Source organism: Odontesthes bonariensis, chromosome 13 (genome assembly GCF_027942865.1).
Source record: "Odontesthes bonariensis isolate fOdoBon6 chromosome 13, fOdoBon6.hap1, whole genome shotgun sequence".
NCBI classification, from domain to species: domain Eukaryota; kingdom Metazoa; phylum Chordata; class Actinopteri; order Atheriniformes; family Atherinopsidae; genus Odontesthes; species Odontesthes bonariensis.
In genome coordinates this window covers 14,180,922-14,323,855 of record NC_134518.1, presented here as the reverse complement: position 1 = coordinate 14,323,855, position 142,934 = coordinate 14,180,922, and the positions used below count along the sequence as shown (strand labels likewise).

Below are 142,934 nucleotides of genomic sequence, written 5' to 3'. Positions count from 1 at the left end.
TGATCTTTTCCTTTAATCTTATGAATTTTGTGGCTCATGCTGAACAAAATGTTACTCGCGTGTCTGAGAAGGTTTGTCAGATGCATTAATGATGTGCTTTTGTACTTGGGACACTGAAGCAAAGAAAAACATCTGACATAACTGATTCACTTGGCAAAGCTGGACAGCTGCCATTTAAGGCAGATAGAACACTACCTATGGTATGATGCTGCATATCGTAAATGCATTCTTCGCTCTCACTCTATGTGCATCCATGCAGCATATTGAATAATGGTATGGTGAGAATGCAGCTATACATCTGCACTTCATTTATCATAGATATACCAATATCCTTCTTATTGAACAGAGCTCCAATGTGCCCCGAAAAGCACAACACTTGTATTAGAAGCAAATCACAGAGAGAGTACCATATACACATACACATAAACTTTTGTTGCTTTTAAAATCTTCTCGTGAGCTCCAGCACAAAACCCTTTGAGAAAAAGAATCTACTTGATCTGCCTCCATGCGGCTGAACTTTCCACTGGGGAGAAACTGTGTGCAGATTTGGCTTGGCCTGTCACAAATTTTAGAATTAGGAGCCAACTAGCAGCGTGGCGTCTGGCAAATGAGCTCAGTGGGTGTGGGAGGGTAATTCTAATTAATATTCCATCTTTTTCATGACTATGAAACAATACAAACATAAAATCTACCAGAGGTGCAGCATTCTTCACTAATATGCGTTTGAAGAACAGCCACAAATGTTGCTCGTTTTCATTTAGTACCTTTTGTACCAATTTTCTGGCAGTTTTCACTACTCCTCCACTGCTATGCACTCAAGACTCTTTATACTTTGAAAGTGTAATTTTTTGCAATTGCAGATTTCTGTTTTTGTCAAAGAGTTTTTTGGGTTTAGGTGATGATTCATTGCCAGCCAGTTTAAGAAAGTCCATCTCGATTTCTTACAATGTATAACACATTTTACTCTACAATTTCATCTTTTATAATTTCACTACTCTTTTGATATTGTAATTGCTTCCACTACCGCAATCTTCAAAGCCTTCAACAGCCTCAAAGGATAATAGAACTTCCAACATGTTATCCCGTGGTTAGGGTTTTCTCTTCCTTTATGGTCTTAATTTTGATAGCTGTAAAGAAATCTGATCCACTGCATTCCCGAAAAGCTGCACTTCAATTTACTTTTTCCATATAATATGATTCCAATAAATACTTTGAAAGCATTTGCAATATTAATCCCATCTTTTTGTCTGTTTCCTTCAATTTTGGTGTCCTTTTTTGCCTTCACCTTTGCCTTTTTTAAATGCAGGTTAAAAACATTTCTTTTTTCATGTGTCTATGCATGAAATCTGCACGGTATCTTTTAACTTATCTAGACTGTTGCTTGTTTTTCATCATTTTAATTCATTTTAATTATCTTATTTTGTTTCTCTTTATGTTCTTTTATGTATTTTTAATGCTTCTTCCACTCCCTGCTGCAATGCTTTTTTTTTATGTAAAGCACTTTGAATTATTTTGTACATGAAATGGGCTATACAAATAAATCTGACTTGACTTCACCCAGGGGGACCTTTTTAGTTAAGTGTTCAGTCTAATGTTAAGGGCAGAAACCACCACTCCAGATTGCTCCAGGTCAGCCTGGGGCTCTTTAGATTTAGATTTGCATTCTGCTTTTTCAACCAATCTAACCTTCACAGTTTCCTCTTAATGTCATGTCACTGTGTCATCTTTATGGTTCTCAAGCTGCATCTCCTGATAGTATCTTAAAAAGATGTGACAAATACCTTGTAGCCTTTGGAATATCTTTTCAAAAGAGATTTTGTTGTGTTCTCCAACATCTCTTATCTTCAATATCATGAAATAATGGAAACAATCAGCCTCTTTTTATGCACTACGATAAATGCAGGTGTAATGCCGTTGTATTGGAGCCCTTTAATGTAGTCTTCAGGAAGAGTCTTTAAGGTTTATTGTAGAACATTTCAGAGCTCTTCTTTGGATGTTGGAGAATTCATCCCTCATTACCTGTTACCAATAATTCTCGATCCAGTTCTTCTTTACAACAAACAGCATTTTAAATACTCATCTCAAAACTCATCTGCCATGAAAGAAACCTCTCAAGGCTTTAAAATTGCACGGGATTTGACTCCCTCTCTTCTTCTTCACTGAATGGAAATCTATGAGTATAGTCATCTGGCTCTGCCCAAATCTTCACCCGCCAACATTAAAGATCCTATGGCATGAAAATAAATGGAGGCTTTTATGTATTTTCATAGGCTTTAGTGGTCCCCTAATACTGTATCTGAGTTTTTTTTTCCCACAATTCTGCCTTGGTGCAGAATTACAGCCAGTCCCAAAAATGAGCTTTCCTTAGGATCCTCAGAATGAGCTGTTTAGTGGGTGCGGCCTTACTTACGCCCGTGGTACCTTGCGCAAATGTTTTGTGAATCGCTATGGCACGTAGATGGCACTGCAGCCCTATGCCTGCCGTAAAACTAGCGAAACCTGTTGAAATGAGCTTACTTTGACAATATGACGAACTACTTACTGAACAACTCTCCTAACACAGTCAAACATCAAGCAAGTGCTACACAAGACACAGCAAAAAAGGCGTGCGTGAAGGGGAAAGCAGGAGTGAGGATTTTGACATTCTCAGCTGATTGCTCTGGTTTGCAAAGATGCACGTAGCGCGAGTCATTTCAATCAGGGGAAAGGCAGATATCATGCGCGCCATTACACCAACAGCAGGACGGCTATCAAAACAACAAATAAGTATACGACACTCGCGTTACAGTAAATGAGGTGTCCACTTGCATACCTCATGCTATTTACTGTTACATTAGCGACAGTGACAACGACACAGACAGACTGACCGTTTTGACTCTGGAACCATGAATGAATCATTATCCTGATGAAATGCACTGAATTTGCGGATTCATTCTTCTTCAGGAAGCTTGAAGTAGGGGGTTTTGGTCTAAAATGAGCGAGCTAACCATCTCATGGGCATGCAAACACCTCCAACAGCCCAGTTGGCAGAGATAAGAGCTTGCAGATGCTATTAGCTGCATAGCTAACCGTTAGCTAACGTTAGCTGCTAACGATACAAACCCTTTCCTGTGGTAACAAGCTATGTAACTATACTGTACATACAGGAAAGCAACACAATAATAGAGCGTTAAATTACTTACTCGGGAATGAGATCCTTCCCCAAGTAAGGGGGCGAATGGAGCAGGAGATTGACAGGCGGATCGGTGCGGTGTCTGCAGTGGTCTCTGCACCGGCCCGTTGTAGTGAAAAATCAGCTGAGCCAGAAGGCAAAGCTCTCGATTTACCGGTCAATCTATGTTCTTACCCTCACCTATGGTCACAAGCTGTGGGTAGTGACCGAGAGAACGAGATCGCGAATACAAGCAGCTGAAATGAGTTTCCTCCGCAGGGTGTCTGGGCTCTCCCTTGGGCTCGGTATTGGCCCAAGTTCTGGAAACATTCGTCTGTGAAATATTTGGCGCACACACAAATCTCTTCGGTTCTGTCGTCACTTTCCCAGAAAAAAAACAAAATCTGTCCACTGGCTCTTTAGAGGTTCTGATGCAGGAGCTCTAAACAGTTTTTTTGGCATAGCCATATATGGGCTCTGGGGGGAAACAACCTCAACGTCATAAGAGGCGGGTTTCCCGATCAGGCCATCTGCATGGTCACATTTCCAAAGGCGGAGAATAATTTCCAGTGCATGGTTTAGGTCTATCGTCATTTTTAGCCACTGGGGGACTGCAGGCAGGCTAGAGGAACTCATATTAATGTTAAACAACCTTAAAAAGTGAAAATTTCATGCCATGGGACCTTTAATGTATATCCGACTGTTATATGACTATATTTTCAATAAAGCTAAGTTTGAAAAAGAACAAAAAAAAAAAGAATCAGCCATACATCATTAAACCAGAAAGAAATTAGCAAGAAAGCCAAAGGAATTATACAAGGTTGTATTCATGTGGAAATAACTAGGGATGCAGCGATACCACTTTTTTTCAAACCGATACGATACCGATACTTGGATCTGAGTACTTGCCGATACCGAGTACCGATGCCGACACTTCTACCACAATAAAATTTAATGAATTGGAAGACAGGTTTTTGTCTCACTAGCCCAGTGGTTCCCAAACTTTTTGTGCCCAAGGCACACCAAAGGACAAGTAAAAATCTCAAGGCACACCTATTGTGCAAAATAGTCCTTATAACACGTGTTATCACTCATATCATGTAAAATATCTGTAAATGTGCATTATTATTTACTAATGCCAAATACAATGTGACAAGACAACTATTACTCATGAAATATTTATTAAACGAAATATTTAAAAAATTTATTTGAAACTTTATCAAATTAGGCTTCATCAAAGCAGCAACAGTCATTTAAACCAGACAGGTCACAAACTTAATAAAAATGGGGCAAGGAAACTCAGCAGAAATTCAGCACAGAGAACTGTCAATGCAAGGAAGCTGCATTGTCCATGGTCCTAAACTACAATTTATCAATGCAACATTTCAGCAATCAGTGAAACATGTGCTATTGTAAATATTTTGCCTGCTTACAAATTAGTGAGTCGGGGCGCGCAGGTTTCTTTAATCCTCGGTGGTACTGAACAGAGGGCCGCGCGCACCTCCTGTTCAACAGAGAGCCGTGCCCTGTTCTTCGTGTGAACCAGAGCAGAGAACGCCAACTCACACAGGCAGGTAGTGGGGAAAAGAAGAAGGTGCTCAATCGCGTGGTGGGAGATGCTTAGGTAGTCCGATGCAGAAGAATTAGCTAACTAGCAGTTAAGTTACCATCATAGAAATAGAGAGTAGAATGGCCAATGAACCCAACAGCCTTTGGAACGGTGGCGTCAACAGACCGCCATCTTGGAACATGTCTAGCGCCGCCGAGCGCTGCATTGAAATTAATGAACATCAAGCGGAACTAAGCAGACATACGGAATTAAATCGGCGTAAATTGACATATTTGACAGCCGGTGTTTTTTTTATCCTCGTTCATTACAAATGTTAAGCATTTACATGGGTAAAATGATAAATAAGCCAATGTTGGTCAACATAGCCTATATTTCTGCTCATAACGTAGGGCTGATTACCTTTTCTTTAATTCATACGAACTCCTAAAATGACAGATCAGCTTGGTTAAGCCTAAAATGTTACTGTACAGTCTTTTGGAAGATACCGCACACTCTTGTCCAATGCTGAATTTATTTAAACAACGTTTCGTACACTGGCCGAAACGTTACCCTTCTAGTGCAAAACTCAGCTTACAGAATAGCTCCGCGGGTATTTATTCACAAACTACGGTGTAAAAAAAAAAAACATATACGTAAGTCAGCTGTTCTGTCACAAATCGGGCACTTCGCTCAAACAAGATCCTTACCACTTAAATGCTTTCTTGGAGGGCCCGTTATCGTGTTTTAAGTCACGTGAACTCTTACCTGAAGGGCCCGTTCAACAATAAACAAACACACCAACATGATATACCACATGAAAATCATTTTTAATGGGAGATGTTTAAGTAAATTGAACAACAACGGAGGTGTACGGAATGTTGTCGTGCTGCAACAAGCACTGTTGCAAATAGCATGCCTATGCTAACTTTAAAGTTATTCTTACCGTGTTTTAGCCACTTAAACTATTTCCTTAAGGGCCAGTTCAACAATAAAAAAACACGCCAACATTATATACCACATGAAACCCACTTTTAATGCGAGATGTTAACGTAAATTGTACAACAGCCGAGGTGTGCGGAATGCTGTTATTGACGATTGACTAGCATGCTAGGATTGGAACCATGTACCAAGATGTCGGCGGTTCTGACGCATGCCCAGAGGCTCATTGGCCATTCTACTCTCTATTTCTATGAGTTACCATTAGCTAACTAGCAGTTAAGTTAGCATTAGCTAACTTCTCCCGACAGGAAGCACTCGGGCTGAGGATTGCTGACACCCCCGGTCCAACTGAAGCCATAAGACGGTAACTTTTATGATACTGTCAGCTGACAGTTTTTTTTTCCTCTTTTCTTTCGGTGGTGGGTTGTCAGCAGTCTCTGCACTGGTGGTTGGTGGTTTGCTCCACACCAGAAAGCGCTCTTTCTCTGTTTTCATGTTGTCCTTCAGCCTCTGATGTGTCACAGTCTCATATCCCATCTGCGCAACTGCGTTTACAGCGAAATATGGGGTTCTCTGAGGATTTTTTTTTTTTAATATTTTTTTAGGGAATAGAGTTTTCCTCTGTATTATGAAATGAGTACATACAAAGTACTAATATAGTAAATAAGATAAAAATATTTTTGTGTAGTTGTATATTGCACACCAGGACTTGGACACCCTCTGATCGCGGTCTTCATGGTATCGGTTCATGGTATCGGTTCATGGTATCGGCTAACTTTAACGAGTACGAGTAGGAGTATGTTAGAACAATATTGGTGCATCCCTAGAAATAACATAATGATAATGTATTCAATGTCTGTGCTTCCAGCAATTCAGGTGCTGCTATTTCCAAGAGCCTGTCTAACTCAAAGCTGCTATATATCCCAGCAGTCCCAGAAGTAGTCCAGTTACCTGGATAAGCAGCATACCACAGAAGCATGGCTAAACGAAAAGGTGCCAGCTCAGGGAGCACACGTCCTGATGAGCTCAGAAGCAGGACTACCTCCAGAAGTTAGCAGCTTCCACTTGCATAGCTCGCTAACGGCTGCGGCCTCTGACTTGGCCTTGCTTCTACTCTGTGTCAAGACTTCACTCTGTTACTGTAGCTCACGGTAATGCTCCGTTTGCCACCTTATCTAGTTCTGCACAAGTGGCTTTTACACTTGCAGTGCCGCGTCCCATGGCCCACAGAGTGTTATGACTCCCTGCTCAGCCTTGCTTCAGCTGTGTCCACCACCAAAGCTGTACTAACTTCTCCTGATAGCTTGCTGGCCTCTCTTTTTATCAACTCCTCAAAGTGCATGCAGATTAGCTGTACAGCGCCATTCCACAAATAGTCAGGACTAGTTAGTGCTGGTTTGGCCAAACAGTCTACGTACCACATATCTGACCTCGCCTCTCTGAGTCATTAAACGGGGCCCTACAGACTCCAAGTAGAAATCCTCAGCCACTGCGCTGATAGCGCTATTTGTTCATGATATGTCTTGTAGCCAATAAAAACATGTTATGGACATGTATATAAGGTTAAAAAAATATGCCTTGAATGGATAGGAAAGTTCAGAGAGACAGGAAGCAGGGGGCAGAGAGAGGGGGAACGACACGCAGCACCCCTGTTTTATCATTTATTTTATTATTGTAAGTCTGTTGCTCACAGGCTTTTATTTTGTAAAAGTCTGTTGCTGTCTGCTGCGGAACCAGAAAAGAAAGTAATTGGCGGATCCACCAAACATGGAGAAGGGTACGGAACTTTTACTCGGTCATTTTCATTTTAAAGTTATTCCAGACGGCGGAGTCAACAGAACCAAAGTCATCTGTAAACACTGCCAAGTTGAATTGTCTTATCGCCGTAGTAGTTCCAGTCTAAAATATCACTTAAAGGCAAAACGCACAACTGATAGCAGCAAGTCATTCAAGGAAACAGACAGTGGAGCGAGGCTTCTACATAAAAACTACATAAAATGCTGATGTTAAAAGTGTGTTTGCACAACAAATCTTATGGCACTTTCATTCATGTGGCAGTACATTTAAAATAAAACTAAATGCTGGGGCGGTCGGTGGCATAGTGGGTTAAGAAGCCACCCCATGTACAGAGGCTGCAGTCCTCGCTGCAGCTGGCCCCGGTTCGAGTCCTGCACCGGATGGCCCTTTGCTGCATGTCTCCCCCCTCTCTCTGCCCCCTGCTTCCTGTTTCTCTCCAACTGTCCTATAATTAAAGGCATAAAAAGCCCCAAAAAATATTACAAAAAAATAATAATAAAACTAAATGCTAAAAGCTATATACTATTTTTGAATTCATTTTTGGATTTTGCGTACAAATGCGATTAATCTTGATTAATTAGGGAAATCATGTGATTAATTAGATTAAAAACTTTAATCAAAGTCAAAGTCAGCTTTATTTGTCAGATCTGTATACGTACAGGACATACACAGGCTTGAAATGATGTTTCTCTCCAACTCAATAGTTCAGCGCAGCAGTTGCATTTAACTTAAGTTAACACTTTAATACAATAAACTAAACTATGGTGACCGCTAATCAGAGTGAGAACAATGTGGATATATATATATATATACAAGGTCTCTGATATTGACATCAGAGTAAAGTGGCGTAGGCAGAAGTAAGTAAAATAAAATAAAATAAATTAAATATGTTTATGTGCAAATATATACAGGATGAGATTAGAAAGGCAGAGCAGGGAGGGAGTTGAACCTCCTGACTGCCTGGTGAACGAAGCTGTCCCTCAGTCTGCTGGTTCTGGCACGGAGGCTCCTCAGTCTCCTCCCTGATGGCAGCAGGCTGAAGAAGCCGTACAGAGGGAGTGTAAGATCGTCCGCTATGCTGAGGGCCTTTCGAGTGAGGCAGGTGTTATGAAGGTCCTGAAGAGAAGGGAATGAGGTGCCGACAATCTTCTCAGCTGCTCTCACAATGCGCTGGAGGGACTTGCGACAGGATGCTGTGCAGTTGCCGTACCACACTGTGATGCAGATGGTCATGATGCTCTCGATGGCGCCTTTGTAAAAGGTGCACAAGATGGAGGTTGGAGCTCTGGCTCTTTTCAGCTTGCGGAGAAAGTATAGGCACTGGTGGGCCTTCTTGGCCAGTGATGCAGTGTTCATACTCCAGGACAGGTCCTCCGAGATGTCTACACCCAGGAACCTGGTGCTACTCACTCTCTCCACAGCAGTGCCATTGATGGTTAGAGGAGCATGCTGGGAGGGCAGCTTCCTGAAGTCCACAACCATCTCCTTTGTTTTTTCCACATTCAGAGAAAGATTGTTGTGTCCACACCACTGGACCAGGCGGCTCACCTCACTCCTGTAGTTTGTCTCGTCGTTTTTGTTTATGAGACCCACCACAGTCGTATCTTCCGCAAACTTGAAGAAGAAGTTGCCCAGCCCTAATAATAATAAGTAAGGGGAAGTTATAGACTATCCTCAATGGTATTCAAAATGTTCAATCCTCTAGTTTCTCAATCATTCGCTCTCTGTCATGTATTTCTTCTCTAAAGTGCTTCAGAATTATCAAGTAAATTGAACGCTGCAAGGCTCTGGTCTTGGATTGACAGTGACAATCCTGTTTCCTCTTTGAATCCGCTCTGTCTCTTTTACCCGGAGGTCACTCCATACCATTCCAGCATCATGAATCTAAATTGTATTTCTATAATACAATTTACAGTGTTACCATTTGCATTATGATATCACATGGAATTGTACTGACGGAAAGTTATTTTCAACTCATTTTCAAAACACCAAAATATGTTTACTGTCACTTGGGGAGAGTAAAGAGTGCAACAACGCAACATTTCTGTCTATAAGCAGATGCATGCTTCGTCAAATTTTAATCATTCCCAAGTGGTGTCCTCCGCAAATCGAACACACTCAAGCCTCTGCCCAGTTTGTGACTGAGGAGGTGGATAAAAATGGAAATTTGATGTTTGAAACTACTGAAGTGAAATATTGTTACATTTTGCAATCAATTCAAATTAAATGACATTGCTAGCATTGTTTCTTATCACTCATTTACTGTGCATTAAATTACAAAATGTTTTTCATGATCAGTTGAAATCATCATGATATCTTGTAAAATATTTAAATGTCACTAATTACTGGGTAAAAGCAGAGTAAGACGATGTAGTAAAATGATTACCATGAACATTACTAGAATAAAAGGCAGTGTTATTATATATTGTTATATTTGAGGAGTTAGATTTTTTTGATAATCTAATTTTTCACATTTTCGACCAAACAAAGGACATGCAGCATTTGTTCTCAAACAAAGCAGTGTCAAAACTGTGAGAAAAGCACTTAATACAACTTCTTCTGACTTACTGTGATCTGAGAAGTGTTTACGTCACCTGTAAGCCACAGTCTCCAGAAAATCCGAGCAAAGTAAGAGGATTTAGAAGATGGAAGGATGTTAGATGTCCATGTGCATTGATTTGATATGTATCGATTAAATCCTGGAGGAGCTGGAGCTGTCATGCCTGCAAAATACACAACTCAGACAAATCTGATAAAGTTGTTGTAACACAATACAGCAGAAAGCAAAAGAACCTGGTGAACAAGCCAATACATAACGCTGACTGCTACTTTTCAAAGCCTTTTGGGACCCAAACTGTAAATATTGTGTTTACAAGTGCACCGTTTATACTTAATCCATAAGCCTTGAATATAGTCTACACAGTGACTCGCTTCCACTTGTAATTCTATCCATTTGAAACTAATAGAAAAGAAGTGCAGTTTTCATGGATGTGCTGGCAAAATAAAGTGGAGGATGTTCCCCAAACTCCTCCCCGCTGTTTTTTTTGCCCGCCTTTACAAACTCACAATTAATCCTAAATCTAAAACTGAATTTTCAGGTCCAAAATACATCGTAATAAGGGGAATGCTTTGTTTTGTGTAACTTTGTCGTCATGGTTTGATAAAGATGGGTCTTTGCTTTGGTTAGTTTGCTGAAAGACTAAACTTGTACTTGTACAGAGAGATATCTGAATACAGTTGTAAAGAATATATCATGGTTAGATGACATTGATTTTGGTTTTATGGAGCAGCCCTCTCTAGATTGAGAATCTCAGTGCAGGAAAAGGACCAGTGGCAGCTAGAAACCTAAGTCACTGCTGTGCAGTCAGCGGGCATCATGTGGCTACTTAATATAGAATGGCAATACAATCGCTTTGGATGATTATAAATTGTGTGCAGCACCTAATTGACTAAGAGATGAGGGCTCGTAACACAAAGACTAACATTTGACAACAAGTGCCTCCACAACCCAAGTAAGCCCTCAGTCCTGCCATTCAGACGAAATCCAAGAAAAATCAGCCAAATGGCCACTTGTGACCGTGTCGTCACATCATACAATGTCAACAATCACGTCTGCATTATGCGAAAAGTGGGTAAATAACAGACTGAGGGACACAAATTGGCTCAACACCAGCTGTCTAATTAGCTTTGTGCTGCTCTTGAAAAGCAAACAAACAGAGAAAGCAGGACAGTCTGAAAGCCTGCCAGGCATCGGTTCTGAGAGTTCTATTGCCTCCAAATCAAACGGGGCGCTCCAATTCTGCTTCTGCAGTGAGAGAAGGCCATTTCAGATAAGACCAACAGATTAGATCTTAAGTTAAGACCCCATAAGGCCTTTGCTGGTTATTTTGGAAGCACTGTAAAGATTCACAAGAGGCAAGAGCAGAATTTACATTTGAATTAAGCTTCAGCTCATTGCTATTATGTGGAGTTCTTCACAGCCTCCTAGTTAAGCTTACAGGAAACATGCACAGACAGAGCGAAAAAAGCTTAAAACAAGCTCGAACACAGGCCTGCAGATGCAACCACGCCCTGCTAATTTAACACACTCCTGCTGAGAGGCTGTTGCAGAAACAAATTGCCCGGTAAACACAAGGAGATAGCAGAGAGGACACCGGAGTGAAACACATTCTCACCCAGCACAATGTGTCATGAAGGAAAACATTTGCAACCATTGTCCTGCAAATATAGAGAATGTTTAAAGAACATGAGAGCAGACAGGAAATATTAGACAGACAGGGGGTGGGCTGTTCTTTATTTGTAGTAACATCACAGTGACAGGTATAGTGTTGAGTAGCAGGAGCTTCATGACAAGTGGCACTGTGGTGAGTGTTACTGACGTATTTTGCACGGCAAAAGACAACATGTATCATGTCAGAATCGTCACTACACTGTCATTTAGCAACAGTCTGCGTGGGAGTGAGGACAAATCCAGATTCCTGCGCCGTTATCAGGCACACTGCAGTCGGAAGCATGAGTAATGATAAGTCGCGTACAGTGATGTCTGCCATTCACCACTCATTAATGGCAACAACAACTTTCTGCTGGTAATGACATTTTTGGTCAGTTACAGCTAACACATTACCAAGGCTGCCTCATGCTGTGGGAAACAAATCCAGCTTGTGCCGCAGAACTAGGAGTAAAACACAGCCCTGGCAGTCCAAGCATAAAAAATGATCAGTCCTTTATAAATGGCATAGGGCTCCTGGCACATCCAGTATAGGAGACATCTTATCAGCAGCCCCCCTCTTATCGCTCAGCCCCTGTGGAAACTATTGCGAGGTAGCAGGTTGTCATATGACACACAGCTCGGTGACAAGCCACAGCTCACCATAGTTTCCCACACCACTCACAGCTCCCATGTGATAATACATAACACAACAGTACTGTGGGTTCTCCAATATTGAGGGGAAATATGAGCCCTGTCCTGATTTATATCTGCCTTATTAAAGCGCTGACCTTGACCATGGGGAAAACTGGATTGGTTTTATTTTTTTAAACAAAGACACTGGATGATGTTATGCCTTTGAAATAAAGAACCTCCTTCTTTTCGTGCCCTTGATTTTCCCCTCACTTTTTATCACTGGGACTCACTAGCATCCAGTGCTCATTGTCCTATTTGACAAAAGGAATGGATGATGAAATGGTTCATGTTTAGGCATCTCTCCCTGGCACAACATAAACACAGCAGACAATGACTCAGAACTTGCCACAATGTAAGACTGCACAAGGAAACAACAGACATAATACCTACACTATTTCCGTTGTACACAGAGCTCGATGACAGGATCCCAAGGATGATTGAATGGATAACTACAGCCTCCAGATTGCAGGTTGTGGCAGGTATACATTCAATTTTCCTCTCGTGCAGAAATAAAGGAGCTTGTAATTTTTGACATTTAGAGGACTTGCGTGAGAAGACCTTTTTCCAAGACTGCAATCATATTGCTACCCTTTCAGGCTTTTCATAACCACAAATAAAGCTGGCTAAAGGATTTCCTCGGTTCTTTTTTTTACATCTTTGGTTTGCAAAAAGCTTCTACCAGCTGTAACCTTGGTGATGGTGGCCCGAGGTCTGTTAAAAATCCATCCTGAACACTAGCCATTCTAAAGCAAGAAGTTCTTGAATGAATGAGCAGCATGATATTTACATTGCTGAATGGACTACTGAACATTGAGTTGGCCTTTCATTATGAGGTTACTTCTCTGCTGTCTGTTTTCCCACACCGAACATTATTGCTCTTTTTCCTTCACCCTCTCAGTCTCTTCCTCTGCTTTCCTCTCTCTGCTGTCTACATGGCTCGCTCCTTTTCCCTTACCGTTAGACGTTATCTCAAAGACCAGATCACCATGGCAACAATTAGTCACATCGTCATCGCCCACACTTGTATTTGATGGCTGTTTTTATTTTTTAAGGGGTTTCTAGATGCACCCCTACCTCACTGGCAGATTGCCAACTAACCTGTCTCACTAAAGGAGGAACAATGTTGCCATCTGTTGGAGCCACATGTGTGCGCACAAGCGAGCGGCATTGAAATACATGCCAGCATCCCTGTGATGACTCATGACAGGCAATCACATGCCAATTAAGACCTTCGACTAGAACCAGAATCTGTTGGGCTCAATCGGAAATCACAAGTTGGAGACTGATATAGTCCCTTATTTGAAAGGTGGACACACACCATAGTATTTCTTTGCATCAATAATAGAAGAGATGAAAAACAAAGGGGTTTCTGATAGAAAAAGCAGCCACAGACACGTAATGATGGTATGCTACAAGCCTGACTTGGATCAAAGAAGAACATGAATAGCTCGGTGACAGCTTGGTTAATTAAACATGGAGAATGCTTGGGCTTATGACCAGGACTCATATTTATTCATCATGCCTGCCATATTGTATATCTCTAAATGAAAAGAGTGCGCTCTTGCAGCAGGATACTAATGTGAGAGATAATATACTGGCTGAGAATTTGGCTGAGCGCTGCCCTTAAAATTTTGGACCTGTTTCTGCTTTCTAGAGACACTAATTAAGTTTTGGTTTGTTTTTGGGGGGTCTTATTGTTAAGTGATGTAATAATTCAGAGTCATTTGGGACAGACCATAGCTCTCATTTATTTTGCTCTGTCCAATACTTGCCAAAAAAATCCAGTTTTTCTTTTTTAGAGAGATAAGAAAGAAGTCCTTCAGCACTGAATTACAGGAGCAAAGCTGATTGTTCACAGTGAGATGATGCAATTTTGGAGGAAAATTAGGGGATTCTGCTATTGGTTTTTCTGCAATTGCACCCTAGGTGAGGACCCCTGTTGAGAAACAAGCCTGAGGCCACATATTAATTCCACAGAGCTGTTTAGCAAGACATAATTCTCTGGCTGCATGGTCAGATTTACAATAGGGCTTGTCCACTAAAGATTAATGTCCATGTTTCACTGACCAGTCACTGCCATACAGCTGTATTTGCTTTCAGGTCTGCATCAAGAAAAGACGGGAGCTTTCCAGTTCTTGGATCGTGAAGCTCTGCTATGGCTTGCCAGACACTGGCAAAGACAAGAGACAACTGGTCTGCAGATGGTCAATCATCCTATATAAAATGACTGCATCTAGAATCTCAGTGAATTTCAACGTTGTCATGAATAAAAATAATGCTTTGCAGCTCCAAATATGCAAAACAGATGAAAAATACATGCAACATGTGCAGAAGAAGAATAAAAATGTACATATTCTTACAAAATGTATGAATTTCTATTTAGGTTTCTGCATCCTGCAGTTTTAATCAAAACCAGAAATTCCTCTTAGTTTACATCTGGAACAGCATTCCTTAAAAAAATAAAAAGGTTAGGAAATGTTTTCCATCTAATATACTGTCAAGTACACTGCATTTTTAAAAGTTTCCTCACCAAAGTGCTGCTATTTTCGGTTGCATATTGTAACACCCTGCCGTGAGAAAATGATCCCTGAAAACCCTTGGCTTTAAATTTCTGCATTTTGAGCTTTGCAAATGAATGCAAGCACCTCGTTTTCTCTCATTATTTATTCATTTGGAGCAAATGTTTTTCTCTGTATTCACACAGAAGCTCACTTTACTCTCCTCAAAGGGACAAAGCTACAGTTACCAAGGTGTTATTTCCCAAAGTAAAAAGAAAAATAAATGAATAAATAAAACACTTTCTCATACTTGCACACCATATACTGTGTATCTGTAATTATCTGATTTAAACACCGCCTTTACCCGTAGGAATCAAATATATTTTTCAATATTGAAGATTTTTTTTTTGTGTGTGTGCATGACGCAAAAATAGCATGGCTCTTTTTATTCCCAAGCAGATTTGCATAAAGGTTTATGGAGATTACCAGTGCAAATATGCTTTGACTGTTGATCCCCTGCCAGTCAGTGCTATTCGGGGACCCGTCATAGACATCTTCAAACATCTGGAATATCATTGCAACAATATATGTAACTGTGATGGAAGCCACATCTAACTGACACAGACATTTTCAAAGATGTGTAGAAAGAAATTGCTGGAGAGCTCTTGATGAGCTCTTTGTTAAACACCGTTGCTTTCACCAATTATCCAACACATCTCACCGGTCACCAGACCTGACACAGCTCCATTTAATTAAGCCCGATCAAGTTCCGACAGACTGCACTGATTGTTAAAGCATTTTACCAAACCTTTAAATGTCTGTCGTGCTAGACGTCCTCAGGACTGCATTGATCCTCTCGGGTACATTAACCTATCAGTTCAGTGGGCACTGCGCATTATGATTAGGCTCATGGAAAACATCCACGTTCCTCACTCAGAGGTCAGAGAGAGGCAGCTACAGTAAACCACAAAGCACAACATGGAGCCAAGCCTTGGCATTAATATTAATGAGATGGAGTCCATGCTGCGTTGCATTTATCATGAAGAAAAGGCATCCTGATTAAGTGTGGCCAGCAGTATCATGGGGGCTGTAAAGCTGATGGCACCCCTGGACAATATGAGTGCGTCTGAAGTATTGATAAGGACACTGTTGGGTAAGCGAGGCGAGTGGACGAGGAAACGGCCAGCTGCCGAGATGCGGCGTAATTAAAGTGCAGGGGGCGCTTCATGGGGCTGACGGGCTCCTTGCCACATATCCCATTGACTTTCAAGTGGACGAGGAAGGTCAGCAACAAGGTGTTTAGAGCAATCTCCACAAATTGTTGGACTGAGCCTTGATAATCTCCAAGGCTTTAATGGATCTCAGATCTGTTTACCAAGTGAGCGCACCTTACAAAGTCATTTGGCAATTGTTTTACCCTCTAACACAATAATAGAACTGGAATTGGCTTTTTGATCAATGACATCAGTGGTTAAGTTGATATATTCAATAAGCACGACAACCTTGAGCCTCATGGAATTACAGTGTATGTGTATGCGAGTGAGTTAGAGGCGGAGGTTGCACTGTACTCCTTAACTGTCCAGAGGGATGCATGATTTATTTTAACAGGAAGCATGTGTTTAAACTTTTTTTCCATCAGTATCTCATTAAATTGTTTTGAGGTTGCTTCTCGCCAGTGGATTGACCCACAGATACTTTGTGGGTGATGTACATGCACTGTAAAAGCACAGAACTGTCTATTGAGTGCTGAATGTTTCTCTCAAACCACCCAGACATCCAGGCATTATTTCATCAAAAGTAACCATAATTAGAAATTGCTGAGAGTATAGCATTTAAATAGTGAGGAGGAGGACGTGGCTTGTTCTGTGCCGTCTTGACATGTGTGAGAATGACTGAGGCAAAGCTGGGCAAAAGAAGCAGGGAGTTTGCATCGAGAGACCCAGCATGGTGAATCTGGCTCAGAGTTGATCTGAGGGCTGTACTGTTTCCTCTGGTCCCCTTCCAGGCATTAATGGTTGAATGGATCGGATTGGACATGCCCGGAGACTTAACCAGCCTCTAGTTTCGCTCCCAGCAAATCTCAACAGCCTGTATCTTAAGCTCAAATAAGCACAGTGGTCACTGCCCTGCCGATAATTTGAACAACTCCCAAGTGGAAACCCCTTCTCTCATTTGCAGCTCGTTCATCAGATAGTTAAGTTTGCCAAGACAGAGCCTGGGACAGAAGGAGACGGCGACTATACAATCAGCCTTACATAATTCCACTTCTACAGCCACAAATGAGATTCTAATACATATTATACAAGGAACCTTGTAACTAATACAGATGGTTATTGCCTGTAAGATTGCAAGAGTTCAGTCTCTCAGGCTGACACATGGAGAGGATCAAAGAGTAATGAGCAATATGGTTTTAGAAGTCTTTAAAAAGAGCTACTTATGACTTGTTACGCCGCACTGCAGCTCAGATGCAGCTGTGAAATATCCAGACTTTTCAGACAGGATCCTTTTTTTTTTTTCCTTCCCCTGCCATTTCTTTATCATTCTAATTTCACTGCAGCAATATCCATAATTCACTGTGATTTTCCCAGTCTCCTCTTGTCTTTCCCATGTGAAGAAAAAAAGTTCCGAGATGGATTCCCCCCAAAAAATTTAAAATAAAAAATGGTTACATTCTCAAGCGAACAATGAGAACACTATTACAGGACTTGGCACAGAAAAACCTCAAAGGCCTTGGCACAAAAGCCTGTACAAATTGAGGAGATAGAAGTGCAAACTCATTAGCTTACCAGGTTTCCAATCACAGCATTTTTTTTAATGCGCTGGATGTCTCAGTCTGCAGAGTTTTCATCAGATGAGAGCTGTTTTGCATGACTTCAAAGGATACAGCTCTGCTTCAGAACTTCAGATAGATGTCTTCAGCCTTCATATGTGTTGTCTGAACATGTGTGGCAGTGCATGTTTAACCTGAGAACCTCCTCTGTTACTGTTAATGAATTTGGTCCAAAACTTGACCCCAACATGCAGCCTTCTCACTTCCATTGCTCCTTCTGAGACCATTTTGTTTATTTGCTACAATGTGACAAACTACCTCTAAGCACTCTTGAGAGAGTGAATCAATCTGATGCCCTTCACTACAGCAGATTTACAATACTTGACTTTCATGTTCAAGGGCAGAGTCAATTATCATCTCTCCCAGCGTGATCTCACTTCATGTACTTGCGGCATGAAAGATTTAAAAAGACCAAATCTGAACCAGAAAGTTACCTTGCATCATATCTGACCTCAGAATACCTCTGATCACACATCCCAGCACTACGTACAAGTGAAGGAATGTTGCTCTTGTAAAATAAATGAGTGATGCAGATGAAGAGGTAAACTCCTCTGACTTATCACATCTAAGCATATTTGATATTTACTCTGCTCCTTGTATGCTCTCGGCTCCAGCTATATCAAGTATTTAATCTGCAGTTTGAATATTATGACTACACTCAACCCCGGATTCATTTACATAAGTGACTGGATGCAAAACTGCAGCAACACGTGCAGACATGCATTGCATGCCGGCCATCAGTGTGCTCCACTTTTAGCTGCCCCCCCCCCCCCCCCCCCCCTCTTGGTACACCATATGGAGAATGTTGAAAGATATAAGCCTGTCATTCATGATTTTCCTTTTTTTTCTTTTGTTTACTAGTTTACTGCTGCCTTGTACAATGATGGTGTACGATTTGACCCTGTTATTCCCTCAAGAACCGTACCTCAGAATCTGCAGTGTTCATTTTCAGACAGCTTGTCTCTTGCACCATTTTCATCCTGCTCCAGGAGAAGCTCCTCCATGATGCTACACTACCATCTGCTGGGGAACCTGTGGGCAGATTCCATTGCAGCAAACACTCAGCTGTCCTTCCTCTCTGCCGCTCTGTAACACAGATTGATTTCCCCGTCTGTCACTGATGACATTGTACGACTGCTGTGTTTAAATTAACAGCGGCCCGATAAGAGAATACAATTTTAATCAAATCTCTCTGGACGTAAAATCTCACCACTGATTGAGAAAATATATTTCAGTGCAGCAGAGAAGTCTCCCATTGAATTGACAGTGACCTGTTACAGCTTCCGTTTACGATTAAACTGTTGTCTGGTAGTGTGGGAAAGGAAGAGAGCTCCATCCACAGCAGAAACAACCAATAGCCACAGCTGTTTGACTCTTCTAAGAGGTAGCATAACACATTATGTAATGCAATTATGCATCAAAACTAATGGCGGGCAATTGTGCAGGCAACCAGCCAGCTGTGATGGGTTTATATAACTGCCCAAATCTGACAAATAAAAAGAAATGTACCGCCTTTTTCTGGAAGCAACTAATTTCCACACACAACCTAAAAGTCATCCCTCTGTCTTCAGACAGTTTAACTAATTGCTATGACATAATACAATATAAAACTGCTTCCAGTATGTCATATTTTTAATCTGCACTGCTTGGCTCATATTCAGGTGCTGGATATCGAGTTCAATCACTGGTGAAAGTGCTCTAATAAAGATTCATTGAATTAAGCCTGCATGCATACAGAAGATGGAGAATAGCTTTGAGCACTTTGTATGTTTGATTTACATAATGCCTTTAATTTTAATACAGCCACTATTAGACCCAGAGGATAGTTCAATCAGCAGGCTGTATACAGTGCGTTTAAAGCACACAGTGGAAAGAGGATCATTAAAACAAATATATTAACAAACGTTACATAAATTAGCACACATTATCTGAAGCATGGAGGTGGTCTTAAGAGACATGAAGAAGTCACTGCAGCATTCTTCATGACAAACACAGAAGTGTGTGATGAAGAAAAACTAACATTTGTAAGTCGCTTTGGATAAAAGCGTCCGCTAAATGTATAAACATAAACATAAACAAACAGAAAACAAATCGTCTCATGGGGCTGTTGTTGGAGCTCGTCATGACAGGGTTTCATTATGTGTGATGAAAACAGCCTATTCCAGCTGAAGAACCTCTTTTCACTCTCCTTCCATCTCGATTATGAGATGAGAGCTCATCTCGAGCCATTCTGGTTGTCGAACATAAACTTGCCGGTCTGCACACATGCAGAGAAACGCTGAGGGCTAAGACAGTTTCAGGTGATGACCGCAGTATTCTGCCAAATCTGATAACAGCTACTCACTCCGGCTCCAGAATAGTGTCATTTTTACAGGTATAACATTGTTCTGTGCAACTGTTTGTATGCATTCAACTGAATCGATCCACGTATGTCTTGAGTTGCTCCCTGGTTACAGCTTCTAATGAATACGACCCTAGAGGAGATAAACAGTCTCTGCTGCCACCTAGAGGTGTTAAACGCTACTTTCTTACTGGTGTTTTCATCATTCTTAAAAACATACATGATGTTTTCTACTCAAAGACCTGCAGCCAACCTTCCTCTTTTCCCTGCTTCCATTTATGGCCAGCTAAATGGGATCTGATGCTGTGAATGTACCCAATCTCTAAAACGTAGATCTAAAGTCTTTCCCAGGCAGGGTTTTATTTTCACTCAGCTCCGCAAGGCAGATGCAGTATGTACACACACGCCACAGGGAAACGACTTGCACCTTAAAAGGCTGTACATATTTTTTTGCTGTGGCCTCGGCTTACATCAAGATTTTACTACACCGATTGATTAGAATTATATAATGTTTGCTGTGACTGACTGACTCCAGTCAATGGATCTGTAAAAGGAAAGGCCTCGTGCATGAGCTTTGGGTCGTAAAGAGGCAATGATAGATAAAAGCGGGTTCACTGGGGGCTGAAAGGACCGCTGCCAACTGAGGCTGAGAATCTCGCTGTGCTTGCGTTTTAGGAACTGCACACGGAGAACATTTTATTTCACTATTTATTTCCAAGAATATAACGCATGGTGAATCACCTTTATTTTTGGCCCGCTGGGTCTGGAGAGTTTGCCCACAGTCTACTTCAGATATGCACTGCCACTCATTCACATAAACCAGCGGGCACCAACATGTGCAAAAAAAATGTTCTGCTGTGCACCAATGAGCATATCCTCAGCGCAACGGCTGGGGTTAAGAGGCAGATGTTATTCCATCCTGATGACTTTCAATTCAGAGAAAATGCAGCCAAGGATGAGAGTTATTTTCAGCACCAAGACGTGCAATTTACTGTAGTAAAATGGTATTTGTTAAATGGATTGGAAAATCAAGGGCCTCAAAGGCAAAACACTGGAACCTTATTAGCAACAAACAGCAAGCTCCTCAAATTCAAATAAGGTAAACCTACTGAGAGGTGACTTTATGCACTGCTGTTCATTAAAATGCTATTAGCTGGAAAGTTTGCAGAACCTTTCACCGAGGGGAGCCAATCAGGACTAAATCCAACTGCGGTGTGTTAACTCGAAATATCTGAGCTGGTTTACCAACCAGGTAAAGCAGGCAGCTTCCCAGGACCAGCCTTCAAGGTCAACAGTTTGTCTCCAAGTTGTTTTTGCTTATTCATTTGTTTAAGTTTAACTTTTTTTTTTTTTTAAGAAACTTTCTCCACTGAAGATCCTCCATCCTGTGGCACCAGTCCTTCAGGAGTTCACCATTTCAAAAATCTGAGACATGAATTGGTAATTTTTTTTTATGTTTTAGTTGTTTGTTTTTGGGTTTAAAATGACAAAATCAAGACAGAGAATACCTAAAGTAAGGTTGTGTTATTACACAAAAATCTGAAAGTTGTAAGTGCCAAAGTACAACGTTTGTATATATTTTGATAATAATTTTTCTGTGAATTTAGCAAATGTCAGAAAGTAGCAAAAACATGGGCCTTGCAATAGGCTCAAACTACTTGAGATAAATTAATTAATCAATTCATTTGAAATATTCTCATTTTCATACCACACCCATCTATGACCTCAGCAATTATTTGCAAATCATTTAATACCAACATTTCACTGAAAATAGTATCAGAAAACAAATACTGTAACTAATTAACCTTTTTGGCTCATTTTGAGTCTGATGCCAGAAACATATTTCTATATTTAAAAAAAAGAAATAAGAAATAAAAGCTAAACAAGGCTTTCTGGAACATTTCACAACAAATTTAAGTTTAACTTTCAACAGGTCGGTAACACGGCAGGTTACCGCCATGCAACTGGGTATGAAAAGAAAAATGGAGGAAAAAAGCAGCTAAGACTTCAAGAAGTTTAACCCTCTGAAGGTCGCGTGGTTAACTATCCAAACTTAAATTTGCTCACTACTTGGAGATGTCACTTACTACTGCACTTTATATCGTTCAAATAATCCAGTAAACTTTAAATATCTGCATGGGCTAATTTGGTTTTGAATTCATTTAATTTGATTGGATAATGATTGGATAACAATGAATTTGATTACAATAAGCTTGAACTGGACTGTATCTTTGAAGTGCCCTGAGAAGATATTTGGTGTGACTTGGCGCCATATACATAAAACTGATTGCAGGGGAAAGGGCTGAAAACAAGAACTGAAAGACTATGACTATAAGAATCTCAGGCTGTACTTCTTTGAACCCATACAGTGTTTCAACAGGACTATCGTGTCCGTTTTCTAAACTCACTAATGTCAGGTGTGGTCCGACGAGCAAAAAATCTGAAGTTCTTTTGGAAATTATGAGGCCTGTGTTTTCCAGGCTATCGAGCAGACTCAACTTGTCATCGGTGGCTTGATATTAAGTTACTCCAATTTTACATTTCCTCACTTGCTGACATGACTTAGGTCTGTAGATAATGATAGATAAAAATCCATTAGAGCAACTCATCAGGAATTTACCACACAACAACTTCTGTCATCAGGGGTATTCAGCAGTGTTGTCTACAGCAGAATAGCCAGCATGTGAGAGCCGCACGTCGTTTTCAGTCGATGGAGTGTTATCAGAACGAGGCTTGCTGTAAGTCAAGAGAGATACAGGTGGTCATTCCAGCCAGCAGCAATAACAATACATAATGAACGCTTGTTACATGCCAGGCATGTATGTGTGAGTGTGTGTGTTGTGTCTGTGTCTGTGTCTCTCCCCCCTCCCCTGTGTCTTTTAGGTGCTTACAGCAGAAATGCTGTTCACCTGTGCAAGCAGGCTCGGCTGCTCATTGGCTCTCTACCTCCCCAGCTGGCCTATGGTGACAAGGGAGAGGCCTTGAAATGGAGGACATCCCAGACCTTTGGTCCCTTTTTGGTTTTTGCTTGTGCTTGTTGCTGTCCTCGTCTGGCTAAGTAGTGTCTCTGACTCTTAATTTGGACTGTATGTGGTGGGAGGTTTTGGGTCTAGGTAAGTTGGGGTACCCTTTACATTTGTTCATGCACGTAGGTGAAAATTGTTATCTCACTAGGTTTATTGGTTGTGCCACTCCTGTAATGTTTTGAAATGTTCTTTTGCTAGAGAACCCAGTTAGCCATTTTGTTTGCACTTTATTTTCTTCAGAGGTAGTTTAGGTAGGCCTCCTGTTGTTATATTAATTTCATTTGTTTTGGCACACTCTCTTTATCAGTAACTCTCTTTATCAGTAACTCCTTTATCAATAACTCCCCCACTTCAGTGTGTCTTTTTTGTTTTAATAAACCACGTTGTTCACTTTCACTGAGACTTGTTTGATTGGTTGTCGTGTTATTGTCTGCTGACTGGGTCACCAAGTGGACGTAACAACGCTTATAATGACTGTTATTTAAAAAATAAAAAAACTGCAGCAACAATCACCTTTAGCCGTTCAGGCCTGCTACACACTCCAAAACAATTAAAATGGCACGACTTTTACCACTATTTGCATGTGGTGAAACAAATAACCGACATTCATTAGGAAGACACTGCTCTGGTCTCAGTCCCAGCATGAATAGATTAGATTCATCAAAAAGTATCTTAAGTTCAAAAGAAAGAATTTGAGTGATCTCCATCTTTTCCATTGGTTAACATAAAGTTGCTTTTCTACCATTTTCTATTATTTTCTGATGCTTGTGTTTTCTGCGCATTTTAGTTGCAGCTAGGACACTATTTTAGTCTTTTAAATAGCCTAATGCGAAAGATTTTAGCACATAAGTTTTACCTTGACAAAAAGCAACCACAGAAGTTGAGTTGACTCTCCCAGGATTCCATCGCTGTCAAGTATCTAAGCCGTATTATGAGGCAAACTTTATCAACTACCCACGTTCTGTAGAAAATTAACTACATTAAACTGACTAGGTACCTCACAAGTGTCTCCATTAGCTTGCGACAACGACCTAAACCAAATGGTATAGTCAGTTGTTGGGGTGTTAAAAAATATATTACAACAGTTTTTTACAGATATGCTCATGGAAACTATGTTGTAATATTTGCTGATATCAGATATCATAGGATATCTTAATATCTACAGATTCAAGGTAAACACAAGAAACTTGTGCTAAAGGAAAAAATAAATAAATGGACCACACTCGGTGAATAATTCCCTATACTTCCTATATAGATCAGTGAGCAGTGCTGACCAACATGTCATTGGGGTCATCAGGTGGGAACCTCCTTTCATCAGTGTTTCGTCTAGTTGGGCCCACGACACCTCCAGGAGGCTAGACAATGACCACTGGCATCCCAGAGTCACCCCCCTAATGCCAGCCAACACTGCTCCTCACACCACAACAACCATCTTTTTTTTTTTTAACACAGCCACAAGCAACCTCAGCCTCTCACCAACTGCACACCAGTCACAGCGGGGTGGGGATGCAAACCCTGGTTTGGGTAGGGGGAGAAATAAAAAAGGTAAAGATAATTAGGAATGGGATTCAAACCCTGGTTCGGGTAGGGGGTAATGAAAATATAGAGGGTGCTAGAGGTGGAGGCAGGACAAGACACACTTGCAGATTCAGCAGACAAACTCACCTAAACAGTCCTATAATCACTAAAAATGCCAGCAAAAACAAAGCCATACAACTCACTCAATGCCAACTCACCCAAAATGGCTGCCTGGTTTCAAAAGACTCACATGGGCCGCACCCTCCACTTAAATATCTTGAACTTCTTCTTTGCTTTTTCCAAAAGTCTGTTTACCCTAAGTGCTGCCCCTGCTGGGCCCCCAGCTGCTATTGCTTCTTCTAATCCAAATCCACTAACTGGACTTTACTGCCTCATCTGACACTTCCTTCACTATTTTCCTCACATTCTGTCCACTTACACTCAGCTCAACAATGAGACAACAGACTTTGCAACAAATCCTCTACATCCTACTTCCACTGGACATATCCTAACTTTCCATCCTCGCTGCTCTGCTTCTGCCCCCAACTCCACATATCTAAGCTTTTTCCTTTCATATGCTTCTGCTACTAATTCCTCCCAAGGAACAGTCAGCTCTATGAAATAGACTCTCATTCTACTCCAAGACCACAAAACTATATCAGGCCTTAGATTTGTAGAGGCTATCTCCTGGGGAACAACAAGCTTATTTCCTAAATCTACCTGCATCTCCCAATCACAAGCATCCTCCAAGCTGCCGTGCCTCCTTATCGTCTTTTTAACTTTCTCCCCCTCTTGAACAAAGTGAATTGCAACTCTCTTCACCTTAGACCCTCGTAAGTTTACCTGCCTTCGTTTATCTTCAATACCTGCAGCTAAGCTTCTTAGTACTTGGTCATGTCGCCATGTATACCGGCCTTGTGACAGACTAACCTTACAACCTGACAAAATATGCCTTAGAGTTGCAGTACCTGAACATAACGAACATAACGGATCTCGATTTACCCAGAATTTTAGGTTCTGGGGAGTTGGCAATACATCATATGTTGCCTCTATCAAAAATCAAATACTCCTTTCGTCCATACTCCACAGTTCTTTCCAACTAAGCTTTTTCTTCTCTACACCTTCCCAATTCAACCACCGTCCCTGCTTAGCCTGAGCCACTGCCTTTGCACCCCTTAACATTTCCTCCTGTCTACAAACCTGCTCAACAACTAGTTTTCTCTTCTCCTTGGGACCTGCTCTACTCCACACCGGTTTGCCTGGGCCAAGCCCCAAGCCTCCCCGGCCTATTTGCACATTACCCACAATCTCTGCATGTCTAAGAGTTGCTTCTGCCTCCTGAGCTGCCATACTTGGTTTCCACTTCTTCCCCTTGGTTGGGTTTGGAACCACCTTACTAACTACCACATCTTTACTCCCAGCTAACAGGAGCTCTGTCCTAACTTTAGTACATTTAAACTCCTCTACTAGACTAGATACTGGGAGCTGGAGTATGCCTTTGCACTTTGAATTACCTTGTGTACGAATTGTGCTCTATAAATAAAATTGCCTTGCCTTGCCTTGCCTTGCCTTGCCTTGCCTTGCCTTGCCTTGCCTTGCCTTGCCTTGCCTTGCCTTGCCTTGCCTTTCCCATACAGTGCCACTGTCCTTAAGCATCTAGGAACACCTAGCCACTTCCTAATATAAAAACTAACTAATCTAGCTAATCTTAAATCCTCTACAACCAGTTGTTTTTCCTGGTTTATGAGGGGTTGTGGGGTTTAAGGTCTAGTTCTTACCTCCTTAACTCAGAAGGTGGTTCTACTAGCATCTTAATATTCAAGCCTGACTTTTAAAGCAATGACATGCCTGTAAACTTTAGAGGCAGTATTTTGTTAAATTTTTATGCTATAACTTGGAAAGAATCTGTCTACTGACATGCTGACATACAAATATAGACCTGAAAAAGTACTCAAAGCACAGCTGGGATGGGTTTATTCTGCAGTAGGTCGAGCATGGCAATGGCATAATGCCAGTATGAAGACAAAAAAATAAAAATAGAATAACAGCTCTGCTGTTGCTGCTTGTAAAAGTGCCAATATTTACTCTTTGGAGCACAAGGGTATATAGCTTATCAGAAATGATTTATCATTGTGACAGATAGAAAAGCAAAAGAAAAATTAGATATGGATTTTACTTTCATAAAAAGCTGAGGAAAGTGGTGGATATTCGGTTTAAGTTTTCTTGAGTTTTGAGGTTTAAGAAAAGCAAAAACAACAGAAACAATAAATGAATAACAAAGGCTTGCGGCACAGCTTATCAACAGAATAACCCCTACAATGCCCCAAGGTCCAGGCACAGATATCCCATCAAAAAACAAAAGCAGAATATAAAAATCAGAGCAAGCTACACCTACATAATATAAGAGTGAAACTCAGTCCTGTTCAGTTTTTATGGGAGTCTTAAAAAGTCATCACGGGGCTGTCCCAACTTCTATTTTCCTTTCAGTCGACAAAACAGCTATTCATAGGATGCACTCTTAACCATTAAATGTACACAGTCCTTTACAACTGGAATTCAACTTACTTTCCAGGGTCTTAAAATCTGCCTGGGAGCTATGATGGAACCAATCACGAGATCAGGAAAATTAACCCTTTGAAATAGTTGGTATTTGGGTTCTGTTGCCTGACAGATATATTGAGATAGCGGAATTTCTAAACCAAACTTCCATAATCAGATGTGAAATCTGTTCACCTTAATGACCTGAATATATGTATGTATGAGATATGATACAGAGCCCCCTAAAATTCTTCTTGAGTAAATTATTGTACCTTTGAGCAAAATCTGACAAGTTGGCTCAATAAAACAGTTATTTTCTATTGGTTAGGTGAAGTGAAACATATCAAACTGAGATTGAGTCAAGCGTACAAATTTGGATTTCTTTTTATTCTTCCTGCTTCTGAAGAGTGCAGACGTGTCTCTGCTTCCTCCTGCTGCTTATCGCTTTATTTGCTTTTAAATCATTTTACTTCTTTCCACAAGTCTTGGATATAATTTTATTCTTTTTCTTTTAAGTGAACCAAGACTTTTTAAAATCATTTTTATTCTTTTTACATCTTATCTGACGAGCCAGCGACTACAATCCTTTCAACATGCCCTGTGAAAGCTGTCGGATATATCAACAAGAAATTTAGGCGCTACAAGTAAGGATTTTTGCCTTAGAAACTGAAATGGGACTTCATGAAACGCTCCCAATGGAATCCAGTGGTAAGAAGTCCACATTTACTTCCAAAGGAAAAGGTGAAAAAACTGCTACCTCCAACTTAAAGCTAAATGATACTGTGTCTTTTCCAAGACTCTGTAAAGGCACGTATGATGGACTTGGTGCAAAGCCGAAGAATCGTCAAACTGTTGGTATCAACAGAGAATATGTAACATCACCTGGAATAAAGTTAACAAACAGATTTTTACCACTGTCAGAGCCAAATGTGACTGAGTGTAACAGACAGAGAGACGGTACAAAGAAGCAGATGGACAGAGAAACTGTGCCGAGTGTCGAGGTCAAAGATACTCTTGTGCTTGGAGACGGAGCCATATCTAATATAAACATAAACGGAATGGTTACATGCAGCTATCCAAGTGCCACTGTCTCTGACATCACAAGATTACTACCAGAGGTACTGGCAAAACATCAAGGGGTGAAACAGCTGATTGTGCACGTGGGTGCAGTGGACATCAGAGAGAATCAGTCTGAAATCTTAAAAAAAGACTTTGAGAAACTGTTTGAGAGTCTTGATAAAGTGACAATACCAACATTCATAAGTGGACCTCTCCCAAACATCGACAGGAGGATCAACAAATTCAGCCGGCTGCTTCAGTTGAACACATGGCTGTCCAAAGTCTGTGAGTCCAGAGGACCTCATTTCATCGAGAACTTTAATCTTTTCTGGCAAAGAGATGATCTCTTTCAAAGAAAAGGCCCACACCTGAACAGCGGTGGAGTGAGACGACTGACGGATAATCTTCTCCACGCTCTGAGGCATCAGAAGGGGCCAGGGCCAGGGCCAGGGCCAGGGCCAGGGCCAGGGCCAGGGCCAGGGCCAGGGCCAGGGCCAGGGCCAGGGCCAGGGCCAGGGCCAGGGCCAGGACCAGGACCAGGACCAGGACCGGGTCCTGTGCTGCCGCAGAGAGAGAAGACGAGCCAGAGAAGAGCTCCTGCCTCGCCACCCAAGGACCCAGCAAAGGATTCAGCCACAGCAGCCACAGCAGCACCTCCAGCATCCCGAACACAGGATTCAGCAGCTCCACCATCGCCTTCACCACGGGCCTCACCACAGGCCTGGGACCCACCTGCTGCATCTACACCCTCCAGAGATGTTTCACCATCGTTCTCTTCTCCACCGTCACCCAGGAGATTTCCTGATCACCTTGAAAGCTTGGTGAAATCGGGGATTAAAATGGTTCCTCTCACGCCAAACATGGCAAGATCAAGAATTCTATTCTCAAAGAAGCATCGAGCCCCTCTCCCTCCCCAGCCTACTCCATCGACCAAAGCCCCCCCAGCTTGGCCCCCATCACCGGTGCCCACAGCTGTCATTTCCAACAGCGTCAATGCTGTTGTCTAGGACACTAAGGGCCTCTGTGTTGGTAAACACCATCTCAACCAGAGGTCCAAGGATGGAGTGAAGAGAGGGACAATCAGACTGTCCAATCAGATAAATCTTATCCATATCCCTTGCAAGAACACAGCATCCAGTTCAACTATAACTAATCTCAAACACGCAGTACTCAATGTCAGATCTTTAAGTAACAAATCATTCTTAATTAATAGTTTTATTTCCTCTCACAATCTTGATTTTATGTTTTTAACTGAGACGTGGCTCGACAAAAACACAGCAAATGCAGTCCTGATTGAGTCTAGTCCACCTCACTTCAATTTTGTGTCTGAAACACGAGAAAACCAGAGGGGTGGGGGTGTTTGGGCCATGTTTAGGGACAATATACCCACCCACAAGTTGTCATTTGGGTTTTTTTCATCATTTGAGTATGTGTCATTATAGTTATATAGTTCATTAGAATGGTTAAAAGTAGGCAAAGGGCGCCATGGAGGAAAGAAGAGTCGGTCAGGGCACAGAAAAGGGAGTGCCGGAGAGCCGAACGGAAATGGCGCAAGTCAAAGCTCCAGGTTCATTATGAGACTTACAAAGAAAAGCTATGTGTGTTCAACCAGACTTTGCGTAGAACAAGGGAGAGTTATTTTTCTGAAATCATCAAAAACTGCAGTAACAACTCTCGTGTCCTGTTTGCTACAGCAAACAGATTAACAAACCCTCCAGTTTCACTGCCTTTAGAACTCATTTCTACATCCAAGTGTAATGAGTTTGCAACATTCTTTAATGACAAAGTTCAAGGCATTAAAAATGCAATAATTTCCACAACACAAATAACTACTCTGCAGCCAGCTAGACACCTAGAGCTGACACATTTCACACCTGTTACTGACAAAACAGTCGAAGAGACCATCTGCAGTCTGAGTTCATCAACGTGCTGCCTTGATGAGTTGCCCACTAGATTCCTAAAGTCTGTGCTGAGCAGTTTGTTACCACAACTTGCTCATTGTAGCGTTATTGGTTATCAAATATAAGGATTTATCTTAAACCTCGAATTAAGGGCACCACCTACCGCTATCTTAACTTTACGTTACAGTCAGGTAGGAAAACTGTTGAAATATTACGATCCTGGTATGTTAAATTAATAATCAGTTAATAATCAATTAATAATCAATTAATAATCAGTCTCATATCTCGCTACTTTCGTGAAGTTCTCGTTTGGTTGGACAGACATTACGTAAAGAAAGCATACGACAAAATCTGTGATTATAACATATATATAGATATATGAACTATTTATTAAAATGATATGACCAAAAATGAACCTTTAAAACAAACAGGAGATGCATTGAATATGGGTGATTATATAAAACACTTAGTGAATGGAAAATAAAATATGGGGAATGGGGAGATACTGGATGTATTCAAATAGTTTGGGTTGGCTGACTATTTGACGCTAAATACTGACATTTCGGATTAATGTATCATTCTGTGAAAGCCTCGAGACATCCATCAAACCCACTTTAAGGTGAAAACGGGTCGGTCTTACTGTGCTGAAGTTCTGCTTAGTCAGCTCGGAACACGGCAGCGGCCACGCGGGGTCCGAGGGGATTTCTCTTCCGCTCTCTGGGCCTTCCTGGTTGTGGTGGCTGACTTTAGCGGACTTCTCAGTTGCTTCTTTTCACCGGGAAACGGGAACGATGGTGCCGAGGGCTGTGGTTAGATGATCGAATCTTCTGAGTGTCAGTGGGTCCGTTGCTTCTCTGATGAAGTGAACTTAAGTTCACAGAAGATTAATAAAAGGTTGCTTGGAGTTGGTTTTCTTGGTAGGAAAACTTCATTCTGTTCTTATCTTTGTTCGGGTCTTTCTTTCTCGTCTCACTGGAGGGCTTCCTCCGGTCATCCTCTGCATCGCTCCTCCTCTGTCTTTCCGCTCTCTCCTGAGATTATGGGAAAACTCCCAAACTCTGGTGAGCTCTTCTCTTCTGCTCAAACTATCTCCAAATCTCTCTGAGCAACTGTTCTCTGCTCAAATCTCCTTCTGAAACTCTGGGTTGGAACTCTTCTGGAACAAAAACTAGAAGCAAGAGGGGAGAGAATGAGAGCGAGAGACTGTGTTTTTCGCGGGCTCCGGGTTTTGACTCTCGGAGGCGGGGCATGACGTAAGCTTACACTACTCTTTCAGCCAATGATATGCCTGAACTGTGTAAGATGATCTGTTTTGCGTGGGGATTTCTGGATGAGAAACTCTGTCTCATAGAACATTTGTCTCGGTGATTCTGAAAACACCACATCTTGTTAAGATATGCAGATTAAAGATATAACATAGACTTGCAATATAAAGACATCAAAATAACACACAACGTAATTGATGATTATGCCTTTCAAAATTCAGATGAATATCTATGAAATCGTGACATATGAATAGTGAACCACACAATGTTAATTTTCTGTGTTAACAATGGGGATACCAAACAAATACCAAATAGATACCGAAGGGACATCGTTAGAAGTTAATAGTTGCATATATCTTGTCCATTTTACTGAGTCCTCTGGGATTTAAATGTTCAACTAATCAACACTGCAGACCACTAGGGGGCAATGTGGTTCCATCAGGCAGGTTGGGCATTTTCAACCAAAATCAGTTCTTTGTCAATATTTAAGCCAGAATCGTACAAATTGTCTCTATATGCGTCTTGTGATCAAGCTGGAAACCTGAAAGAAATTGTATACGGTTATCAAACACATTTAATATAGTTTTAAGATTCGACTAAAAGTGAGTCTTAGTGAAGTCTTCTCAGTTCGTGGGTAGCCATCTGGTCTCTTTCTCTGGTGGGAGAGGGTGTTAATATGTCAATTCGATTCATGGTGAAGATAAGATAGTGAGGTCTCCAACATTTCCAACAAAAAGGTTCTTTGTTCATTCGAGTTTATCCCAATTTATGGAGAGCGTCTGTTGCGAGTTCGACTCCCCAAAAACTCTCAAAAGGGTAGAAGGTTAACGTAAATTAGGCAGTTTCTGTCTCTTTTTCCTTTGTGGAAAGAAAATGAAGATCTGGTTTATATCCACATACGTAAACATCCCCCACAGGAATGTTGGTTTTGTCAAAGTTTGAAAACTCTTAATCCACACGGCACTGTGACTGCTACATTCCCCCATTCGAATCGGATCTGAACTCGTGGCTGATCCGAATCGCAGGTGAAGAAGTCCAGTGTGTCCGAGCCTGGTGGTTGCTAGGACTCTCAAGAGGGTTATGGTGGGTGTCTCGAGACAGCCTAATACAATTCTGACACAACAATGGCTATAAAACTACAATGGCTATAAACGTAATTTGGTTAAGCTTACTTAACCTACGTAGTAAATGTCTAATAGCTAAAGATAATATTCATAAGTAAAGGTTTCTAAGCCTAAATAATTTCAAATGGAAAATCCTAGTAAAAAGCATGCAGATTTCTTTTGGAAAAAGATCAATGTTAGGGGAGAATTTTACTCATTGTTAGAGTCATGATCAACTTTTTCTTTTCTTTTAGCAGCAGACTTTTCAGGCTATCAATATCATCTTGACTGATGGCACTTATTTCACTAGACCATTGCTGAGATTTGATGTGGTCCTTGTCGATGACTCTGCTCATCTCAGTTGTTTTCTGATCTGGTGATGGTTGTGACCATGCAGTGGGTGATGGTTTATAGCGAGACCGAAGTCTATAATTGCAGTTGCAGTTTCGAGCAGATTGCTGGTCATGTTGATTTTGAAAAGACATGTCTTTTTGCGGGTTTGAATGAACACTGTGGTTTTCACTGTGGCAGTGAGTTGGGTCATGGCTGGGCCATGAGGGTTTGGAATAGTGGTGTTTGGAGCCTTTCTTAGGCCGTTGAGAATATGGCCAGTGGGGGACCTCTGCTGGAGGTCTGCCACTTTGTCCCACTTCTAACTCTGGGGACCAAGAACGAGGGTTCTGGGTCTGTGTGGTGATAGGTTCTGGCTGTTTAGCTTGTCTATGTTTTTGGAAACCTAGACTGGCCCATTCACGTAGCTGCTGAATGGTAGCAGTGTGAGGGTTAGCTATAACTCCTAAGTGATAGCTGGTAGTCGGATGGAGGTTTTGAAGGAAAAGAGTTTTGAAACTCATGTCTTCTTCCATTCCTACCTTGTTGCTGAAACCAAAATAAGCTTTGAGGAGGCGGTAATAATACTGCTGAGGCAGCTCATTCCGTCCCTGTTTAACCATCATGGCAGCGGTTAAGCCAGATGGGGTCAGCTCGTCTGAAAACTCGCGTTCGAGTGTTTGGCAGAGGAGTGTATAGTCGTTCCGGATGTAATCGGGTTGACGTTCAATGAATCTACTGACTTCGCGGCTAGATGTAACCTTAATCAAGTAGAATTTGTTGTTAACTGATGCGTTTGGAAACCTTCGCAGGAAGAAATCAATGTCATCCAAATATGCTCGGGTGTCATGTGGCGTCCCAAGAGTCGGTTCGAATCTGGGCACATTGCGAACAATTTTGTCAAGCTCTTCGTCAGAGGGAGTTTGTGGAACTTGGGGTTTTAGAGTGGGAAATGATTGATCCGGTTTACCTGGATCATAAACGATCTTTTCAGATCTGAAAGAATTTGTTGTGGTTGAAGACGGGGCTGAAATAATTGAGCTCTTGTAGGCTGTTTTCACTTCAGGAAAAGGGTTCCCTCTGTCTTCCTGGGGGAAACCATGTGTTTCCTGTTCATGTCCAGTCTCCAAAGACTGACGTAGGTCTATCTCAACACCTTCTTGTTTATCTGATAGGTGTTCCTGCTGTGGATGAGTGGCGTTTTGCTCATCCTTAACTTTGCTTAACTGTTCTGTTAACAGCTGCATTTGTTCCTTCTCAACATTAAGATGCTTGTCATCAGTTGGCACTTTGACTGTTAAATCCTGCATTTTCTGCAGAACCACGTGTAGAGATTGCTGAGACTGTTTTTGTGCTTGGTCCACCTTCTTCAGTTGGACTTGGGTTGAAATCAACTCTTGTTGGCAGTTTTGAAGTAGCTGTTCAAGCTTTTTGTTGTTTTCATTGAGTTGAATAATTTGTTGGTTTGAGTTTTCAACCTGTGTTGTTAACTCTGTTACTTGGGCATTAGCTTGGCTGGATGCCCTCTCAGTGGCTTTAAGTTGGTGTTGGAGGAATTTGGTTTCCTCCTGAAACTGTGGCTTTTTCTGTGACCGAGTTTTAAGTTTGTCAGCGGCTTGTTCCATCACTTGGTGTGCATGTTTAACGAACACCACAGCTAGACTACTTAACATTTTGGTCAGAGATTCTTCTTTGGGCTTTTTAGCTTTTGTCTCAGCCGATGGCTTTAAACTGATTGGCTCTGTTTCAGGTGTTTTAATGCATCTTTTCTTTAAGGCATAACCCAGTATCAACTTTTTTGTTAAGTCCATCATCTTGGTTTTTCACTTGTCTCAGAAAGGGTTCTTTCTGAATATAAGTTTGAATTTGGAACAAGGGAAAAATAGTTGGGTTAATGTGAAGGTAGTTGGGAATAAGGATTGTTCTCCTGAAATTAATTTCTTCCTTTTGAATTTGTTTACTTGAGAAACAAATAAGGAAGGTTGTTGAAATAAACACAACTGTGTTATTTTACTCAAAAATGGAAGAAATGCATTTAATTTAGAAGCTTATCATTAACCGTTATGGTAAAAAGAGGGAAAACATTAATGCTAACACAAAAGGGAACATACAAGCTCTTGGCTGTTGTTTTCTTTAAGCCTTAGTGTCTTATAATCAGTTCCTGTTAAGGTAATCTGATTTGGTGAAAGACACACATTTGAGATAAATTAGCTTCAATTAATGTTTCCAAATAACAAAGTTGGTATTGTTTATGTCAAACAATTGATTCAAATGCATTAAAGAATATTCAAATAAAGCTGGTATTCGTTAGTACCAAGCAAAATGATCAGCTTTCTTTGTGATCCTATTTAATGTGATCCGAAGCGGCTCACATGTCAAAAGCTCCAAGTGGGCGGGTTTGAGAGAAGGGAGTAAGGAGTGACACTGGTGACGATTTCTAGCACCGCCCACCAATAGTCCTTCAAGGATTCAGTGAATTCGCCTCATTTCCCCTGGGGAATGAGAGGGTTAACTTCTCTCACAGACAGTGCACGAGCGATGTTGCAGTTTGCTCACAAACTTTTAAACACAGCTTTGCGAAACTCACAATGCTTGAGACACGGTGGTTTCAGTTCAGAATGCTTCTAAAAGTCACCAACTTTGATAATAACAACAAATAGAGTCACCAACTCAATTTTTCTGCAGCAAAATTGGTCTGTCCACTACTGCCGTATATTATTTTAGTTAGGGCTTGTAACCATTTTAAAAACAAACACACCCTCAGTTTTTTCTTTCAACTGGGTTCAACAGACATGGCGTTCCGGTCGTTTATTTAATAATACAAAAACAATTGACTGTTTAAGTCAATCATGCGATCACGTTTTGTGACCGTGTGTATTTTATTTATTTTGTTTTTTTTTAGGAGCGACGGCTCTGATTCATTGAGTTAAGCTCAGCAGCTTTAACTTTCACTAAGTAATCTGTATTACTTTATTTTAAGCGTCACAACGCTCCGTTAAACAACGTTTAAACTCGCTCCCCCACTTCATGGGGTTTCCATATAGCACCTTGATGCCTTTTTTATAGGTCCGGCTGCAAGATTATAGCGGGTCTCAACTCCTGTGTTTGAGGAGGCTCTGAGTTGACTAAATTCGCCGGGACTCGCGGCAGAATTTGTGATACTCATAAAAAAATCAAATCAACCGTGTTGGAAACTCACAACTACGGCCAGGCCTTTAAATTCAGCGTTCTGTGGCACTGTGACTGCTACATCATCTAGTCAACATCTCACTCCAGACTGGAACATTTCCAAAGGCCTTAAAAACCGCTGTCATTAAGCCTCTTCTAAAGAAGAGCAATCTTGATGCCACAGTACTGAACAACTACCGGCCCATATCAAACCTGCCATTCTTAGGCAAAGTCCTAGAAAAAGTTGTATACCAACAGCTTAGTGACTTTCTCCTGTCTAACAATGCTTTTGATACTTTCCAATCAGGCTTTAGGCCCCACCACAGCACTGAGACAGCTCTGATCAAGGTGACAAATGACATCCGCCTGAACACAGATGCAAGTAGAGTCACAGTCTTAGTTCTGCTGGACCTGAGTGCTGCCTTTGACACAGTTGACCATGCGATCTTATTACAGAGGTTAGAAGACTGGGTGGGAATCTCTGGTCGTGCTTTAAACTGGTTCAAGTCCTATCTGGAGGACAGGAAATATTTTGTTGAAATTGGTAACTGTGTCTCAGACCAAATGGCTGTGACCTGTGGGGTTCCCCAGGGGTCAATCCTGGGACCCGTATTGTTCAATCTGTACATGCTTCCACTAGGCCAGCTAATACGCAGCTATAATGTGTCCTACCACAACTATGCAGATGACACTCAGATCTACGTGTCACTGACGGCAGGAGAACACGGGCCTGTAGATACACTGTGTCGCTGCATCGAACAGATCAGTGTGTGGATGCAAAACAATTTCCTCCAGCTAAACTCAGACAAAACTGAAATCATTGTCTGTGGCCCACAGAAACAAAGAGAAAGTGTTATCAGTCACCTTGAGACTCTCTCTCTAAAACCTAACTATCAAGTTAGAAATCTCGGGGTAATATTGGACTCAGACCTGAACTTTAACAGCCACATTAAATCTGTAACATCAGCAGCTTTTTACCATCTAAAAAACATTGCCAGAATCAAAGGAATAGTGTCTAAACCAGACTTAGAGAGACTGATCCATGCGTTTGTCTCCAGCAGGTTAGACTACTGTAACGGCCTGCTCACTGGGCTCTCTAAACAGGCTATAAGACAGCTGCAGTACATCCAGAACGCTGCTGCTCGAGTCCTGACTAGAACCAGGAAATACGACCATATTAGTCCAGTGCGCAGGTCTCTGCACTGGCTTCCTGTCGCTCAGAGAATAGACTTTAAAACAGCTCTGCTTGTGTACAAGTCTCTTCACGGTCAAGCGCCAAAGTACATCTCTGACATGTTAGAGCCATATGAACCAACTCGGGCTCTGAGAACCTCAGGGAGGGGTCTCCTGCTGGTGCCCAGAGTCAGGACTAAACAAGGTGAGGCTGCGTTTCAGTTTTATGCTCCTAAAATCTGGAACAGTCTTCCAGAAGATGTGAGACAGGCCTCAACTCTGACAATGTTTAAATCCAGGCTGAAAACAGTTCTATTTAGCTGTGCATATGACACCTGAAAGTATTTTATCTGCACTCTTCACTTTTTAATTACTTAATGATTATTTTAATGGGTTTTAAATTTCTTTCTTTTATTTTTTTAATTCCTTTTTAATGGTTTTATTGCCTTCTTGTGATTTTATGTAGCTGTAAAGCGCTTTGAATTGCCCTGTGTATGAATTGTGCTCTATAAATAAAATTGCCTTGCCTTGCCTTAGATACTAAGAAGACTTTCCTCCTCCCTATATTGTGCTTGTGTGGCATTTGTTCATGACTGCAGATACCGTTCAGCCATAAATTATCTTCAAATAACGTGTGACCTTTAGTTGTGTAAAAGCAACTGCGTGTGAAGAGTGAAAATGGTATCCATGACAGTTGTGTTGTAAAAAATAAAAATGTTTATTTGCCCTAACCATGGCTGGCTAATCCCAACTAAGTGATATTACGTCAGAAAGCCAACCAGGGGGTAGCAAATCTCCAGCGTAACATGTAGTTTTTACACGTAAACAAGGCAACCAAAATAAAATAGAATCCATGACAACAAGAATGCATTTTAGTCTTGATGCTGAAAATGTTCAAGCCAACCAGGAAGTGACAAAAACGTTTTGGTAAAGTGTTGTTGAGTTATTAGTGGAGCTGATGTCAGTTTCAATTTCAAGTCACTGAAAGGCCAATGGTTGAAAGTGCTACTCTTTGCTATTGTCCAGTGCAGCTGCGGTCTGAGCTTTTCACTTCAGTAACAATATCACAATGAGGTAGTGAACAGATCTACAGAATAATAGTGTAATGGTAAGGTGACATCTGTGCAAAGTTAATATAGTAGTCCTCAGTGAATCTAATATGATGGTATCTTACTGTATATAAAAGATTGTTTTCTAATCATTTTGTTCATTTCCTAGGACTGGACCATAGGATGACACCCTTTATTGCTATAATCTTTTTTTGTATTTCACATTAAATTATAAGAAACCCAATGTGATGTTTTTGAAAATGCACGTTCAAATGTCAGCCCACTCGTTTTGACCAGAAACGATAAGAACTGGATTTATTTAGAAATAAACTAGTTTTCGTGTTTACTGCTTTTGCTGTTTACATTGATGAAGTGTAACGATTTTTTAAATGTGAATAATTTCTGACAAAAGTTACTCAGATGAAAAAGAAAGAGAAAAACAGATTCAAATTCAATTAAATTCAAAAATACTTTATTTATCCCAGAGGGAAATTAAATGTTGATGTAGCTCAATTAAATCAAGGAGTTATTATAGATGCTGATGGCTGTGGGCAGGAAAGATTTCCTGTAGCGGTCCGTTTTGCATCCAAACTGAAGAAGCCTTTGACTGAAGAGACTCTGTTTTCCGATAACAGTCTCATGGAGAGGATGTTCAGGGTTGTCCATAATTCTCTTGATTTTATGCAAAATCCTTCTTTGCATTATTGTCTCCAGAGGTTCCACAGTCGTCCCCAGAACAGAACCAGCCTTCCTTATCAGGTTGTTGAGTCTTTTTAGGTCCCTGGTTCTGATGCTGCTGCCCCAACAGATGACGCAAGAGGAAATGACGCTCTCAACAACAGACTTGTAGAAGATCTGCAACATCTTGTTTGTATATAGATGTTTGTATATAGATGTTTGTAATTAACCTATATAGACTGCCTCAAGTGTCAACGTTGATGTTAGATCGAGCTCTTGCATTTCATACAAAATATAATGTGCAGTTTCAGTAAAGGATGTTGCATGTCTCAAATGAGCAGCATGCTATCATCACAAAAGACCACAAGAGGGCAGGTGTGTCTTACAAGTGCAAGCAGACCACAGAGGAAACAGAATATGAATACATTTGCTGCATCTCTAGACTCAAGGCAAATGTAAAAGACAAGTGGACACAATATATAATATTATATACGTTTAATCCAGTTGTCTTGAAACGTGTTGACGGAAGATAAGAGAGCGATTGGTAACGTGTTTTAAATACCGCTTCATTCTGCTCGATTATCAGCACCATGGACAGAGACTAACTTCAGCACCCTGGATAGCACTGAGTAAGACCAGTTAAATATGATAAATACAAACGAAGGAAAATGAAAACTGAAATGCGTTCGTGACATGGCAGAAGATGGCACTGTGTTCAGATCCACGCGGGACTGAAGCTACGCTCTTCCCACGCATATCTAGGATTTCCTCAGATTTAAGAGGGAGTTGGGGGAAGAGGAAGGATTTCGTAATCGCTCAACCTTTACATCGAGCATGACGTCACTGCGCGTTACGTCAGACGAGGGGTAAAAAAGGGATGGGTGAAATTTAACTCTTCCCCCTCCGTGCTATAATATGGGTCAATAAACAGTGAAAATGTCATTATAAGGCTGTTTGTGTAGAAGTGTGGTCCTTATCGGGTTTAGAACAGTCGTGATGATGAATTCCTGAGCTGATGAAATGTTGTATATGGTGAGTCGTGATTGCATCTGATGTCATCCTTTGCTCTGATTGGCTGAGGCGAGTTTACTGTGGTCATAAAACGAGCTGCTATGAATTCAGCTGGTAATTACCTAATCATAGTAAAATGTTTTCAAATGTTTTGGATTTGGAATTACTTTTAATACATGTATGAGTGCTTTTGAGCACATCAATTTTACTGGCTCTGTTGGATTAATGTGCTTGTCAGTAAAAAAAAAAAAAAGTCATCAAATTACAGCAAAGCCCCATGAAGCCAAATCAATCCACTCACCATCTCTTCCAAAAAAAAAAAACTGTATCACCCGCATGTTGCATTTGTGTTTGGTCAGTGCAGATGTTAGCCAGTCATTACTGCCACATCCAGCTGGAACTTATCGACCTCAACCCCACTGGTATCTGTTGGTGGGACTAGCTGGAGTAGCACGACATAAAATGGTTGATTTATTAAAAAAGGACTGTTAAATTATACCAGATTTTAGGGCAGAGGAAAGCTAAATGGCTTTCCCTACCATTTCGATTTGGCTAAAGGCAGTATAAGAATATGTTTCGATTAATAGTTCACAAAAGTGGAGTAATAATTGCACCGAGACAACCCAGCATAATGTAGTTTTCCTTCAACCGTCCCCTGCTGCATTTGGTTATATACTTGAATTTCACTTACGGACACCTGCATTGGAAAACAAGGGAGACGTAGCGGCGAGCCTCTGTTAACCTGATTTTTATTTCTCAAACATCTGGGTCGATCAAGAGTGGAAGGGGGGGGGGGGGGGGAGGGGAGGGGAGCGGTACGAGATATTCTCAGCCGCACGGTGAAGGGGGCCGTCCCTGTTAGTGTAGATCTGCCAGAGAAAGGCCCACCTATAGTGATCATCTGAAGATATCTCCCATTTAGACGATAGTTTGACTCGAGTGTGTGACCGGATCATAAGGGGACAATTTGAAGGCTATTCGTAAATAGGTAAGGATTCGGGGCTTTTTTTTCTTGCATTTCTTTTCTATTAATATTCAGTTTAAGCATATAGAGGTCACCATGCCTGGGAATGTCGTCATGCATTGGACGGTACTGGTTTGCAACGTGCATGGAATTATTCAAAGTTCTTAGACGTCATTTTATCATTTGTGTCTGGAAGATAACGCTAAGGCAAAAAAATAATAATAATAATCTGGTGTATATCGTGTAAATTTGTGCATATGGATGCTGGATGTTTGTAGAATTGACACGGACCATCCGGGATGGCTTGGCGCGTTACGCAGGAGTATCACTCGAGCTGTCTGCAGCTCGGTGGGTTCTCTCTGTAATATCGCACGTGATCGATTTGACAGTCTGGCTTCCAAATAATTCGATGGTTAATTGGTCAGGCTAAATGATATCCTACTGTAGCCTACGTTGTGCTTCCCTTCCCCCAGCAGCGTAATGTGGCTTTTGAAATTAAATCCACCTTCCAATATGATATACAGTGGGAGTACTAAGAAAAGGGGATGGGGAGCAGTCCTGTCATCCCGCTGCCACCGAGAGTAGTATTACAGAGGAGTAATAATTAATGAGCGTCTCTACGATTAACCGTTTAATTTTTGCCTTTGAATATTTTATGTATTGACAAGGATGTGAAAAAGGGGTTGAATGCATGAGTGAGCGCTGGGTTTTTACTACAGCCTGATGGCTGGTCTGCAGCGGTCACGATGTACCACAGGAGGCGGTCCTGCCTTCTCTCACCATAATTTAAATGCTCTCGTGTTAAACACATTAAACACGATTGTTCCTAAGAATAGATTGATATAAAACAAATTCACCCCCCATGTGAATTTTCAAAATTAAATTCTGAACGTGCATATCATGATCTGAAAGCCACATGTGTGAGGAACAGGCGTGGTAGTCACCTACAGCTCATGTTGCCCATCTCTCCACAGTAGCTCGGCCAAGATGGATGTGTTTATGAAGGGTCTGTCTAAAGCAAAAGAAGGGATGGCTGTGGCCGCAGAGAAGACCAAGGAGGGAGTTGCAGTAGCAGCTGAAAAGACCAAGGAAGGAGTGATGTTTGTAGGTAAGGTAATAACACATCTCTGTCTGTGTGCAGGTCATTTACATGCAAATCATACACTGGTCCTTTGTGACTGATAATTTCCACTTCTACATGTAGGGGCAGCAACATATAAGCACACTTTTTTACATTTCAGCTCATGCAGCATATATCTTAAAACAAATACTTGAACATGCACTCACTTCCATCACTGGTTTGGTAGATATTGGATCATGGTTCTGATACATGAAACAAACTTGAAGAAGGCTGTAAGCTTTGTATTTACCACTTTGCCCAACATTGAAGCACAATTTTGGGACAATATTGCAGTTACTTATAGGATTTGTTGAGTAGTTCAAGCTGAAATGCCTATCTAGTAATACAGATATCTCCTTTGTGCTCTCCTTTGATGAATTCAGTGTTGGTCGTTAGAGCGGCAGCGATATGATGAATCCCACCGCCTATCAGATTATCAACATATTCTTATTCCTAATGCTTGCTGAAGCAGTATACATTAATATCATAGTTCTGTCTATCAAATGAAAAGCAGCGGCCCAGCAAAACATTCTTCGGTAGTTGTAAATAATGCATCAAGTTGCGGAGTAATTTTGATGTATGTGACACATATAATCTGTCCTCGTGCTTGACTTGAGTGTGCTACAGGCAGGAGATGGAAGTGGGGGTGGAACAGTGAGATGGTAGGAGCAGCCTCTGGCACATGTCTGCACATTCGACAGCAGCAGACTGTAAAGCAGTCGAAGCCCACGGTCACCTCGTGGAGTCAAACAGGCCAAAGGCCTCTGGTTTTGTTATGTCCAGTGCAGGCTAATTTCCGGACAACCTCACTGGTATCTGGATGCCTCCGTCTCCTCGATTACAGTGAAGCTGCTAATTATAAAGAGATCTAATCCAATCCAAATTAAATCACTTGTTTCAGGTCATCATTTACATCAATAAGCACATATTGAATGGAGGTGGTTGGCCTTATGATGGATTCGAGACCTGCACATATGTGGAATGAATGAATGAATGAATGAATGAATGAACGGTATTGGATAAACACCTGAAAAAGGATTAGCAATCTGCTAGCAAAAGGAAGAGCAACAACTAACATTTAAAAAAGACCAACTTTCACCTATTCTACTTCACTTTCTGTTATGCTTCACATATAAATGAGGAGCTATGCAGTATTTAATCTGGGCAGTTAAAAGTTGCTGGGCAATGATTTAGTGTTAAGGTTATTTGATTTTTTTAATGGTGTCAAAGCATTATGAGATGATTCTCTTTTTTATTATTAAAAAATCATGATAACAATCAAATTTTGAACAAAAATCCTACTTGAAACAAACATTTGTGCTGTACGTGTTTGCCTTGAATACATCTGGGGCTACACGAGAGTCATTTTCACCATCTGTTAATCCAAAGGTTATTTTAAGTATAGTTATTTTGGGTCTATAAAATGATGACGTGTTTTGTAAAGCCAGTAAAGATTTACTGGGTGTAGTTACAGCAGCAAAGCCTCTAATCGAAAGTGCAGAACAGTATGCAAAGTTCATTTCTTTTTTCCTTGAGAAATGAATAAAACTATTGATGAATCATCAAAAGAATTGGTGACAACTGTTAAGTAGCAGAATGATTAATCAACCATTTCAGTCCTGAATGGACAAAGATCCAGATTTCATTAAAGCTGCCGTCGGCAACTTTTTTTTAGTCATATTTGCTTGAACTGTCATGGGATTCTGGAAGTAGAATATGAAATAGGCTGTTTAGGAATAATCCCGAATTCTGTAGCTCCCTCTAAAGCCTGTAATCGTGCCTGCAAAAATCGAGCGCTCCCGGCTGTTTTTAACCAATCACGTTAGGGGGACACCAACCATGTCTTCCATGTCTTCCATGCTGAGCGTGAGTCTGTCCCCAGCTTGTGTGCGCGCACACTGGTGTGAACTCACGTGCACAACCTCGTCCACAGAGGGGGAGGGGTTTGGAGCTTGGTAGAGGTTGGGGGAGGGACCTGAAAGTTGTATCAGTTCGAATTTTCCGACTTTAGACTCGGAATTTTGAAAACCTGCCAACGGCAGCTTTAACAACTATGAGTAGATATAACACACAGCAACTACTCAGAACTAAATTGTCCCTGATGTATGTGATGAATGATTCCTGGTCTGTGTGACTCAGGGGAACCAGAGCACACCTGCAAGGAATTTTTTTAGCCAGTGGCTGAGTTGTTGCCAGAGGACCCAGATTTCCAGTGATGAACCATTAGATTATTCTGCACTCTCAAGTTCGTACCTTTGGTTCTGCAACGGTGTGTTTAGGGAATATTCAAGAGACGGTGCGCATTAGAGCAGAAGTTATCAGATGTGTCAGCATGTACTGTCGTTGAAATCTCATGACCCAACATATTTAGCGCTGTGCCCCAGTCATTCATCACACCCAAACATGTCAGGCTGTAGTCCAGACATGTACAGGCTCATTTTCCATCTTGTCCACACTTCACAAGGAGGGAAAGGAACATTACAGCGACTTTGTTGTTGCTTGTTGAGCATGCTGGTGCCCTGGAAAGCTGCATATGGTACGCTTGAAGGCTACTCATGGAGGAGGGGTAGCAGGGATATGATAGGTCTATGGGCCACCTTTTGGCAGCTGCTGCTGCAGGAGACCTCCCACACAGCTGAGCAGTCATACTGAGCGAGGCAAGGAGACACAAGATCCTATGTGATGTCACAGCAAACAGGTTGATTCACAGCGCATCTGATTTTTGCTGTTAAGACTCAGTGGATAACTTATAGTGTATGTTTCAAAACAATGTTTTCACTTTGTGAATCCTAACTAACATCACACCATTCTAACCGTGGCAGTTCTTTCCTGCTGTTCAGTTTACATAATTACTGATGGTACTTACACTAGCAAAAGAAAAGTCAAAGCTTGAAGTGGTATTACATAGATATACCTAGTAATCTCTTGAAATGTATCATTATTATGTTGCTTGGTATTGTTTGTAGGGGAATCAACTCATTAATTTTTTTGTTTGGTTTATTTATTTCTGGTGTCATTTAATGGTTGATGGTGCAATAGCGAAAAGGGGGAGGGTACAGGGAGGAAAAGGGTCACTAACTTTAGTGCACTTTGGGAACTTTGACAAGCATTCTGAACAAAATTCTCAAAAATACTTGTCAGATATCTTATTTTTGTGCAAACTGTTCCATATTACATTTTTATTAATATTGTCTGGGAGGATTCTATGCTTGGAAAGATTAAATGTCTCATTATCAGTACTTCTAATATCATCTAGCTATCAGAGCTTCAGCTATTGCACATTTGTGTTATTGTGAAGATTGTGCAGTAGCTGCACTCTACCAAAGCCAGTGCTTAAATGCAGGCATGTTTTGCCTTGAGCCTTTCCTTTAGTTGAGAGACATTCGTACTTCATTTTTACTTTGGCTCACCTTGTGTTTTAAAGGCCCTCTGGGACCAATAAGGCATGTAAGTGCTGCACACCAGAGAGGATGATGTGGCCTGAGTGATCAGAAGCAGTACGCACACAGTGGATCACCCAAATAGCTTGGGGTATATTTCAAATGTATATGCCAAAGGTCAGAAATCTGAGCAGTGCCTTTAGTTGTAGTTTAAACCAGCTACAGAGTTTATTAACCCCTTAAAATAAAAGCACAGAGAAACCCAGAGGGTCGAAGACTGGATTATTCTCCAATACCTCAGGCACTAAGGGAATAAAAGATAAAAAATTATATTGCTTTTCTGATATTAAAACTAATTGGTTGATAGTGACACTTTAAATATAATCATGGCAACTCAATTTCACTGCTACCTTGTGAGAAGCTCTGAAGAAGGCTGGGAGTTTGAATCAACACGGCCGTTTGCCATGTCAACATCCTGTACTATATCAGCCTGGTGTAAAGAACTGTAAGACGGCCAGTTCAGTTTACTAAAAACTAATGATAGTAGTGATTTAATTGTTAGTTCAAAAAGTGTAATGTTCAAATATTTACACAAACAAAACAAAAAAAAAGAATGTTCAAATGCAAAAATGGTTCATGATTGGCGAGAAGAAAACATGATATTTTTTGACTAATTTCCCTTTTGTTTCCTATCTCAGGTAACAAGGCCAAAGACGGCGTGGGCTCGGGTGAGTTTTTCGTCAGCTTCTCAAAATCTAAGATGGTTTTTACTGAAGTTAGAAGCTCAGTAGAATACCACTGGAAGAGACATAACTCTTACCTAGAAAATGGCAAATTTGTTTCGGTAAAAGGGGGGGTCAGGTTACTGGAGGGGTCAGGTGTCAGTCAATCTGGTCAATAATCAGTGGAGAAACCTAAGAAGATGACTATCATGCTTTTAATCTCTGTAGAGCCTGTTGAGATAATGTTACATTATGTGAATGTGTGTGTGTGCAGTGGCTGAGAAGACTACTGGAGCCGTTGGAAATATCGTCGCTGCCACTGGCCTTGGGAAGAAGGACGAGTTCCCAACTGACATGAACGTAAGTACTGTGTATCGCTGCAGCTGAGGCTGGGCAAAAGATCGTGGGAGGATCTCACATCACCAGATGTGTCAGAATTCATGAAATCTCCCCAAAGATTTAGTTAGAATTGCTTGTGTTATGGTAACAATAAACTCTTCCCTCCAGCCTGTCAATTCGACTCAGGGCTAAATACCCAGCTCATAAATATCTGCATTTTGTTTTGGCTGTGATTTTATTCTGTAAGTGATGATACACGCTGTATCTCTGCCGCTTTAATGCTTTTTTCGTGGTGTTTTTGGTTTTGCTCTGCACCCCTGAGCTGAGAATCGTCAACCAATCATGCTTTTGGTTTGTTTGAGGCTGAAAACTGGACAACAAGTTGAGAATACGCTTGTTCTGAACGGCAGATCATATGCCACATTAGGATTATCCTTTCTATCACCTCTATAATTATACCCGGGGCAGCTCTATTTAAGCAGGATGAAGCAGTATTAATCGTACTACTTCAGTTCTTTCAGCAAATGTTAATGTGAACAATGATATCTTTGAATCACAACATTCTCAGAGCAAAGAGGAACACGTTTTTTTTTAGAGGCAGAGTTCTACGTGGAGTTCCTCCAGTCTCTGCAGTAGTCTCTGCAGCATCAGACTGTCAGATCAGTGTCATTATTTCAAGTTTTAATTTGTCAGTGGTGGAAGAAGTATTCAGAGGCCCTATTGAGAGAAAAGTACGAAAACAACACTGCAAATACTCTCGAAAACCACCCACTATGATCCTTACACTACTATAGTTACATCATGACGTCATCATGGATAATACAAAAAAAATTGAAAAATAATTAATCTGTTGTAATTGATGGAGGTGGATCCCAATACATAAGGCTTTAACTAATGATTGCTGTTCTTCATTTGCTGATTATCTTCGCAGTTGACTGATGTAGAATCTCAGAAATAAAATCTAAAATGTTTGCTTTGTCCAAACAAAAGTAATAAAACCAAAGCAATGGTAAGGTATGGCAGCAAATTCACACATTCACACTGTCAGTTTGTTTTTCTCAAATTAACCACAATCTCCATTTACGAGCTTAGTTCAGAAAATCTCCTTCTCAAGGAGAATGACCCTGAAAACGTCAAGCTTATTCAGGTTCACAATTTTATACTTCATACTCTACTTCAACCACCAGCTGTCACTGAATTATAGTCATCATCAGCAAGTGCTATACACCCCTTTATTTTCTGCAGAGGGCTCCTGTGGGCAGACAGAACAGTACTGCTGCGTGTTCACACTTATGCCTGCGGAGAGCAGAAACAGAAGTCTTGGTTCAGTTACAGTTGGCAGCCTGGTCTGAGTTATGATCATTACTTAGTTAGGATTGTCGTAGCAGAGCCAGGTGTAGATATGAAGAATCTCCATGTTATTTGTGAAGACAGAATTACTAGTCTGTTTTTCATCAATTTAGTCACTTTGTTGTTGGCACAGGCTGAGCTAAACCTTTACTTTAATGAAACGAACCTCACACCGGGGGAAAAATTATAACATCATTGGGGAAAAAGCAGGATCATTTTGCTTGTGGCTTTCATTTAGAAGCATTTTTGTTGATCTGGCAATATTGAAGAGCCAAATAACAGTTTTTATACAGACATAATAAGACAGACTGACTTGTTGTTTTGCATGGATAAGATAAGACACACTCAGCCCTTTCGTTGCATTTATATTAGATGAGGCTTGTTGCTTCCTGAAGATGAAGATAGTGCTGTTCACTGAACTGCATTCAGGCTATTTTAAGGCTTCGGCTCACAGTCTGTCCTTCTTTTCAGGTGCCTTGTGACCTAAACAATCTCTCTGTGGGACTATCAGGTCTCTCCAACACACAACAATTTCCATTATTCCACCCATCCCCTTCCGTATGACCTCAATGGCACCGCTTTATGTCTCTCATTATTATTTTTTTTCTATACATGGTCATTTTTTCAGATGCAAGAGTCGTGAAACAGATTTGAGTGGGAACAGGAAAAAATCTACTTGAATCCAAATTTTGAATTTGAGTGACACGTGTTTCATGAGCAGACTGTGTTCTCCTTTCTGAGTTCTTTACCTTTAATGGATGGTTGACCCACTGTCAGAAAGCTGACACTTTGTCTGTCTCTGTCAGGCTGTCAGAGAGACTGTGAGAGACAGTGAGAGCTCCTCATCCTGTCCTAAGCCCTCCTCCCTTAGAGTTAGACCCTCTTTACAGACTTGCTAATCCTCTAAATCTGACAGCATGCTCTAATAGGCTTCTCAAAGAAACGGTCAGAGTGATAAACCGCTCATTCCAACACCCAGACAACAGAGTGATACACTGTTAAGATTGTAATAAAGGTTTTTGGTTCAGTTTCATTAATTTTTTTTTACAAAGTTGTTAGTAACTATCAAAGCAGTCCAAGAAAAGATAGCAAGGGGGCTGGTGAAAGGATATTGGGTATCCAAGGTTCACTGATGTGAGTGAGGAACCAATAATCACTTATGTGTCTGCTGCTGGCCACTGACAAAATCTTCAGAAAACATTATGGGTTATGATAGAAACAGAAAGTGCATCACAGCTTGCTGTGGATGGAGTTGTGTAGCTGCAGTCCAGCCAGAGTACCCACTCTGACCCTTGTTCACCCAAAATAAGACAGATCTGGATCATGAAGCAATGGAAGAGGGTTGCGTAGTCTAATGAATCACATTTTCTTTTACGTCACACGGATGGCTGGGTGTATGTACTCTATTTCCATGGGGAAGCAATGGCAGCAGAACTGTAAGAAGAAGACGATGTTTTGACGATTTGGGTAACGTTCCGTTGGGGAACCTAGGGACCTGGAATTCATGTGGGTTTTTCTTAGCATCCAATTGTCGGCAGCAGTGTGATGGCCCCTTTCAGCGTGATATTACACCCTACTAAACTGGAAAAAAAAAGTTGTGGTTTTATGAACATGACAAGGACCTAGGCACAATCCCAATCCCTGCCTTTGTCACTACTATTTGTCACTATGCCTTAAAGCTGCAGTCTGCAGGATTTGTTGTTGTCATAGGTAAAGTTCTAATTTTTGGCATTTTAAGAGTTTACATGATCTATCAGAACGCTTGAAGTTGAAAACGGTGACCTCCGTAGTCGCAAAATGCAAGAAATGCTTCTTTTTTAACCGAAAAATAAAAAGTTATTCAACTTCCTGTCCCGCCCCATCAAAACACATGAGAACTCGTGCACGTCTACGTGCACGTCTACGTGCACGCCAGATGCGCGTACACGACTCCTCATTCATCAACTCACCTGTCATTTGACAGACAAGACACAGTAAGTAGACTAGCCCGTAATGAAGTTCAATAGTCTAGATAAATAAGCGTGGGGACGAGCCTACGTTGTATCGCGCGTGCACAATCGGTGATTGACAGGCAGCAGAGCCCAGCTCGTAACCTGATTGGTTACCTTTTACCGGTCCGGTCTGCAATTTTGTAAACAAACCTGCTGGCTTTGGAGGGACCTAGCGGGACATATAGGGGACCTAGAGAACTCATTTTTTTTTGTATTGGGGTATTTAATGTACTACTTTCAGAATCCCCGGACAGTTCCAGGCATTATGCTTGAAAAAGAGTTGCAGACTGCAGCTTTAATTTTGCATGGGTATGGTCCCCCTTTGTGTTTGGGGATTAAGAATTAGTCGTCATCTATCCATCCAAATTGCTCCCAATGGACAGGTTAAAGGGCTGGATGACATCTTATCCCTATTAAACAGAGGTTTGGGACTAAGTGGAAGGGGTAAGGGGTCAGATGGGACTGGGCTAAAGTAGGTGCTGATCTTGCTTCCACAACTCTCTGAGCTAAATCTGATCTAAACCATTTGTGGAATGTACTGACACACCCTGTACAATTTGTAGATGTTCCATCTCAAAACTAGAAGGACTTAAAGGATCTGCTGCTAAGATCTTGGTGTCTGATGACACAGGAACCTTCAGAAGCCTTGTTCAGCCCATGCCTTGATGGACCTGGGTTCATTTGGCAGAAATAGGGGCCCTGTAAAATATTACCTGTTATAATGTTATTACAAATGTTACCTGTTGTAATATCGGTTTTTAATACATTATGGCTGTTTGATATGTTTTAAAGGAAACATAAGTAGAAGTTTGGACCATAGACTTCCACTTACACATCCAGTCATTCAGAAAATTGAATACTTTGAAAACCTTTCAAACCAAATTTAGTATATTGCTTTAGACATTTGTGCTACACAGTGTGAACATAATGCTCCTCTTGTTTTTTAGACGAATCTGAATTCAAATGTGCGACCAATCTGCCATACAACTTATCTTTACACTTTTGCTGTAATTTCATAGACAGTCTTTTTCATGTTCCCTTTTTATCAGGCAATGATTCATCTGATTAGTTGTTGTCTTTGGGGTCGTATCCCATTGTGGGATGAGAGCATGCTTATCTTGTTGGTGGGCTACAGCAATAACACTGGCTTGATACAGCACACATTATTACTATCTATTCTTCTGTGACCTAATTGACTTGATTAGCGCTGGGTTAAAAATAAATGATTGGCGACCCACTAGCTTTGTTCTCAGGGCTCACAGTAGCAGCAAAGATGGAGAGCTGTCCTCTTCAGAGGACTCTCAGGAGATAGTGATTGTGTAAAACCACTTTCGTTCAATGTCAAGGTACAAAGTTATTGGATTCTCAGTGTTACCTGAGATATGAAAGGATAAGTTTGAGCATGTTCGATATTTCTTTAAAAAAGCGATTCATAGACACAGGAGCAACAATGAATACTGCCTGTGCATCAACGGCATGTCATGACTAAGGGCTTGTCTCTCTAAATCTCTCGAAACCATCAGAGAAATTAAAAATATAAATAAATCAATGATCTGCAATTTGCAACCAGTGCAACAGTGTATCTTCATTACCATGAAAACACATATTGTAATATATTTTGAGTCAATGCCAGAGACAGCCTTGCATTACTTTAAATACTTACTGGCTTATAAAATATGAATTAGTCTACTGTTGAAACTAGACATCAACAACAAATTGAATGAATAGTCCCCTTTGTGGGCTGCTGCACACATCACTTGCAGTTTTAGGAAATGATTCATCCTGTTTGCAAGTGAAAGTGAAATTAAAGTCATTTTTAAGGTCCCAGTCCAGCATTTAATTTTATCTCTAAGAACTAGTCAGACTTAATAAAATAATTTAGGTTTGAAAGTTTTTGCCAAGAAAAAAAATCTGTGACCTTGAAGTACCTCGGGTGTGACTCCACCATTTTCCTCATTCAGTGAGCGGGTATCTATGAATATGCTAATCTGAACCCACCCACACTGATATCAGCAGATAACACTGTCGGCCCCTTCTTGTCAGACTCTGCTACTTTGTGCAATTTCCATGGTGCAACGGTACATGTTAGAGCCACAGAGGAAGGAGAAAGCAGAATTATACAAGGTTCCGTGCAGATGGAAGTTTCCAAATGCATTTACCATCTATCCTTCTCAATTTTAGAAATGTGACAATATTAGAGCGCTTGCTGGTGCCTGCAGCCCTAGTCTCCAAGTAGCTCCTGTACCAACAGACTCACTGCTTAAAGCGATACTCCGGAGTAGATTCACCCTAGGGTCATTTGAACCGTGACATCCAGCCAAGTAGCCCACCCGAAGTTTTTTCGATCTTGGCTGAACATCAGCTGAGTTACTGAGTTATCCCGAATAGCTTAGTACAAGCGCTAATGGAACTTGGCAGTATCTCCAAAATTACCACACTAAAATCACATGCCATGACACCAAACATCTACAGTAGTACAAATATGGTCTGTACTCACAAAACGATGCATTTTGAAGTTTGTACATAGTCCAGGAGTTTATTATTATCAACACAAGCCTAATAGCTTCTCTGCTGCTAAAGCTGCATCGACGTCACTTCCTTGATCTGGGAGCTTCAAAGTAAAATGAGGGTTGATCTACTAATGTAGACAACAAAGTATATGCTATATTCTACATGTTTTTTTATGAATTTTTATGTTGTAGAGTTGTGAATTTATTTTATCAATGGAGAAATTGAGCAGCCTTGCTTTGTTGTCTACAGTAGTAGATCAACCCTCATCGTACATTGAAGCTCCAAGATCAAGGAAGTGACATCGACGCAGCTTTAGCAGCAGAGAAGCTATTAGGCTTATGTTAATAATAATAAACTCCTGGACTATGTACAAACTTCAAAATGCATCGTTTTGTGAGTACAGACCATATTTGTACTACTGTAGAAGTTTGGTGTCATGGCATGTGATTTTAGTGTGGTAATTTTGGAGATACTGCCAGGTTCCATTAGCGCTTGTACTACACTATTCGGGATAACTCAGTAACTCATCTGATGTTCAGCCAAGATCGAAAAAACTTCGGGTGGGCTACTTGTCATGTCACGGTTCAAATGACCCTAGGGTGAATCTACTCCGAACTATCACTTTAAGTGCAGAAATGAGCTGAGAAAAGTAGCCGATTCTCTGAGGTTAACCCAAAGCTTATTGTTACAATGAGTGATGTTGTGTGTGTACATATGAACACATTAACACATGTATGTCCAATGAACATCACAGATCAGTGCTAAGATTTTCTACCCTGGCATTGAAGGAAAAGAAAGTTATTCAGGGGACCAAAAGGGGAACGTTCACTGATAGCCCGACATACCACCAACATAACACTGAGATCACACAATAACCTGTTGAAGACATCAACAAAGTTCTGCTAACAACATGCTGAAAAGGCTTGAGTGGGAACTAATTGTGGAAGGTGAAAAGTTACAACCATAAACAAAACATGTCAGGTCTGCAAAGTAGCTTTTTCTCCTTGTTTCTGCGGTCTTCTTCACCTAACTTGTGCTAACTTCTACTCATAGTTTGGCTAGTTTCACATTTTATCCTATAAGAATCACATAACACATGAAAATACCTTAATGGATATGTTAAGAAGGTTGGAATTTTTATTTTTTTTTCCTTTTTAGCAAAGAGCAACTATAATGAAAAGGAAAAGTCAATGTGCTTTGGACACGGTGATACAGACGGACTAAACGTGAGAAGTTGTGACAGATTGGTGTCATTTTGGTTTGGAACTTCTCTAATCCTGTTATCTAACAATATGTTTTAGTCACAAAGCTGCATGTATGACTGTCCAGGCAATAAAACTGTTTAATTTTTTTATACATGAAAAATCATCAGCTGGCAGCTGAAATGCTTGCTTGAATCTGCTAACACACTACCATGGTGACCCTAACATGCTAATGTTAAAAAGATGTAATGTGAACCATGTTCACTATCTTTGAAACCATGCTCCTCTGGTTTAACCAAATAATAGCCAGCTGATATTGGTGTTAGCATTAAGGATTGTATTACCTTTTATTTCATTTATATTCTCAGCCTAAACCACAATGTTTCACTTTAGCTCACTTTACTAATCAACCAAAGAATAATTGTTTCATGTCTCAGGGAGAGATGAATCAGTGAATGCAGTTCACTGGACAAATTGAATGTATGTATACTTGCTTCTGTTGCTGTGACTTTTTCCTTCCATCATCTATCTGTTTCCCTCTCACCCTCTCTGTAGCCTGAGGAGTATGGGCAGGAGGCCATGGAGGGCCAGGGAGAGGCAATGCCAGAAGGGGAGACATATGACGAGACCCAGCAGGTAATAAGCCTTCATGACACAAGGAGTATCACATGTCACAGTGCTTAAAATGAAACAATGATTGTGCTACAGATAGCTTTTTGTGCGTTGTGTGATAAGCTCCAAAATGGTGCGCTGCAGGCTGGGATCGGTCCATTCACTTACAGTAGACGGAGGCTCATCAGTATTCACAGACTCTGCATGGTTACACATTTCAGCCCGTATCGCATTTCAATAGCACTCCACTCTTGCCCTCCACTTATGTCCCACCCAAACACTACAGCTCAAGCTGAGGTTATTCTTCTTTTCTCTGGAAATAAAAACAGAGGGCTGTTTCCACACATGCCAATTACCACTCAGCGTACACTGAGTACAGTGAATATAGCACCACCTACCATCACTGAGTGTAGGGTGTGTGTCGTTTTGAGCGTGCTGGAGGCAGGATGTGAGTCTGACACAGATGGTTATTTTTGGAATTTGACTGTCAGGGGCGAAACAAACTGTGCAGAACCAATAGCTTTGAAAGCATATTTTTAAATAGCTGTCATAATGCATAGAAATGTACAATGTGCTCATTGTGGGTAGTTTTACCCTTATATTGTTTAGGCTATGAAACCCAAAATATTCTTAGTGAAGATCGAAATTAAATTAAAGTTAGAATCAGCTGTAGCTTAAAGATCTGATTTGAGATTTTGAACATTGTCTTTCATATTTAATTTTCAATGCATTTGCTTGGATCTTCTTTGAATTCCTACTTCCAGCCTCTTTCTGTGGATTATTGTGTTAATAAGTGATAGGATTGAACATGAGATATTCCCTGAGACCCAAATTAAAAGTGATTTTCTCAGCGACAGTAACCTGTATCATCCTTGTCCTCCACCATCTCTCTTTCCTACTCCTCTGCATCTCTTTCCCCTCCCCCACCCTTTGGTTCAACAGCTACATGCAAGCTCTGTCTGAATGGGTGTGGTGATGACGTTGTGTGCCTCTGTGCATTGTGGGTAATGTGAGGGTCTCCCTGCAGTGCTGTCAATATGGAGTGTGAGTGCTGCAGAGTGAACCAAGCTCTATCTGTTCCACAATCACGTTTGGTTTGTGAATACATCAAATAACTTAGGACCATTGAAGGGTGTGTGTTTTTTTCATAGTCATGTGTGCGTTACAAAGATACAGGAGATGTGCTCACGACTCATCCTTGAGGCCCATGCAAGTCTGTGCTGCCCTCTGCTGGCTGGTGAGATGAGATGAACCAGCAGAGGAGCTCAGCTGTGATCGAGTAGCATAAGCAGCAAGCTGTCGCTTACCGCCATGAGCTCCATGTCATGAATTCTTCTTTAATAGATTAAAATTCAATTTGATGCGATTAAGTTTTAATTAGAGGCTCAATGTTGAATTCAAACTGGAGTCTTTGTCTGTTGCAAATTTGACCTGCTTAAAATCTGTTCTTCTTTTCCCAGGAGAGCCAGGACTACGAGCCGGAGGCATAAACGCATTAGTCCGATCCACCATCAAACCAGCAGCACAATAACATTTCTAATAATAAAAAGGACACATGCTGAAACTATTACAATTATATCCCTGTTGCAAAAAAAACAAGACAAGCATTCCCACTGAAAAATGTTCTTCCTTCAAGACAAATCTTTTATTATTATATATTGTAAATGTCATGTTATTAATGTAGTGTGTTGGGTGTAGGTATTTATTGAAATGTAGGAGTGGTCCTCTCAGTCTCATTTCCTTGACTCCCTCCCAATGAAATGAGACCAAAGATAGGGCTTGTGACTTTGTACTTGTGTGTATCTGTATTTAAAAATGTGCAATAGATGTTAATCATCTTCCAATGAGACATTGGGAGAGGAAAAAATAAATATGACCGGTTGCAAGCAGATATGAATACAATAATATCCTCTTAAGTGTCAACACTGCCTGTTTGTGGGTTTCTTTTTTTTCTTTTTTGCATTTCTTTGAAGATTCATTTCTTTCTGAAGTAAGAGTTTTTTACATTGTATCTTTATAGTTGCTCGTGAAATCATTCCAGTAAACTATCTGTTAGAAACCGACAGAGGATACATGTTTGTGTGTGTGCGCGTGTTTGTGTGTACTGAAGATTTTAACAAGTTAAAGTCAATATACTATGTCTTGGAATCATAATGGTTGTCATATCAATATGTGCTTTAAATTGCAGGACTTGTCAATATAAAGGTTTATGTGTGAAGCCAGACATGCAAATCCTCTGTAAATAAAAAGTAAAAAAACTTTTGGGAAGTTTCTTTTCTGAGTTGGTCTAAATGAATAACCGCGGTATTATGCATCATCCTGGCATTTTTTATCTTTTTGCTCACTCATGTCTGGGGGTTTGATTGCAGGATGTGTAAAATCTGCTGACCAGGCTCTGGCCCTTGGCAGGATGCTGACATACTTGGGATGCCAGTCTGATCAGGGCTCTTTGAGCAGGTTTTGTTTGGGTTAATCCGGCTGGAGCATGCAGGCGAGGTGGAGTCAGGCTGGAGCTGGGGGTATTAAACAGCCACTCCTGTTCCTGTCCAGTGAGACGGATGTTTGGCACCTGCAGGGACAAAGACTGGAGCCATGGCCTCGTTTAAGAAGTCCTTTGAGGGCCTGAAAGGGACGAGTCACTCAGCAGCAAAAGGAGTCACAGACACTGCAGGTAGAAATTTTCTGTTTCACACAGGGCCAGAGAAAGACCTAGTAGTCAGGCAGAATGTTTGAATGATGTGTCTTTCTTTAACAGTTACTTTGGTGACACTTGTATTGCTCTATGTGCAATATCTCTCTTACAATTGTTCAGAATGGCCTCTTCTTTCATGTAAAGTACATTTTGCAAATAAAAGCACTCTTAAGAGGTTTTTCAGCATGCAGATCACTTAAAAGCAAGCTTAGACCCTGTGATGTTTCCAGTGCAGGCAGCTCAAGATGCTGTGCAGCAGGTGGCAGACTCCTCCAAAGAAACAGTCAGCACAGGTAATGTGCACATTGCTCTGTCTATGAAGCATCTAAATATCATAATGCATAAACTGTTTGGAGCAGGCATGTCTTATCGTGCAGTCCAAGGCTATCAATCTGCTCAATAAAAACGAAGCACTTGGATGAAAAGTGTCACTAAAACCAAATCTTAAAAACCTGTCTCTCACAGTTGGATAGATTTGAAGTTTGGGACTTAAAGTGATACTGGAAACACTGTGAAGCTATCGCTGTGTGTGCTAATGAATTATGGAAAGAAAAGCTAGCAATTTTTGCTTCCTTTAAAATGAATAAAATCCTCCTAAATAATATCAGGAGGAGAATGACTGATTCGATTATAATGTTTGGATATATTGTAACAAACCTATGTCTTTATGTCTCGCTTGTGAGAAAGACAGCCTGAACCAAACTGCCTCAGCCGAGTACAGATGATTTGTATCGCGTACTAAATATTTCTCCTCTGCTTTATTTGGAATTTATGAAGCTGCTCAAGAAGCCAGCAGGCAGACTCATGCAGTCATAGGAAAAGCTGCGGACAAGGCCACGGACACCATCAAGGAGTTTGGACAGAAAACGGAGACCAAATGATCCCCAGAGAATTGGCTGCTGTAGCTGAAATACTTGAGCCAAGTCTGATTATCCAAGGCTTTTATATGACAAATAATGTATGAGGATGGAAGTATGCTGCCATCAAACAAACTATAATGTATACATATACATATATACACAAGTATGCTGCATGTATCTCTAAACAGTTAACATTCCAAAAAATTATTTGTAAATTGTCCTTTTTTTCCTGATTTTTCTTTTTTTTTTCTTTTCTTTTCACTTTTATGTGATCATTTTTGGGAAATAAATAAATATCAAGTTCTCTCTCAGACTTGTGAAATGTGATACCCTGAGTGTTATCTCCACTGTACAGTAGAGATAACACTGTTAGTAACTGGAGAAGTATCTGTGACGCACCTTGTTTTTGCACTATGGAGAGTCTTATCAATGAATCACCGCAGTCGTTATTACCAACACATTGCAGAGGAGATGGCCTTTGGCAGGCTGATGGCCCCTGATGAGAGTGTGATCAGAGCTGTCTACCCTGGTCCTCAGCAGCACACCTCCCTTCATCACACTACGTGGTTGCCAGGCAACAGAACTAAGTGCCGGCTCGGGATTGGATGAGGCCTCTGAATTGATGGTGAGACTACTTCTGTCGGTACACTGTGTTCTGGATAGGTTCACCGTGACAGTGAAGAAAAGGGAGGATTCTCGAAAATAAAATAAAAATAAACATCCCTGATCTCAAACAGTAACCTGAGAATTAGAGGAAAGATCACGTGTCCCAAAGAAGAGAGGCTGGATGGAGAAATTAACATAAAAGATGGTGTTTTATGGTGTGATGGTGTGTTTTTTTGTGTGGGAGGCACCGCTCTACCTCCTCCAGGCTCCTTGAGGTTGAAATGCACTGCTGTCTTTTGTTGCAGCAGAACACTTACTGTCTCTAACATTTCCTATACGTCCCTTCCAAAACCTGAATGTGCACGATTTTTTTGGGTCCTAAAACGAGCCTGCAATGATAATACTCTAACAAAATCATGTGTGCTTGTTCTCGTAACTGCTCATTGATTTCATGACACAGTGTTTTCAGTCAGACGTGGCCGTCACAGGCACACTCTCAAACTTCAAAACACTGATATAGTTTTAATTAGAAGAGCCCTTCTTCTGCATACTTCACCCTCCTTCCAGAGGCCCCTCAAACTGATCACTTTGACGTTGGAGCTTTTATCACCAGTTTGAGCTCCTTCTAAAGATTTCTCCAGCTAAAGCCACTTCACCAGATCACAGGTTTATCTGTCTGTTCACAGTTGCCATTGTGTTGCTATGAGAACCTGGAGTTAATTACTATGATTTACTTATGATTAGAGAGCTGGAGAGAGAATTTGTCATTACATTACCACTCGCTGCCAGAGCTCAACCGTGGTTTCCAGGGAAACTGGAAATGTGAAGCTTTTCAACAGACACAGCCACAGCCTGAAGAGCGAGGATTGCCTAAGATAGATTCTTCTAGAGACAAACCTGTAGCCAGTGCAATCAGAATCAATCAAACAGGGGAGCTGTATGGACAGATGTCGGTCTCAATCAGGGGTGAGATTTGTGGTGTTTGACCCAAATCCGAAGAAGAGTTGTGGATAGGCGTCAGTCTGACTTTGGCTGCTGAGGTATGTCTTTGATTTTGAATTTCACCAGTTTGTTTTATCATGTAAAATCCTGGTTCCTGTGCATGTTATTTGATAGCTATGTGATGATGGACTGAAATACAATTAAAAGACAAGCTAAGCTGATATATGCCTAGGGTAAAAAGGGTTAATTTACAATCAAACAGTAAAAAGATACGCAAGTGCAAAAGTATTTATTTAACTTTACTGTGTCCCGTGATGCTGAAATGAGCATGTAAATCAAATCATTTTCATCAAGTAGTGGCAGGGATTTCACTTAGTTGTTTGTGGATGTTAAGAGGCTTGACATCGACATAACACAATATTTTAGTCACAAAAATAAGCTGTTGTTTTATCCTCTGCTCATGCGTGGGTTGGTCTCTGATTACAGTTTGAACAAACGGCATGTCTGTGCTGTGTTATGCCCCACAGGTTAATCTATCATTTAAATGTAGAGACAGAATGGGAAGTCTCAAGGATGAGATGAGAGGTTTCAAAGAAGAGCACCAACCTTGTGAGAAGACGGAGGATGGAGGACATCCAGTGAGCTCAGGCTGCAGCTCCTCAGCTGAGGGACGTCCACTACACACAAGTCGAGAGTCAACAACTCAAGAGGACTCTCAGCCAAAACGAGACATGAATGTCAGCTCTGTCGAGGAGAGAAACAAATGCCCAATAACTAAAGATCAACTGCTTTCAGGAGTGGATTGTGATAACACTGAACAATCAGGCTCTGAGCATGTCAAAGACAGTGCACAGATCAATGTCGTGCCTCTGACACCTCAAACAACAGCTGCACAAAACATCGCAACAATTTCTGTCAACCTCCATAGTGATGGAGATCCTGTGGATAAAAACATGGCTTCTGGCAGAGGACAAGAGGCAGACATTGAGAGTATTTTGGTTCCTGTGCCGCCGGCTCCAGATCCCTCCGACCCACGCTCCCCAGCCCCTTTCGGGCAGCACCACATGCGCACACAGGTGAGCCTGGAGGTGGTCCAGTGCCGCTCAGTAGCCACCAGCCCCATGACTCCTCCTGAGGGTGGCCATTCCTTCTTCTTTCCGAGCACTTTTGGGAATTCCGGAGGTGGTGAGGCTGACGCCAAAAATGCGGAGCTGCAGGTGGGTCGTCAAGTGGAGTTCTGCTCTGTCGCTACATCCCCCATGACCCCAAAGACACCGTCGACCACAGCTTTCCCAGAGCTCACTGGGAGAGAGATGGTGCAGAAGGAGGAGAAAGTGAAACAGAGTTGGGAGCAGAGGGAGAATGGCCAACAAGAGAGTCTTACAGCAACAAAAAATGCAGCTTCTGGTGTAAAAGTGACTCTGGAGGACAGTACCCAGCAGTGTAAGCAGCAGAGGATGGGGAGTATGGATCAAGACATTACAATCTTGGTGACCCACCATGGCAATAATGGGGAAGAAGAAGAAGAAAAGTCCGAGACATATTTTTATTCCACTGAACCAGAGATGGTGAAAATAGATGAAAATGAAGAAGTTGGAGGAAACAACAGAGATATAAAGAGGGATGGAAAAGAAAATGTCTCAGTGGAAGCTCCTGCTCATGTACAGGACGAATCAAACACACACCGTTCAAAAATGCAACCTGAGGAAACAAGAGAGTCAATTAAAGCAAAAGATTCAGAGGCCATAGAAAACAAAGATGCATGTGAGGAGTTGACAGAAGCTTCTGTGATGAAACCTGTCCCTGAATCACCAGCTCCCTTTGGCTGCCACAACATCCGCACACAGGTGAGCCTGGAGGTGGTGCAGTGTCAGTCTGCGGCTACCAGCCCCATGACTCCTCCTGAAGGGGACCAAGCCTTCTACTTCCCCAGTTCTTTTGGGAAATGTGGGTCTGTAGGTACAGATACTAAAGATGCTGTGCTGCAGGGGGGTACCCAGGTGGAGTTTCGCTCTGTCGCTACAGCACCCATGACCCCAAGAACTCCAGTTGCCACGACTTTTCCTGAGATCAAGAAAGAGGCCAGCTTAGAGGATAAGATAGTGGTGGAGAAAGATAAAAAGAAGCATGTGTTGGAAGACAAAGAGGAAGCCCGTAAAGAGGTAGCGGAGGACAAAAAAGAGGTTATAAACTGTTCGGAAAAGAGCGAGGAGAAGAGCGAGGAGAAGTGCGAGGAACCAGTGCAGGAGGTAAGCTGGGATGAGAAAGGGATGACCTGGGAGGTGTACGGGGCTGTGGTGGAAGTGGCTGTGCTGGGCTCAGCCATCCAGAAACACCTCGAGAAACAGGTGTTGAAGCAAAAGGGGCAGTCCTCCATGCCTCCCCCGCCTCCACTCAACCCATCAGCCACGCCCCTCATTTTACAGGGGGGATCAGGTAAGGGCCGTTCGGGGAAGAGAGGGGAACAGGATGGGAAAGTGAGCAGGCGCAGAAGAAATCCCTTCCGCCTGCTGATGGAGAACATGCAGCAGCCGCACTGTTGCTCCAGAGCTCAAACCAGTGAGTGACGGCAGAGCGTCTTCTTGAAATTTGCCAAAGCTGGCTGGAAGATCACATCTGGTATATGTGGCTGTGACTTACTATAGCCTGACACAGTGTCGACTGGGTGAGAAACAAATCGCCTCCTCACACAAGACAAACCAGCACAAAAGCATATGAAGCATTAATCACAGAGAAACAGCCATACTATCTGATTTTTCTTGTTTTTCCTTGCCTGAAATTTCCTTTGACATCACTTTACACAGACTGGCAGAGTTATGGACTCTCTTTTGCTAAATGAAAGTGATGCTAAAGTTACATCATTAGCTTAGCTTCTCTACTTTAACGTTTTAATGTTCAGTCCATTCAGTTGTTTTTGCTCTCAATGCTTTTTTTATGCACCTCGAACAATATGAAGCCATGGCAACCAGCACTCCTTCCCCTGACTGCTCACTGAGGGAGATGATGACGGTTTTAGACCTTGTGGTCTGTCAGAGCAATGTGGAGATGATTTCTATGGGATGTATGAAAATTGAAATGTGTGCAACAGGAATCTGCCAATAATACAGGCTTTTGTACGTCCGATATTCTGGTCTTTTGCTTTGATTTGGTTGTATAGTTAAGAGTATAACAATGTAATGATGGTGCGCACAATCGTTTCAGAAAAGTCATGAAGCCTGGCATCGAGATGTTTTTAAGTAATTGCTACCTACTGTATTTTTATGCCATGAGAAGTGGTCCAGTTGTAAACTGTGTGATGGAAATTGTTTTTAAATGTGTTTTAATCAAGAGATCATTGCAGTGTCAGTGATGTTGATGTTTGTACATTAACACAAAAGTCCACATTTGAAGAGACAGATTTTATTTACAGATTGCACTTGTGATACATTCATTTAGTTGTCAGTAAACAACAAAGTAATCTTTTCAAGCAGCTGCTTGCAGGAAGCCGCAATGTGACTCTGCATGGGTTATTATTTCAGCCGTAAGTGCGTCAAACTCAAAGCAAACACTGGCAAATTAAACAAGATTTTGGCTGACATGCACTCGTGAAGGATTTCAATCATACACTGACATTACACAATGTTCTTGTAAATGCTTCTACTCTGATTTACTTTCTTGTAGCATCTGCTGCAACGGAAATCAGCATTTGATGTTCACATTACCTATATACAGTTTATTTAAAAGAGAACAGTTTTAAACCATTGTTGAATACATTAACAAAAATAAAGTGATACTCATGTGAGACAATTGTTTCGTTTGCTGTCTTACTTTTGTCCAAAATAATTTTTAGTTTTATTTTGCGCAACATATTCTGCTTAACTGTATAAGTGCTGCAAGTCTGAGAGAAATTACATTTTTAGCTCTCATTCCCTTTTGTGGCCTACAGCCACCATCAATTGAACTTACTTGAACTTAAATACTGAAAAAGGGTAAGAACAGCTATCCTAACAATGTTCTGCTTTAGTATGGTTTGAATAACCAGGATTAAATTAGTATTTTACACAGTGAAGAATTCTATACCACAGCAAAACTAAAATTCAAAAGCTCAGTACACTGAATATCTTACAATGTATTCATGGTATATCGCCCCCTATTTTGGTTACTTTTCTTTTTATCACTGAATTAATTTATCACTTAAGAGTCATGCATTTTGTGCCAAATCCATAGCGTACACCTGATATTACATTGCAAATGGTCAGAACAGAGGTCTATTTAAAAGCACAGTCTTCATCTAATGCAACAACCTTGTTTGGTTTTCCTGATTATGTCCATCTGAGGCTTCTGGCCTGAGTCTTCTGACTCTGGCCTTTATTCTGAAAATCACAGATCTGTTGTGTCAAAAATGGGGTTGACAAAGCCAACATTAGGCTTGTCAACACTTTTCTTGTTATCCAGCTGGGCCAGCGCTGCACCCAGAGGCTCTTTGTAATCTGGTGGACCATTATCTTCTTCCTCTTCCTGGATGCTCTGCTGTGATCCAGAGCAAGTTTTGAATTTAGAATATATTCTGATATTCCTAATACTACTAAATCCAACCAATTTTTAAAATGCAAACTCACCATGCTACGTTTCGTGCCCTTATCGGTGATTGTTTCATAGAGGTCCAGGGAGTTGAGGCTTGCGTGGGAATGGGGAAAGAAAAAGGAAAAGTTACCTCCACATGTCAAATGAATTAAAAGGTTTTTCTTTCTTATATTTTTGCTAAAATTATTATTTTTTTAATTCTAAGAAAGGTCCTCATGGCATAGCTGAGGGCAGAAGGTGAGCATTCAGTGAGCACACTGTGACAAAATGTTTACCTGGAAGACATCCCAGTTTATGAAGCAGCAGTGCCACAGAGCCAAGTACGAACTTTTTTTGTTTTTACCTGACTTTGTCCACATCTGAGCTGTCCGCATCCATGTCCAGGTTTATAGATGTGTGGATGTCAAGGTTGAGAACTGGGTTAGCACTGTCAGTGATTAAGACAGGAAGACAACAGTTAAATGTTAAAAAGATATATGATGTGTAATCTACATGTCAATTTATCCTGGTAACACTGTATGTCTTCTCACCCTTCCATGGTGTACTTGTTAGTTCCAGGCACCACTGTACCACCTTTCTGATTGTCAGAATTCCCCATGGATGCAGAGTTCCTGGCATTGGCTGCCTTCAGCTTCGTCCTGTATCTGTTGTATTAAATCAACCCATGGATGAGTAAACTTCTTTTTTTTTACTTGGATCAATAGTTTTACAGTTAAATATCTTGTCAGCTGGTTGTATTTTCTCTATTCCCAATTCTTTTTCCTTACTTTCTGCGAGTGCACAACAGTGAGGTGGTGAGGACAGACAGCACGATAATGAGGCCTCCTATCATCCCCATCAAGATGAACTTCAGAGGGTCTGTTGCTGTCTCAATCTCAGGAACATTTCCCTGAAATATATGTGAGGAATCATTAAGGTGTCATTGACATTTGTTGCTTTCAGCTTCAGACAAATGCCCCTAACTAAAAATAAATAATAAATAAAACTCCAGACTTACAATGTTACTGAGGCCAAGTTCTATCAGTGTAAGATAATGGTCACGATGAGAAAGCATCTTTTCCACTTCACTAGAGGTGAGAGCTGTCCCATTGGCGAAGACAAAATATGCCACCATGATGGTCTTTGTCTCAGCCCTGAGCAAAAATGATAAAACACACATTAACAATAACCATCATGATCGAATATTTTATTCTCAGCTGCATAATTTTTTTTGACAGGGTCTCTGGCACCATCTAGTGAACAAAAACAGATTTTGTATAAAAGTGAAAGGCTGATGATAATTTGGGAGTCTTGGCGTTTTAGTAAATTATCTACATTAGACTTTCTCACATATTTATGGGGAATATATTTGAGCAAACTTACCTGGTTTCCGGGCTCCCAACAGATCTAATTGCAACAATTTCAACTGCAGCAGTGGTTGCAGCCGTCAGTGCCCTGAAAGTTTCAGAGAGAGAAAAATAAAAGATTAGATTTCTGTACTCTAGCTGACAGCAGTCAGATTTTGCTGCAGGATTTAGCAAGATAATGCAAGAAGAGGCACACCTGACGATTTCATTCCGCTTGTTTTCAACTTCGATTTTAGAAATGCCAAATTGAAGTTCAACTCTAAAGAACTCGTCAATGGTGAAAATCTGCAACATAAACACACAAGTGTGAAGATGGACCGCACATTTTATCCTCAAGTCTTCTCCACACAGGCAGGGCAATGCTTCACATCAGGTCATGACTGTGAATCCATCGATTTTAGTCACTCACCTCCAGTAGAGTGGTGCTGAAGAGGCCACCTGCATCAGTTGCTCTTACTCTTACTAAATATTTCCCCTGAAGGTTCAGATCAAGGCCTTCAGTAGTTCTGTGGAAAGTTGGACAAATCACAAGTGGACCAATGGACAGATTATTACAATGAGACCGAAGGTACAGGCATGTGTTAACCCATATCCCCTACATTTAAAACAGGAAGCCTATGAGTAATAAGATACTGTATGGCTGCAGTGGATGTACTCACTGAATAATCCCAACATAGGAGTTTGTTTGTTGACTAGTGAAAGCTTCAAACACTCGGGTCATAGTATTCGTTATGTTGTTTGTGTTCTGAAAAAGGATGTTTTCTACTTGAAAGTCGATCACACTGTTTTCTCCAGTGTCGCGATCTGTAGCCTAAGAGCAGCAAGAGACACATCATGTTATATAGTTTATCCTCAACAGAAATCACATGACTTGTTTTTTTTTTCAGACATACTCACAATGACTCTGGCAACTGATGTCCCTCGACTTGCACTTTCCGACACAACAACTAATATACAAAGAAGAGAAATGAGTGTTAAACCCACAGAGGGATGACTTGGATTTTTCAAATAAAAAAAATCTAAATAATTCTTCCCCAAATTTGTATATTTGCCATTTAAACATTTTACACAAAGAATTTTTAATGATTTTCAAACTCAATTTTTTTCTTTTTTATTATCATAATCATACACATAGCTTATATGATTTGTTTTAGTATTGTTTGTACAACTACCACTACAACTATTGCAAGTAATACTATTCATATTAATGTATCATTTGATGCATCAAGAGAACATGGCCTTAATCCCATGAAAAATGTTGACGAAGGACCTTAATCAAACAAACTGAGTTCTGTTCTTTACAGAGAGAAGGACAAACATTCCTAAAAGCTGATGTTCAGAACTGATCAACAGTGGCGTAAATGTTTAGTTGCAGTTTTTGCTGCACAGGAAAATCACACAGATATTAAGAGGAAAGGGAGGCTTTGGTCACACAGATGTGTAATATTACATCAATTCCTTCTTTTGGACAACAAAGCAAACTTTGTTCATTGATTACTGATGCGCTTTGATCTCGACACAAATAGTGATCACATGTCCTGAGCACATCTGAATTCTGACAGTTTTTAAAGGACTTCATGTGAAAGAAAAGGCTTTTTTGACAGAAGTTACTTCCTAGCATTAAGTCTCAGATAAACACTCACCAAATACAGTATCTGTGGGAATGAACTCTGGATTGTTGTCGTTGATGTCCTCTATATTGATCACCATTTGGCCTTAATGGAGCCCAAAGAAAAACACAGTGAACAAGCTTGTGAGTGAGAAGTATGTAGATTGTCCTTGGTAACATTACAATTGTATTGCTTTTACTAATTTATCTTGTGCTTTCATAAACAACACAGTTCTGACCTGGTGTGACACTACTGTTCTCTCCTTTCTCTGTGTATTCGTCCACCACCTGAGCCTCTACCACCGCCTGTTTACATTGCTCATAGTCCACTGTCTCCTCTGGATTGACTCGAATATCCCCATTTCGGTCGACAATGAACCAGTTGCAGGGTGTTGCGACATCTTGACACATGCATGTGACAGATTCCAGCTTGTAGACCAAGGAATGGTTGCCATCTCTATCAATCGCTGTGAACGTGCCAACGGCGTCACTCTTGGTGGTGTTCTCCTTCACACTTATGGGCACTGTTGCCATGAACTCAGGCCTCTCATCATTCACATCCAACACGATCACATCCACCATCATGAAAGCTTTCTTCTGCTCCAAATCCGTTGCCTCCAACCGCATTTGGTACTCTTTGCGGGTGCTCTCGAAGTCCAGCTCAATGTCGGGGTCCACGGTGATGTTTCCCCTGTAACCCCTCACGTCAGAAAAGGTTCGAATGATGAAGCTGCCAAAGCTTCCATCGATGATGCTGAAAGAAATGCGGTTAAAGTCTGTGGTCTGATCCAGATCCTCAGCATGAACAGAGCCCACAAATGCACCTGAATGAATTAAAAAAAAAAAAAAAGGAAATCATAAGCCTAACACACAATCACGAACAGTTGAAAGCGAAAAGTGAAACAAAGTGACTGCAAAGTGGAACACTTGCCTCTCTCTCCTTCTTTAACAGAGAAATTGTAAGACGAAGCTAAAAATGCTGGTGAGTTGTCATTGATATCCTGAGGAGAATTAGAGGGAAACATTAGCAGTTATAATCCTTACCAGCTGTGGCGCTATCAGCTGCAGCATAACATCTAGAATTTCCTACAGGGCCTACCTCCACATTGATGATAACTGGGACTGTGCTGGACAGTGGGGGAGTTCCCATGTCAGTGGCTGTTACAGTGAGCTCGATTCTCCCATTCAGCTCTGGGTCCAGGGCCTCCCGATCCAGATCACCAGTGTTTGTTAACACACCAGTGTCAGGGTCGATAGAGAACATGCTGCTGTGGTTGCCCAGAACGATACTGTACACAATTTGGCTGTTTGGTGTATTGGGTTCATCAGTATCTGTTGCCTGTCAAAAGCAGAAACATAAGATCAAAAAGTAAGAAGCAGCATTTCATTATTAATTTCCAGGCATGTTACACTGGTGGGTTTCTCAGAGGACATTAATATCAACAAAACTTGCCCCTCTGCGGTCACACCATCATCAGACGGCCTGTGATGCTGGATGGTAAGTTCTGGTATGCCCTCAGCATGTACCTGACAGTTAATGGGTGTGCAATTTAAAACCAACTGAACTCAGTGTAAGAATGGCATGGTGTGTTGCAGCCTATTTTAATTTAGAAATGCAGAAAACTCCATGTAGTTAACACCAGCTATGCTCACAATGGACAAATATATTTTTTTTTTTTCCAAAAAATTTTATTTCTAAATAAACAAAAGATAACAAAGCGTGGGTTCTCTCCGGGTACTCCGGCTTCCTCCCACCATCCAAAAACATGCACATCAGGTTAATTAGTGACTCTATATTGACCCTGGGAGTGAGTGTGAGCATGGATGGGTTTTTTTTTGTCTCTGTGTGGCCGTGTGATGGACTAGCAGCCTGTCCTGGTTGCACCACACTTCTCGTCCAATGACAGCTGGGATCGGCTCCAGCCCCCCTGAGACCTTGAGCTGGATTAAGTGGGTATAGAAAATGGATGCATGGAGTTTGTTTGCTGTCTACTAAGTAGAGAGAGAGGTACTTATTGATTTAAAGCAGTGATGACCCATGATTGATCTGTCAATTAAAGCAGCATTGAATAGGGAGTTCCTTAGTCTGTTCAGTATATATAATAAACACCTGGATGAGAGAGAATTTTCTAGAAGAGGGTCAGCATTGGTAAATATCTTGAGACTCAGGCCCTCATAATCACCGACCAAGTTCGTAACCTTGGAGTGTTGATGGACTCAGATCTGACTTTCAGCAGCCACATCAAAGCTGTCACCAAGGCAGCTTTTTACCAACCCAAAAACATCAACAGAATTAAAGGTTTCCTCTCCCAAAAAGACCAGGAGAAACTCATCCATGCATTCATCTCCAGTAGACTCGATTACTGTAATGGACTTTTAACTGGAATCATTAGCTTTGATATTAGCTGTAATGTTATATATTTTTTTAATTGTAAGTCGCTTTGGATAGAAGCATCTGCTAAATGCATAAACATAAACATAAACATCTGCAGCTCATCCAGAACGCTGCTGCTAGAGTTTTAACCAGGACTAAAAGATCTGAACACATCATACCAGTTTTAAAATCTTTACACTGGCTTCCAGTCAGTCAGAATAGATTTTAAACGCCTACTGATGGTTTACAAATCCCAGAATCCAGACTAAACATGGAGAAGCAGTTTTTAGCTGTTATGCTGCAAACAAGTGGAGATTAAAGTTTCACCAAATGTAGACATTTTTAAATCCAGGTTAAAAACATTTCTATGCATGAAATCTGCCCGGTATCTTTTAACTTATCTTGACTGTTGCTTGTTTTTAATAATTATAATTCATTTTAATTATTTTATTTGTTTCTCTTAATATTCTTTAATGTATTTTTTTTTTAATGCTTCTTCCACTCCCTGCTGCAATGCTTTTATTTTACGTAGATGGTAGGAGAGAAAATAGTTGTAGAAATTTGTAGCATCTGAACTATATTTTTTAGGTTTTTGAAGGGTGGTTCGTTTAATCTGAAGTCTTTTACCTTTCTAATAGAATTTATTGACTGCTGAGTTTAGAGAGGAAAACCATCCTGGGGGTGGAGTTACAGGGGTCACTGCAAATATATAGTTTACTTAGAGGAGAATTGTCAATTTTATGATGGCAATGCGGTCGATTAAAGAGAGTGGGAGTTTGTTCCATCTGTTAAGGATATTCCTGGATATTGTGAAGTAGTGGGGTAAAATTGAGTTTGAAGATCTCTTTTGGATAAACTGAAACATATATTCCAAGGTATTTTATGACTTGGGTTGTATAATTACAGTGTAGGTCCCCAGTCCCAGCATCCCAGTTTGTAAGGCTTAAAGGCAGAATCTCGGATTTGGACCAGTTGATTGATTGAGTTGATTGGCCAGAGACCTTACCAAAGCTATTGATCAGAGTGTAGACTGAATGAAGTGAGGTTGTTGGATTTGTTAGATAGAGAATGATGTCGCCAGCATTTAAACTGATTTTGTGATCGTGTAAATTTGTTGCTATAACATGAGTTTGTCTTATGGCTAAGGCATCCTTAACTCTTCTAAGGAGTCCAACAAAAGTGTCCATCTCAGACAAGTTAAGTTTTGCTACCACTATGTTTGTACCTCATCGCCTCACTTTACGTTCATGTTTGAACATGTGCAAATAGAACACATTTATTCCATTCAGAAACAATCTAAATAGGTGTACATATGTAAATATTTCACTGTATATGGAACACATTTTTCTTGAATACTAAGGAGGATGGTAACATTTGTGCATTCATATTGCATTATTATTCATTATATCATGATGGGTGACTTTTTAGATAAGGTAAGGCAAAGGAACAGTGGTATTTCTTTTCACTTACTTGAAATCTGTTTAACTTGGTTTATATCGTTTCAGTTATTTAAAGTGTTTAACTGTGTTGAATCCCATTAACACATAATGAATCAGCGGCTTTTAGCTGTAGATTTCCTCCCTCTGGTGACTGAGAATGCTGATCTTAGCTCAGCTGTGATTCACAGTATGTTGTTCCTGCATCATGTGGTAACTGTTACAGTTGCTGAGCTATTAAACTTATGATAAAATGTTCTTCTATACTCTTATTTAGTACTGAATTGCAGTACAGAGTACAGAGGACAGCACTTAGAGGGTACAGAGGGTGTGTGTAAAGGGTGTGTTAGGCTCACAGACTGTACGATGCCTTCAAGGAGATTTGTGATTTGTAAAACTGGGCAATGCACATAAATCTGACTTGACACACACGGACTGACTTGTATTACTATTTTTATCCAGCCTAGGTCACTGTTTTATTATTGTTCTCCCACACTTACCTCTATCTTGACTTCAAGCTTTCCGCCCTCTTTAACAAACTCCAGGTAGGAGTCTCTGCCTATGATTGGAGACTGGTCGTTGATGTCAGTCAGAGTGATCTCCAGCACTGTGGTGCCAGGCTTGTTGTCTGTGTCTCTGGCTTGCAGAGTGGCCGAATACAGAGATCTGACCTCACGATCTAACAGAGCTTGGCTCTTCACATAGACTCTGCCCGTATGCTGCTCGACATCAAAGTACTGCAGTCTGAAACATAGATACAAACTGTTCAGGGCTGTTGTGTGCATCAGTTTGCTCAGCAGCAGAAAGCAGAAACTGGTCGTATACAGATGAACAGAATTACTGCAGTATGATTCTGGTGTAGACATACATGCTGTCTGGAAGAAGTCTGTAGGTGAGTTTGCCTTGATCCATTGTGTCAGGATCTTCTGCCTGGAAAACAAACAAAGAAAAGTGTGCTCCCATGATTCTCCTCGATAACTCTTATACATGTGAGCTCAAATGATTGAGTACAAATCCAGATTGAACAGACTTACAGTAATGGTCTCCAGAGTTGTCCCAGCAGCGGAGTGCTCTTCTACGCTCAACTTATATGTGTCATTTGCGAAGCTGGGACTGTTGTCATTGGCATCCATTATGTTTATAGTGACTGTGGCAGTAGAGCCGAGATTGGTTTCTTTATCCACAGCAATTACCTGCACCATCACACGTGCACAGGAGACATCAGATATGTACAGAGCTTCAAAAATAACATTGATGACCTTAAGCTATTATCATAAGCTCATGGTCTGTTTTAACTTTCTGTATACCTGAAGGATCATCTGCTGCTTTTTCTCAAAATCCAGATTATGGGGCTCCCTGACAAGGAGCTGAACAATGCTGTCTGACATGGTGAATGAAGGTTCCACGGAAAACACGTCCTTGTCCTCTCCCACCAGGCTCAGCTCGGTGTGGGAAAGCTGTATAATCATAGAGCAGTAAATTGGGCTCAAACAATAATGTTAACGGTTTGACGCGTATTATAAAGCCATCGCAGGGAAAGACTTTCTCACCTTATCCAGATCTCTCACTGTCATGTTGATGGGAATAGACCCCAAGGAGTGTTCCAAGACCTCTCCTGTGAATTCAGTTGCACTTACACAGGAGCTTCCACACTTGTAAAACTCAGGCGTGTTGTCGTTGACGTCAAGGATGTTGATCTGTACAGTTGTTGTGGTGCTGGAATGGGTCCCGTGAACGTTTGTGTTGGACTCAGTGGCCTACAACGGAACAGAAATTAGCAATTTTACTGTCTCAACATGTAAGAGTGGCACCTGGATTTCCACGTGTTACCTTCACAGTCAGGGTTACAGTATCCCCAACGACTTCTCTGTCGATGTTCGATAGGACAGATATCACGCCAGTGTCACGAGAGATTCCGAAAAGACCCTCAACAGTGGAATCTGCAAAACATTGGAAGGAAATAAAAATTCTTATTTCATTTACTTAGAAGTTATTCCTTCTTTTTTTAATTTATATTCATGTATATATAATTAATATATATATTTTTTTTTTATTTGCAGTTCACCTTCAATGCTGTAGATCATAGCGTCATTAATCCCTGTGTCCTGGTCAATAGCAGTCACTTGGGACACTGAAGTACCCTGGCAAAGAAAGAAGGAATAAAAATGGTTTCTGACTCCTACTACAGTGAATCTTTGGGAAAACAAAATCTGTCAAATTTCACTGCATAGTGTGATAAAAGCCATTGCCACTCACCACAGCTGAGTTCTCTTCAATTCTCCCTACATAAGGCGTGCCGATGAACAACGGGTCGAGGTCTGGGACGTCCTTAACCGTAATGAAGGAGAAAACGTTGCTTGATAGGAAAACTACTTCATCAGACGCACAGGAGCCTCCGCCGTCCTGTGGCAGGACAAAAAAAGTCGTTTAGGATTCTATTGCCACAACATGAATTACTGACTAGTAATGTGATTGATTAATATTTTGATAATACTTTTAATGCAAAGTAATAAATGTCATTATAACAAAAAGTCTATTCCGAATTCAGTGAAATTTTAAGAGACAGCTTGTGAAACGCAATAAAGTGATAGCTTATCAAGTAAAAAACAAAAACACTGAAATGTTAACAAAAGAAAAAAGGAAAATTACATCTTCTATTAATCCCACGCAGGTTTCATCGTACAGAAGTTTTCAATTTTGGTAAACAGTATAAATATTTGGTGTAAATAGGACATGACTCTGGCCCTGGCAGAGGCCATGTGCTCTCTGAATGAACGTCTCAAATTGTCATTTTTATCTTTTTCATACTAAGTTAAAGAAAATGTGCATGAGCTCTGAGAAACAAAAAACTGAAACATAGCTGTGAATCTTGCAGTGTCCCTCTCAGTTGACTAATGTGTTTTACTGACATCACTTCATCACAACAGGGATGTGAAGATATATCAGTTCTGACAACTATAGCCGCATTTGGACAGAGCAGTTCTAAGAACGCCGTTCTAAGAACGGTCCTCCTCGAATTTCCTTCTGATAACTGTCCTTCCCCAGCGGAACTGTTTGAGTTTGCATTCGCACATGAGTTGGGACCAGGTCGGGACTGATGCGGCGCAACCGTCTGCGACAGTGACGTGTTACTTTAGCGCCACACTCAACAACAAAACAAAACCCGCGAAAAGTAAGGAGAGAAGAAAAAAACACCACAAAGAAGCTAATATGGAGAGCGGGGAGGCCACCGTGTTCATGGTGTGCATGATGGTGATATTAATCGTGGACAATGACATCGGGCGTCTAACATCGAGGCTGGAAGAGCTCACAGAGAGAGTCAGGATCGAGCGCAGGCGATACTTCTTCGTTTCATGAAGGAAGGAGAGCAGAGCGCCGCAGACAAAGGAGACGACGTGTAAGTTTAACTTATTAAACACGCGCAGGTTGTGTCCGTGTCCTACGAGTAAACATTTCAGCCATGACAGCATGACAAGGGGCGTAGCTACCAAACACCAAACACCTCCGTCAGATGTGTTCCTATAGAACCCAGAAAAGACCCAGCCTCGGAGAAGGAGCTAAAATGGTTATAGGAACTGAGGGCCATGGTCCCGAGTTCCTGTATGTGCGAATGCGGGAAAAAACAGCCCCGTTCCTTAAAAGGTTATAGGAACTGCCAAAGGTTCCTACAGTGCGAATGTGGCTATAGATTATCATATTGTATGTATTATCATGTTTTTCTTTTAAATGTAAAATTACAGATTCATTTTGTGCGGACATCACACATAAGTCCATTAAATCATATGTCTAAATGACAGGCGTTAGGGCTAAATGTTTTACATATCAGTTTTATTTGGTTGCTTTTTTACAGTCAGTGAAGAGTAAAAAATATATTATGACTACAAACTCTCTAGAAACAAAGTATAACATACACTTGACAGGCAGCATTTAATCTATTTATTTATTTATCCATTCCTATTTTAATTCTTTGACAGTATCATCATGCGTTCTTTTGGCCTGAATAACCATAATGTGAATATCTGATATTGTAAAATCCCTAATAATTTTGTAAACTGCAACATACCAACGATTCCATTTTTTGAAGATAAGAAAAGTTGTGTTACTCTTACATCAATCTATTTCGTGTTAAGGTGCAAGTTGTTCATGTGAATACTCAGAGCAGAGGCAAGTTGCTTGCCTGGTTTGGATCAAACAGAAAGCTAATAAAGATGACAAAATCTGAAAAACAAATCCCATTAAAAGCTCACAAAATTTTTTTCTTAAATTTTTTTGAATCACATTTTAATACTTGTTAATTTTTTTGCGCTTATTTCTAATTTCAAAGGAATTTATTTCTTTAATTGGTCCATCATTGTGCTGCTGCAATACTGCAAGTGTTCACGTTGAGGGGCAAATGAGGGATTACTCTATACTTCTAATCAGAGACACAAATTAATATTTGAATAGATGATTAAGGCACTCTCAGGTTTAAATGCTCAAATTGTTCCTTGATTATCATCTGTATCATGGCAACTTCAATTTATACTCACAGTTGCAGTGATCCTCATTCGATAAAAGGAGCTCAGTGAGGTGTAATTCAGGCTTTTTTTCAATGTAACATAACCAGTTGCTGTGCTGATGTCAAACACTTCAATTCCATTTGCTGGAGTTATCTGGGGGGAAAAAAGACAACAGTGACACTTTTTAACTTATGAAACATCAGAATTTTATTTATGGTTTGGTGTACTGTTGGATTTTACCTCACTAATGCTGTATCGGATAACAGAAGCAACTCCAGTGTCAGCATCTGTGGCTTGCACTCGGTACAGAGATGTGCCTACAGTTGTATTCTAAAAGCCACGAAGAAAGATATCACACTGAAATGTTTCAGTTTAGATCTTATTGAGCCAACTGTCACATTATGATTGGCAAATCCATCTCACAATGACTTGGAGAGCAGGCTTAAGTGAAAAGCTTTACTAGGTTAAAATGATATGTTTGACTTACTTCAGGGATCTCATAGTCATAAGAAGTCTGTTGAAATAGGGGAGGGTTGTCGTTGGTGTCATTCAATATCACGGTTAATTGGTCAAATATCTGAAAGACATGATGCCCTTTATGAATATAATCAATATACATCATTAAATAAATAACTAGCACTAACTTAAGTGTAACTTACAGTATTGACGCCATCACTGACAGTAACTCCAATGTTCATTAGATCCCCAGTCTAGAACAGATGAATTTATTCAACACATAAATACTCACTGAATATGAAACATTTCACACATAAAGGCTCTCCACTTCTACCTCACCATACCTCTCTGTCTAGAGGAGCTCTCACTGATACACGCCCAGTGCTGCTCTCAACGCTGAAGAATGTAGCACCACTCCCAGTGAGTATGAAAGTCAGTGCTTCACCGTCCGGATCTGATGCAAGGATATCAAATGCATGGCTACCTGTGCAAAAGACACCAACACAACATTTGAAAACATTCTCTGAATTTGTTAAAGTATGATAAAGCAAAGCTGCAATGAAGAATAAAATGTTGTTAAAAAATGTAAAGAGCGAATATTTCACACACACACGTACCTTTAGGGGTGTCTTCACACACAAAGTACACTTTTTTGGTGATTGAAGGACTACTGGTGGCTGCAGAAATACAAAGCATATCAATGCTAAATGTTTATTTAAAGAAAAACAGTTTTTAAAAACAGGTGTAAAATAAACTGAATACACACCTTTTGCTAAGAGGAGAAGGCACAATAATATGCTTCCTGTTATTCCCCCCATGTCTGCAAATGGAAGGACAGATGAGTTTAACAAGAACTAGAGAAGTGACCTGTTGTCTAATTGACTTTACTTACAAGCAGGTATTTCATAAAATGATTAATCATTCAAGTCATTAAGCACAAAGTAGGCAGATGGAAATGTAATTCCACCACCAAAGACAGCGCCTAAGGTCCAGAGAAGGTATATTTTCCAATGCCATTTTTCTGTCTGTCTGTCTGTCTGTCTTGAAAAAAGACCATTTTTCATGAAACGTGGAGAAAACAAGGTGGAAAAAAGAACTGGCATTTGCTTCAACAGAGGATGCATTCTATAAGTTCTCTTCTAATTACTTTTGAGGGACAGCAAATGTCATTTGACATAATCAACAGTCATGATGTCGGCTGAAAATTTGCATTATCATGAAATAAAAGTGTAGAAGTTACTGAATGATCCAGGGCAGAAAATCATAGATTGTATAAAAGTAAGCCTCAAAAGTGTTTTAAACTAACAGAAATCAGATTGCATGCATGTCTATGAAAAAAAGAAATCACCTTTCACATGATTTCTTACTCAAGCAAAAATGTATCCTTTGAGTTTTTGTTCACACACATTAGTTTCAGGCCTGTTTAATACAACATGACGTTCATTTAGCAAATTAGGCTCCCATTTTAAATGCGATAGAGGACATGCTTTAGTTAGTGGCTTCCTTGTGTCTGTCGAATTGCTGCAACGGTGACCTGTTAGCCCTGATAGAGGTGTATCCATGGCAAGGTGAATGTTTAAGTAGCATTGAACTTCCGTTTGGATTTTTTAGTTTCATCTGGTCACATACAGCTAATAATTTAGCATTTGCTAATGACATCTAAGGTTCTCTATAGTTGCATTTCCACCGCAGAAACCTTTTACAGGAGCCAGGACCATTTATGGGGTCTTTTCCTTCGACCCCCTCACTATCGACCACTGAAACCAAAAGCTGAAAAGAGTTCTGGGGGGGAATCTGGTTGGAAAGTTGGAAATCTTTTAGTAGGGGCTTGAAGAGCTGAACATTTCTGATTGGTCCAGTACACCCTGCATTTTATTTCCACCTTTATGCCTTAGTCATCTCAGGTTTGATATCCACAATAGCTCATGGAACATAAAATGTCCACTCCCTTATTGGTAGGCTGCTCTGATCCACAGAGCTTTGCTGTCTCAGCGGACAACAGACACAAGCAGTTGTGATAACAAGGATGTGATTCTGCGCAACAAAACGTAATCTCGGATTGTTTAACAACAATTATGCATTATAATGGCACAGATAAAAACTAGGGCTGGGCGAGTTAACTCGTTATTATCGCGCTAACTCTGTAATTATTTAACGCAGATAAATATTTTATCGCGCATTAACGCATTAAGAGAATTTTAATTTAAAAAAATAATAATAATAATTTTTTGGGGCTTTTGTGCCTTTAATGGACAGGAAAGTTCAGAGAGACAGGAAGCAGGGGGCAGAGAGAGGGGGAACGACACTCAGCACAGGGTCATCCGATGCGAGACTCAAACCAGCTGCATGGAGGACTATTAAATAGCCTCTTGTACATGGGGCGCCTGCTCAACCCACTATGCCACGGACCACCCCTGTTTTATTATTTATTTCATTATTGTAAAAGTCTGTTGCTCGCAGGCTTTTATTTTGTAAAAGTCTGTTGCTATCTGCTGCGGAACCGGAAAAGAAAGTAATTGGCGGATCCACCAAACAAAGAGAAGGGTACAGAACTTTTACTCGGCCATTTTCATTTTAAAGTTCTTCCAGACGGCGGAGTCAACAGAACCAAAGTCATCTGTAAACACTGCCAAGTTGAATTGTCTTATCACCGTAGTAGTTCCAGTCTAAAATATCACTTAAAGGCAAAACACACAATTGATACCAGCAAGTCATTCAAGGAAACAGACAGTGGAGCGAGGCTTCTACATAAAAACTACATAAAAATGCTGATGTTAAAAGTGTGTTGGCACAACAAATGTTTTGGCACTTTCATTCATATGGCAGCACATTTAAAATAAAACTAAATGCTAAAAGCTACACACTACTTTTGAATTCAATTTTGGATTTTGCGTACAAATGCGATTAATCGTGATTAATCAGAGAAATCATGTGATTAATTAGATTAAAAATTTGAATCGTTGCCCAGCCCTAATAAAAACAAACAAAACAATTTAAGGACGAAAAAAGATTTATGTTAATACACCTGAAGCGGACCCCCAGTTTAACCGTAGGCTCAGCAAAGAGGTGTGAAGACTCCAAAGAGCTTTGTCAAGGTGAATGAACACACTTCAGCCAACTTAAAGGTGGGGTAGGGGATCTTTTTCTGGAACATTTTTTTACATATTGCTTGAAATAGTCTTCACACCCCCATTGCAACCAATTCATTAAAAGTTTTGACACAAATATGAAAAGTTTTAGTGGCCTCTAGAACGTACAATCTAGGAAAAACACTATCCAATCATACTGTACGGACCGTTAACAATGATTGGATTCTGATGCTGTCTATCAAACTGCAATCTGCTCCTCCCTCCCCCTCCTTCTCCCTGTGCGCGTACCCTGCTCCGTGAACGAATTACCCGTCCAGAAGCTTGGCAGGAAGCTAAACTAGAGCCAGCTTGGCTAGCACCTAGCATTATTAAACGTATAGTTATCATATACTAAATACTAAATTCTAAATACGGCAACGATCGATGCTTGCTGTCAGAACAGCGCTGGTGCACCTTCGTGCTCGTGCGCGTTCATGTAGAGGCGTGCCTTCGGGGGGAAAGTGAAGAAAAGGATGGGACTTTTTACCTGTGTATTTTCAAAATGCAGCTTCGCTGGACTCAAAATCCAGGATCTCCTACCCTACCTTTAATTAGCCTCATCTAGCCTGAACCATAGATCTCAGTGGAAATGCAACAGACCCGGGGTTCTGAGACTGCCAGCTCTCGTCCTCACCTTCACCCTTTTGTCCTAATAAGGAATCTTCAGGCTCCAAAGGAAAAAAAATTAAAATGGTGATGGCCAAAATGCCAACTTCAAGGCTTCACAACGACTGGCCACAAATCAGCAAAATGGCAGCAAGTTGTTCTTTCCCTGATTTATATTGGTTGAAATTTAACAGCAAATTGCACATCTGGCCACACCCAAACATATGACAGGAGCGGGTGAAAACACCTGGAGTTTCGTTTACAGTAAAACCAGGAAACCAGGTCCTAACTCATAAGTACACTGAAAAAGAAGCAGTATCAACAAATCTAAAAGGTGAAGTCATTAATAATACAATATATTATTATTATTTATTAACATAGCATTTTCCAATTAAAACGGCAGAAAACAACCTGTTTTGATTTCAAGAGATTTGTCTGATTTTAAAATGTTATGAGTCTATGTAAATGGCCTCATGGATGTTCGGCATTTGAATTAGTTTTCCATCGTCAAAACCTGGTTTACTGACCAAGAGTTACATTCATGGATGTTATGAAATAGAATTTCTGTTGAAATGATAATGATTATAAGAAGGTTGTCTTTAATGCTGTATCTTCAAAGGACTAGTGATGAAGTTTTTAGAAATTATCCATTTTCTTCAGTACTTTTCAAAGAATAAGAGCTATAATTATCTTTAGATTTCATAAAGCAGGAGATCTTGTACTATGTCAGCTTGAAGGTAATGGCACATGTTGTTCCCCGTATTTAATTCTCTTCAATAACAACACATTTTAGCTTTAGCAATTTTTAACAATATTCGACAGGTCATTGAGTCACTAACATCAAAACATTAACATTTTAAAAAGGGAGATCATCATGAGATTTAGAATTGCGGCTGTCTGACTTACCTGACGACACTGACAGGGAAACTTCTTTGTTCTGATGTCTGGATGAGACCTTTGGCTCTGGTTTTTCCTGGTGATTGTCGTGTCAGGGTTGTAAACATAAATGATTAACATGCAAATAAACGCACAACCAGTAACGCCTCACTTAACCTCCTTCCTGCATCAAGTAATGTTACATGAAAAATAAAAAAAAAGCTCTCACCGATCAGAAAAAGTGAAAATGGTTTTACTTGGCAAAACTCAAGTATCATGCGGCTGCATCGTGGCTGTTTAAGCAGGTGATGATGAGAAACATTTTCCACACAGCCAACTCCTCCCTTCATCATTGACTGGCGCTGTAACTAGAAATAGGAGGAATTGTACCATACTGGGTCACCAGTGCCCATACCAGAACTACAAAAGGCATTTAAACTGCCCTCTTGTTTGAATGGGTGCTTATGTTGCCTCGGCAACAGTAGACTATTTGCTTTCATTGAATAAAACCCAACGTGACCGGAGCTCTTTCTAAAACGTGTCTCATCAGAACCAATCAGTGGGTTGATGTCTCGTTGAAAAACCCCCAGATTCAAGCTTTGATGAGCCCCTCCTCCCCTTTGAGCCTTCCCCTTCTAATTAAGGGGCATCACAAAAAGAATTGTGCTCGCTTGTACCCGCCAGCTTGATTCATAATCAGATGTTTGCCTCCAAACAAAAGCACAGCGCTACAGCTCTTTACAGAGAGAGAAGAATTTGCCAGGAAATGGAGGGTCCAAATTGGGATGGATGTGTAAATATAACATAAAAAAATATATATATACTGGGGAAAAAAATATGTAAAAGAAAAATATTTAGATCGTGGCAGCACAAAAAGAAGCATTTTTAAGCATAGTTTAAACAAAGTTGCCACCTAAAACAATATACAATATACACAGGTCATCACTGGAGACAATGCAATGCAGACAGGCTGATGATATCATGTATACCATGGTCAACAATTCAATCAAAAGCACACAACACATTGTAGGCTACAGTTGAGGCTATGTGAAGTGCCTGTAGCTTTGCAAGTGTATGGTTCATATACTAAACTAAGGTAAAATTCAGGCCCAGTCATGGTAGCAGAGAAAAATGTCAGTCGCCCACAGTTAGAAATGTGAGCTTCTGAACTACACTGGCAGCTGATGTAATGGCTGTTGAGACATTTTGCACAGAGTGACAAATAGAATCGCATTGTGATTCCAAGCAATGTTTAATGACAGTCTAACTTCATTTTAATAGATATTCCAATTGATCTTTTAATTACTACCAGGCAAACAGTAAAGCTGAGTCTGATGGAATTGCAGAATGACTAGACCTAAGGGATTGCCGAAGTGCATGTCTGATCCAAAATTTAGAATAAGATTAAGATTAAGATTAAGATCAGATTTATTGTCATGCATACACACGAAATTTGTCCTCCGCTTTTAACCCATCCAGGTTGGCACCTGTTTGACACACACATGCACATGCACAAGGTCACACACTCAGAGACAGATGCCAACCTGGAGCGGTGGGCAGCCATGAAGCGCCCGGGGAGCATGGGGGGTACGGTGCCTTGCTCAAGGGCACCTCAGCCGTGACAAGGAGGTGGACTGACACCCCTCCAGCTATCAGTTCCACCAGTCTTTTTTTTGAGTGGCGAGAGTGGGAATCGAACAGCCAACCTTCTGGTTATTGGACGACCAACTCTAACCACTAAGACTAATCCATCTAACAGCTATCAGAGAATTTCACACATAGCCACACTAATCTTGTGTGAGAGGAAGTCAGGACATTATTAGCAGGCTGAATCTCAGCAATGCAATCCAAGAGATATACCTGTGTATAGAATCTGGATTAACATGCTGATTTGCTAAATGAAGAATAATGAGTCAGGAGTTTGTTTGGAAAATTTGTCTTTGTGCTCATTTATACTTTTCATTATGGGGAGTGTGCGTTTGATAAGGTAATCATTCTGAATTTTGTACGTATTAAAAATACTTAATAAACAGAGGGTGTGTGTGGGAAAACACACAAATGGAAAGCATACAATAACTCAGTCTAGTTCCTGACAACAGATAATTGGCTCTTCCGATCTTATCCAGTTAGACTTTGGTTTATGGCTACAGTACTAAGTGCAGCACTGCCACTCCTGATCCAGCAGTACAAATATATCTATGGGTGGAAACATAATATAACCCTCCCTACGCAATGCCAGTAACCAGAAAGTTGAAATATAAATGATAAAAGTTGATGATAAAAATTTTACTTTAGTGGCAATTTGATGTCAGGGTCAATCATGACGCCGGAGATCCACATGGACAAGATTATAAGCCCTGATAAGTTAAATAAGCACAAACCAGCTCATAACATGTTTAAATTAATATGTGTTTATTGAAATGCTAAAATACTAAGAGATAACCACAAAGTGGTGATAGTTAATATCAATTATAAAAAATCCAGGAATCTATCCATTCCTCTGCATTTATATTTAACAACCTTCCATTCTGGGTGTATGGGCCTGTAATATCCAAACTTAAATAGCCTTTTTTATAAAACGTACCTAGAGGAGGGATGGCACTAACAAACAACACAATTAACGCACTCCAGTGTGTTTTGCTCACTTCCTTTGTCCTTCTGCCACCTTTTTGGATGGTAATTGTGCCATTTTTTCTAATCATACAATTTCTTATGATTTCTTATTATTTTTTAATGGAATCTTACTTTTTATTTTCATTTAATCCATATTCATGTACATTTCTTTATTTTGATTTATGTTATATTTCTACTTTACCTTTTATTTTGATTTCTTTAAAATCTTAAGATTTCAATGTGGAAACAAACAAACATTACCAGGTGTTACAATTTTGGTAAGTAATTAGGTAGGTAGATATTAATGATTAATGATTAATGGAAATTATTGTTGTTGTGGTGTTATAAAATAACACCACATTATAAAGTACACCATGTTAAAAGTGAACCAAAATGCAGAAGCAGTGTGTGAAAAACTAAGTCCACCCCATGGCTCTATAGCTTGTAAAGCCAGCTTTAGCAGCTTGAAACTTGAAGTATTCGTTTTCTGTATAGGGTCATCAGTCTCTCACAACGACACAGAGAATTTTTGACTCACTTGTTGCCATAGTTCATTGAGGTTTGCAGGCATTTTTTTCATGTACAGATTTGTCAAAGTCCCAGCACAGCATTTCAGTCAAACAGAGGTTTAGACTTCAACACCTTGATTCTTTTCCTTTTCAGCCATTTCTGTTGCACGTTTGCTGCTGTGTTTGGGATCATCATCGTCGTGGCCCAGTTTAAGCAAAGCTTTAGCTGTCAGACAGATGGTCTCACGTTTAACTCTGGTAAAACTTTGGTATACAGAGGATTTCATGGTCGACTCAATCACTGCAAAGTGTCTGTCCGAGGGATAAGGCTCCAGAGGTCGTGTGTTTTGGTCAGACAAAGCTCTACTGCAGAGTTCTTTTCAGAGATAGGAGGCTTTCTCCTGCAGCCATTCCTAACAAGCTATAGTGTTCAGTCTTTTACTAATTCTACTGCTATGAACTTTAACTTCTAAAGTGTTAATTGAGGCTTGAAGAGTTAAAAGAGAGTTGCAGTTTTGTTTTGTTTTTCCCTCCCCTCAAAGTATTACACAATCTGTGCACTCCAGAGAAGATTAACAACCATCTTATAATATTCATCTATAAACATTATATATTTCTCTGTAGAATGATGGATGTATGGATGGCCAAGGTTAATGTCCTGCTATACTTTGCTCAGCTGTGTTATTTTTAACCCCACTTAATTCATTTGACAGTATTTGAAGAAGCGTGCCATTAATATACTAAAAAAAAAACGCTGCTACAGAAGGTCATCTATACAAGCCCGCTTCCGATGACAATATTCTCTATCTTTACTCAAAGTCCCGCTTTCAATGGGCGAACCTTGAACTTTTTACTCAGACAGGCACACTCCCCCCGGTCCATTACGGTAAAAATGGCTGCGCGGCGTGTGCGCCCTGCTCTTGCAATACGCAGAAATGGGGGTGTAACAGGGAACTGCAGAGGACCAAAACATCCGCAGAGCTCGATAATCACTTCCCAAAAGAAAATGGGGCTTTGACGTAAATATTCTCCGAGGTTGCGAAGCCGGGATTCAGCACGATACATTAACAGCGTGTGTTGATAATGCGAGACTCTCATGAATGAGCACCTTTTATTCCCCCCAGCAGTGGTGAAATCCACGGAATGTTCCACACGGGAACAGCTGACCACAGGATGCCGCACTTAGCCTAACGAGATGTGAAGATTACAAGGAAAATAGCGGTGATCAGATGGTTGCACGTTAACAATCAGGTAACGGCACTCCTCGAGTTGTGGCGTTTCTCTCGGCTGAATTCCGAAAAGTTGCGGAGCGTTTTCAAGGGAGGTGGTTCGACTGCTTATTAGGGCTGTCATCTTGCTTAGCCTACAGCCCCTCCTTGTTTTGCTGCTACCGAGAGCGATGTTGTAATGTTTACATTTAGTCTATGTTGCATACGGATGCCTCCTCTCCTTCGTCCGTTTTCTTAGAGACGCACAAGTCTGGCGCCTCCAGAACACCATGATATGCTACGATACGATAAAGTATAGACATCCAAATCACACGATACTATTTATTAGCAGTTATTAGGGATTTTGGGCCTGATACACAAGGCCCAATTAAGCTGGATGGTGGTTAAAGTGAAGCTTCGTGGAAAGTAGCTGCTCTCGTAGCTTGACAGAAATTCTAGAGGCAAGTTATCTCATGACGGATGAGAGGTTTTTCCTGACTTCATCATGGAAAGGCAATATTACATAACCAGCTGGGAATAGGGAATAGGAGAATACTGTGGCCTCCGTTGAGATTAAACACAGACTGGGAGCAACAGTATAGAGTTGGACATCAAAAGTTGGTCCACCAAATGGAATCACGTCCATGTGCATGGTTCAGTGGGCTGAATGTAAATAATTCAAAGGCTGTTTTTTTTTTTCTATTTAGTGAGGCGAACTGTCAAAAGCAAGACCAGGTTGCAGGTGAATTTGATGCCAAGATGATTGAATATCAGTAAGGGATCCTCTAGAAGTAAGAGTCTGACTTGTGGAAGTGATCATTTTCAAACATTTGACTGTCAGCTGTCAGTGGTGGAATAAGTAAGAGTAAAGTCGTCTTTACGAGCAATACAAGTAGCCTATCAGAACAAAGTCAGGTAGGCTATACTGCTATAGTACTATAGGTACAATGGATTTTAATGGCTGATGCCTGGATGTCTACTTTGTATGTAAAGATTTCAGCTTTGGTGGACTACAGCAAAAATTACTACTATTTTTCGGGACTTTTAAATTAGCCTATTCTCGAAAAAAATGCATTATAGGCCTATTTCATAGGTTACATTTGAAAAAAAAAGAGTTGGTCAAAATGATGCTTAACTGCGGTAATTAATTTAATGGAGCTACATAGTTGCAATACAGGACTTATAGGTGACCTCTCAACCTCCCATTGAGCTTCTTGTTTATAAGATGCTTAGGCTACAGCAGGATCTGCTTGTTTTGATACTTTGTAGCCATGACTGTCTGGACGTCTGCTGTCTGTGTTTGCTGCGCGCTGATTGGTCTCTCGCTTAAAGAGGCGTGGTTTTGTCATAACAATGCTTTTTCAAGGAACAGACACGCGCCAAGGAATGTTTCCTGTCGTTAGTTAACCAATGTTACCTTTGCTTAGCGTTTAACGGTATTTTTTTTGCTCAGGTAGCCGCTGTTGGTAACGGACGGGCCTTTTGGCAGTTAATGGAGAAAACGTATCCCTTATGCAGCAGTTGAGAGCGTGCGCTAGCTGGCTAAAGTTAGCAAGCTAATACCGCCTATGTAAGGAACATTGTCAAAAAAAATTGGAGGAAACGGCAATCTATTGCTTGCCCATTAACTTCTTCTTTTTTTTTTTTTTTTTTGAAGATATTGGTCGGTTAGCGACAGTTGCATACGAGGATAACTTGATGGGACACGACATATCGGAATCTAAAACACCTGCTATCCTTTTCTATCATCGAGCAAGCAAACTAGCTAATAAAGTAAGATGTTGGCTGTGCTGTTCTCCAACTTATGGCTAAAGGTTTTCATAGATGGGCTCTGCCTGTGGAATAATGCATTACATGATTAGATGCGCAGTGATAAATGTGCATACGTCCTCGCCATGTATTAGCATGTTGGTCATCTGCTGCCGGAGAGTCCTGCTATGTCGGACAAAGCGTTAGCCTAGCTAGGCTAAAGTTAGCTGTTCTCCTTCAACAGGGGACATTACATTTTCACCAGTTATAAAGGCCGTAAGCTTGACCCGACGTTATTGTTTCCCCATCTTATCGACGATGTATTGAAGGCTTTTCTTATTACTTGCAAGAAATAGTTTAATAATGCAGTGGCCCTCTAATCTGTATGGTAGCGAGCGTCCTGCTTCCCTACCACATCTTTTGTTGTTGCTTTGTCTCATGAGCACATGGCTTACTATGTTTTTGCTCAGGCAGGCTATAGCGACCTCTATTATGTTACGTTCCATACGTTTACTTTAACATCTGTAAATTAACTGTCTTCAAATTTAAAAAGAAAGAAAAAGATTGAAGTTTGCAAATTAAACATTTGAGCAAAATTAAGTGTACAGTTGCTTCACAAATCCCTCAAAACAGTCATTAGTTATTTGTGTCTCCAATCGAAGTGGTAAATGTTGACTTCGTTCAGCTTTTAATTTGACATGAAATTAACTTGCCTGTCTTTTCCCTCAATTGCTAAGGGATATTTGTTTCCTTATTTTTGCTATACTGTGTTTCCTCTTACACCAAACACTGTAACACAGAGCAGAATTTGTTAATCTGTTGGTGTTTTCACAGGGTTAAGACAATCAGAGGCGATATACAAGTGCCTCCACCGTACGGTTTCCTTTCCCGGAGTGTGACTCGTCTGCACGACGTCACCAATGCGACCATGGGAAATAGCAGTAAATAGGCTGCCACCAACAGCCCCCTTAAACCCGAGGAGGTTCCTTGGAGAGCCGTGCAACGCTCCAGTGCATCTCAGGAGAAGGTAAAGTCTCTGCATGCAACTCTTCTTTGTAGAAAATGAGCTTCAGTCAATATGCAGCAGTCTTGGTTCTCTCAAATTTGTTGAATCCTCACACAGTTGTGCATTTGGCTGCCTGTAAACAGAAGAAATTCATTGAGCCTGCACCATCTTCATTCAGGTGGTGCATCTATAGTAGGTGGTGACTGCACATAATTTAACCAGCCCATCAGCTAGTTCTTATAATGGATACCCCGCTGTTGTTATGGTTATAACTCAGAATGCATAAAACAACTTAAATGCCAAACACAATGTCTATTTCTTGAGCACAAACATTGTGCACACACAGACACGGGCTGTAAATCTGGTAAAGAAAAAAACAAAGCAAACAAATAATTAAAATTCACTTCTAATTATGACCCCATTGTCTTACCCAGAGGATTAAACGGTACTAAACCAAAGAACATAGAATAAGAACTAAGGATCCACCTTACCTAAACTGCCCCCTATGAAGGTGAAAAGATCAGAGTGAGTGGAACTCAGTGCAGTCCTCAAATAGTGCCATCAGGTTAGCTTAATCAGGGAAATGAGCATGTGACAGGGCCAGGATGACAGGGCCAATAAGAAAGGAGAGGTGAGGTGGGGTTAGGAAAGGCAAAGGAAAAAAGGAATTGAAATGAGAATCAGCTAAAACTTTGCCGCATAAGTCCTGAGGCGCTAGCGGCATGTACACACATCGTGACGATGTGTTACAAAGACAACACGGTTCTGTTGATGCAGAGCAACAAAGCATTTGTAAATGGATAAATACATTTACCAAATCTGATTAACATGTTGCATTCCAGGCTGTGAATTAACCAGAGGATCATTTTTGTTATCAATATTTTATTCTTTCTGGTACATTTGTCTTGTAAATGATTAATGACACTATAAATATCAATCATTCTGAGAGAGCCACGCCATTTTTAAGTGGTGCCGTTTCTTGCTAGCAAACCCCCCCCATTCAACAGCGATCGTAAAACATCATAACAACAATAGACTGACAGATGTTATTGAATTAATGAATTATTATTGCTTTGAAATGCTAAACTTGACACAACCACTACCACTTATGCTTATTGAAGTATGAATGTTTGGGCAACACCATTATTTATTTGATCGCACAATCTTTGCAGATTCCTCCAAAGCTCATAAATACTGACAAATTCATATTGGCTTATTTCTGAAAGCTCTCAACAGTTGGCAGCTTCAAAGAATACACCAATGTAATTAAGAAGTTATTTTAAGGTTAGCAACTCACTATCTGTTTCTGCTGTTTTTATAGATGCTGTATTGACCAGCCTGTGGCCTTTAACAGTGTGTTTTTTTTTGTTGTTGTTGTTTTTTTCCCTGCACGACCTCAAAGCCCGCCTGTGAGACGCCAGTGGGGGAGACGAGACAGACCTGTACTGCAGACTTCTCCGGTCCAGGATGAGAACTTCCATCATCTCCTCTTCTCCCAACATCACCAACAGGTTCCTTTAGATGAGTCCAGACAGTACAGCCACACCAGCACAGCACCACGGATGCTTCACCCTGCTGCTCACCTGCCCCAGCAGAACCCCATCATGGTGGATCTACACGATCAGGTAACAGGACACCCATAAGGTGTTCTATTAAATGTGGTTTGCGGTCTTGTCCGATCTAATTGATTTGGTAACAATATACAAGTTTAATTCCATTTTGTGTAGTAGTGTGCTGATTTGTTTTTAGGAGACAAGCTTCTGCTTTAGGTAGAATGTGGAATCACCTCATGTCCCCCCACCTCTTTCCTTGAAAGATGCACCAGGGATCAGTTCCGATATCGTACACTGTTACGACGGTGACGACCCATGGATTTCCCATCCACACCGGGCAGCCCCTTCCAGGGTGCAACACTCAGCAGCTCCCAGCATGCTCGGTAATGTTCAGCGGACAGCTCTCTCTGCTCTGCTGCCTTCCTCCTCCTGTGAGTTTGAAAAGGAAGAGCTTAAATGTCAGTGGAATCCATGTAGCACACCATACCAGCCATGCAATCTGTCACTGTTCAGTAATTTAGACTCCATATTTGCAAAGTAATTAGCACCAGTTAAGCAACATGCAGTTGATTCTTTTTTTTCTTTCCTGTTTTCATATGGAAATACACAAGTAAAATTTGGTGTTTGATAGTTATTTTCTGATTGTTGTGGCAGTTCTGTCAGTGGTGTTTTATGCAATGCATTGCTTCGGTTCACACCTTGCTCTCATTGTAGTCGCTTCATTGTGAATGTTAGGTGAAAAATTGCTTTTGTTTGGTAGAGGCTTCTTCAACTTTTTGTATTTACTTTAATATGTCTGTTCTTGTGTTGCTCTCTTTTCTCCTCAGCTTATACAGGCATGTACCATGCAGCATATACCCGTGTCTTATCAAGCCTTTCCACCCCTGATCTCCAGCGAACATTTTGTATTGCACCCAACCCCATCTGTACCCCCCCACCAGCCGCCGCACCTTACTCCTTTGAGCCAGTTTGTCCCTTTACAGCCTCAGCACCCACGCATGGTGAGTGGTCGGCTTTATATAGTTCTGTCATTTAAAAAAAAAACAGAGCAGACTTGTTGGCCAGCTTGCAAACATTTGTGGAGTCTTTACTGCAAACTTTTCTTCTTCCTGCCAGCCTCTACAGAGGGTAGAGAATGAAGTTGACCTTAGAGGGGACCAGCACCCATTAGGCACCTTCTCCTACCCTCCCTCTCATCACCCACCAGCGCTGCCTCCGTCACTGCCCCTACAGTATCTTCCTCAAGAGCCTTTACATCAGGATCTTCCCTTCGGAGTGGTGAGAAGGCCTTTCAGACATTTTCAGACTTGTGTTGCCAAGTGGAAATTGACAAACATCAAAAGACATTAAAAAAAAAAATTCTTAGCTTGAACTATTTCAAACCCATTGAGTGACACACATTCCCAGCTGGAGAATGTCCATTCATATTCTCATAGTGCTGGCCTGTCAGCAGCTCCACTGGAGCAGTCTGGGCCTAAATAACTTGCTCAAAGGCACTACAGCAGCTGTATGTAACCAGAGGGTAAAATTGAATAGATTTGTTTTCTCTGTAAATATCTTCACCTGTCACTATCTGATTCCCAGTTTACAATTTAGCAATCGCTTTAATCAGTAATTTGACTATGTTTTGAGTGCTTTGTATCTGCATGTACTTCAATCTGTTTTGGAAGGATAAAAACCAGTGATGTATTCATAAACCTACGCAAATATGTAAAGTACAAGATGGACGGTGACAGAAAGAAACAAAAGAGCTGTTGGTGCTCCCAAACCAAACATATGAGAGCACTTCATCAAAGAGTGTCCAAGCAACTTATTGACAAAAAACATTAATAGCACAGGAGTGCTATTTGAATAAAATGGGGGTTGAAGGTGCCTTGCTAGTTGAATACAGTTTCTCTGCATGGTTACCTTCAACGGTAAACATTGGCAGATGTTTGGGATCGGTGTTTGCGCCCTTTTCTTGACAACTCACACACCTCATTGGAGCCTTGTAGAAAAATGTGACTTTAGCGGCCGTTATTGGACGTTGAGATGAACACCATCTCCAAGTGGGAAACCGGTCGCAGCTGCAGCTCAAATATTGTGCAAAAGCAGCTTTAGACATACTTCTTGTGAATGTAAATAAACTAATCCTTACTCGCTAAAACATTAACGACGTTAATATGATAACAGTAACATTTCCTAGTATCATCATTACATATTATGCATGTGCTGTTACCGCTACCCTGCGAACAGTGGATCGAATGGACTTCACTTTCAACGATGGCACAAGTTGCATCATGCAGTTGGTCTGAAAAATGTGTTACTTTGCTGTAAAAAAAATAAAAATAAAAAATGCTCTCATTTGTACTGTGTGTACCAGGATTAGCTTTCTGTAGTGTTACAAAGTGAATTAGAAGGCAACTGGTAATCGGAGGTTTAGGTCTTTTACATAAGTCAATTGATCCGTTTGTTTTTTTTTTCTCTCTCTTTTCATTTTCTCTCCAGCCATATCCCAACGTGCTGCCTCGGCGAGTGAACGGACAGAGATATCGGTTGCAGCAGCCACTGCCCCCTCCTCCTCCCCCTCCATCTTACTACCCAGGCTTCCTCCCTTACTTCCTGTGAGCATTTTCTTGAAAAGCAAACCCTATTTGTGAAGTATAGAGAAAGGGCAGCTACGTCATGGCGCATTGTATTCTGGGTATCGGTTGCCTCGCAGCACACAGGAATAGGAAGCAAATCAGTTTACTTTGGAAAAAAAAAATTAAATTAACAGGCTTGTTCAATGCAAGTAGAAACAGCAGTCATGAGATCCTCCCTGCCTGCTGAACGCAAATGTTGGCAATACTTTCATACCCAATTGGTTACTCATAGTTAGGGTGAGTTATGGTCCAGCGTTGTGCTGTTGTTGGTCAAAACTCTGCTGAATACTTTCACCCTGTGTACATGCTGCAATTTTGCGTGACTCCAGATGGCCTTGGCTGTCAAGACAGCAACAACTCGAAAACAAAACTGGACATTTATTTGCATTTTTGGTTAATTTTTGTTGATTAGATGTTTCATCTATTTTCTTCTTATTATTCCACTATTCCTGCTTTATATACTGCTTTGGTGTCTTGGAGGTCCACAATGACTTCAGCTACGTCCCACTTACTTTAGCAGTCTCAACCCTGTTGCTATTTACTTGACTGTAAAATGTCTGATAAGTCATTGGCTGTTATACTCTGAGTGCCACCCTGGTGTTGGTTATGTGATGTTAGACAGGCCTTTCCTTCTCTTCACTATTGAATGTAGTCTCCACTTATTTCTGATATGTCACTTGCTGACATAGTGGAGCTGATTGACTCAGTGTGTGCTCGTCTGATGATGCCTCTCTTTTTGCTCAGGTCAATGCTTCCTGTGCCTCCAGCAGTGGGCCCAGCCATCAGCCTAGACCTGGATGTGGATGATGTGGAAATGGAGAACTATGAAGTAAGTTACATGGTGGAAAAACACATTAGACAACTCGAAATATCTATTTTTCTGCTTTTATTTTTCTAAACTATCTTGGGTTGTTTACACCTGGCATTTACATGCATCACTGCACACTTTGCATTAAATATGCGTCTCTGGAAGTGTGTCAACTGACCACTTGAGACATCTTTCTTAGTTCACTATTCAAATCAACACATAGGCTACATCGCACAGGGCAATCTGTGGGCAACAAACAGGATGGGTGGGTCTGTTAACAGCTCCGCACAACTTTTTTCAGAGACCTTAGTGTTTTTTCAGAGGCCTTATTTTTATGTATTTTTAATGCTTCTTCCACTCCCCGCTGCAATGCTTTTATTTTATGTAAAGCACTTTGAATTGTTTTGTACATGAAATGTGCTATACAAATAAATTTGACTTGACTAGACGATTGTCGATTCTGACATTAATCTGACACCTGAGACGCATAAATGTCAATGATAATGCAATCACCATACTTGGAAGATGTTAATTCAGCTTTTTGATTTAGAAAAGCTTTTTTTGTTGTTTTTTTTTCTTTTTACATACCTTGTCGGATGCAAATAAACCCTTTGTTGAGTCTTCAGTTCAGCCATCTTGTAAGATTGAAAGGGGAACACGCACACTCTCAGTTCTTTAAATGAGGCGAGGAATCCTGAAACTAAATGACTCCCGATGTCTCACATTATTCATTCTGTTGTCTTAGATTAAATGTTCCAGCACTGAAGATCCTTATCTCTTCTCTCTCAAGGCATTACTGAATTTGGCAGAGAGGTTGGGTGAAGCGAAACCACGTGGACTCACGAAGGCAGATATAGAGCAACTTCCGTCCTACAGATTCAACTCAGAGAATCATCTATCTGAACAAACGCTGTAAGCCTCTGCTCACTCTGAACAGAACTTCAAGCATATTCCTTGCTACCACGATAGATGATGGTCTACATTATGGTAACTCTTTCCTCCCCGCAGGTGTGTTGTGTGCTTTAGTGACTTTGAGTGTAGGCAGCTACTTCGGGTATTACCTTGTAACCACGAATTTCACGCCAAGTGTGTGGATAAATGGTTAAAGGTAAGTTGATACCAGTTTTGTTAAATGAACTTTTCAGGCAGTTTTGTTGTTTGATACGAGCGTGAATAGTGTTTTGCGTTTTTTTTTTTTTTTTTTTTTTTTTTTTTTTTTGCACTCACTGTTGTTTCAACTTGACTTCCAGACCAATCGCACTTGTCCCATCTGCCGAGCTGATGCCTCGGACGTACACCGAGAAGTGGAGTGAGAACATTCTCTGAGTGCTGAACTGGAAAGCTGCACACGCCAGAGTCTGTCTTGAAGCTGGAGACTCCTGCCACCTAACCCGCGTCCTCCAGTAAATATAGCTTAACAGCCCACCACTCCCGCCCCACCCACAACAATAAGCAATCCAGGATCGCTTCTGGAGCGTGTTGTACCTCTGCTGTGCTTCATTGTCCGAGTCTCATGAAACCCACTGCCTACTGCAGCCTACAGCCAGAGTTCTGGGATCGCCAGCCAGTTCTATCTCTGCCCCCTTGTTGCAGATTCCAAAGATTTTCCCTACAATGCATTGTTTGCTGCTTTTGTTTACAGGGTTTCGTTTATATTTAGTGGATTTGGTTGTGGTGTTCACAAAAGTGTGGGAGTCCTGCTTTGGAGATGAGTCGGAAGCCTGGAGGATGTTAGGCTGAACACTTTGTGCAATTAGCAGAAAAATAAATAGGAGTACTTCAACGTGGGTATCTGTGTTTGGAGGCGACGCCTAACCATCATAGATGCATGTTTGTGTTGGTGTTTGGCAAAGTGACTTGTTAATAATGTATGTTCTGCAATAATGTATCAGTCCTTTTTAACAATTTTACCCCTTATTTGTTTTCAACTTTGCCAATGCTATTGTGAGAGCATGACTTGCGACGGTTACATGCAGATTCTGTTAAGCCTGAGGTTATGGACCGCAAGTGATGGGACATGCAGCTGCAGGGTGTCTTCTATCCCTGATAATCCACTCTGGAACACAGATCTGTACAACAGCAGTCATGGATTAATGGACTGCATCTTTTTGAGGTCATCTGGCATAACTGCACAAGTGCTACATCCACCCTCCACGTCAGCATTGTTCCTCTGGCAAGTGTGTGCGCGCTCGCACGTGTGTGCATATTGTGTATGTTTGTCCTGTTCACAGAGCCGATGCATTGTGTAACTACTGGATACAGGGCAGCATGCTAGGATTTGCATGAACTGTTGATTCAGACTAGCAATATTTTAATCAAGCATTGCCACCAAAATTATCCAATTTTATGGAAAGAAAAAAAAAAAAAAGAGACAAAGAAGCATACTAAAAAAACTGCTTGCTCACTCAGAAAGCGCCACGAGGGAAGACTAGCATGTGGTTACACCCTGACTGTGTTTAAGAGCGGGAGACCTCGTCTGAAGGCCTGTGCAGAAAGCAATATGTGCAGCGAGTGGTGAGTTTTAAATGAACATTTTCTTCCCCTTTTAGGAAGACTTTGGGCTTTTTATTTCTTTGTTCGCGAGCCAAATCCAATATACACATATAGCCTACTGTTAACGATTTCAGATCTGCCTTTTTATGACCTTGACAAGCACAAACCTATTACTAATCCCGAGAATACTTTGTCATTTTCACTTATTTTAAGTTTTTTCTCCTTTTTTTTTTTTTTTTAAAGGTTTATTTATGGGTTTTATCCTTGAGAGAAAAAAAATCTTTTGACAGAAACGGTAGGAGCACTAACAACGTTTGTGTAAGGTATGTGTTATAATCTGGTAACTTGGTCAGGTCATTGTCTTAGGCCATTGGTAATGGTGTTGTAAAAGAGCAACTATGTATAGCTTCAGTGTGAATGCTTTTTCGATAAATGTTTGAAGACAGAAGAATGTTGAAACCCCTTTTAGAAGTCACTGGTGACGCTCGACATTACACCGGCTGTTTGTATTCCACTGAGATCAGATCAGGCTTCAAATGACACAGAGCTGGGGTGTTCTGTAGTGTAGAAACACTGTAAGACTTCAAGTCCCCTGCCTGTGTTAACACTAGAAAAACAGGATATTTTTGGGGGTGGTAGAAGAAAGAGCAACACATGAACTTTTGCTTTGGATTCACTCTTGTCTCTTGACTGCCCCAAGTAAGCACTAACAGGCAGTTGTAACCTTTGCTTTGATGTGTAAAGGGATCTTGCCTTTTTCTTTATTTTGGTTCCTTAAGTGAATGTGAGTCGTTGACGTGTGCCACCTTCAAGCGAGAAAAAAAAAAGCCATTTAATGAGTTAAACCCACAGCTTTGAGAATTAACCTATGTGTACATATCTAATCGCTGGCATATATTGTAAGTTTAAAAAAAAAAATAATAATAATAAAAATAAAAAAAATCACTCAGGGCCTCTCGGTATATAAAAATAAAGGAGAACAGTCCATTTTCATATGAAAAGGATGCCATGAAAAGAATATAACTGAATTTAGTTTGGTCCTTTTCCTTAGACCATAAATAATTTAATGTAATCAATTATAATATTCAGTTTTGTCTTCAGTAGTAGGTATTACACCATTTAAAGACAGGCATGCGAGAAAAAAAAAAAGATCAGTAAATACGTTAACAATATTCACTGAAAAGAAGCAAATGTACACTGCAACTTATTCCAAGTGTAGAATTCAGACCTGTTTGACTTTTGTTCTTGTACTCAAACCACATGTTCAGACATAGCGGTTGTGATCCCATCTCTAAATGTGCCGCGACGCGCACTATTCTACCTAATTCACTCCTAAATCAACTACCGACGTGTTTGCATGATTTAGAAAAAGAGGGGGACGACTTGAAAAAAAATAATAAAAACCAATGAGAAAAAAAAAAAAGGAAAACAAGCGTGTTATAGTGGAGGATAGGATATCTCAACATCTGGTGGGGACCTATTTAATGGTGCACAATATGCATGCTCGTCAACCAGATCCCAACTGATTTTTAGCTCTAGTTGGCTTTGGGTTCTGGGAGTTTGGATCTTAACGCTCAGCTGATAACTGCCATGCATTGTACTGCACACATTTGTAATAGAACTGAATGACTACAAGATTTTATTGCGCTAACTTAATTTTATAGAAGGGAAGGAGTTTAAAAAAAAAAATTTAAAAAAAAAAGAGGGGGAGAAAAAAAATAAACTGGCCTTGAGTCCAGAAATTCTTACATACATTGTTACTGTTATTGCCCAAACGACTGAAAAACGACATGCTCTGAACTACTTTAGTCTATCAAAAGCCATAGTGAAAAGGTGCTAGATGTTCTGCTTTTAGGTATGAAAAGTCACTCGCGTGAATGCAATAGTTTGTCATGGATCCCACGTATTCTTAAAGCATGTTATACCAATACCCCTGAACAATGTCAGTGAAAACCAATATAGTTTAAGGGATTTTAAGGAATATATAAAAAAAAAAAAGTTAAAAAAAGAAGACTAAAAGTGTTGTCATACTTATTTCAGTGTGGTACTGTACCTGCCTATCAGGCTCTCTTGCTCTGTGTATCAATATCTTAAAATGTATTGTTCACATATTGAAACCTTAATTCATGTTACTGTTAGCACTATTCTTTTTTTTTTTTTTTTTTTTTTTTTCGGAATAAATATTTAATTGATAATATCTAGCAACCCTACGACATAAAAAGAACCTCCCATTAAGGCCTAGGTAATGAGCTCATTTTTAACACCCTGAGAATAGAGTCTTGTAGTCTTTCTGTTAAAGAGTTATTGAATAATCTCACAGCTTGTGTGGTGCAAAGATGTTTTCCAATAAGCAGCTAAAGTTTATTTAGGAATTTGTGATTGATTGCTCCGTAGATGCCATTTATTGTTTACCAATGATTTTATTGCTGTGGTGGGATAGTGGTTTACTGTTCTTACTCTCCTCGGCCTTCAGGGGTCTTTGCCTGAAAACCAGACTACCCACCCACCAACAGAGCCAGGGGCATGTGTTCTGTGTTAGGCAGATATTTTTGCTTTGGTACTTGCACATTTACAGTTACCTCATTTTTTTTCCCATGTTTGTATTGGGGAGGTGGGGGGGCGGGCAAGGGAGGGGGGAGGGGGGCGGGGGGAGAAAACGACTAATATATATTATATATAGGAAATGTTTCTTATTAATGTTATAATTTTTCATTCCATTGGAATCATTGTTTGTAGCATTTAACACAACTAGTTAGTGTATTATATATACATCTGTATACTGTTTGAAATTTTTAAGATTTGTACTTTTTTTAAATGAAAGTTGCTAGTTATGCTTTACCAAGTAGTGCAATCATATATTTTTTTTTTCTTTTTTTTTTTTTTTTTTTAATTGTTGTGGCTGATTTTGAGAGGGTTGTTCACTAATAAATGTATGATGTATACCAGTATCGCACTCGTCTCGTTTGATTTGCATCTGAGAGGTTCAAATCTGGCATTGTAACAATTGACTTAAAAAAAAAAACTGAATAAAAAGGGTTTATTCAGCTTCAACACTGCCCTCCCCATTCCACTCATCCCCTCTTTATTCACCATGCCCCTGCACACCTAACAGCCTTCTGGTCCCCACATGCAAGTGCTGTACAGTCCCATTAAATCCAGATTTTTAAAACGTTTTTAATTTATAGTTGGAAAATTACATCTTTACATGAGCCCATTCAGATGTTACAGGCAAAACAGGCATCTATGAGTAACCACAGGCACACTATGGGCAGACTTGTACTATACTAGATAAAAGCCACATGTAAAAGCTGTGGCCTCTTGTTAAATATTGTGTGTTTGAACTTCATGAGCTTGAGGCAGTCTGCTTTACATAGTAACAAATCTGCATTTGGTCATTTTTTTCTTATGACACACGAGTCAAAAATAAAACAATAGGCAAAGGTAAATTTGGAGGTTTTAAATATTAAACTTATGTACAGGTAATGGCTCACTGAAAACAGGGTTCCCGTCATTTCATTCATGTCCAAATCCACCAACGTCCTTCCTGAAGTTCAACATTTTCTCTCCACGTCACATGAATTGACAAAAGTGGCGCCGAACTCACCCCAGACTGCTTTAGTTGTGTTTGTCAATCACTGTGGAGGATGTGTAAACTTAAGGCAGAATGAAGGTTGAATTGGGACAAATGGATTAAATGAAACTAAGTCAAAATGATAGCCAAGGCTGTCAAACCATCACAGAAACCAATACTTCTCCATGCGGCGTCTGGTGTACAACTATTAATACAACCCGTCTTCCTCAGTTTCCCAGACAACTAATTTGGGATATGGTTTTGGACAAAGTTATGCTACCGCTTCAGTACATTTAAGCATCTGATTAATCCATTGCCACAACAGCTGCTGATGAGGAAAAACAAGAATTAACAAGTAGCTCATACAAACGATGGGGAAAAAAAAAAAAAAAAAAAAAAAAAACCTTTCCACCTTTCCACGTATATAAAGATGAGTTCAAGGAAGGACTTCAAGAAATATTTATTTGATAAAATTCAAGACTTTCCAGGCTATTGGGAACCCTGTAAACAAAACCGAACAAGGAGGGTGGTTTAATTTTCCAGGTTAGGATATTATCTCAATGATCCCTTATGCATAATGGCCATTTAACAAAATGTGAAAATTGGGAAAAAAGGGTGGTGGGTGTCAGAGGAAATGCTTTTCCATGTAAAAGAGGTATGTCATCTATTAATCGTCCGTAAGGTCCTGAACAAAAAGGACCTCGGAGCGGCTGAGTCCTGCCTCCTTCAGTGTGGGTGGGTTGGGCTGCTCTTCAGTCGGAAGGCAGGGCAAGACTCTGCGAGGGAAGTTTGTAACTATCTCAAACTTCTCTGGAGTTTCTTTCAATGAGAAAAGGAAGTCGTAAATTACCTGTAAAGGAAAGGTAGTTGAGAAAACAGGCGAATCACTAAAAGTAGCAGTCGTGTAGATTTTTATGCGTTTCAATTGACATGGCTGCACCAAATATAAATGTAACAATAAAACATTTAAGTTTTTTTTTTTTTTTTTTTTCCAACCAAGTACTGTTGCTTGGTATAAATAATTTACTTCCACAAAAATCTGATTTTATTGCAGAATCTACAGAACGACTACCAAAAAAGGTCAACCAGCTGTGCAAAGGGTCCCGATATTGGTGGTCCTTACCGTCAGAGACTGACCAAACAGGAATCGTCTTTCTACTCGTGTATCATTGGGCAGCTTAAACACTATTTTGACACTTTCTGGATCATCTGCAGTTGGCTCCGGAGGAAGACATTCTGACTTCCTCTCCTTCTCCTCCTCGAGTGTCTGCAGTGACGACATGAATCAGAAAATTGAGAAACTGCATCTTTGTGAAGAAACAACAGACCTTCAAGGTCATCGATTAGCCAGTGCAACATAAAAAAAAAAAAAACTACTCACTCTTCGTCTCCGCTCCTCAGCAAGAGCAGTTTGTCTGACCATCTCCTCTTCTTGCCTCAGCTGCTCCTGCTCCTCTCTTTTCTTTCTCTCTTTCTCCTGGTCGGCACGGAGGGAGGCGAGATAGGCCTCATCTTGCTGCTGCCTCAGCACTTGGGTTTGGTTCCTCTCCTCGCTGAAATGTATTAATGTTAGATATTCTAAATATTTATGTTTATATACCGACAGCAATTGGTCTTAAACTTTTTTTCCTTTTTACCTCCACTACGTTCATACTGTATGCTGGCCAGATCATAATCGTTACATGCAATCACTACTTGCATGTGCATCATAATACTGTACCAATACTATACCTACCTAATATAGGTAGCACACAGTTAAAGGAAAATCTTTAGTAATATTTGGTGCTTTCCTGCTGCCTGACTGAAACTGAACACAGGTTTCTTCTGTAAACCAGCAGTTGGTTTATTTTCTCTCACACACACACACAGTTTGGGGCCTAGAAGCAAAATAATATGCAACAAAAACACATTTTTTTTCCTCGTGGATCAGGCAGAAGCAGAGGTCCAAGATTCTCAAAGAAAGTGCTAACTCTGAAATAAGAGTTATCTGCATCATATCTACATCTCTTGGCTCTGATGTAACAACCCTGTCCAAGTATGTGCCACACAGAGATGTGCGCATTGCACACTATGTAGCCATCTACGTCACTGCTTCCATTTTATCATTACATAAGTATGCAAGGAGAAAGGTCTCTAGTGACCTTTGAGGGTGTTTTTAATCATGTTTTTAACTTTAACCCTGAGAAAGAAGGGACACCGGAACATTCTGGGGCCGTACAGTGACGAGGGATTTCACAGACAAGCAAACACAAGCGAATTCGGATTTTAGGTACCGTTCGAGGCGCTCCGACATCAGATATGTTTGGTTGGCTTCCATGATGAAGGTGAGCTGATTGATGAGATCCTCCGGCTGGATGACACCCTCGAGCCTGCCCACCACTGTCATCTTGCGGTCCTTCAGCATTATCATGGCCAGGAATGGGTAGGTGTTCTCTCGCAATGCTTGGGACACTAAAATACACCAAAACATGACACAGTAAAATGATACCATCACATCTCGTCGTCCCAGCAGTTCCACAACACAAGGTTAGTTTCCAATGAAAATGACGGCCCCGCACGGAAATGTTAATACTCTCAAGTTCTAAAATTTCCATCAGCAGCTCCAAGCAATAAAGCAAATTTGTTATGCTCAAAGCACTGGAAATCCCAAGAAGAATGCCCAGTCTGTGTGTGCTTTTAGACACAACATACCAGTTTAAGAACTCTGTCCGATTCTTATCTTTGTATCAACACAACCAAAACTGCACTTAAACTGCATAACGAAAGCAAAGGTCTCACTGTAAAAAACAAAAAACAAAAAAAAACTTGGTAATAAAAAAGCAACTCTATCCTAGATCCACACAATAAAGGACGATTATACTCTCAAGTTTTCACAAAACATATGATGCATTTGTTAAACAAAATCCTAGACATGCATACCTCTGTAGCCCTCAGGCTTGCTGGTTGAACATGCCCAAAAGAGCATTCGCGTGTTGAGGAAGGTTACGACCTCTTCTGTACATAATGTGGAGCTAAAAAGTGATAAGACAGAGGTGTAAAACAAACATTTAGACTGGAACGGATTTTTCACAAGCAAATGGTTAAAAAAAATAACACACAATGCAGTAGAAATATAACTATACTATCCTTGAACTACAGATTGTGTGCCGCAAAAACCAAGCGAACTGAACTTGTATCACAACTATGAGTGTGCGACATATTCAGACACACTGTTGACACAGGCACAAAAACAAATACTGCACCGGCAAAACTCGTCTGTGTCTTGATGATCCTCCCCGTGAAGGTACACTAATAGGTATCGGAGCTCCCGTTTGGCGTCATTCAGTGCCTACATGTATCACAGCACAAAAAAAGGCAGTGCAGTGAACAATATTGGAATTGCACGTGGCCGGATTTTTACACAACAGCAGAAAATGTAGTTTTCAAATGTACGTCTCCATCTCTACACACGTGTACTCACCTGGCTGTATGTTCCCTGGTAAAACACAGGGTGTGACTGACCATACTTCTCCTCAAAATTATGAATGAAGGACACAACATCTCCGACAGGGTCTGTCACACGACCACGAGGATCTGGCCTAATGAACCGCAGGGCATACCTTTGAACAAAAAGACAACTCCACAGTCAATTACCTCGATTCACCGAGTGATGGTGAGTTGAAACTCAGTGTGCTCAAATTACCTGAATATGTCCAGAAGTGTGTAATATGTAAATCTGAATGGTAGCATTATCAAGTAGTAACTCCATCCTAATAATCCCTGAAAAGAAACACCAATAAATGGCATTACAACTTACACAGGGTAGTATTTATGTTTCCATAACAGAACAGGGTACAAGTGGCATCACTTACAAGCAAAAGGGTTATAAACCAATAGTTTCACAGGATATATGAGAGGAATCCAGTGTCCCATTTTGGGTGCAGATAACATCAAACCGACCTACCCTGGGTTGTGGCCTTGATACGATGTAACTATATACTCTATGGTCTGCTGTGTTGACCTGAAGTGGTCTGGGTGGTGGAGGGTTAAACACACTGGGAACTCCTTCCTGCTCATTAAGTCTGTCTTGCACCGCAGCCTAAGACAAATACATCCAAGTTGACATATTCATAAACCAAAAAAAAGAGTGACTTATGAATCAAAGCAAGCCTACGGCTCACATAATCTACACATGGAAATAAATGTGACAGAGCCTAGACAAACATGTCTTCTTTATCATGTGACTTTACCTCTATGTTCCAGTTGTGCTGCTCTAATGTTCGACGGCATTGGTCCATTGATTCCAAGCCTGTTAAATCCTGTAAGACACGAACGGAAAAGTCAGACGGAGGATCTCAAATTGCTCACAGAGGCTGAAAAGCTTGTTTAAAATCAGTCATTTTTTTCCACTAAAGCTGAAAAGCTGCCACTCTGCCCTGAGTGGATTTCAGATCAGCTCAGGGTTGCACAGGTATTTTCATAATAAAGTGATGTGATCACAAATCTTGATGTGTGTGTGTGTGTGTGTGTATATATATATACACACACACACACAGTATATGATTACATTCAGAGTGGAGGTCTGTTTGTGTAACACTTCCAGTTTTCCACATTAGGCAACAAAATAGACACATAATTGGGAACCATGTGTAAATACTGTGGTATCAACGTGTTTCAAAACTGCAAATAAAAGTGTGTTCATAAACAACTTCACTATTTAAAAATCCAAATATGGGATGGCTCAACGACTCTGGGGTTCCCTCATATTGTCATAAAGCATCACTGAACCATACGAATTTAGACTGGTTGAGAAAGACTTGCAGGTTAATAGTTTCACAATCTGGCCTGAGCTTTATGTGGTACCAGGAAGCTGTGCAACCTCAATATTTACGTGAATATACAGATATTGAAAAACATGGCTTCACCCAAAGTTAAGTGGAAATATTTCAACGGTTTGCTTAATAACATCCCATTAAGCAAGTTATAACAGAATACAAATTACAGGAGAGAAACATTAGCTAAACAAATATTCATACTATACACTAACACGTTGATTATGCAAATATAAACGCTAAAGTGTCCTCGAAACTTCAGTGTCAGCTTGAGAATGACAGCAGTGCTAATGTAGACTTAGCTAATATTTAGTAGGAAGCGCCACTGAAATGCTAAACCAACATAAAACTATTTTTAAAAAACGGCCCCGATAGTGCTGATGGACCGCCCCAGACTGATATGGTTTCTATGAGAAGCATATGACAAACGTGACGCTTGTTGTGTCCACCCATATCCCTTAAAGTAAGCTAACTTGATGGTTAGCTTAGCTAATTTTCGCTAGCTTCGCTAACGCCAGCTCTGACTCAAGTTGACGTTGTGGGGACTGGAGAATCGTTATCGAAGTTGACTGGGCAGGAAGGGTTTACATACAAACGATTCGGCCCGTTTACAGCGGTCCACTATCAGCAACAACGTATTCACACATGAAGTTTCAACCAGACGTATGGTAAACGGGGGATTTAGGCTGCCTACCTGAAACTGAAGGAGTTTTTCAGTCTGCGCCTGGGATAATTCTGGCTCCTCTGGCGCCGCCATCTTACCTCGCCAATCATCTAGCAAAGCGTAGCAACGTCAACTGTCTTTTCCTGGTGCTAGCTGTGCTGACACACGGTGCGCGGGCTGCTGCCCCCTAGCGCTGTGGATGTTGGATCGCCACACCTTTTAAAGAGACTCCATCGTGGCGCTGAACATTTACTCCAAATGATGATACTGTGTATGTTTCGTGCCTGTTAATTCCAACGGAAAGTACCCATGATGTATGCTACCCAGCTGCCCACAGGGTAAGCCAGAGTACTTCAAATAATGTGCTCCAAAAGCCCATTAGCTGTGTAACTAATTATATCATCGTTAAGAGTTAGTTACAAACGTATTAGAATGACTGCAGAATGACTGATATCTTAAAAAGATTGTGATACTGTAGTATATGTATACTATTTATATGGTCACTGTGTAAACCACATCTAATAGTTGTGGAGGTAGAGCTGAAAACTACCATGTACTTTTTTGATGAAAGACGACAGATAAGCGTGAGCAGTAACTACTTTTTTACTTCTCTGGGGTTTTTTTTCTTTTGGTCATGACTGAAATAATTAAAAGAAAAAACCTCATACACATGTTAAAAGAGACCCTTACCCTGTTCTGACTGTTTTTTGTAAACATGTTAGGTAGCCATAGTACTTCTTATATTGAAAACAAATCCATGAAGCAGAAAAGTGTTTACAGCCTCTCATTACTGAGACTTTGCTGCTTTTCTTTTGTCTTTAGCAACAGATAAATCTTTTTGGGCGCTCTTCGGACTCCAAATGTGCCTTTAACTTTTGAAGTCAGAAATGTGGGTTGTACTTCTGTAATCTAAGGATAATAAGTTATCTCTGTCATGACAACAACTCGGTTTCTGAAATCAAATAGAGCAGAAAAGCTACTTTTTTTTTCTTTTATTCCCTCATTCACACACAAACCAGTTTTACACATTTTACACGATGTGAATGAAAATGCATTTATTTGCTTATTTCATGGTTTGAGTTCCACAAGCGTGGCCAAACTGCAATGGGAAATCCAGTCAACGTGAAAGTTCATCTTGAGAGAATATTCCCTCATCCCGACTATCAGAGTGGTCGTGTTAAACAGACACAGCACGATAACTTCCTCTTACACATGAAAAAAATCAAGTCACATTAGAGCATACACGTGAATTGTTGAGTTGACCGCGTTACTTTTTTCCCTCAACCATAATGATGTGATACCCAAACTTTGTCTTGACGGGAGGATCTGTGTAGACAGGTTTATCCATGGAACTGACAGCTAGCGCGAATGCTGCCTCCTGGAAGGGTCCAACCATTGAGCCACGTGTCATCCACCCCAGATCACCCTGTCGTGGAAATGTGTCAAGATGTCAGGCAAATGCTTATTTGCATCTAGAAGATAACAACCACCTACATGTTTATGTGGTGTCACTAAGTAATACAACACATTTATGTGGGTGAAATAAAGTGGTGAATTGACAGAGGATAATCTTTTTTACTCATCAGTTCGAACTTTATCACCTGTGAGAACTCAGTATTTGGCCTTTTAATCATATTAGTCACCTTAAAGAAAAGATACAAACTGTTTTGTGTTATATCTCTTTAGAACGTCTTTGCAACAGTGTCCTCATCCAAGCCATATGATATGACAAATTGTAAGTTATGAGGCTCATTTAGGGCTCATCGTTCGAATAATTGGAATAATTTGAGCAATAAAAGAGTGGAGGCAAACAGAAAAAAAAAGTAACAAGTTGAATACGAGTGCATGAGCTTACCCCTTGTCTGGCTTTGTCTTCACTGTACTGTGAAGCTACTTCACTGAAACGGACTCCAGCCTTCAGTTTTTCCATTGCCTCCATACATTTTCCATGTTTTTCACAGAGGATGTGCCGAACCTGTGGAGAAACACAGGAATGTAAGAAAGGATTGCTGAACCTTCACAGATTACCAAGGGTTGGGATGTAACCTATGAAACATTTAGTATCATTATAAATAAACTTTGGAAAATGCAAATCAAGCCCCCTGATGGTAGATAATTCATGGCCAAACAAAAAAAAAAAAGACACAAAGAATCTCAGATTGGAAAAGTAGTGCAGTGATTGATATATTTCAGTTGGCAACAAGTTATTTAATCTTAGTTGATGCACAACAACTAGGTTCATTTGTGATTCTGAATTGGCCCGAGGAGTAAATTTGAGAGTGTCTGTCATGAAAACATTAATCTGGACGTAAAACTGGACGTAAGACCAAATGAATTGCTGCCCCAATCATGCCGGATACCTTCTGTACAACCCCATGGGTGCGTGGTTATAATCGGGGGTTACTTCAGTTGGTTAAATAAAGGTTCAGCCGGATGAATTGCGGAATATAGTTAATGACCAGCTTTTCCATCAGTGGAAGTTAATGGCATATTCAAAGATGATGGCCGGGCTCCAGATGGGAGTTAAAGTGGTTAAAGGAGCGGAGGACAACATTTTCCTACAGATTTCAGATAGATTGGCCACAGCACAGTCCACACCTTGATACCACTGAGAGAGTACTTTACACCGCAGTTTGACTCTCCCTCATTAATACAAATTATTGGTGTGAAATGAATGCAAATCTGGATGGAGATGAATGCTGTGACATTGCATAAGCATACTGAAACAATGTCACAGAATATTAGTGTGTGTGACTTCTTACTTTTTTTTTTTACCAGGCAGTGTGAATCTAAATGTCTCTAAAGGTCGTTATATGATGTAGTGTTGGCTCTTCCTTTTCTGTATGACCAAATGCTGTTCATGCAGATACAGTGAAAGGCCCGCTTCTGCTGCAAAATTCCCATCTACACCTCAGAGAACTTCTGTTATCATGTCTTTCTATTTTTTTTATTTTATTTTCAGGACAGCTTACACTAAAATATTACCTTCACAGAAGTGCCTCCTTTCGGGGCTTTCTCTTTCTTGTCAGCCTCTGCACTTCCTGAAGCAGCTCCTACACAGTAACGGAGTTCAAAACCATACCATAACAGCACAGAAAACGTTAAACCAATTAAAGGCTGCAATACATAATGACTTCGAAGTAAATAAAGTGAGAACAGTGTCAATGTAGTATGTTTCAAACCATGGAGGAATGCACGGCAGTTGTATGCTAACTGCCAGGTTGTTGACTGGCTGACTTTAATGTGATAACATCTCATTCATGGTAGGAAATAAATGGGCCACTAACCTTTACCACCCTTGCCACCTTTTCCTTTTGGTGGCATTTTATGTTAACGTACAGTTAAATTTAGGTAATGGTGAAAAAGGAAAACGTAGAATATCATGCGCTCATGCCGTTGTGATAAACATGCGCAGTAGCCTGCATCCCGCGAGAGAAGCGGCAGTGTTTCTTCTTCTTCTACTTGTTGTTCTTCTTCTTCTTGGGTTATTATGGCGGTTGGCAGCTTAACGGAAAAGGTGCATTACCGCCACCTGCTGGACTTGGGTGTGGATGCAAGAGAGCCTATTCTAACGCTAGACTGGGGGGATAAAAAAAAAAAGAGAATGAGACTAGACCCTATGAATAAGGCCTGTATCCCTCAGAAACCTAAACACATAGTTGAAGCATATGTGTCTACTTGTTGTTGGTAAATCGTAACTACTAAATATCCACACCGCCACCTAGTCTAGGCCTACTACATTAAAAATCTCATGCTACTTAACCGTTGAACTACTAAAACTCGTATATAGAGGTATCATATAGAGGTATTTTGAGAGGAAAAGAAAAAACAACACTATTCTTCCTTTTAGCAAAGAAGTATGTAATGAAAATAATAAAGGAGTCTCAAGAGTGGCAGAAAGAATATTGACTGAGTTTGTCATCAGATACGGAAGCCCAGAGCGGATGTGGTACGTATAAACTTTTTTTGATGGTTTTCTCGAGATAACGAGATAATTGTGTCATTTACCATCGGTAAATTAACTCGTTATCTCGAGAAAACGATCATTGTTTTCTCGAGATAACGAGTTGATTTACTGATGGTTTTCGAGGCCACTTTTCTCCCCAGTCCGCCCCTGTTTATATGTGTTTTATGTGCGGGCTTTCATATTAGCCCGCGTCATTTAAGGAGACGCCTGGCTCGACTGCAGTTAAGTGATCCTGTTGATATATTTGTCGACTTCATCAGTAACCAGCTGAGGTGACCAGGCCGTCTCCATGGTTACCAAATGATGCACGAGAGGTGCCGTTATCATTTTCTCGAGATAACGAAATGTTTGTCACACCAGCGGGATTTGCTTTGTGCATTTTCACAGGCAGAATTGTTACGCAAACGCTCCACATTCCATGTTTGATTCATAGGCTACTTTATTCAGTTTTCAATGAAAGGGGGGTAAAAATGGGTACACCTTTGCCAGAAATACTGTACATATAAACACATGTAAACGGGGGCGGACTGGGGAGAAAAAGTGGCCTCGAAAACCATCGGTAAATTAACTCGTTATCTCGAGAAAACCATCAAAAAAAGTTTATACGTACCACGTTCGCCCTGGGCTTCCGTATCTGATGACAAACTCAGTCAATATTCTTTCTGCCACTCTTGAGACTCCTTTATTATTTTCATTACATACTTCTTTGCTAAAAGGAAGAATAGTGTTGTTTTTTCTTTTCCTCTCAAAATACCTCTCTATGATGTCAATCAGGTGACAACCTTAGCCAAGTAATAGCCTAGCTTTTTTATTTTTCCTTTGACAACTCTTGAGTCATTTTCATACTGAAATAGGCCTATCCCTCTTCTGTTGCACGAACGCGACCTCATATCACCATGATCCCATCTGTAAGCGTCTGTGGGGACCATTCACTGTATTAGTCCTCGCCATGTTCATACCGATCCTTCTGGACGCCATCTGGGCCAAACAAATTTGAGCCTAATCTGAAAAAAAGACAATGCTCCAAATAGCCCATTCAACTTTTTTCTCATGCTCTTTAACAAAGTTCTGGGAGGCCATCCTTCTGTCTGAGCTTTTTACTAAAAAAAAAAAAAAAAAACCTGCAAAAAGTCTGGTTTTCAGAGCAACTGACTCGCACTGGCTCACTTCAGAGGGACAGCCACTGCATCTCTGATTAGTTGGCTCCAATGGTTTGCTCCAATTTCACCACAGGTGTGTTGTCTTTTGTTGCAGTGTGTTTCTGTACCGGGTTCTGTATCCTCAATGAAGTTTTAGTTTTTGATATGTGCATATGAGAAATACTTGGCAACTTAAAAATAATGCAGTTTTGAAAGATTTGACATTTCCGTTAAATTTGTCGGGAGGTGTATGGAAAAGTGTTCATTTAAATGATAAGTTTAAAATTGACGCATGGGCTTTCTTTTCCCATATGAATGAAAATGTTAATTCTATTCCACTTATTGGCAGTTTGGTCAGCCCAGTGTCTATATTATTGGTTTACAATAATATGACCTACGACATATTCACATTTTCAACGCCTGGCTCCTCTGTATTCAGTGTACTCTGTGTTTTCCTAACTTTAGTCTCTCTTTAGTCACATTAGTCTAACTCCTCCCAGCTTTTCATTGGCTAGCTGAGTCACATGGGCTAAAGAACAAGGAAGTGTGGGGAGGTTGTTGTTGTGTGCAGAAGAAGAGTAAAGTGCTGCAGAACGAATAATACGTTGCGACCCTGCTGGTTTTTTTTAACATCAGCAGTGAACCTCACGTCGCATACCCCTTTAGGTTGTCAGTCATTGTACATGTATTTATTTTACGGGCACATATGTGTCAGCAACCAGTAAACATTTCTGGAAATGTATAACTGCTTTCAAACTTCTTTTTTAAATAAAAGTTTGAAACGCCTTACACAGTAAAATACGGAGAAACGTGACATCATTGCCGCACGAAGAGGCAAAGAAGACCAAACGCAATCTGAAATGATGCTTGGCAAACAAATAATACTTTAGAGTGGGCGTTATAATCCGATAAACGTTGAGATGTGGTACTTTTAGACTCTGAAACAGCTAGCTTACTGCTGAGGAGAATAACACCATCTTGTCGTCTTGAACTATTCTCTGGTTTCAAGCCGTCGCTATGGCAACAACAGGAACACAAACTGCCCGCGAGAAACTGACAGCTGTCAGTTTCACCGGGCTCCTTTAACGGCGGCACCGGTTGGACTTATTCAAAAGCTCGACACCAAGCATGGAGAAGTACGAGAAGGTTTTATGTCTGGGCAGAGGAGGAGCAGCGGACGTGTTTCTTATGAGGCACGTGGAGCGGAGGAGCATGCACGCGGTGAAGAGGATAAAGGTAGAAAACACACGGGCCGCAAAAACACAAAGAGCCATTCTCCAAGAGGCTGAAATCATCAGGAGACTGGAGCACCCCCACGTTGTGAAATGCATCGAGGCCTTCGTGACTTCTGATGACGGATTCATTTACATTGTCATGAACTACTGTGACGGTGGTACGTTGGATGATCAAGTGAAAGAGAGGAATGCAAAGCAGTTTTTCACGGAGGAGACTGTGATGGAGTGGTTTGCACAGGTCACTCTGGCTGTAGATTATATTCACACGGCCAGAATACTACACAGGGACATCAAAACCTCCAACGTACTGCTGACCAAGAAAGGTCAGGTAAAGCTAGGGGACTTTGGCATATCCAAAGTAATGAATCACACAATGGATCTGGCATCAACGTGTGTCGGTACACCCAGCTACATCAGCCCAGAGCTTTGCTGGAACGTCCCATACAGCTTTAAGTCTGATATCTGGGCTCTCGGTTGTCTCCTGTATGAGATCTGTGCACTCAGACCCCCATTTGCTTCTACAAACCTCTTGAATCTGTCCCAAAAGATCATCAAAGGAGAATACAACCCTGTGCCCGACACTTTCTCAGACTGCATTTCCTCTTTGATCCAGAGGATGCTCAGCCTCCACCCCGAAGACAGGCCCAGTGCCGCGTGCATACTGAGAACTGCTGAAGTGCAAAGTCACCTTAAGTCTATCAAAGAGAAATATGCAGATATTGATACTGTGACTGAGGGGGAAAACACAGACATGAACAAAACACTGGGGCCAGATGTTCTTGGTCAGTATCACCCACGGGAAAAGAAAGGACAGATATCGGTGTCCAGTCCCACTGATGTAGAGGAGGAAGATGTTTTCAGTGCTGGTGGACAGAGCTATCCAGAGGACTTTGATGAAGATGGAAGTTTGTCTTCTCCAGAGGAACTCAGTGAACACTCAGCAGGGAGCTCGGGTGAGTCTGTTGGTATGTTGAAGTGGGAAAGGAAAGCTAAACACCTCATTATCAGTGGTGGAAAGAAGTGACCATCCAAAGGATCAAAATATAAGTAGAGGTTGTAAGATTATAATTAGAGTTAGAATTGTTTTCTCAGTCTTTGCTTTCTTTGTGAAATATTGGAGAATTTAACCTGACTTTTTGAGTGGAGATAAGTTCTTCCCCCAGAATAGATTTAATCTGATAGAATAAATCAGAACTTAAGTTTAACTATTGTCATCCTACATGTTTTAACTCAGGTTGATACTACATCTTGTATTTTGGATATTTTGGTCCGTGTATGAAGAGATCACCATTAAAGATTATTTCACTAAAGTAAAGTATATTTGAGTTACGAAGTGTTCATCATTGGCACTAGGTGACAGACATTAGTCTGTACTTTCCCACACCTGTTTTACTACACAAATATACTAATCTAGGCTTTAATGGAGAGGTGTAAACCTTTATATTTAAAACTCTAAAACAATAATGTTCCCTAATGTTTTATTTCTGGCCTGCCAGGGCTCAAATTCCTTACCACTTCATAAAAATACCCTTATTTAATGATTTGAACTTGACTTGACTTTTGCTCACCACACGATTTCTCTTTTACAATCTTTTCAGACACTTCGGAGCAAGTTGAGTATCCAGATGACTTTGAGGAAGATGATGAAAAAGATGATACCGACGCTGACTCAGGCTCTGCTCCTCTGCAGCCACATGACGACACACAGGTGGAGGAGTTTCAGCTCCGTGACGCTGGAGGACTGACAATCACACTGAAAGCACTGAAGGAAAAGGGCTAAGACTCTTTGCATCCTTTTAAACCGCTTTGGAGGGGGGAACCCAGTGTTCACTAAAGCTGTAGCCGTATTTGGAAAATCTTTCAAGAACTTTGTTTGTGAAATGTTTTTATATCCAAAAACTTTTGGTGCCACAGTGAGTTTCAAGAAAAATATCGATTTAGAAGCTGTCTTGCAGCACATTCACAACACACCGGGAAACCCTATTGAAATAGGCTGTCGTACTTCTGGCTTCACGGTGGCATGGTGGTCAGCGCCGTCGCCTTGCAGCAAGAGGGTTCCTGGTTCAAATGGGGCCTTTCTGTGTGGCGTTTGCATGTTCTCTCCGGGTACTCCGACTACCACCACCCAAACACATGCATGTTAGGTTCATTGGTGACTCTAAATTGACTCTAGGAGTGAGTGTGAGCGTGTCCGCCAGTATTTTCAGCCTCTGAACAAAACTAGAAACATGACGTCAAAACCATTTGAAAAGTAAAAACTTTGGGTTTCAGTGTATTTATACTTTTCCCTGATATTTATCGATATGATTTAAGATGTGATTTGTGTGCCTTGAAAGTCGTATAAGGCTTGAAATGTAGTGGCATGCAAGAAGTGTCTTGCATCAGGTCTGAATGGGGGTGAATCAATTGAGAATATTATGAAAGGAGACAACAAATCAAATAAAAAAATATATATTTTACATGGGTTTCCTTGAGAGCCTCTGTCTCTTTGGTGATCTTTTCTTCTCCTATTACCAAAATGCACAAAATATTTGTGAAAAGGTGACAGATCTGGGATTCAGGCGGACCAGCTTAACACCTGAACATTCTGTTACTTTGGGGGCTTGTTGTAATGTGTGGAATTTGATTAAGCATTGTTTGTTCCGAGTTCTGCCCTGCCTTCAAACATGTGTGTTACCATTGGATACGTCGTATTCGTGCTAATAAAAAAGTAACAGCCTTTTTGTGAAGCTCCGGCCTCGCTGATCAGCCGTAATATTAAAACCATTGACAGCCATCGATTCTCACTGTTCATTTTTTGACGATACAATATTCTGCTGGGAAATCACTCTGACAATCACTTGCGTGCTACCTCTCTCCTACAGTAGAAGCCTTCCCTAGTCCAACAAATACTGATCTGATGACATCTGAAAGAAGTGAGCCCAGTCCTCAAAGGCCTTATCTCACATCCCACAGGGCCCAAAGAACCTATTGGTAACATCCAGACACCCTCAGATGTTCATTGCCCATTGTCTTGACTGGTCAGAGCTCCTTTGGTGACATAAGGAGGATCTACTCAATATTAGGCAGGTGGTCATAATGTTATGGCTGATTGGTGTACAGTGAAAGGTTGTGTCTCAGTGAGCCACCAGTATAGCATCAGTGCTCCTATGAAACCATTAACTGACCCCTTGGTTGTCAAAACATTTGCATTTAGTATGTTAATCTATTTATAACTGCCTCTAAGGCCTTTTTGTCTCTTTAAAGGGCAAATAAGAACATTCTAAACTTGATCTTATCAAGAGCTATCATTCTGCTCTCCTTCTCACGGGTTATGTCGAAAGAAAAAGGCAACAAGTGTGTCAGAGGGCAACGAGTACAGCAAAACGATACGCTCAAAGATACTTCAACAGCATCTCAAAGAACACCCACGATTTAAGATAAAAGTGGAATTTTCTTCTGCTCCTTCCATTCACTTTTTTGAATTTCCCCCACTTGGGGATGAATAAAGTATTTTTTTTATTCCATTCTATTCTTCATTCATAAACTTTTCTTCAGAAGCCTATATTCTTAAAACAACCTTTTTGTGGCATCATAATAAAAAAATGTATATTAAACTGAAGTTTTTCCCAGTGTGCACAGAAACTTTCGTCCACTTAGATTATTGCACTGTTGTCGCTGGAAAGGTTCCTCTATGCACTTTGTAAAAGTTCAGACAGGTAATGTGTGAATCACCCTAAAGGTGTTGTGTTTTGCATTAACGCATAAAACCTTCAGGATGATGATGGGAACAAATTAATCTTTGAAAGTGCCACGCTTGAGGTTCATTGTTTCAACGGAAATGAAGAGTTCAAATTTTATCAGCACACCATCTCTCATGAGCTGACCAGACTTTTCCCCACTTCTAGTCAGCAGTCTCAAGTTCACCCACACTACACCTACAAGCAGTGCAACACACAGGCCCCACTCTGAGAGAAGAAGTTTCCCATGAGCTTATGATGCAAGTATCAATGTCATCAAACGTGATACTTTCCCCTCTTAATCCCCACCATTGTGTGTGTGTGTGTGTGTGTGTGTGGTTATATCTTGTTGGATAATTCAAGAGCTTGGTCAGCACCTCTTTTGGGTATGCTAGTGCTCAAATGCTTGCCATTTTGTAATCTGTACATGGCCATTGCATGTAATCAAGTAATAATACTTTGAAGCAGCCAAATTAAAACTTCTATTCATCAGACTTTAATTCATACTCCTCATCCTTGGACATCATTAAAGCAGTTTCGACACTCGGTCTGTGACTTACGACTGCAAACCAACAATTGTAGTTTTTTTTCATTTTCCTGTCGCAGCTTTCCTTCTGTGCAAAGGTTCCCCTGGCATGCAAAGAATAGCTCTCGTCTCACCCTCCGTCTTCCTCATACTGACACTTGTACCGTCATCCACTGATGGTGTAAAGACAAGAACAGCTCTTCAGTCTCTATGGTGGCAACTGCAAATTGTTGTAACAAGCATGGCCACATCAAACACAAAGTGAATCATGCCAAGATTTTGAAAATAAATGACAGGTAACATTTAGGGGAAATGTGTTTAGTAGATTATTATATTTCTCGAAATTGAGCAATGGAAACATTGATTTATTCTTTTAACTAGACTGCTCTTTATAGTTTGGTGATACTGTTGCAATTAGGTATCCATCCATCCAGTGTCAGATTCTGTAACTCTGAAGTTTGCTTTTCACAAGGAAAAGTTTTACTCTTTTCACATTTACTCTTTGACAATCCAATCATCCTTAGCTAAACAATCAGACATTCCTTTGGAATAAAACATTTGTTTCTTTCTCAGGGACACGTGAATCAGCAGCACAGTAAATGCAGCGTTGTTGGCCACAGGGCCAGTTTTCGATGATGATGTATGATAAAAAATCAACACAAAACAGAACAGAATTCATAAAAGGTCCCAAAGAATAAACCAGGTAGCATTCTGCAATACGATCTCATGACAGAATGTATAAGTTACTTTGGTCCACACGGCGATGTGTTGCAGAATCACAAAAGGAGACTCCAACATTTTCATTTTCATGGGTCGTGGTTCCTGTTCTGTGGTGTTTATCCTCCCTTATGCAAAACAACAGCCCCAAAATGACACAGTGCCCTCTCACAAGCGAACAAACGTACATGTATTCTGGTAAGACCAGGCTTAGTATTCCATTACATTACAGATGATAGAAGTCAAGTTAGATCAAGATGTTAAGTAATGACAGACAGAAAGGATACGGCAACTAGATATGATGACAGGTCTGGTGGGTTTTTAACCAAGATTTAAGATTACACACAAAGAAATGGTGAATATAACTGGATGACAAAAGAAGAACTTAACAACTTGTGTATCTTCTCACACGTATAAGGCCTTATTACAAATGCCATTTGGCCAAATCATGTTCTCTTTTGAGGAACAACTATGCCTAATCTTAGTCATGATCATGTTCATTTGTCCTTCATTTCCCCCCTGAAATATCAGTATGCAACATGGGTGAATCCTTTAGTCCATTAAGATTGTGCCTTACTAAATAGGAATTAGTAGTCATGGTCGAACTGCCTACAAATCAAATATGAGCGTTTGAGAGTTAGTTTAGAGTGTGGTCTGACCTCTCGGGATATTTACTGTGTGCTCTCTCATGCTATAATGACGTACGTCGCATTAATGAGTACTACAGCCCTAAAAAGAGGCAGACCCTGGGAAAGAGGGGCAACGAGGAGTCCAGAGGGTCACTCCATGCCCTAAAATGATCTGCTTCTATAGAAGTGTAACCGTCTTAACCCAAGTGTAGTGACCCAAGGTTAAGTATCTTAACCCTGATTGAAGTCTCAACCATGTCTCCTTCTCTCCTTCCACATGAAAAAGTCTTCCATAAGAATCCATCGTTTCTGCAGCTGCTCAGGGAAGATAGGCCAGCTGGCGTCCTAGCTTCTTGCTGATACGGCCGGTTTGGAGCAGCATGTCTAATACTCTTGAAAGCAATAGAAAGTAAATACATTACACTTCTGAATGATCCCAAAATCAGAACTGGCCATAGCGAAGCATAAGTTATCCATAAGTCCAAATGAACAAAGCAGACACTGTCAAGTGCTGGCAGGTGGAAACATGAGCAGGACCAGTTCAGCTTTCTTATCCATCAACATTCCCTGAATGAGCCAAAAGGAGTAATATCCCAAGCCATTTTAAGGCTGTAAGGATTTTTTTTTTTTGTTCTTTGGCAAAAACTTCAAAATATACATTTCTCAGGAACGCAGATGAGTTTTTAGGGAACCAATTACATCTAAAGCCAGACTTTAAAAGTAAGATTAGCATCTAAAGTGATTGGAAAGTAATTAGGACTGGATTGTACCTTCTCAACTGATAGATAAACTGAATAATGGTGAGACCAGTCACTTACTCCTTTGGGGAAAACTTTTGTCATGTGAGGATGGAGGCAAACATCTTTAAAGCAATACAATGTAACTTCTCAAAAAGCCCATTATGGAGCTCCCTCTACAGGCTTGGAGAAAATGTACGGTTACACTGTCGTAAATACAACACCCTTTCGCTTTCACATTTCACGTTTGTTGACGAACCGGCGAGGAGTCAGAAGGTGCAAGCTATGTCGACCGAGAAGGTAAGAGTAATCAAATGTACCTGGGAGCGTGAGAGGGGTCTATTTGTTTTTGCGGTAGGTGTGCCAGAAAGCAAGTCGAAGTACTTCCGCTCAGCTCCCGGGCCGGTCCAGCCATAGACATAATATAGGTAGACGCCCCATTGACTGCTTCAGCCCGTTGCCGTGACGTAAACGTCGCCGCCATATTGCTTGGGGGCTCATTTGGACCAGAGGTCTGTCAAACAAGCGCAAGTTACCGGGAGCATCGTTTTTTCTGGATAAAAATCACGATTGTCTTACATTTTGCAACCGATTTTACTGAGTCGTTTTTACATTCAAGGGTGTATGATCTACGCGGAGTATCCCCCAAAAGATTTGTCTCAATGTTTGAATCTTTGAATCTCGCCAATTAGGCTCTAACCTCCATAGTAGACACATGTGCATATGTCTATAATAATCGCTGATAGACGCTCACTTTTCTTGTACTCCCACAGCTCGTGCACAAATCTAGACTATCAAAATGGTGCTTCTTTAGCTACTACGTATTGACCATCATTAAGAGAAATAGCCTACAAATCAAATAGTGAGACACTGGCAGTCAGTCTGTTTTTTATAGTTGCGTTTCAAATATGTGCATTGAGAAACCACCTTGAACAGTGCAATTGACAATAAACAGTAATTTGACAAACCAACATTACAAAAAAAGACAATGGTGAACAAACATCAAAACAGCTGCAGCTTTCTATATTTCTATAGCAGTAAAGTATGCATATCTCAAAATATTTAAATAGTCTAATATAAATACCATAATATATAAAATAATATAATGACTCAGTATTATGTGTGATGGAATAACATATGTATATATATATATATATATATATATATATATATATATATATATAAATATATATACATACAATCATGCTCATAAGATTTTCACATCTAAGCAACAGTGCAATTGACAATAAAAATTAATTTCCCAAACAAAAACTTCTGATACAGAAGACAAATGTAAACAAACATCAAAACACCTGCTGCTATTATAAATAAATACCATAATATTTCAATAGTTTAATTCTAATACACATATAGTAATATAAAATATAATATAATAATAATACATACATACATAATAATATGTATGTATATATTTGTATATATAAGCTTGTGTCTAGGCTTGTATCTTGGAGCTAGAACCCTTTAAAAAGTATAGTTTTGCTAAGCCTTTTTCGGCTGTTGCCACTGTAATTCCAGTGTACTGAGTTTGGCTATGTGGTGCAGCCTGAGTTTGTGAAATGTGGACACAATGACAACAGTGAAAAGTGGTGGTTGTCTATACCAAACTGTGTGTCCTGAATGTGCTCCTTGAGCAGAAACACATCATCTGAGCCAATTTAAGCCCGGACAAACTGCTCTTTTACCGACACACTGACAGCTTGCCTCGATACAGACCGGCGATCTTGACGCAACTTACTCCCTAGCAAGATGGCGGCGACATTTAACGCGACCCAGAGGCGAAAGGGGCGTCTACCTATAATATGTCTATGGGTCCAGCAAAGTTACATAGGCATAGCGCAGTTTTTCCAACTTAGACCCCCGAAGGGCATAGGAGACAGGCCAATCGTAATATTAAAACTCATTCTAGCCGCACAATTTTTTTCAAGCTGTTATTTTAAGGTAGAAATGTTACATAGTATTGATTTAAGCCATTTGTGACGTCTCGCTGACTTGGCAAAGTATCCAAGAACCCCTGCTTGTAACTTGCATGGCAGCAAGATAAAACAGCCCTGTAAAATGATTATAGGTGGAGTGTATTGATAACATTGAAAAACAAATTTGCAATGTAATGTTGTAAAATTATGTATATGTTGCTCCTGGACATAATAGAATAAAAATACCACAGTTATGGTAGTAGTATATGGCAAGGTTTTTCTATTTATGGTTGTTTGGCATATCCTATATGCCATTATCCTTTTCTGTGTAACATTATCAGTCTCTCCCATTGATTGGGAGGAATTTTGACCTGATCTTTTTTACAATGTTGCATCAGTTTATTTGGCCTCCCACCACAGCATTTCAATCAGGTTGAGGTCTGAACTTTGACTGGACCTTTGCAACACCTTGATTATTTTCCTTTCAAGTCACTGGAGATGATGTTACTGCTGGGCTTTGGATCATTGTACTGTTGATGACCCAGTTTCAGGCAAGATTTAGCTGTCGGACAGACGGCCTCACATGTGACTCTAGAATTCTTTGGTATACTGAGGAGTTTGTGGTCGACTCAATGATTTTCCCTTAGACTTTCCCTTAGAAAAGTCTTAGACTTTCCCTTAACAATGACTTTAGTGGTTGGGAATTCAGCAATTATCCACCTGAAAACTTCTGTTAGCAATTGAGAAAAAAGGTCCCTGACAAGGCTCCATGTTGCCAAGTCCTATACAAAAAAGCTGGAACCTGACTGATAAGGCAAGGCATCTTTATTTATATAGCGCATTTCATACCACAGGCAAGTCAAGGTGCTTCACATAAAGACAAGGCATTTAAAAGAACAGCATAAAGCAGCATAAAAACAAGCAATTTAAAGAGAAAAAAATGTAGAATAAAAATGAAAAGCAATCAAAGAAGAGGGAAAAAGAAAAATATAAACTCAACCATAAGCACACCGAAAGAGAAATGTTTTAAACCTGGATTTAAAAGTGTTTACAGTTGTGGCTGATTTCAGTTCTGCTGGTAGTTTGTTCCAGTTGTGTGCAGCATAACAGCTAAAAGCTGCTTCACCGTGTCTAGTTTGAACTCTGGGCTCCACTATCTGACCTGAGTCAGCAGATCTCAGAGCTCTACTGGGTTTATACTCTACTAGCATGTCATTCATGTATTCTGGACCTAAACCATTCCGTTATTTGTAGACGAGTAGCAGAACTTTAAAAGAGTATAAAAGTATTGTTATCAAGCTGTCATAAAAGCCAGAGGAGATGCGACACTTTATTTTTTTATTGACAACTGAACAAAAAAAATAAACTGGACAAAATGACAACATTTTTATCAACAGTTTTAAGGTATGTTTGACAAAGCCAGACTGTTCAGCTGTCTAACAGCTAATAACTTTTGTGTAATATCAATGTTTTGACAGGTAACCTGCCCAGGCAGGATGTCTGACGCCCCAAAATCAGATGGGTAGGGTCCAGCCACTGCTACTGTTTATGTATTTCTTCTAAAACTTTTTTACAAAAAACATACTCTAAGTTTGGTAATTCATTTTTTTCTTTCTTTTTGCCAGGGGTTGTAGGTAATTTTCAAAATTCTGGCATAATTCCTGAACACACGGACATGTGGACATCTTTGAGGATACAAAAGATAAAATTATGAACACATTGGTCAGGGCCCAGAACAATAAATAAAAAGAATGTATGGCTCACTGAAATATGCAATAACTATAATGCGGTTCAGCGTTATCGAATTTTCACTGCAACATTTATCTTAATCTGTGGTAATATTAAGGCATTCTTTTGAAGAAGCGACAAAAATAGATACACTGTCTCAATATGTTCACAGGGTTTTCCCAATGAAACCTTGAACATTGACATTATTGACCACTGGTGACACGCTGGCAGTGAGATCAGGGGACCCCCCCACCCACTTCCTGCAAATCATCGATGCCATTAACACGCAGGGAAATAATTAAACAGAAACTTATAGGAACTCTGACCAGAGTAAGAGTGAGAAAATTTCAGGGAGTGGTGAAGTCTTACAGTGCAGGAATTCAAGAACTGTTTCTCGAAGAAAGTGCTATTTTTGCCTACTCTGATGCATCACCTCACACTTAATGAAGCTTCAGTATCACTTGCATTCAGTTCAGCTATAAAAATGATATTAATATGGTAAAGATCAGTTTTTGTGACTTGAATTAATCAAAATCATTGAACTGTACACTTTGGCACTAAACTCCAGATTAAACTTTATGAACCATAAAATGACACCTTTCGTTACAGCTGGGTTGAAGAAGCTCACAAGTAATTTTACTTTAATTCTAGCCTCAGTATCACATAAAGACTGTCCAAAATAAATGCAGTGAAACAAGATGGTTTGCTTACACTTGCTCCAGTGTCAGTGACTTTTCTGCTGACGAGAGACAGAAACTGGTGGTTTCTCAATCTATTCCTATTGGGTTTTTTTTTTTACATCATATTGTGTGAATTCAAATAGCTTGGGATAAAAAAAAAAAAAATAAGGTGTTAATTTGGGTTTCCATTACCGCATGCGTCAAAAACGCACTTCCTTATTTCTGTTATGTATATAAAGAGTAAAGGCAGATAGCGATCATATCAACGCTCACTCGCACATAAAGACGCTGTCAAGGAAGAGCGAGACGACACTGCGGTACAATGAAGGGTTTCTTAATGCTGGTCCTGTTGCATCTCTGCTACAGCTTTCAGTTAAACATGAACTTGAACAAGGAGATCATAACAAATCTGGAAAATCTCAGAGACAAAGTGAACTTTACATCTGTAAGTATGAGGAATTACTTTTATAGCACTTTAATTTGTGAAATGCTTCACCTGCACATCTGGGCTTTAAATGAATGAATGAAGTTAATCTTCTACTTAAGATCTTCTCTAGAGAGCATATTGAATAGATTCATTTCTCTGTCCCTCCAGCCAAAAACAATACCTGTTCCAGGAAAGTACATGAACACACATCTTGTAAGTATTGCACCTTGTCACTTCAATTGCCCAAAGATGAGTCTTGTTGCTGCTCTTCTTTTGATGCATAGGGTGATACATGAATTTTGAATTCTTTGATAAACAAACTAAGCCTTGTTCATTTTCTTCTGCAGTCCCACTGTGTGGGTGTCTTCAGCGAGGAGCTGAGGAAACTTCTCAGCAATACAAGTGTGACTGAAGATGGGGAGAATCTTCTCGCAAAACTTGACCTAAACTTGAATGAACTGGGACGAAATCAAACGGTAAGTAAACAGAAATAAACTGTCACTAAAAGATTAAGATTGTTGTTACAAAACAATATGACTGTTGCATCACTAGTGGATATCCACATAAGACACAGTAACAAACCCTTTGTTTTCTTCTTACAGAAGGACTACAAAAATTGTACGACTATAAATGAAAGAAAGACCATGGCTCATGCCATTAAAAAGTACATCATCTTCCTCAAGAAACTAAACAACAAGAAATGAAGGCTGAAGCATGTCGTCTGTTTTAAGCAGGGCAGCTTAATTTATTACCAGTTCAGAGTTATTTTGAATTCAAAATTGAATGGGATGGATATGCATTCCGCTTCCAACCAAGAGTTTATCAATGTTTTTTAGAATCTATTTATTTATGTTATTTATGTCTATTTATTTAAGAAATCGCGACCCGATCGACGGATTCAGCGGTATAGATAATGGATGGATTATTTAAGAAATTATTTATTCGTTTGCAATGGGTTGACTCAGTCACTTGATGTAAAAGGTTTATCATGTCAACTGCATGTTTACAATGTGAAAAACCTTGTTTTAGTCCAGAAGTATTGTGCTGCTGTTTTCAAATAAATTAACTACTCTGATCATTTTCTCTCATGTTTTTGTTTCTAGATCAAGTTGAAATTCCAACCTTAGTGAGCTGCCACTTTGTCTAAAATTCAAATATAAAACTTGCAGCTTCATTAACCCCTTAACGCCTGAATTTATATAGCTGTATATAAAAAAAATGTTTTGTGTGTGTTTTAGCCTTTAAGTAGATGGTAAATAATGCTGAGATTATTAATTTCACTTTTGCACAAAAACTAAATAGAGTTTTTTGTATGTTTCAAATTTGCGACAACAGGCGTTAAGGGGTTAAATATCACCATTTTCTTATCATTAAGCACTCAAGTGCCTGAGTTTGATTTTAACTATGTCCGTGGTTCAGTTTGCTTCATTCCTTTTGCCAGAAAAAAAATAATATGGGCCATGTTGTAAATAATACTCCAGACTCACTGTGGCGTTGCAGTAGTTAAAGGAACATGTGTCTCTTTATTGTCACCACAGAGTGTGTAATAGGAGTTGACAGAGCAGTGATGCCATCGGTTTGGTTTGGGTTCTGCAGTTTTGAAGCGTTTGAAGCATTTGAAGCATTTGACTGCTGCCATCTTTATGGTTTTGGAGCTTCACGAGACAAAGCAGTACACTCTCACCTGAAAATGTGTATTTGTCCCGAGGCCAAATCGTAGTAGCAGTGTCAGAGTCTTTGGTCTTAAATTGTGAGACGGCAACATGCGCAAAAGCTGTTGTTTTCTGTGTGGCAGCATCAGTGTGACATGACATATATTGCAGCCCAAGATGGCAAAATGTTTGTCTTTCTAAACATGTTTATTTGCTACATGTAGACCTAACCATGTGCATTCATTCTAAACCTAAACATGCCATTTTAAGTCTTAATTGTAACCATTTGAGGGAGAGGAGTGAGGAATTGTGAGAGTGAAGTAGATAAGTGCAATGACTGTGGATAACACTGTCTCGATCAAGTGATCGCTTGCAGGAAGGTCTGTGGATTTGTGCATCCTGCCATCGCTTCCTTGAAACTGCAGATGTTTCTGTGGGGGGTACAGAGAAAGGAAAAACTTTTCTTTTTTCAGTCATTTTTGTGTGACTGTATGTCCTCACTATTATTTCACAACTCAATTGAAGCTGCGGATCTACCAAATCAACTGAACATTTACAGTCCGATTGGACGAAAAAGGTGGAGCTGGAGAGTTGGACTAATTTGAACAAAAATATGTATCCTTGAGGCCTGGTATCTATTCAGTTATCCGTTTATTTTCAAAAGGAGTACTATCCATAAATCTCATTTCAGTGTAGAACAGAGACATGACCATTACCAAAGACTATAAGAGTGGATATCACATCATATGGAGAGAAACCTTTTCTTAGTATATAAGCTACCATTTGAGTATTGAAATCTTAAAAAATGTTTTTTGGAAGATGTTTTAAAGGATTTTTTTCTATTATTTTTATTTATTGTTCCTGTTTGGCTCCAAGCCATCTTACTCACAGCATTTGTGCATTTTCTGGGTGGCTGGGCACCTGTCATCCCGCATCAGACCAACAAGACTCACATGTTTTGTCATGACATTAACTGCTACACAGAGGATTTGTCACATCACAATGTCTGCAGAGCAAATTACTTAAAAAAGATAGGGAAGATTGAGAGGTTGGAACCATCACTGTATGTGAAAGGGCCTGACAGGCCATATAGCCACAGTCTCTGTCTGGCATGAGAGTCTGTAGAGTCTGAAACTGTACTGGGATGTAGGTTGGTAGGGAGGCAGCTGCGCCTTTTAACAGAGAAAACCAGCAGCAGAGACAGACGTGGGTGAACGGAGAGACAGAGAGAGAGAGATGCTCTGAAATATAGGCCAGTGATGCACTTCTGCTGTTTGACCTTTCAACTTTCAAACTCACCCAGCTGCTGTGTCTTTCATGTCCCTGCAGCAAATCAGCACTCAGAGCAGAGTGACAGAAATTTACCAGGAGGAACCGAAGGGATGACCTCACCATTCCCTTCTGAAAAATAACAGAAACAGAAAATAAAGTACTTCTGATGAACAGCAAACAATCAATAGCCTACACAGAGATGAAAAATAAATCTTCTCTCGTGTAACGGCGTTGCTCATTTGCATTTGTGCCTATTTGGATCATAGATCATTGAATAAGTCGCATAACTTCAAACCATCTCCAACACATCTAACAGCGTGGGTGATTGTGAAAGAAAAGGGTTAACGCTGTTTCGTGTCCTCTTGTCAGAAGCAATTACATCACCGCAAGGTGACGGCTGGCGTGTCATGACTCTTTTTGCATCTCTCTGCATCTTTCATGCAGAGCATCATGGCCCATGACGCTCTGCATGAAAGACACCAGCTTGAACAGGATGACAGATGAGGGTGCACGGAGCGATAATGCTGAGGTGTTTTTTGGGCACTTTTCTTTGCATGGGTGCGCGAAAAATACACTTTGGATCAAATTTTTTCCATCTCGGAATAAACCTAAACATGTCTCTTTTTAGATGTGAAAAGCTCTCTCCGCTCTTAGTCCCCTGCAATTGTCGGCTCTTTCCACTAGGTGGCCTCAGAGAACCATTGCCCCTTCGAGTCAGATTTTTGTCCCGATTGTATCACCTGTTTTAATTCAGGTCCAATAGGTCAGTTGAATAGAAACCACGATGACTAACAGCTGGGTTTGACCTCTGAATATCTGCAGTTAGGACCACAGACACAACTACCGAGACTGGTATCTAAAGAAGCAACAGTGAGATGCTTTCCTTCGCACTATGAGGCTTCTCGCTCCACTTTGCATTGAATGGGACAGCGCAGCATCATGTGAAACTTGAGGCGGCTTGGCGTCAGGATCCGTCCGCAGATGCGCTGCAGGACGCGCAGAGAGCGACGGGGACATTTCATTCCCCATGTTGCGCGCTTTTTAACCAGAGTGGCGAGTGATGTGGCGTTATGGAGGATATAACTGGAACACTCTTTGGTTTGTTTTTGAGGAATAGGGAGACAGAACGCCTTCCGGATGGTCCCTGCGATGTGAAGTTCGCGTGGAAGCGAGGGAATGTTGTTTATAAAAGTAACACCAAGCTAATTGCATCTCTTTGAAGTGAGTATGATGAGAAATACTAGAGAAGACCGCGTTTTCTCTTGTTCGCAGGATGGCGTTATTGTTGATTGGAGTCCCATTTGATTAATCCTAAACCCCTCCTGCAGGGAAAATCCTGCCGCTTTAGCCGATTCGGTCAAATATTTTGAATGAGTGGGCCTTCGTGTAATCAGAGCCATTAGAATAATAAACCAATACAAAGATGCAATGCTTTTAAAAACTATTTTTGTATGACTAAACGTAAACATGGTTCCAGTGTTGTTGTTTTTTAGTCTGATTAATTTATTTAATCTCCAGGACTCCTGATGAGTTCGCTTAGCTGACAGGATTCCTGAAATTACTGCGCTTTGGGCAGACAAGGGAATCAGTCTGAGGAATTAACTACCTGTCCATCACTGCATTTTAAATGATGTCGTCTTATTTACAAAGTCAGACAAATGCTTCAACCAGAGTACATTTGCCCCAACCAGCTGATCTTTCATCATTTATCAGTGGAAAGAATGATGGAGATTTTTACTTTTTATTTTCCCAACCTCGACTCTTGTGGATATAATGTAGCTGGACTCTTCAGTATGGCATGAATGTACCCAGCTCACAGTTGTACAGGGATGGATCTCATGAACTTCACAACCGTTATTGACGATGGCTTTTTGGATGAGACGTCATCGAGCCGTGTTCTGACTGGCTGCTTTCTCTCGCTGCTCATCCTTACCACCTTGCTGGGAAACACTCTGGTTTGTGCAGCTGTCACCAAGTTTCGACACCTGCGCTCAAAAGTGACCAACTTTTTTGTGATCTCTTTGGCTGTGAGTGACCTCCTGGTTGCCATCTTAGTGATGCCGTGGAAGGCGGTAACAGAGATCGCAGGGTTCTGGCCGTTTGGTTCCTTCTGTGACACCTGGGTGGCTTTTGACATCATGTGCTCCACGGCATCCATTTTGAACCTCTGTGTCATAAGCTTGGACCGCTACTGGGCCATCTCCAGCCCCTTTCGATATGAAAGGAAGATGACACCCAGAGTGGCCTGCCTGATGATCAGCATGGCCTGGACGTTATCTGTCCTCATTTCCTTTATCCCGGTGCAGCTCAACTGGCACAAGGCCCAGACTAAAACTTACAACCCCCTCACTGACTCATTTGTGTTACAGGGATCAAACCTTACATCCAACTACCGCCCAGAGAATTGCGACTCAAGCCTAAACAGAACTTATGCCATCTCCACCTCTTTCATAAGCTTTTACATCCCTGTGATCATCATGTTGGCCACATACACCCAGATCTACCGCATCGCCCACAGACAAATCAGGAGGATCTCCGCCCTGGAGCGTGCAGCCGAAAGTGCCAAGAACAGACACAACAGTCTGAGTCGAGGCTCCAGCATTGCAGAGTCGGAGAGCTCTTTCAAAATGACATTCAAGAGGGAGACAAAGGTGCTGAAGACGCTCTCTGTGATAATGGGGGTGTTTGTGTGCTGCTGGCTTCCGTTTTTCATCCTAAACTGCATGGTGCCCTTCTGCGAGCAGTCGAGCGGAGGGGAGGCTCTTCCCTGCATCAGCCCTACCACCTTTGACGTGTTTGTGTGGTTCGGCTGGGCCAATTCCTCCCTCAACCCCATCATCTATGCCTTCAATGCTGATTTCCGCAAGGCCTTCTCCATCCTGCTGGGCTGCCACAGACTGTATCCAGGAGGCCACAACATCGAGACAGCCAGTCTAAACAAGAAATGACTCATGACTCTCACGGCACTGACTCATCCATCCCTTAATTCGAAAGTTCGAGTCCAAGACTTCCTGTTGCAGTCGGTCTGATTGACTTTAAATGCGGACACTGCTGTCTGGGATTCTTTGCTAACTTTAAGTGTGACTTGACGTTACATTGACCCTGTGTATGTCCACGTTTGCACTAGGCGAGTGGGCTGCCTTTTTGCACACTGTCAAAGTGAGATTGCTGTGCTCACTCACAGTTCTCAGAAGGGGGATGCTCCTGAGAGAGGAGAGAGGATTTGGTTATTAAGACTCTCTGCTGTTGTTCAAGGGGTCTGAGAGTGCAGTGGTGCTGACATGCTGCCAGGATAGATAATCCCAGGACTGGGCAGAGTGCATCATGTCAGACACTGCTGTCCTCCTTACCATCGCACTCACATACACAGCAACACACACTCTCAAAGGAGTCCGCCAAGTACAGCGTAACTTTTCTGCACAACTCACACTCTTCAAGAGATTACATGACAGCTCACATGACAGATGTACTGTGATGCAGGACATTGTAATCCTTTGCTCTGCAAGGACCCCGAAACCAAATCATGTTTGGCATAAGTGCAGGTAAAATACATCCACAAGTGACTAAATATTACGAACAGAATTGAAACAGATTGGATTTCTGCACATGTTTAAACGGAATCTTCTGAGAAGTGAGAACTAGCTTTCTTTTTTAAGGTGGATAGCAGCTCCAAATTGTCTCAATATAATTATGATAATGATCTGATATGGATTCAGAAATTTTATTCTTGCATAATCTAAATGTCAAATCATAAATTGTGAAACATATTTACCCAACAGACGCCTAACAAGTTATTGCTTCTTGAAATTGTTATAATGTCTTGTGAGTCTTGTATTTATCATTAGCAACAGTTGATGACTTTTTCTCAAGGAGAAGACAAAGATCGAAATAAAGCCTTAGCTTGATGTGTTTTGGAGCTCAAACTCAAAGTGAACTTAAAAAGACTGAAACATGTTTCCACCAATCAGCTTTTGGTATATATCAAGGTGGGTCATATTCTTATGGGTTTGGCTATCCTTGTTTGTTCGAATATTTGTCTAAACCATTTCAATGCCAAGTAAGTGGTCAGTTAAATCCAACAGGGAAATAAACACTAGCTGTCAGAAGGGTTCAATACCAGACCTCAAATGACAGATTTCAAGTTAATTGAAGGTACTTTATTTGAAGGTAACCTGAAAAGGAAGCACATGTATCAACAGAAATTCTTGATTACATTAAAAAAAAATAGATAAGACTGTCATATTAAGAGACAGAACTTAAATGCAATTTGTTTGAATGAATAAAAGCCAAATTAGCAAATCTTAAACTCTGTAAATGTTTAGTTGATTTGGTAGATCTGCTGCTTTAACTGAGCTGTGAAATACATTTTAACAAAATCAGAAACAAGCTCACAGTTCTGTGTATTTCTTTCAAGATCAAACTGCCTCAACACAGCTTGCTATTTTTTTTTTTTTTTTTTACATTGTTTTTTTTTTTGTTTTTTGTTTTTACATTTTGAGTTCAAAGGAAAATTATACTGTGACCAGTGCAGGATACAGCCTTGGATTTATGACTGATTGGATTTATGAATGTCCCAACTCATTTCCTGTTGTGCTTACAGGGTATGACATTTTATTTCAAATAAGTAGTTACAGATCAGTTTTTCAATTAATTCCAGAGTTTGGCTTTAGTTTGAATAAAACTGAGAAAAAAATTAGAAAGCCCTCAAGGACAGAGAACAATCCAGTATGTTGAAGTTGAATGAGGAAGTCACAGTGGTGAGTGAAGAAGTAGTCCCCCATACACACCAAAACGTGAATCAAACGGTGTAGGAAAAATCAGTAAAATTGTGAGCTCCACTGGACCCACTGTCGTATTTCAGCTCCCTGCACTGAATGTGTGTGTTAAATACCTTGCTGTTTTTTTCAAAGCTTCCGAGGATGGATTGAACTTCATTTCTGTTGGATCGATCAGGAATGCAGTAGAGGAGTTTTAGAATGGGTTCAGTAAAATCACTCTCATTGATTTCTTATACAAAGCTGTTATTCACCCTTACATTTTCAGTTCTGATCGAGAAGGATGAGAATTCTTCCCACATCTCATTTCTGCCCAGCGATTAGGATAAGGAGCTTCTAAAAATTCTTCTAAGTTTCTCTCTTGTCAATAGTGACCAAACAGAGGTTAATGAGCATAGATTTGTGTATTGTTATTAAAAGCCACTGTGTGGTGTTTGTTTGACTGCTCATACATCTTTGATCTTAACACATCAAACTTCCTGGGGCAAATTTCACACCAGAGCTTAAAGAGTGAAACGTAATGGGACCAGCTGTGTTTCACATCCAACAACTCACTCTTACATATTGCTGGTGTTTATGTGTCTGTTCAGTCAGGTGATGTATTGCCATCATTAGCAAAGTGAAGTGCCCCATCTGGACTCATGAACAGCCTGGAATAATAAAGTTGTCCAACCTCTGTATCCTCACTGTTGGCTGTGTTTCTTTTATTAAGTGCATTTCACTCTTTAAACAATACATCACTGCTAAGTCTGAATTTTGGCTCTTGATCACCTCCTCCTTGTTTCATCACATTGGTGAAACCAGGAGACGTTGCTGATAACATTTTCTAACTTATGTTTTGGTAAATTTGTATATATAATGCCAATTCCGAAAATAAATTTAAAAAAAAGTAAGGACACTGTGTAAAATATAATCACAAAAATGCTTTTCAATTCTCTAAAACCAATACTTTTACTCGCAATAGAAAATAGAAAACATCTCAGATGCTGAAAGTGAGACATTCTGTGAAAAACATTTGCTCGTCTTACATCTGAAGCGTCTGAAAAAGAGCACCTAAGAGAGGCAGAGTCTCAGAAGTAAAGATGGGCAGAGACTCAGCAATCTGCAAAAACTGTCTCCAAATTTTAGCACAACGTTTTTTGGATAGTGTTATTCAATGTCATTTTGTAAAGACTTTGAATATTCTACCATCTACAGTACATCAAAAGAGCAAGAGGAGGCATCTGTATGTGTAAGTAACAAAGCCAAAAAAAAAACTATATTGGATGCCTGTGATCTTATCGTCCTGAGCCAGTACTGCATTAAAAACAGGCACGATTCAATGATGGAAATCACTGCATGGGTTCAGGAACACCCCCTGAAACTACTGTTTATGAAGACAGATCACCATGCACTGGGCTGTAGCTACCATTGGGTGAGAGGCAGGATACATCCTGGACAAATCACCAGTCCATCACAGGACCATCTATCACAACAAATTGGCTTAGTAGTGGAAGAGTCCAGGTGCTGGACTAACCTGCCTGCAATCCAGATCTTTCATCAGTTGAAAACATTTGGTGCACCATGACGTGCCAAATTTGACAAAGACGACCCACTGTTGAACAGCTAGAGTCTTATATCGAAGAAAGATGGGACAACATTCCTCTATTAAAGGGCCGGCAACTCGTCTCCTCAGTTCCCAGACGTCTTCTACAAACTGGTAATCATGGACCTGTCCCAACTTATTTTGAGATGTGTTGCTGCCATAAAATTAATGATGATGAGCTAATATTCACAGGAAATAATAAAATGTCTCACTTTTAACATTTGATATGGTTTCTATGTTCTATTGTAGATAATATAATGGTTTATGAGACTTTTGCAAACCATTTTAATTCCCTTCTTGTTTACATTTTACACAATTTCCCCACTTTTTTTTTAAAACTGGGGTTGAAAAGCCGCCTTGAGAACTTGATCTCATCTATTCAAAAGCTTGAGTGGGAAGTGAGAGGAGAACCGAGGAAGCTGAAGTGTGAAAAGAGAGCCGAGCAGTGACAAGGACATGCGATTGCTTTTATTTTACAAGACCCACTTAGGCACGCCCTCTGTTATTAGCCTGCAGGAGCCTGGAACCAAGCTTTGAGAACAAATCTAAATCTAGGTTCATTTGACATTCAGTTTTCGTTCATTTTTGTCTAGGAATATCTCTGTAATGGAGCTTTGCGTTTCATTGCCCTTACAGTCTAAATCTCATTGATTTTAAGAGTAAAATTGAATTGAATTGAATTGAATTGAATTGAATTGAATTGAATTGAATGAATGAATTTATTGTCATTACACCTTACAGCATAACGAGATTACAGTTACAGTAACATGGAAACTATTGCAATGTGTTGTCAGATTCTCTGTTCTCTGAAATGCAAGTCTCAAAAGGCGACTTGTAATCAAATTAAGTTGATGCTCATTAGAAATGGGAAAAAAACTGTAAACACTCTCGCACAAGCACACACACACACACACACACACACACACACACACACACACACACAGAGCTGTCCTTTTAAAGTCTACTTTCTCTGGGCACTGGACTGTCCTTGCCTCTGTGAAACCTCCTCAAGCATGCCACGGGAAAGGAACAGCAATTAATTTGACTGACATCACTCAGAGTGATGGAAGCAGTAGTGGTGACGAGAAGGGGTGTGGGCACATGTGTGGCTGAAGCGCTGCTATCACCTGCTCCAGTGCCCCACCTGAGTCCTTTCAATGTCACCCGCCTTTAGTAAACACAGAAATCATTCCTTTCCTTGGTCTTATTTTTTGTTCCCACTGGATGTTGTGAGATTCTCAGAGGGATTTTTTAGATTGGCACATCAGACATCGGCCCATAAGGAAAAGATTTACTGAGGCAGAGAGGGAGAAAAAGGAAGCAAGGAGACAAGCAGTCTTATGTAAGAAGCAAGCGGTGGCAACTTAAAAAAAGAACCGCAAATGATGTTCTGTAAATATCACATAACCCAGCAGAAAGCGTCAGCCCAGTCAGACTGCTGCCACATCTATGATGAATGAATGGTCACATGTTGCTTGCTTCTGGGCACGTGGTCATGTGGATACATACAGTTAGTTTAGTTAAAGATTGCTTTGTCACCTCATCTTGGGGAGTTGGACAGTAATTAAACAGTCTTCAACGATATGTTTAGCTCTCCATGAAGCATGTATAATTCACAACTGGCAAAGATATAATAATAGCAAAGAGCCAAATGCACTTTTAATAACCTTACACAACACCAAGATAAGCATTAACTGAATGAGCGTGTTGGTGACTTCTGCCAAAATTAGTCACAGCTGCATGCCGACAGAAAGGAATACACTTTGCATGCTGAAAAATGCTTCTGTTTTTTTCTCTTTTCTTATTTTGGCAGTGTCTGTTCTCATTGATGAAATAAACAAATGCATTTTCAGCTGATTCTGAAAATCTGCACCACATCGGGCCGTTGGTGCCACAAACACACATCTTTAAGGGTGGATGTCTTTGGGAACCGCAGAGCAAATTCAAAAACAATATAAACGCGTATATCTGATCTCAGTAATAGGCTATTCTATCCTTTTGCTGTAAAAATAGCCACAGAAACCTTTCTTGGAAATCACCCTGCACATCCTTTGACTTTCAGGCAAGACCCTTGATTCGTCTTCCTCATTTTCTCTTCATTTTTCTTTCTTATCACAGCCCTTTTGCACTCCTCCTCCACCCTCACTCTGTTTACTGTTAGTGCTGCGGGCCGCCGGCAGTACTGTGTTACCATCCATCACTTGAAGTGGCTCCAGCGGAGAGGACAGGCCCTCTGACCTCACCACTGGGAAAGAAGCAAGGGAACATGGGGGAAGGAGTAATCACAAAGGACTCTTCAGCAGGGGAGAAGAGTGGATGAAAGTGATTATCAACTGGACGGGCAAAGCAAACAGAGGCTTCTTGAGTCTTACTAAATACATTTCTTTTTTTCTAGCCAATGAGGTGACTCCATTTAATATTAAACAAATGAAATGCTTTGAGTGAATTTGTGAGCTTTGGGTTTGGAGAACATGGTTTTTTAGACATGGGTTTTGTGGAATGATTCACAGGGTTGGACTGCAACAGTGAGGCCAGCTTTATAAAAATAAATGTTGCTAATTGAGTGATTAGGTTACACCTGAGTTTTCCACGTGATTGTTCAGTACGATTTTGCCACAATCTCTTTCTCAAAGCCTGTGTATAAGGGGCACACACACACATACACACACACACACACACACACACACACACACACACAAGCACACATACAAATCCCATTTGTAAAAATGGAGAAATCTTCAAATATTAGGTTCCACTACATTTCACATTGACAGTGTTTGGGGCCAACACAAGCAGAAACACAAGCAATCTGTGGATACCGCAAAAATAAAATAATAATGCCAGCAAAAATGCATCACATATATAAATGGTCATACGCCTTGAAATTGGATAAAAATGTGTGAGAAACCTTATCTCTTTCCTTACCTACATTGCCGTTCGGTCGAGCACATTCCTCAGTGACTATACTCTATCTTATCTCAAATTTGTGAGCTGTTAAGGTAAGTACACCTGTCATATGCCATTACTTTTTCAAATTTTGATACTTTCTTTTTTAGCAAGGGTAGTAACTCTGCAATCATATTTATTATAGTGTCTTGGTCAGGTTCTACAAGCTTTTCAATTTGTTTCTCATTCATACAGTGCCTCCTATGATCCTGGCATGGTTCTGCCTCTGCCTCTATCTATTATAGCATGTTGCAGCACCTTGGGGGCAGTCTCAAAAACTAAGAGATTAAACTGCTTGTGTTGGTGTTGTTGTTGGTCACGGTGGACAAAGATGTGCTTTTTGGCCGAGGAAAAGTTGTAAAAGTGATGAAGATTGTCTGGTGGAGCTATTGTCTGTGCAACCAGTAAGCATATGACCTGTTCTTAGTGTTACCTTTAAGGTAGGGCTGTCGCAAAAAACACAACTTTGTAACACCGTTGTATGGATAGGTTAATAGCAGGGGATACCACATAGCTGACATAACTGTGATGTTCCCTTATATCGTATTTCATGATTCAATGTGTACTAAATGTTTAACGAATGCTCAATAAAAGCAATAATAAAAATTCTTGACATTGTACATGGAGTGGGAGAGTGTTTTTGATGGACCCAGCAGGATATCATCCCAGAGAATCATTCCAACACTGATGGAATGGGGTACACAGTTAGTCTTCTGGCTCTGGTTGCCTACCCTTTGTCACCAAATGTAGGCATTTTTAAATCCAGGTTAAAGACATTTCTGTTCTCATGTGTCTATGCATGAAATATCTTTTAACTTATCTAGACTGTTGCCTGTTTTTAAATTAATTTGAATTATTTTATTTGTTTCTCTTTATATTCTTTTATGTATTTTTAATGCTCCTTACACTCCCTGCTGCAATGCTTTTATTTTATGTAAAGCACTTTGAATTGTTTGTACATGAAATGTGCTATATAAATAAATTTGATTTGATTTGACTCTAGGTCCAAGGTACAGGCTCTCCTGTGGCATGAGATGTCCACTGCCTGGGCATCTCCTCATATTCCCATCTACTACAGCAGGCTTTTGCTCACAACGAGGTGGAATGCACCAGCTGCCAGTGCGTTCCACCCTCTCTGAGGGCTAAGTACTATTAGCTTTTTGGAGCACTGCACTGCAAGCCTGTCTGCGTTGGTTCCAGATGCCTAGTAATTCTTCACTCTGTGTGAGGTGAGAGCGACACAGATAGATGCATACATTACATGCTACCTTGAATTAGCAATTACAAGAAGCACATTCACACTCCTAGAGCACTAGGGGACCATTTGTTTTGCCTCAGGTCACTTAAACAAATGAGAAAACTGGGGATCAAATCACTGACCCTCCAATTGGTGGACCACCTTTCTATCATCCAGGCAGAAAAAGCTGTGTTTCCGCTGCCTTGGTTATAGTTAATCTCTTGTTGTCCTCTTTATTTTTTGTGTCATGGCCAAGCTACCCACACAGTAAACAAAATTACACAATATTACGCTGTAAGTAATTTGTACTTTTCTACTTTTTCAGCCTTTTCATTCATTTTAAGTCCAGTCCTTGTGTCTGACCATTTAAATCTTTTTTAAAAAAGTTTGTTAAGCCACTTAACACTGACCTATGATTCATTCGAGATTTTAAAAAAGGCACCTAATTTAAAAGTTTAAATGGTGTTGTGACTGCATATAATTGAGATCTTATCAGAGACAATTTTAAATTGTATCTTTAGGCACTTTGTTACTAGCAGCCTAGGGAATAGAGAAAAAAAACAGACCTTGAAACCTTACCTGGGAGTTACAAGAACTGGACTGAAAATTGGTGGCAAAAAGTCTTATATTTATTAATACGCTCCAGAGCCCAGACACTGCGGGATCATCTTGACAGAAAACGGAACAAAACACAGCCAACGTCCAAAGAAGAAGCATGAAGAGCTATACCTAAAGACTACTTAATTGTTTTTACTAAAGCTTGTCTAAGAGGGTTCAGACTGTGTAAAAGAGTAAAGGTGCTCCTACAAAATATTGACTCTTAAGCTCACTGGAATTGGACAAACTCTGTATTTGCCTTGTGTACAGTATTTCCATTTGTGTATGCCCATGTTTCAGTAAATTACAACCATTTCCTCTTTTCCTGTCGATACAGTGTAAAGAAATTAGGGATAACTCACTTTTTCACAGAACTGCACATTTACAGCATATATTCCATCTGAAAGTAAAAATGATTTAAACATTTGGCAGCTACGTCAGAATGCTGTCTTGCATGATTTTTTTTAGCCCTTCCCTTTTTGGTGACGGTAGATAAGCCTCTCAAAACCCTTTTCTGAAACCAAACCAAAACAATAGAATAGAATAGAATAGAATAGAATAGAATAGAATAGAATAGAATAGAATAGAATAGAAAAATAATTTATTCATCCACATCTGTTTATTCTAGTCTTTCTGCTATTCAGAGGCTGCAATCATCCTGGAGAGGAGCAAGAGAAAGAAACTTACTTCTAAAGGGGCAACACACTTGCAGTACGCAATCTGAAGGGCAGAGGGCTGCCGTACAAAAAATAAGCTAAACAGCCACGACTGACATAAATTCAAAACAAGCCAACCACCTTCTTTTTTTTAGAAGAACACATACACTGGATGTTAACCTACCAAGTTACCTAGTATCATATCTAACTACCATCTACTCAATTCCACTGGAAAAAAAGCTTACAAATTGAGAGGTGTTGAACTTGGTCTTGATCAAATCTGTTACAAATATATTTACTGAGTAACTGATTGTATCACTCGCATCCTTGGCCCATCACAAAGATTCAGTGGTACAAGGTAGAAAATATCACTGAACCACTTCAAATGAGCAATAAGGTTTTGAATAATAATAAATAAACTGTAATATACTTGATGCAAATGAGGTTAGCAGATGAATAGTGTTCTCAACAGGGGTGATGTCCATTCCAGCCGCGCTCTGCAGATGAGCTGGAGAGAGTGCAGTCTGGCTGAGGCAGCTCTCAGTGGAGAAGATGCTAATAATGATGCCAGTGTTCATGTTCATGCTGGTAGGATGCCCCATAGGTGAGTTGTGATGATGCTAATGTTTATCAGTTAGCTCGAGGGGGAGAAGAGGCATGTCATTTCCTTTTAAGAGTGCAACATCAGCAGCAGGAACTGACAGAGACAGACTAACAGAGTGATTACTGACAACTATGCATGGAAACTCGGAGGTCATGCCTTCTTTCACATGCACAAAAAGGTGATGGCTGCTGCCTGTTTGGCCTGAGCATGCTTATTAACATTGCTGACTGCGAGAGGAATTGGGCTGATGACTGTGCATGCTGAGGCATGTAAGCAAAGCATTCAAGCTCCTCGCAAATGCTCAACTGTGAAAGATTTTAGGGGGCACTTTTCACCAAGTTTAATCATCACAATAAGTATTACTCTTTGATTTAATTGTACATATATACACATACACAGAGATGAACCAAAACATACTTTTTACTTTTTTGGTCTTTGATCCAGGTGAGCAGTTTTAGAACACCAAACACATACTGTATGAACGTGGTCTAAAAAAAAAAACTGAAGTATAATGCTTCTTTTACGGTTTGACACATAAAATGTTGAAATTAAGCTCCCATCACCGAAAACTGTGCTAATGGACATATCAGGTCATATCAGTTCCACCACCTCTCACAACTCCATTAACACCATCCTGCAGTGAAGCATAGTGGTGGCGGCATCATGCTTTTGGGGTGTTTTTCACAAGCCGGGACTAGGAAATCAATCAGAATTTAGGGAATGAAAGGTGGTTCTAAATACGGGGAAATTCCTGTTTAAGTCTTCCAGAGATTTGAGACTGGGATGGAGATTCACCTTCAGGCAGAACAATGACCTTAAAGGAGAAGTTCCTTTTTTTTTTTTAAACCTGGACTGCTGCAGCACAGCTTATTTACTCTGTGCTCTGTGACAGTCGGCTAATTTCACACTGAGTTTGCAACTGCTAGTTTTGTGCAACATGGCAGGATATTTATCAGATTTTGACAATGTGAGTACGATGGAATGAATGATCTGTGCTGCAGCGGTGCGTGTCAATGAAGTCATCCGACGCGTGTGTCGAAAGCTTCCTTTAAGCCCCCCGATAGCCCCTGATAACAACAACATGGCAGCTATGAGCTAACAGTGTCAGGCTCCTAGCCAGGATTTTGCTTGGGGGGGGGTCTTTTTGTATATTTTTGTGACTTTGTTGTAGGGGGGTCCGGGGGCATGCCCCCCCCCCCGTAAAATTGTGAAAATTCAACCCTCTGAAATGGCATTTCCTGCATTTTTGAGAGGATTTCAAAGTAAGAAACGGAGACTGTAGATAACTGTTTCAGGCAGTATTGTATTCAAAGAATGTATACATTTTCGATGAAGAATACGAATTCAATATATACATTTTTGTAATGCCTCCACATGCATCTTTTTAGACTTTGTAGAACACCCCCTGCCTACGGGCCTGCACTGTAAGGTCTTTGGGCTCTCACAGGCCTACCCACTAAGCTTTTTTCATGTTTAACTCATCACATATGTATTTCACCGTGCGTGTGTCCTTAGCCATACTAACAAGATGATATTCACTCAATAGCGTAGCGTAGACTTCACAGGGTACTAAATATGCCAAGAGACATTTTAAGATGTAGTCAGAGCCCAAGCTTAAATAGTGGAAGGAAATTTACTTATGATGTACAATAGGCTACACACATTAAAAGTTGCACAATATGTTTGAATGAAAACACCAATGAACACAGTATTTCATCGATCAAAATGATTTTGGAGAAACAGTGTATAATGAGCAGATGGACAACACATGTGAAAACATTAATACAACTTCTTCAGGGGGTCTATTTTTGTTAGATATGCTAAGCTTAACGTTTAGCCTATCTAGCTTTAGCTATTTTCCGACTACATCCTACAAATAGTTTACAATATCAACCTAGATGCTGCCTTAGCCTATAGGCCTATACGTGCATTTTATGACGTTTAATAGCCATGTCACTTGATTAGGCTATACCAGACGGTAAACGTTACGTGATTAGCCTACCGTGGTGGCTGAGTTTCCCACTCATTGCTGTTGGGATGGGGGTCAGAGTCGTAGCGTCCTCTGAACACTCTTCACCACAAATCTAAATGAAGATAATTTGGGCAGTTTAGTCACCCTTCCATCTTGCTCTTTGCGTTCGTTCTGCTTCCTGCAGCCACTTTTGTGTTTGAAGGGCAGGTGATAGCTCATAGCTATGAATAACTGACACCATAATTGAGAAATGTTAGCGAATTGACTGGACTGGATCAAATCCTGACCTTTTGTATTACAAGTCTTAGATAAAAAACAAACTTTAAATTAACGGATTTTTTAACATGACATAGGGTGAACATGTGAACATCTGAAATATCAGTATGCATGCCATGCAGATTCATGTCTTCGCACCCCCCTCATTGCGCCGCGCGTATCAGTAATTGTTAACTCATCACCTGCCGCGACCGGACTTCTCGGGATTGTGGGGGGGGTTCGTCCGAACCCCCCGAACCCCCCCTGCCTACGGGCCTGAGTGTAATAGTACGTGTTCATTCATTAATTCGTCTTAAAGTATTGGCGAAATAAAGACAGATAATGCCTTATTTAGAGGCTGTATTGTCTATGCCCTGTTCATTCCCGTTATATATATACACGAGGATCTCGAGTGATCTAAATATCTTCCGAAGGACGCCCGACTTTCACCAAACTGTTATCGGTGAGTAGATAAACGTATTTCATGCCAGAAATAAGGTCCGGGTTTAAAAAAAACGAACTTCCCCTTTAAGCATGCTGCTAAAGCAACACTTGAGTTCTTTAAGGGGAAAAATGTAAATGTGTTGTAATGGCTTAGTCAAAGCCAAGACCTCAATTCTCAGTTGAGAATCTGTGGCATTACTTAAAGGTCGGTACAAAAAAGACGCTTTTCCTGCTTGTAATTCACACTGCTAAACAGGGCAAGATCAGCCCCAACACATTAAGCTGGCGTCATGGAATCAGCCGAGTTACAACAGCACTATTGCTTAGTATAGTATAATGATATAAGAAAACAGACAAACAAGGTATATACGGCAGTTCAGTTGTGTCATCTGTGGGAGAGAATAACACCCTGAAGTGTCAGCTTTTGGGACATTTCATATACGAAAAAATGATGTATACACTAAAGGAAAGGGGAAAACTCCAAATAGCACACTATGTCTTGTAAACAGGTCAGTTTTACTTCACAATAAATTAAATATAGCAGGCTGGGGAGAGGACCTCATTGAGACGCTTATCTAGTTCTCAACTTTTGGAGAATTTATGACTCAAGTTAAATATAAATAAGAACATTATTTTCACAAGTCTTTAACCCAAATTTTCAATTATTCATATTTTTTATGAAAAAAAAGATCAGAATGCTTTATATCTGGCAGCAGTGGAAGAACAGAGAGGTGTGGTAAAATAATCCCAGCTCACAACCGTCGATGGCAACTCCAAGGAAAGAGCAATTTCCTGCTATATTTCTATAGTTCTACAAGGAGATTAACAGAGTGGGAGCAAAGTACAGAAGACCACTCAGCAATGTACATCCCACTCAAGCGATGGCGCATTGACAAGCTGAACAAACAACCCCAAGAGAGAGACAGAAAAAAAAGGGGGGGGGCAGGATGGAAATAAAGACTTCTTGAGAGTTTAAGAGCAAAATGAGTGTAGATTGTGGCAAGAAGAAAAAAGCTTTCAAGTTGTTGCAGTGCACTCTCCTTGTACAGGAAGGAACACTTAATCTTTAGAAAGACACATACATGTTTGTTTTTGGTTATCCATGTTCATTTAATCATTTCAGTTAATTGTTTTCACCTCCAGGTATTTAGAGACTGTGTTTTTGAAGAATGTACCACTGCTAAATGATCTTTATCAACAGTGTGTTGCATAAGATAAATCAAGTAAAGAGATTAGGTTCTGCAATAGTTTCCCAGATTTTATTGGGGCATCAGTCAAGCTTAAGATTTAAACGTGAGTGGAAGCAATAATGATAAGTGGGACTGATACTGCAAGGTTAATGACGATGTTATTTAATGCATGAAAGGGTTCTGATTCAACTGAAGCATAGTTTATTTACCCAATTTATGTGAGTTTGAAAATACAGAGTTACGTAATTTTAAAACAGGCACAAATGAACTCATGGGAACACACGTACACAAACACACACACAGATGTCTAGTTTTTTAATGCATGATGGGAATCTCCTTTGACACAATGCATTCCCTAGCCCCTTACCCTAACCTTAAATATAACAACTGAATGCCTAACCCTGATCTTTACCCTAAATCTAGCCACACACTAATTCTAACCTTGATCCAAGTCTTCACCCTAAAAATCACTTTGTACTTGTGGGGACACAATTGCTGCCCCCATGCTTGCAGGAGGTCCCCATAAGGTAGTTTGCAGGCAGGTTTCTGTCCCCACTATGTAGGAAAAAGAAGCAAAGAGACAAACACAGACACAGCTGGAATCTTGAATTCTTCATTTGGATATGTTCAGGGATGCAAAAATTGGGTTATTACTTTAATATTACTGTTTAATTGAGAATAAAACTCCAACCATCTGAAAGACCAGGGCCTTCTCACCTCCATGGATGGGGAGACACAAGATTACAGAGAACAACTGCTAGCTTATATATTGCATTATCCTGACACAGGCTGAATTATCATTACTACTATGATAGCTGTATCTGAATTACCTAAATTAAACCAGAAGAGGGACAACCAATAACACAGCCATCTATTCACTGCACTTTAATGCACCAGCTACATGTACAACAAAAAAAGAACTGGCAAGGAAACACAGTGAGGAATTCATTGGATGACAAAACATAGGTGTGACAGAGTCATATTGGGGCTTACTGTGATTTGCTTTGTAATTATCTTGTCTTAATTTCATTGGTTCATACACATTTATTTAGAATTTTAGGCCTGAAACATATTTAGGTCATTTAGGGCATGGGTAATAGGGTGAAAAGAAAAAGTAATGAAAAAAAGGGATTTTAATCATTGTTTGGAACAAAAGCAGCATCTATGAAAGGCTGAGCGTCTGAGGAGAAAAGATCAGGAAAGAAGATGGGGAGTTTGTCAACAAATTTGTGAGAAAATTATTATTATATTATTATTATTATTATCATATAAATATAATATTTCATCAGTTTTAGCTTCTCTTCATTGGCTACTCATTAAATCCAGAATATAATTTAAAATTTTTTCCCCACAAATAAAGCTCCTAACGACGAAGCTTCATCATATCTTAAATATCTCAGAGTTCAGTTTACTTGGCAGCCTACCTTTAACATTTGGCTTAAAACTTTCCTATTTGATAAACCTTATAGTTAGGGATGTCTCAGGTTAGCCTGAAACATCCCTTAATTATGCTGCCATAGGCCTAGACTGCTGGGGGACCTCCCATGGTAGACTGAGTACCTTTCCTCACTCTGCTTATACAGTACTCTCCTTGTGCATGGGATATAATTTTTGTCATTAACTTGTGCTTTTCTTTCTCAGTAGGTTTCCCTGGCCTGAAGTTATGCTGCTTGTTGACCCCTCTTTCCAGTATTCTCAACCACCACTGGTCGAGGCAGATGGCCACCCTTTCTAAGTCTGGTTCTATTGGAGGTTTTGTCTGCTACAGCAGAGAGGAATTTTTCCTCTCCGCTGTAGCCTCGTGCATGCTCAGGATGGGGGATTGAATCATGGAGAAGTTTTGATGGGATCTCTTTGTTTCCTTTGCAAGGCATCTTTTTTTGAATTTGCATACAAATTTGAATTTAACTAGTCTAATTTTGACTGATTTGACAAGACCCTCTATGACGGAAGAGAAATTTGGACAATAGCCGCATTCGGACAGAGCAGTTCTAAGAACGATCCACCTCGAATTTCGTTCTAATAACTGCCCTTCCCCAGGGGAACTGTTGCAGTTTGCATTTGCACATGAGTCGGGACCTTGATAGAGACTGATGTGACGCAACCGTCTGCGACAGTGACGTGTTACTTTAGCACCACACTCAACAACAAAACAAAACCCGCGAAAAGTAAGGAGAGAAGAAAAAAACACCACCAAGAAGCTAACATGGATGGCGGGGAGACCACCGTGTTCATGGTCTGCATGATGGTGATATTAATCATGGACGATCACATCGGGCGTCTAACATGGAGGCTGGAAGAGTCCACAGAGAGAGTCAGGATCGAGCACAGGTGATACTTCCTTTCATGAAGGAAGGAAGGAGAGCAGAGCGCCGCAGAAAAAGGAGACGACGTGTAAGTTTAACTTATTAAACACGTGCCGGTTGTGTCCGTGTCATATGAGTAAACATTTCAGTGGTGACAACATGTGGTGGAACGTCACCTCTCTGTTGGGGAAGGAGCCTGAGCTGGTGCGCGAGGCTGAGCGGTTCCGGCTAGATATAGTCGGACTCCCCTCTACGCACGGCTTGGGCTCGGGAACCAGCCTCCTTGAGAAGGGTTGGACTCTCTTCCACTCTGGAGTTGCCCCTGGTGAGAGGCGCAGAGGAGGTGTGGGCATACTTATTGCCCCCTGTACATTGGGGTTTACCC

At 40.5% G+C, this 142,934-nt stretch overlaps 9 protein-coding genes across 16 annotated transcripts; 6 read left to right on the top strand and 3 right to left on the bottom strand.

Moving 5' to 3' along the window:
* Positions 1–40,647: 40,647 nt before the first annotated feature.
* Positions 40,648–56,274, top strand: sncb (synuclein, beta). Of its 3 annotated transcripts, none has more exons than XM_075480582.1 (6): positions 40,648–40,815; positions 41,769–41,899; positions 45,990–46,019; positions 46,288–46,373; positions 53,962–54,042; positions 55,479–56,273. In XM_075480582.1, exons 2-6 carry the CDS (start codon positions 41,779–41,781, stop codon positions 55,506–55,508), a joined length of 348 nt encoding a protein of 115 aa, XP_075336697.1. In that variant the 5' UTR covers positions 40,648–40,815; positions 41,769–41,778; the 3' UTR covers positions 55,509–56,273. The 3 variants fall into 3 exon arrangements, with proteins under 3 accessions (XP_075336697.1, XP_075336696.1, XP_075336698.1); XM_075480581.1 differs by having other exon boundaries at positions 40,650–40,815; positions 41,766–41,899; XM_075480583.1 differs by lacking the exon at positions 40,648–40,815 and having other exon boundaries at positions 55,479–56,274.
* A 312-nt stretch (positions 56,275–56,586) lies between these two features.
* Positions 56,587–57,758, top strand: adirf (adipogenesis regulatory factor). The gene is made up of 3 exons (XM_075480580.1): positions 56,587–56,689; positions 56,941–57,003; positions 57,488–57,758. Exons 1-3 carry the CDS (start codon positions 56,611–56,613, stop codon positions 57,589–57,591), a joined length of 246 nt encoding a protein of 81 aa, XP_075336695.1. The 5' UTR covers positions 56,587–56,610; the 3' UTR covers positions 57,592–57,758.
* Positions 57,759–58,958: 1,200 nt separating this feature from the next.
* gprin1 (G protein regulated inducer of neurite outgrowth 1) lies at positions 58,959–62,906 on the top strand. The gene is made up of 2 exons (XM_075481074.1): positions 58,959–59,216; positions 59,646–62,906. The coding sequence occupies exon 2, from the start codon at positions 59,676–59,678 to the stop codon at positions 61,683–61,685; it is 2,010 nt and encodes a 669-aa protein (XP_075337189.1). The 5' UTR covers positions 58,959–59,216; positions 59,646–59,675; the 3' UTR covers positions 61,686–62,906.
* Positions 62,515–80,350, bottom strand: cdhr2 (cadherin related family member 2). 2 transcript variants are annotated; one of them, XM_075481071.1, is made up of 32 exons: positions 80,241–80,350; positions 80,042–80,108; positions 76,168–76,221; positions 76,019–76,078; positions 75,746–75,885; positions 75,605–75,655; positions 75,433–75,522; positions 75,186–75,275; positions 74,976–75,098; positions 72,703–72,849; positions 72,512–72,587; positions 72,277–72,386; positions 71,997–72,203; positions 71,754–71,903; positions 71,481–71,639; positions 71,315–71,376; positions 70,947–71,190; positions 67,736–67,975; positions 67,568–67,637; positions 66,876–67,460; positions 66,671–66,742; positions 65,925–65,974; positions 65,687–65,838; positions 65,437–65,533; positions 65,224–65,312; positions 65,044–65,115; positions 64,679–64,814; positions 64,449–64,570; positions 64,212–64,325; positions 64,025–64,108; positions 63,717–63,774; positions 62,515–63,627 (listed from the first exon to the last, which is right to left on the bottom strand). In XM_075481071.1, exons 3-32 carry the CDS (start codon positions 76,217–76,219, stop codon positions 63,478–63,480), a joined length of 3,852 nt encoding a protein of 1,283 aa, XP_075337186.1. In that variant the 5' UTR covers positions 76,220–76,221; positions 80,042–80,108; positions 80,241–80,350; the 3' UTR covers positions 62,515–63,477. The 2 variants fall into 2 exon arrangements, with proteins under 2 accessions (XP_075337186.1, XP_075337188.1); XM_075481073.1 differs by having other exon boundaries at positions 62,515–63,624.
* Positions 80,351–84,051: 3,701 nt separating this feature from the next.
* Positions 84,052–96,745, top strand: rnf44 (ring finger protein 44). 5 transcript variants are annotated; one of them, XM_075481069.1, is made up of 12 exons: positions 84,052–84,384; positions 85,999–86,114; positions 86,925–87,117; positions 88,499–88,721; positions 88,913–89,080; positions 89,477–89,650; positions 89,766–89,927; positions 91,137–91,252; positions 92,018–92,102; positions 92,872–92,993; positions 93,090–93,189; positions 93,332–96,745. In XM_075481069.1, exons 3-12 carry the CDS (start codon positions 87,011–87,013, stop codon positions 93,392–93,394), a joined length of 1,320 nt encoding a protein of 439 aa, XP_075337184.1. In that variant the 5' UTR covers positions 84,052–84,384; positions 85,999–86,114; positions 86,925–87,010; the 3' UTR covers positions 93,395–96,745. The 5 variants fall into 5 exon arrangements, with proteins under 5 accessions (XP_075337184.1, XP_075337185.1, XP_075337181.1 ...); XM_075481068.1 differs by lacking the exon at positions 84,052–84,384 and adding an exon at positions 85,683–85,911; XM_075481070.1 differs by lacking the exon at positions 85,999–86,114 and having other exon boundaries at positions 88,913–89,032.
* Positions 96,746–97,734: 989 nt separating this feature from the next.
* Positions 97,735–103,739, bottom strand: faf2 (Fas associated factor family member 2). Its single transcript, XM_075481065.1, has 11 exons — positions 103,651–103,739; positions 102,375–102,443; positions 102,089–102,223; positions 101,828–101,904; positions 101,606–101,744; positions 101,388–101,473; positions 101,065–101,156; positions 100,419–100,596; positions 99,527–99,698; positions 99,269–99,412; positions 97,735–98,995 (listed from the first exon to the last, which is right to left on the bottom strand). The coding sequence occupies exons 1-11, from the start codon at positions 103,711–103,713 to the stop codon at positions 98,813–98,815; spliced, it is 1,338 nt and encodes a 445-aa protein (XP_075337180.1). The 5' UTR covers positions 103,714–103,739; the 3' UTR covers positions 97,735–98,812.
* Positions 103,740–104,660: 921 nt separating this feature from the next.
* pin4 (protein (peptidylprolyl cis/trans isomerase) NIMA-interacting, 4 (parvulin)) lies at positions 104,661–107,074 on the bottom strand. The gene is made up of 4 exons (XM_075480579.1): positions 106,908–107,074; positions 106,606–106,673; positions 105,476–105,595; positions 104,661–105,046 (listed from the first exon to the last, which is right to left on the bottom strand). Exons 1-4 carry the CDS (start codon positions 106,942–106,944, stop codon positions 104,888–104,890), a joined length of 384 nt encoding a protein of 127 aa, XP_075336694.1. The 5' UTR covers positions 106,945–107,074; the 3' UTR covers positions 104,661–104,887.
* A 2,215-nt stretch (positions 107,075–109,289) lies between these two features.
* nek12 (NIMA-related kinase 12) lies at positions 109,290–112,848 on the top strand. The gene is made up of 2 exons (XM_075480577.1): positions 109,290–110,914; positions 111,560–112,848. The coding sequence occupies exons 1-2, from the start codon at positions 109,855–109,857 to the stop codon at positions 111,739–111,741; spliced, it is 1,242 nt and encodes a 413-aa protein (XP_075336692.1). The 5' UTR covers positions 109,290–109,854; the 3' UTR covers positions 111,742–112,848.
* Positions 112,849–125,283: 12,435 nt separating this feature from the next.
* Positions 125,284–127,596, top strand: drd1a (dopamine receptor D1a). Its single transcript, XM_075480576.1, has one exon. It carries the CDS (start codon positions 125,785–125,787, stop codon positions 126,928–126,930), a length of 1,146 nt encoding a protein of 381 aa, XP_075336691.1. The 5' UTR covers positions 125,284–125,784; the 3' UTR covers positions 126,931–127,596.
* The last annotated feature ends 15,338 nt before the right edge of the window (positions 127,597–142,934 follow it).

Bases quoted from the DNA above. Each gene is read 5' to 3' on its own strand.
- sncb (XM_075480583.1), top strand. From the start codon at position 41,779: ATGGATGTGTTTATGAAGGGTCTGTCTAAAGCAAAAGAAGGGATGGCT. The intron at 41,900-45,989 runs GTAAGGTAATAA...TTCCTATCTCAG, and splicing joins GGAAGGAGTGATGTTTGTAG to GTAACAAGGCCAAAGACGGC. The intron at 46,020-46,287 runs GTGAGTTTTTCG...GTGTGTGTGCAG, and splicing joins CAAAGACGGCGTGGGCTCGG to TGGCTGAGAAGACTACTGGA.
- adirf (XM_075480580.1), top strand. From the start codon at position 56,611: ATGGCCTCGTTTAAGAAGTCCTTTGAGGGCCTGAAAGGGACGAGTCAC. The intron at 56,690-56,940 runs GTAGAAATTTTC...TGATGTTTCCAG, and splicing joins AGGAGTCACAGACACTGCAG to TGCAGGCAGCTCAAGATGCT. The intron at 57,004-57,487 runs GTAATGTGCACA...GAATTTATGAAG, and splicing joins CAAAGAAACAGTCAGCACAG to CTGCTCAAGAAGCCAGCAGG.
- gprin1 (XM_075481074.1), top strand. From the start codon at position 59,676: ATGGGAAGTCTCAAGGATGAGATGAGAGGTTTCAAAGAAGAGCACCAA.
- cdhr2 (XM_075481071.1), bottom strand. From the start codon at position 76,219: ATGGGGGGAATAACAGGAAGCATATTATTGTGCCTTCTCCTCTTAGCA. The intron at 75,656-75,745 runs GTATGGTGAGGT...CATCTGTTCTAG, and splicing joins GAGCTCCTCTAGACAGAGAG to ACTGGGGATCTAATGAACAT. The intron at 64,571-64,678 runs GTAAGTCTGGAG...CATATATTTCAG, and splicing joins AACTTGGCCTCAGTAACATT to GGAAATGTTCCTGAGATTGA.
- rnf44 (XM_075481066.1), top strand. From the start codon at position 87,011: ATGCGACCATGGGAAATAGCAGTAAATAGGCTGCCACCAACAGCCCCC. The intron at 91,253-92,017 runs GTGAGCATTTTC...CTTTTTGCTCAG, and splicing joins GGCTTCCTCCCTTACTTCCT to GTCAATGCTTCCTGTGCCTC. The intron at 92,103-92,871 runs GTAAGTTACATG...TTCTCTCTCAAG, and splicing joins TGGAAATGGAGAACTATGAA to GCATTACTGAATTTGGCAGA.
- faf2 (XM_075481065.1), bottom strand. From the start codon at position 103,713: ATGGCGGCGCCAGAGGAGCCAGAATTATCCCAGGCGCAGACTGAAAAA. The intron at 99,699-100,418 runs GTACCTAAAATC...AATACATTTCAG, and splicing joins ATGTCGGAGCGCCTCGAACG to CGAGGAGAGGAACCAAACCC. The intron at 99,413-99,526 runs GTGAGTAGTTTT...TCGTCACTGCAG, and splicing joins CTGAGGAGCGGAGACGAAGA to ACACTCGAGGAGGAGAAGGA.
- pin4 (XM_075480579.1), bottom strand. From the start codon at position 106,944: ATGCCACCAAAAGGAAAAGGTGGCAAGGGTGGTAAAG. The intron at 105,596-106,605 runs GTAATATTTTAG...GTTTCTCCACAG, and splicing joins AAGGAGGCACTTCTGTGAAG to GTTCGGCACATCCTCTGTGA. The intron at 105,047-105,475 runs GTAAGCTCATGC...TTTCCACGACAG, and splicing joins AAGACAAAGCCAGACAAGGG to GGTGATCTGGGGTGGATGAC.
- nek12 (XM_075480577.1), top strand. From the start codon at position 109,855: ATGGAGAAGTACGAGAAGGTTTTATGTCTGGGCAGAGGAGGAGCAGCG. The intron at 110,915-111,559 runs GTGAGTCTGTTG...CAATCTTTTCAG, and splicing joins ACACTCAGCAGGGAGCTCGG to ACACTTCGGAGCAAGTTGAG.
- drd1a (XM_075480576.1), top strand. From the start codon at position 125,785: ATGTACCCAGCTCACAGTTGTACAGGGATGGATCTCATGAACTTCACA.